The 144179-nt window shown below is 39.1% G+C and overlaps 1 protein-coding gene and 1 non-coding gene across 4 annotated transcripts; one reads left to right on the top strand and one right to left on the bottom strand.

Moving 5' to 3' along the window:
• Positions 1-14444: 14444 nt before the first annotated feature.
• Positions 14445-14548, bottom strand: LOC115511409. Its single transcript, XR_003968052.1, has one exon. It is a non-coding gene; the product is annotated as a U6 spliceosomal RNA (small nuclear RNA).
• Positions 14549-63846: 49298 nt separating this feature from the next.
• On the top strand, positions 63847-141834 carry LOC115509638 (agouti signaling protein). Of its 3 annotated transcripts, none has more exons than XM_030308972.1 (5): positions 63847-63940; positions 65338-65423; positions 137710-137879; positions 139268-139329; positions 141626-141834. In XM_030308972.1, exons 3-5 carry the CDS (start codon positions 137720-137722, stop codon positions 141809-141811), a joined length of 408 nt encoding a protein of 135 aa, XP_030164832.1. In that variant the 5' UTR covers positions 63847-63940; positions 65338-65423; positions 137710-137719; the 3' UTR covers positions 141812-141834. The 3 variants fall into 3 exon arrangements, with proteins under 3 accessions (XP_030164832.1, XP_030164833.1, XP_030164831.1); XM_030308971.1 differs by lacking the exon at positions 63847-63940 and adding an exon at positions 64879-64935; XM_030308973.1 differs by lacking the exon at positions 65338-65423.
• The last annotated feature ends 2345 nt before the right edge of the window (positions 141835-144179 follow it).

The following is a 144179-nucleotide window of genomic DNA, read 5'->3' as shown; positions in this document are numbered from 1 at the left end:
CTACTTCTTTCCTATTAGATAACTCTTCTAAACAAAAAATATCTTTGGATCACTTGGGTGGCTTAGTCAGTTGAGTGTGTGATTTCAGCACAGGTCATGATCTCACAGTTTGTGGGTTAGAGCCCTGCATTGGACTCTGTGCTGACAGTTCAGAGCCTGGAGCCTGCTTTGGATTCTGTCTCTTTCTCTCTCTCTCTGCCCCTCTCCCACTCATGCTCTGTCTCTCTCTCTCCTCAAAATAAAAATAAACATTAAAAAATTTTTAAAAAATATACCTGTATGTAGCCTTATTCTTTTTTTAAAATTTGTTTGTTTGTTTGTTTGTTTGTTTGTTTAGAGACAGAGAGTATAAGCAGGGGAGGGCCAGAGAGAGAGAGAGAGAGAGTCCCAAGAAGGCTCTGCACTGACAGCACAGAGGCCTATGCGGGGCTCAAACTCACGAACCGTGAGATCATGACTTGAGCTGAAACCAAGAGTCAGATGCCCAAACGACTGCCATCCAGGCACCCCACATGTAGCCTTATTCTTTTTGAGAAATCTCTTTTCCTTGCTCAAGGTCCCTTCCACCCAATAACCTCACAAAGCAATAGTCTCTTTCTCCTCTGAACTTTTATAGTACTTTATTTATGCCTGTCTTTTTATATTATTTGTCATGTTCTTTCTAACATTAGAGTTGTCTGTACTCATTTCCTGTTTACTAGAATCTAAACCTCTTAGGACAAGAACCAAATTTTACACCTTTATGTATTCCAGTTAATTTAATACCTGCACATAATAAATACTCAGGGAGTGTTTGTTGAATTAACGGAATAGACAAATGAATAAATGGAGTCCTATCTGCTGGTGTGCTGGAGCCTGCTCTTACTGGCTTTTGAATGCTAATTTTCAGAAATTTTGCTACAGGCTGTTAAACAGTTCATAGCTTGAAAACTGGCCATGGTAGAATTATTTACACCACTGTTTTGTTGCACATCAAAACAGAGCTTTTTTCCCCCCTGGAAAGCCAATTATTGTTAAACATTTATATTATTATCAAACATTTACCAGTATACCAGTGGTTCCATTCCTCCATACTAGAAAATTGTATATACCTCTTTGAGTTAAAATTAAACATATGGCTCAGTTCGAAGAGTGTCTGTTGATCTCAGGGTTGTGAGTTTGAGCCCCATGTTGGGTGTAGAGATTACTTAAATAAATAAAACTTTAAAATAATTTTTAAGTTTATTTATTTTGAGAGAGAGAGTGCAAGTGGGGGAGAGGCAGAGAGAGAGAGGGAGAGAAAGAGAATCCCAAGCAGGCTCTACACTGTCAGTGCAGAGCCTGATGCAGGGCTCAAATTCATGAACCCCGAGATCATGACCTGAGCCAAAGTTGGAAGCTTAACCAACTGAGCCACCCAGGTGCCCTTTAAATACATAAAACTTAAAAAAAATTAAACTTGGGGCACCTGGGTGGCTCAGTTGGTTGGGCGACTGACTTCGGCTCAGGTCATGATCTCGCAGTTTGTGAGTTTGAGCCCCGCATCAGGCTCTGTGCTGACAGCTCAGAGCCTGGAGCCTGCTTCAGATTCTGTGTCTCCCCCCTCTCTCTGACCCTCCCCTGCTCACGCTCTGTGTCTCTCTGTCTCTGAATAATAAATAAACATTAAAAACATTTTTTAATCTTATCATGAAAAAAGCCGAAAGACTTTCTAAGCCATCTATTCCATTTACAACATTTTACAGATAAGGAAACTGAGGTCCAGAGAAGTGAAGCAGTTTGTGCATGTCACATGTCCAGGCAGTGGCAAAGCAGAAACTAGATTCCCCCTCTGCAGTCTTCCACTCATTTCTTCTTTTCATACTACCACATTGACTTCGTTTTTATGCTGTTTATCCTTGCTTTGTTCCTTGGTATAGCCCTAAATAAGGCCAAAAGTATTGTTCTAAACATAATAATTTTTAAGGGTGTCAGTGAACAGAATACAGCTTTCTCCTCCCTTTTGTTTCTTTTCAGACAGATTTAAATTAACACATTTGTTTTGGAGAAAGAGTTGATCCTGTTTCTGAGTGTTACAGGCTAAGGAAAAAAAAAGTTTTGCCTTTAATGTTTCCTTATTGGCCAGTTAAAATAAAACATTTACATTGTTATGCTGAAAACTATAGAAAGCTTATGAAGGTAATTGAAGAAGATTTAAAGAAATGGAAAGACATTCCCTGCTCATGGATTGGAAAAATAAATATTGTCAAAATGTCAATACTACCCAAAGCTATCTACACATTCAATGCAATCCCAATCAAAATTGCACCAGCATTCTTCTCAAAACTAGAACAAGCAATCCTAAAATTCATATGGAACCACAAAAGGCCCCGAATAGCCAAAGGAATTTTGAAGAAGAAGACCAAAGCAGGAGGCATCACAATCCCAGACTTTAGCCTCTACTACAAAGCTGTCATCATCAAGACAGCATGGTATTGGCACAAAAACAGACACACAGACCAATGGAATAGAATAGAAACCCCAGAACTAGACCCACAAACGTATGGCCAACTCATCTTTGACAAAGCAGGAAAGAACATCCAATGGAAAAAAGACAGCCTCTTTAACAAATGGTGCTGGGAGAACTGGACAGCAACATGCAGAAGGTTGAAACTAGACCACTTTCTCACACCATTTACAAAAATAAACTCAAAATGGATAAAGGACCTAAATGTGAGACAGGAAACCATCAAAACCTTAGAGGAGAAAGCAGGAAAAGACCTCTCTGACCTCAGCCGTAGCAATCTCTTACTCGACACATCCCCAAAGGCAAGGGAATTAAAAGCAAAAGTGAATTACTGGGACCTTATGAAGATAAAAAGCTTCTGCACAGCAAAGGAAACAACCAACAAAACTAAAAGGCAACCAATGGAATGGGAAAAGATATTTGCAAATGACATATCGGACAAAGGGCTAGTATCTAAAATCTATAAAGAGCTCACCAAACTCCACACTCGAAAAACAAATAACCCAGTGAAGAAATGGGCAGAAAACATGAATAGACACTTCTCTAAAGAAGACATCCAGATGGCCAACAGGCACATGAAAAGATGTTCAGCGTCGCTCCTTATCAGGGAAATACAAATCAAAACCACACTCAGGTATCACCTCACGCCAGTCAGAGTGGCCAAAATGAACAAATCAGGAGACTATAGATGCTGGAGAGGATGTGGAGAAACGGGAACCCTCTTGCACTGTTGGTGGGAATGCAAATTGGTGCAGCCGCTCTGGAAAGCAGTGTGGAGGTTCCTCAGAAAATTAAAAATAGACCTACCCTATGACCCAGCAATAGCACTGCTAGGAATTTACCCAAGGGATACAGGAGTACTGATGCATAGGGGCACTTGTACCCCAATGTTCATAGCAGCACTCTCAACAATAGCCAAATGATGGAAAGAGCCTAAATGTCCATCAACTGATGAATGGATAAAGAAATTGTGGTTTATATACACAATGGAATACTATGTGGCAATGAGAAAAAATGAAATATGGCCTTTTGTAGCAACGTGGATGGAACTGGAGAGTGTGATGCTAAGTGAAATAAGCCATACAGAGAAAGACAGATACCATATGGTTTCACTCTTATGTGGATCCTGAGAAACTTAACAGGAACCCATGGTGGAGGGGAAGGAAAAAAAAAAAAAAAAAAAAAAAGGACGTTAGAGTGGGAGAGAGCCAAAGCATAAGAGACTGTTAAAAAACTGAGAACAAACTGAGGGTTGATGGGGGGTGGGAGGGAGGGGAGGGTGGGTGATGGGTATTGAGGAGGGCACCTTTTGGGATGAGCACTGGGTGTTGTATGGAAACCAATTTGTCAATAAATTTCATATATAAAAAAAAATTTACATTGTTTTATTGAATAAAAAGAGATTTCATTTCATTAAAGTGCACTATATGAAACTTAGGAAGAGGTTTGTGAACTTTTCTTTCTTGCTCCCCAAGAATGATTGGGAATACCAGGCTATAACAATTTTGTTTCTTCCACAGTGGCATGTACTATCTTCCTCACTGACCTCTCTTGTATTCTAAAATTCTCATTATTAGTTTGACTATCTGGGATCAAGGTGTTAAAATGCACAAATGCTACCTAGGAGGAAATGCACAAAAAACCATTATTAGAACCCTACAGCAATAAAAACAGGACAGATATTTTGTGAATTTTAAGGGATAAGGGTGATAAAGAGAGATCCAAGATAATGTAGAATTGTCTCAAACTATCTGAAAGCCAATCAAATAGAAAAGGATTTAGATTTAATCTGTGAGGCTCCAAGACCAGGACCAGTGGGTAAAACTTGCAGGGAATCGGGATTAGCTGAATATAAGGAAGAATTTTCCTGTAATCTTAATAGTACAAAGATAGAATAGACTGCACTAATAGGTAATAAGTTCTTATTACAGGTGGTGTTTTGATCAGAAGCTGTACAATTAGGAAGGATGCTGAACTCAGGATTCTTAAAAGATACTTTAGTTAAATGATCTATAATATCTCTTCTAATCTTGGAACTGTCTGAATCTGCTAGGTTTTGTTTGTTTATTTTGCGCTCCAAAGAAACTATTTCTGTATAGATTAAAGATTTGGAGAGATGAAGTGGAACGTGGGGAAAAGGCCACCCTGATAGCTCTATGCTTCTGTACATTGAGGATAATAATACCTACCATTATTGTAAATAATCGTGATAGGCTAGGTTAGGCTGTAATGACAAACAACATCCAAATCTTAATGATTTACAGCAGCAATGGTTTACTTCTCACTCATAGTATTGTGAACTGACTGTAGCTTTGTTCTACATCATCTCAAAAAAATTTTTTTTAATGTTCATTTTTTTTTTTTTATTCAACGTTTATTTATTTTTGAGACAGAGAGAGACAGAGCATGAACGGGGGAGGGTCAGAGAGAGGGAGACACAGAATCTGAAACAGGCTCCAGGCTCTGAGCTGTCAGCACAGAGCCCGACGCGGGGCTCGAACTCACGGACCGCGAGATCATGACCTGAGCCGAAGTCGGCTGCTTAACCGACTGAGCCACCCAGGCGCCCCTAATGTTCATTTTTTTTGAGAGAGAGAGAGAGAGCAAGAGAGAGCATGCAAGTTGGGGTGGGGGAAGGGCAGAGAGAGAATTTGAAGCAGACTTGGCAAAAGCACAAAGCCTGACATGGGGCTTGAACCCACGAATCGTGAAATCCCAAACTGAGCTGAAGTCAGATGCTCAACCTACTAGAGCCACCCAGGTACCCATACATCATCTTTACTCTAGGACCCAGGCTTTCTATCTGAGATATTGCCTGTCTTATGGAAGAAGAACACCACTCACAGGCAAACCACTCACAGGCCCTTAAAGCTTCTACCTAGACCTCATATATGCCACCAATTTTATTAGAGCAAATGATATGGTATGGTGGTTTTCTTTTTTTTAATCAGTAATTATTATTTTTTATTTCTTTTTAAAATTGAAGTATAGTTGACACACAATGTTACATTATTTTCAGGCATACAACATAGTGATTTGACAACTGTATGTGGTATGCTATCCTCACAAGTTATCAGTGATTATTTATTTATTTAGTGATTCATCACTTACATATAACACCAGTGCTCATTCCAACAAGGGTCCTCAATGCCCCTCGCCCATGTAGCCCTTTCCCCCACCTGAACCCCCTCTAGCAACCCTCAGTTTGTTCTCTGTATTTAAGAGTCTCTTATGGTTTCTCTCTCTCTCTGTTTTTATATTATTTTTGCTTCCCTTCCCTTATGTTCATCTGTTTTAAATTGAAGTCATGTGATATTTGTCTTTCTCTGACTGGCTTATTTCGTTTAGAATACATTCTATTTCCATCCATGTTGTTGAAAATGGTAACATTACAGGGACACCTGGGTGGCTTAGTTGGTTGAGCATCTGACTTCAGCTCAGGTCATGATCTCATAGTTTGTGGGTTCGAGCCCCGCATCAGGCTCTATGCTGCTGCTTGCTCAGAGCCTGGAGCCTGTTTCAGATTCTGTGTCTCCCTCTCTCTCTGCCCCTCCCCCACTCATGCTTTGTCTCACTCTGTTTCTCAAAAATAAATAAATGTAAAAAAAAATTAAAAAAAAAGAAAATGGTAACATTTCATTCTTTTTGATTGTCGAGTAATACTCCATTGTAAATATATACCACATTTTCTTTATCCATTCATCAGTCGATGGACATTTGGGCTTTTTCCATATGTTAACTATTGTCGATAGCTCTGCTATAAACATTGGGGTGCACGTGCCCTTTCAAATCAGCACTCCTGTATCCTTTGAATAAATACCTAGTAGTGCAATTGCTGGGTCATAGGGTAGTTCTATCTTTAATTTTTTGAGGAACCTCCATGCTGTTTTCCAGAGTAGCTGTACCAGTTTGCATTCCCACCAGCGGTGCAAAAGGGTTCCTCTTTCTCCACCTCCTCGCCTACACCTGTTGTTGCCTGTTAATTTTAGCCATTCTTACAGGTGTGAGGTGGTAGCTCATTGTGGTTTTGATTTGTATTTCCCTGATGATACATTTGATGTTGGGCATTTTTTCATGTGTCTGTTAGCCATCTGGATGTCTTGTTTGGAACAGTGTCTATTCCTGTATTCTGCCCATTTCTTCACTGGATTATTTGTTTTTTGGGTGTTGAGTTTAATAAGTTCCTTATAGATTTTGGATACTAACCCTTTATCTGATATGTCATTTGCAAATATCTTCTCCCATTCTGTAGGTTGCCTTTTAGTTTTGCTAATTGTTTCCTTCGCTGTGCAGAAGCTTATCTTTTTTTTTTTTTTAAGTTTATTTATTTATTTTTAGAGAGACAGAGACAGTGTGAGTGAGGGAGGGGTACAGGGAGAGAGAGACAGAGAATCTCAAGGAGGCTCTGCACCACTACAGCAGAGCACAATGCGGGGCTCAAACCCACGAGCCTGATTGAGGCACCCAGGTGCCCTGAAGCTTTTTATCTTAGAGGTCCCAATAGTTCATTTTTGCTTTTGTTTCCCTTGCCTCTGAAGACATGTCAAGAAGCTGCTGCAGCTGAGGACAAAGAGGTTGTTGCCTGTTTTCTCCTCTAGGATTTTGATGGCTTCTTGTTTTACGTTTAAGTCTTTCATCCATTTTATTTTTGTGTATGGTGTAAGAAAGTGGTCCAGGTTGATTCTTCTGCATGTCACTGTCCAGTTTTCCCAATACCATTTGCTGAAGAGACTTTTTTCCATTGAATATTCTTTCTTGCTTTGCCAAAGATTATTTGGCCATATGTTTGTGGGTCCGTTTTGTGGTTCTCTATTCTGTTCCATTGATCTGTGTCTGTTCTTGTGCCAGTACCATACTGTCTTGATGATTACAGCTTTGTAATACAGCTTGAAGTCCAGAATTATGATGCCTCCAGCTTTGGTTCTCTTTTTCAGATTTGCTTTGGATATTTGGGTTCTTTTGTGGTTCCATACAAATTTTAGGATTGTTTGTTCTAGCTCTGTGAAGAATGCTGGCGTTATTTGATAGGGATTGGTCAGTAACTATTTAAATGTACATGAACTAAATACTCCAATAAGAAGGTGGAGACTGGTAGAATTGATTTTAAAAATGATTCATCTATATTCTTTCCATGAGAGACCCATGTTAGACCTGAATATAGTGAAAAGATGAAAAGACTCATTCTATGCAAATAGTAACCAAAAACGAATCAGACCAGCCATATTAATATGCATATGTATATCTATTAGAGACATTTAAAGTTAGTATAATATGGTTTATGTATAGTACTTTGTGCTGTGCCTGGGATGTTACCAGATAAATCCTAATTTTATGGACCTAAAAGACCACTCTATGATTGAACATATGTATTTTGATTTATATCATCTTCATATGGCTATATCTTATCTAACATCAGTAAATAAATCTATGATCTAATGCTTTTGTAAAAATAGAAATTCAGAGAATGCAAGAAGTGAAACCAACTCTCAGGGTCATAATTGTGTTGGGTCAGTGGGAATACTGAGCATTGTGTTCTCTCTTGTGTTTCAGCTCTTGCTTAATATATAAAGACAGAGTAGTAGAAAAAGTGACCTGGTATATTCAGCAAAGGCAAAATCAGCAGGTGTGGTGGTTTTCAAAGTATGTCCACAAATTTTTTGAAATTCCTTCCTTCAGAAAGTAGAGCCTAATTTCTCTCCCTTTGAGTGTTGGACTTAGTCACTTGGTTCTAACAAATACATGATGGCAGAAGTGATGATGTGTGACTTCCAAGATAGGGTCATAAAAGGCATTGCAACTTCTTCCTTGATCTCTCTTTTAGTTTACTCAATCTTGAGGAAGCCAACTGCCCCTGTCACGAGGACACTAAAATAACCCAATGATTAGACCCGTATGGTGAGGACCTTAGGCCCTTCACCAGTAGTCACTGAGGATCAGAGATATCTTGCCAACATCCATATAAATGAGCCTTCTTGGAAGAGGATCTTCCTACTCCAGTCAAGTTTTCAAATGTCTGCAGCCCTAGAAAACATCTTGACTATAACCACATGAGAGACCCTAAGCCAGAAATAACTAGCTAAGCTACTCCCACTCCCAAATTCTTGACTCATAGAAACTGTGAAATAGATATTAAATATTTATTGTTTTTAATTGCTAAGTTTTGGAGTAATTTGTCACACAGCAGTAGATAACTAATACATGTGGCCACCTGAATTCAATGGGGCAGAATGTATAATCTTGCAAAGAGGGATATATATAGTAGGAAGAGAAACTGGAATATTTGGTGAACAATGATACTTACCACAATAGCTAAAATATTTAAATCCAATCCTCTACCCATTCATTAGACAAATATCTGAAACAAAGAATAAATCATATAACCTCTGCATATTTACTCTCTTTTCCCTATTCTATTGTGCAGGTCAGGTCTATAACCAGCAAATAAAGGGGTATTTTAAGTCTGGGATCTGATACCCTCTTCCTACTCCCTGCCCCCTTCTAATTCCTTGAGTTTTAGGGTTGTCAAATTCCATTGTTTTCCCTGCTTTTGATCCCTCTTTAGTCCCAAACCAACCAGTTTACTCTTATCATTCAAACCTAGTCTCCAGGACTAGACCATTACCTTTTCCTCATCTTTCATACCAATGGTTTTCTTACAGTGTTATTATTGCCCAGATTGACTTACTGGCATTCTGGCCATTTGTATGGTATTGCATTGTTTTAGTTTTACATATTCTAGTGAGTGTGAAATGATATCTCATTGTGGTTTTAATTTACAATTTCCTGTTGACTAGTAGAGTTGAGTATCTTTTCTTATGTTCTTTTAGCCATTCATGTAGCTTATGTTGTAAAATATCTGTTCAGTTGTTTTGCCCATCTTCTTGAGGTGTAAGAGTTTTTGTAATGTGTTCCAGATATAAGTCCTTTGTGCGATATATGTGTTGCAGATATTTTCTTCCCGTCTCTGGCTTGCCTTTTCACTTTCTTAAGAGTATGTTTTGAAAAGCAGAAAGTTTTATCTTTTTATAAATTCCAAGTTATCAATTTTTTCTTTTATTAATGCTTCCGTGTCTTCAGAAATCTTTGGCTATATCAAGATTGCATGTTTCCTTTTAGAGTTGGCAATACATATTTATTTCTCTCTTTGGAAGGAAGCTAACTTCAGTATGGGCCTACAACATACCAGGCTCTTTCAATACATAATTGGATCTATAATATGATTGCAGTCTTCTGTATTAACTGAATGTATCGATAATCTTAAATCTCTTTATATGAGATATGGAGATATATAGAAATAATTGATCATGTTGTTATAGAAATTACATCTTTATATAAATAATGGACCTCATATTGACTACATTTGTGGCTGACAAGAAGAGGACCAGAAACACTGGAGAAGTTGCTCAGGAAGATATAGAGAGAAGTTAGAAAGATAGGCAATTATTTAAAAAACAAATGAACAAAAAACAAAACTCCAAGCTCTCAAACTGCAAATGGCATCTGGTAAGAATGACAGTAATAAAACCTAACTGTTGTGCAAGGAGTAATCTAGGGTGTCACCTGGGTGGCTCAGTCGATTAAGTGGCTGACTTCAGCTTAGATCATGAGCTCATGGTTTGTGGGTTCAAGCCCCATATCAGGCTCTGTGCTGACAGCTCAGCCTGGAACCTGCTTCGGATTTTGTGTCTCCCTCTCTCTCTGCCTCTTCCCCCTCTCACGCTCTGTCTCTCTCTCTCAAAAATAAATAATAAACATTAGTTAAAAAAAAAAAAAAAGAGTTACCTAGGGATAGTAAACCTCATGTATTCCCAGTGAGATGGGTTGAAAATGTTCCTACAGACCTGATTCTAGGATGAGAACCTTGAAAACTATACAGCCATAGTTAAGATGATCGCTGGATAGGCCCTGCAGAAGTGCCCTGCTCTCTTATTCCTCTCACTAATTAATACTTATTTGGTCCTGAGTCTGGATCTAAATTAAAAAAATGTTTTTTTAAATATTTTTATTTGTTATTGAGAGACAGAGACAGAGCATGAGCATGGGAGGGGCAGAGAGAGGGAGAGACATAGAATCTGAAGCAGAAGCAGATCCAGGCTCTGAGCTGTCAGCACAGAGCCTCACACCGGGCTTGAACTCTTAGAGCACAAGATCATGACCTGAGCTGAAGTCGGCCGCTTAACCGACTGAGCCACCCAGGCGCCCCATGAGTCTCGATCTAAAAAGTGAAAGGAGGATAAAGAATTCATACCACCAGCATCTCCTCCACCCTTCTTTGGGATTATGAACAATTAGAGGTCAGAGAGAAATGTGGAAAAAACAGGATCCAGTACCCTGGTAAACTTTCCTTGCCTCCAGGTAGATCTAAGCTCTTTATATCCTGACTCTACTACTCAATTTTACAAATAGAGGTACCCCCTCTCTTTCCCTTTCTCAATACCTGGAGTCCTTCATCCTCACTTTCTGGATTTTTCACTAAAACCTCTTTCCCTTCTGCTTTAGTCCCAGCATTCACACAGAGACGGCTTGGAACGAGGAAGGCATTGGTCAGTTTATAGACATTGACAACTGTCTTTTAACCCCAAGCACGGCTTCGACTATTGTTTGTTCAAGTTTTTCATAATGGAAATTTATATTGGTTTTCTGGTTATAAAGGAAATAAAGGCTCATAAAATGAAACAATATGGAAATAAAATATGAAAGCCCTCCAGAATTTTTACTATGCGTATACAAATACACACACACATGTTTTTACAAAGCTGGCATTATACGATGCATTCTATTCTATAATTTTTTCCGTTAATAAATTGTGGTCTTTTTTTGCCAGTACTAATAAATCTTTCTTCTTATTATAAGGAGGAACTATAAAACTCTGGAAAAATAGGCAAATACCCATAACAATTGATTTATTGATATGATATTATAATATCAAATCAATATGATATGTTCGGTGTGTTGTCCTTCATTAGCAATGTAGCGTTCAATGAGCTGTGCAAATTGCAATGAACATGATGCATAAATGCAGTATTTCCCTCAATCCCTGCATATGCATCTGAAGTGCATTGCCTCCGTTGATTGTGGCACTGGTTTCACCAAATAAGCCTGTCCCTTTGTTGTACACCAGAAGAAGTGGGTGCACAAGAAGGGGATAAATGTCTGATTTTTAATAAATCTGTGTTTCTGGATTCTGTGGCCATTCTGTATATCATTGTGTAGATATATTGTAATTTATTTAACCAATCTTTTTTTTTAAATCTTAACAGAAAACATTTAATTAAAAGTACATATTTAGTTTGCAAGGATAATTTTAAATCATATTTTATATTTCATTTCACTTGCTCTCATTTTAACTTAATTTAGCATTCACTACAACTTTCAGTTCAATTCTGAGATTTTTAAAATTGAAGTGTAATTAACATACAGTGTTATATTCGTTTCAGGTGTACAACATATTGATTCAACAATTCTACATATTACTCATGCTCACCAGGAGAAGTGTAGTCACTATACAAAATTATTACAGTGCTATTGACTATATTCCCTATGATGTACTTTTCATCTCTGTGCTTACTTATTTTATAACTAGATGTTTGTACCTCTTAATCCCATTCACCTATTTTTCCCATCATCCCATCTACATCCCCTCTGGCTAACCACCAGTTTGTTCTCAACACCAAAAAGCTCCAAACAACCTGATTTAAAAATGGCAGAGGACCTGACTAGACATTTTTCCAAAGAAGACATACTGATAGCCAACAGACAGATGAAAAGATGCTCAACATCACTAATCATCAGGAAAGTACATATCAAAACCACCACCAGATATCACCTCACCCTAGTCAGAAAGCTAATATCAAAAATACAAGAAATAACAAATGTTGGCAAGGATGTAGAGAAAAGGGAGCCTTTGTGCATTGTTGGTGGGAATGTGAATTGGTGTAATCACAATGGAAAACAGTATGGAAATTCCTCAAAAAATTAAAAATAGAAATACCATGTGATTCAGTAATTACACTATTGGATATTTACCCAAATAAACCAAAAATACTAATTCAAAAAGATGTGTGCACCCCACATGTTTATTGCAGCATTATTTACAATAGTCAAGATATGGAAGCAGCCTAAGTGTACAGTGATAAATGAATGGATAAGGAAGATGTGGTATGTACACATAATGGAATATTACTCAGCTGTAAAATGAGTGAGATTTGCCATTTGTGATAATTTGGGTGGATGTAGAGGGTATTATGCTAAGTGAAATAAGTCAACTAACTAGACAACTAATATGTGATTTCACTTATATGTGGAATTTAAAAACAAAACAAATGAACAGACAAAAGAACTCAGACTCTTAGCCAATCATATTGTATTTTATTTTTTATATTTTATTTTATATTTTATATTATATATTTTATTTTATATTTTATTTTATTTTATTTTGAGAGAGAAGGAGAGAGAGGGAGAGAGAGAATACCAAGCAGGCTCTATACTGTCAACGTGGAAACCAATGCACAGTTTTAACCCACAAACCATGAGATCATGACCTGAGCTGAAATTAAGGGTCCAACACTCAACTGACTGAGCCACCCAGGCTCCCCTGGGCATTAGAGATTCTAATTACTACTGGGTAGGTCATTGTTTCTAGACCTTCTCTGGTTGTGTTAACATATTCCCTTAGGTTTTGATAATTTCACTGTAATGTATCTAGGTATGGATTTAGGTTTATTAATATGCTTAGTATCCTTTATGCTTCCTATATCTAAGGTTTTTATTTCCTACATCAATTTTGAAAAAATGTTTAATTTCATTGAAACTCCAATCAGGAAGTACCTGGGTGGCTCAGTTGGCTGAGTGTCTGACTCTTGATTTCGGCTCAGGTCATGGTCCCAGGTTTGTGGGATCAAGTCCCACATCAGGCTCCATGCTGGAGCTCCATGAATGGAGCCTGCTTGAGATTCTCTCTCTCTCTCTCTCTCTCTCTCTCTCTCTCTCTGCCGTCTCCCTGCCCCCACTCTCTCTCTTTCTCTAAAATTAAAAAGAAAAGAAAAGAAAAGAAACTCCAATCAGTTTTCTAAACTGGCTGTATAATCTTGGACTCCCATTCATAATGTACAAGCATTTCAGTGATTCCATGTATTCATCAACAATTGGTATTATCAGCCTTTTAATTGTAGCCAATCTGGCAAACATGTAGTGGTATCTCATTTTAGTTCTTATTTACATTACCTAGATGAGTAATAATGTTGAGCATCTTTTCATATATATATGTTGGCCATTTGGATATCTTTTGTGACATTTTCAGACTTTTTTTGCTCAGTTTTTAAATTAGGTTGTTGTCTCTTGTCTTTATAGATTAGTAAGAATTCTTTATACTATCAAAAGTTCAGTAAAACCAATGAATCACCAAAGCAGTAAATAGTAAAAATTTATCATGCACACACCAAAAAGACAGTTTGCAAACTGGGAGCACTGAAACCAAAGCATGGAATGAATCTCAGGGGTGTATAAAGTAGCTTATGTAATGAGAAAGCAGTGACTATTTATTCTTCACAGTGACTGGTTATAATATTAGAATTTTTTTAAATAGTAGAGAATTGGTTAGTAATTACCTCATATCAAGCTTGGGAAACAGTTAAAGTTTTGCTTATGATTTTCCGAGGCATAAGCAAGAAATGACCCAGGTCAAGTTAATCTTATAAAATAAGCTAAATTAAGCTTTATATATGACTAAACTGATTTTGTCTTCTCAGGGAATTTTTAAAGGCTGATCTCCCTTTGTTTTTTTTTGTTTTGTTTTGTAACGTTTTTGTTTTTTGGGTTTTTAAATTAAAAAAAAAAGATTTAATTGCTGTATTTCACCTAATATTTCAGCATCCATAAAACCAAGTTACCTCCAAAATAGGATGTTTCAAATGATCATTATTTTTTGACCATTTGCTGTTTTTTCATTAAAAGTCTTTAAGAAAACATGGAACACTTCATGAATTTGCGTGTCATCCTTGTGCAGGGGCCATGCTAATCTCTGTATTGTTCCAATTTTAGTATATGTGCTGCCAAAGTGAGCACTGGTCTCCCTTTGTTTTTTATTTTACCATATATTCTGGATACAAGTCCTTTAACAGATATATGTTTTGTAATTATTTTTTTCCCATCTGTGGCTTGCCTTTTCACTCTCTTTATGGTGTCTGTTGATGAGCTCATAGGCTGACTCTTGCTTATTGTGGAATATTTCATTGTGCATTTTGTAATTTTTAAGAGCCCGTCTTTGGCAGGGCTTTACTTATATGTGTGAATTTTGTGTGATCTAAGTTGACATTATCCTCTCTGGAGAGATTTAGTATTTGCTCTTGTGAAATACCTCAATACAGGACCAATTTGTTACCTTAATCTGATTCAAGTGTTAATGTAAGGCAGCTATGCTCACCACTATACCAACACTGCACAGCCCAAGTGTTAATGGGAAGGTAAACTGATTCAACTTTTGTAGAAGGCAATTTGGCAATAACTTATCAAATTTTAAATGGTATACATTTTGACCCATCAATTCTACTTCTTTATTTCAATCAAGTAATCAGATAAGCCCATAATAATACATAAATATGGAAGTTTACACATTGTCATTTATAATTCTGAAAAAGTGGAAACAACCTAGATGTTCATAAAAGATGATTGGCTAGGGATTGAGTGTCTGAGGATTTCAGCTGAGGTCATAATCTCATGGTTGTGGCATGGTGCCCCGCATTGGGCTCCACACTGTGTGGAGCTTGCTTGGGATTCTGTCTTTCTCCCTCTGCTCCTCTTACCTGCTCTCTCTCTTTCTCTCTCATAAAATATAGAATAGAATAGAATAGAATAGAATACCTGATAACAGTGTGCCTGACCCAGTGTTCTCCTGAGGACTTGCCCCACTCCAAGACTGATGGCCACTGCCCTGGGCTAAGTGCAAATTTTAATATGAATGAACCCTGCCCACCCACACACACATAGATGTCATGTGCCTCTGGCCACCATAGCCACTGTGCTTCAGGAGCTCTGGCCTAGGACTGTTGGCTCAGCACAAATTTTGCTAACACCCCCACACTACCCCAGAGCCCTAAAGTGCCTCAGAGATGGATTCCTGGGTTCTTACTTACACCACAGAGAGCAAGCACAGGCCACAACAGGCAGAGAGTCAGTGCAGACATCTGAACTGAAAGAAAAAGTAACTCAGACACAACAGCAGGATGCAAGCAACACACATAGATTCCCCTGAAGTGTGAGGTTCTGGTGAACAGGAGACACTGCACTGTAGGGTACTACAGGACCTCTTCCACATAAAGCCACTACTTTCAAGAGCAAATGATATGGCTGACTTGCCTAATACATAGAAACAGACACAGAGAGGTAGACAAAATGAGGAGACAGAAGACAAAAAGTACAGGACAAAATCACAACAGGAAATCTAAGCAAAATAGAAATATATAATATGCCTGATAAAGAACTTAAAGTGATGATCATAAAGATACTCACTAGACTTCAGAAAAGAGTGGAGGACATAAGTGAGACCCTTGACAAAGAGATAGAAAAAAATAACATATCAGAGATGAAGAACTCAATAAATGAAATTAAAAGTACACTAGATGGGGTAACTAATAGGTTACAGGAAGCAGAGGAATATATAAGTGACCTGAAGGATAGAATAATATAAATCAGTCAAACTGAACAGGTGAGAGACAAACAAATACAGCATAATGAGAATAGACTTAGAGATTTCAGTGACTCCATCAAGCATAATAACATTTGCATTATAGGGATCCCAGGAGAAGAGAAATTGGGGCAGCAAATGTATTTCAAGAAATAATAACTGAAAATGTCCTGAATCTGAGGAGGGAAATGGAGATCCAGATTCAGGAGGCATAAAAATCCTCCACCAAATTCAACCCAAAAAGGTCCACACTAAGACACATAGTAATTAAAATAGTGAAAAATAGTGATAAAAAAAGAATTTTAAAGGTTGCAAGAGAAAAGGAGACAACTATATACAAAGGAAACCCCATAAGGCTATCTGCTGATTTTTTAGCAGAAACTTTGCAGTCCAGAAGAGAATGGCACAATATATTCAAAGTGCTGAAAAGGGAAAATTTGCAACCAATAATACTGTATCTAGCAAGGCTATCATTCAGAATGGAAGAAGAGATAAAGAATTTTCCATACAAACAAAAGTTAGAAGAATTCATGACCACTAAACCAGCCCTACAAGAATGATATGGGGGACTTTGTAAATGGAAAACAAAAACCATAAGGAAGAGTAAGGAAAATAGGAAGCATAAGAGGAAAAAAAAGTATATCTGTAAGAATCAGTCAAAAAAAAAGTATACCTGTAAGAATCAGTCAAGAGAAGCACAAAATAAAATGATGTAAACTATGATATCAAATATCTGAAACATGGAGAGAGAGGAGTAAAGAATGAGTTCAAAATTAAGTGACTATCAGCTTAATATAGACTGCTATATGCAGAAGATGTTATATATAAACCATATAATAACCACAAATCAAAAAACAGTAATAGGTATGTAAAAAAATAAAGAATAAGGAATCCAAGTATTTCCCTAAATAAAGCCAACTAATCATGAGAGAAGAGAGCAACAGAAGAAAGGAACAGAGAGGAACTACAAAAACAACCATAAAACAAGTTTTAAAAATGCCAATAGGGGCGCCTGGGTGGCGCAGTCGGCTAAGCGTCCGACTTCAGCCAGGTCACGATCTCGCGGTCCGTGAGTTCGCGCCCCGCGTCGGGCTCTGGGCTGATGGCTCAGAGCCTGGAGCCTGTTTCCGATTCTGTGTCTCCCTCTCTCTCTGCCCCTCCCCCGTTCATGCTCTGTCTCTCTCTGTCCCAAAAATAAATAAACGTTGAAAAAAAAAATTAAAAAAAAAATAAATAAAAATAAAAAAAAATGCCAATAAATACACACATATCAAGAATTACTTTGAATGTAAATGAACTAAATACTCCAATCAAAAGACATAGAGTGATGGAATGGATAAGAAAATAAGACTATATGCTGCCTACAAGAGACTAATTTCAGACCTAAAGACAACTGCCGATTGAAAGTGAAGGGATGGAGAGACATTGTCATGCAAATGGAAGTGAAAAGAAAGCCAGAGTAGCAATACTTATATAGTAAGAATAGACTTTAAAACCAAGGCTGGAAAGCAGTGTGGAGGTTCCTCAGAAAATTAAAAATAGACCTACCCTATGACCCAGCAATAGCACTGCTAGGAATTTATCCAAGGGATACAGGAGTACTGATGCATAGGGGCACTTGTACCCCAATGTTTATAGCAGCACTCTCAACAATAGCCAAATTATGGAAAGAGCCTAAATGTCCATCAACTGATGAATGGATAAAGAAATTGTGGTTTATATACACAATGGAATACTACGTGGCAATGAGAAAAAATGAAATATGGCCTTTTGTAGCAACGTGGATGGAACTGGAGAGTGTGATGCTAAGTGAAATAAGCCATACAGAGAAAGACAGATGGTTTCACTCTTATGTGGATCCTGAGAAACTTAACAGAAACCCATGGGAGAGGGGAAGGAAAAAAAAAAAAGAGGTTAGAATGGGAGAGAGCCAAAGCATAAGAGACTGTTAAAAACTGAGAACAAACTGAGGGTTGATGGGCGGTGGGAGGGAGGGGAGGGCGGGTGATGGGTATTGAGGAGGGCACCTTTTGGGATGAGCACTGGGTGTTGTATGGAAACCAATTTGACAATAAATTTCATATATTAAAAAAAAAAAAAAAACCAAGGCTGTAACAAGGGACAAAGAAGGACACTATATAATCATAACTGGTACAATGTAATAAGAAGATATAACAATTGCAAATATTTGTGCACTAACATGTGGGCTTCCAAATATATAAATCAGTTAACACCAAACATAAAGGAACTAATCACTAGTAATACAATAATAGTAGGGGAATTTAACACCCCACTTACATCAATGGACAGATCGTCCAAACAGGAGATCAACAAGGAAATAGTGGCTTTGAATGACACATTGGACCCAGATGGACCTAACAGATATATTCAGAACATTCCATCCTAAAACAGCTAAGTACACATTGTTTTCTAGTGCACGTGAAACATTCTCCAGAATAGATCACATATTAGGCCACAAATCGACTCTGATCAAGTTCAAAAATATGGAAGTCATATCATACATCTTTTCTGACCACAATTCTATGGAACTAGAATTAACCACAAGAAAAAACTGGAAAGCACATGAACACATGGAGGTTAAATTACATGCTTCTAAACAGTGAATGAGTCAACCAAGAAATCAAAGATGAAATAAAATAATGCATGGAGACAAATGAAAATGTTTCATGAAAATGAAAACACAATGGTCCAAAATTTGGGGAATGCAGCAAATGCTGTTCTAAGAGGAAAGTTTATAGCAATACAGGCATACCTCAAGAAGCAAGAAAAATCCCAAATAAACAATTTAACCTTACATCTAACAGAACTAGAAAAAAGAACAAAAAACAAAACCCAAAACTAATAGAAGGAAGGAAATAATGAAGATTAGAGCAGAAATAAGCAAAATAGAAACAAACAAACAACAAAAGAACAGATCAATGAAACCAGGAGTTGGTTGTTTGAAAAGATCAACAAAATCAATAAACCTGTAGCCAGACTTTTAAAAAAGAGGACTCAAAAAAATAAAATCAGAAATGAAAGAGGAGAAATAACAACTGATACCACAGAAATACAAAAGATTATAAGAGAATACTATGAAATATTATATGCCAGCAAACTGGACAACCTAGAAGACATGAATAAATTTCTAGAAACATATAACCTCCCAAAACCGAATCAGGAAGAAATAGAAAATTTGAACAGTCTGATTGCCAGCAATGAAATTTATTCAGTAATCAAAAACCTCCCAGCAAACAAAAGTCCAGGGCTAGAGGCTTGACAGGTGAATTCTACCAAATATTTAAAGAAGAGTTAGTACCTATTCTTCTCAAACTATTCCAAAAAATAGAAGAGGAAGGAAAACTTCCTAATTTGTTCTATGAAGCCAAAATTACACTGATACCCAAATCAGATAAAGACGCTACAAAAAAAGAGAACTACAGGCCAATATCTCTGATGAACATAGATCTAAAAATCTTTAACAAAATATTAGCAAACAAAATCCAACAATATATTAAAAAATCATTGGGGCACCTGGGTGGCTCAGTTGGTTGAGTGTCCAACTTCGGCTCAGGTTATGATCTCACAGCTCGTGAGTTTGAGCCCCACATCGGGCTCTGTGCTGACAGCTCAGAGCCTGGAGCCTGCTTCAGATTCTGTGTCTCCCTCTCTCTCTCTGCCCCTAATCCACTCGCATTCTGTCTCTGTCTCTCTCAAAAAATAAACAAACATTAAAAAAAATTTTTTTAAAAAATCATTCACCATGATCAAGTGGGATTTATCCTTGGGATGCAAAGGTGTTCAATATTTGCAAGTCAACCAATGTGATATATCACATCAATAAAAAAAGGGATAAAAATCATATGATCATTTCAATAGATGCAGAAAAAGCATTTGACAAAGTACAACATCCATTTATGATTAAAAGCCTTAACAAAATAGGTTTAGAGGGAACATACCTGAAGAAAATAAAGGCTTTATATGAAAACCCACAGCTATCATCATTCTCAGTGGTGAAAAGCTGAGAGCGTTTCCCCTAAGGTCAGGAACAAGAAAAGAATGTCCACTCTCACCACTGTTATTTAACATAGTACTGGAAATCCCAACCACAGCAATCAGACAAGAAGGAATAAAAGGCATCTATTGGTAAGAAAGAAGTAAAACTTTCACTCTTTGCAGATGACATGATACTATATATAGAAAACCCTAAAGACTCCACCAAAAAACTACAACTAAATGAATTCAGTAAGATTACAGGATACAAAACCAACATACAGAGGGGAGTTAGGATGGTGAGAAGTAGGGGACTGGGATTTCCCTTGTCCCTCAAATACAGCTGTATTGAAGTCAGAACACTTGGAATACCCGGGAAATCATTCTGCAGAGTGACAGAAAGATCTCCACAGGTGGAGGGAGACAGCTTGGTGGGACAGAGGTGCATGTATGCAAATTGGGAGAGATAAAACAATGTAGGCAGAGGGGAGGGAAACCCTTCTGTGGAGACACAAAAGGGAGAGAAAGAGAGGCTGTAGATTGTGGTATTGAATTAGTACAAGAGAAAAACCTCTCTGGACCATGGACTGGGGAACGAAAAATACAGAGAGTGCCAGTTTCTACTTTGTAAACAGCTTCAGGAGCTGAAGATTGGAGTTTTCAAATTGTGTGACTTTTGTGCTGGCCGTGGGCGCACACCTGGTGGTAGGGGGGCAGGAGGGGAGCCAGCCCCTGGGCATGGTAGTGAATCTTGGGGTCACACTGGGAGAGAACAGTCCCCTTCCTTGAGTACTGTGGGAAGAGGGGTTATTGCATCCCCAAGGATAGAAGACCCTGCAGGTGCCAGCCAAAGGCCCTTTGTCAGCAAGGCTGAGTGGCACTACATCAGAAAAGAATCCGTGTGGTGCTGGGCTGCTTAGCGCACTTGGTTTTGAATCCCAGCCTATTGCCTAGGAGGTGCAGGAGAACTGTGGAGCAGGGAAAGCTGACTGCCTGTGAGGGCTGCCTGAACACCATGGTTTGAGACACCGGGTCTGAGTAGGGAAGATAGGGGTGTTGCCATTTTTCTCTCCATCACCAATATGGTGGAGCTTCAGTGACCAGTACAGCGGCCCCCAGTGGAGGCGGGACCCACTTAAACCAAACCCTGCCCCTCTGAGCCTGCCAACAGCTTATCTACGGGAGTGGGACTGACACTGAACAAACCAGATGGCCTCTTTTCCAGACCAGCACAGCCACCAGTCCTAGGCACCACTGGACAAGTCTCCTGTGGTTTTATATGTTAGTCTGTTTCTCTCTTTTTTTTTCCTCTTTATATCTATATCTCTATCTATCTACATAATATAAACATAAAATATTTATATTTATATTAAATATAAATTTATATAAAATATAAAATACATATTTTATTTATTTATTTATTTCTCTCTCTGGATTAAGCCTTATAGTTCCTTTGATTCTCTGCTTATTTTTGTTTTTGTTTTTGCCCCTTTCATTTTTCTCTTTGTATGGAATCAGGTTCCCTACCCTTTCCTTTTTCCCAGGGTTACTTCAACAAGCAAATCAAAGCACACCTGGTGGAAGATCCAAACAATCTACCACTATGAGCAAGGAGGAGCTTTGTAGAGGACTGACCAGTGGGGTAGAGCAGCCAAATACACAACAGAGTGCACTCAACACACTCCAAAAACACTTCCTGAAGTTCCAGGCCCTGGACAGTGTATGACCCCTTTCTAACATAGTAGTACTCACAGGTGCAGGACACATAACAAGCTATTAAAATACGTAAAAGACAGAAACCTAGCCAAAGTGATAACACAGAAGAATTCTCAAAAGAAAATCCAGGAAGAAATGACAGCCAGAGAATTGCTCAAAACAAATATAAACAATATATCTGAATGAGAATTTAGAATAACAGTCATAAGACTAATAGTTGGGCTTGAAAAAGGCATACAAGACAGCAGAGAATCTATAGCTGCAGAGATCAAAGACCTAAGAAATAGTCACAATGAATTGAAAAATGCTATAAATGAGATCCAAAATAAACTAGATACAGTGACAGGGAGGATGGAAGAAGCAAAAGAGAGAATGGCTGATATAGAAGATAAAAGTATGGAAAATGATGAAGCTGAAAAAAGAGGGGAAGGAAATTAGACCAAGAGGGGAGAATTAGAGACCTAAGTGATTCCATGAAATGAAATAATATCCGTATCAGAGGAGTTCTAGAAGAAGAAAAGTGAGAGATAGGGGCAGAAGGTTTATTTGAACAAATTATAGCTGAGAACTTCCCTAATCTGGGGAAGGTAACAGGCATTGAAGTCCAAGAGGCACAGAGAACTCCCTTCAAAATCAACAAAAACAGGTCAACACCATGACATATCATAGTGAAACTGGCAAAATACAAAGATAAAGAGAGAATTCTGAAAGCAGCTAGGGACAAACGGGCCTTAACCTATAAGAGTAGACACAATAAAGGTAGCAGACCTGTCCCCTGAAACTTGGCAGGCTAGGAGAGAGTATCAGGATATATTCAATATGCTGAATATGAAAAATATGCAGCCAAGAATCCTTTATCCAGAAAGGCAGTTGATCAGAATAGAAGGAGAGATAAAGGCTTTCCCAGACAAACAAAAACTAAAGGAGTTCATGACCACCAAACCAGCCCTGCATGAGATCCTAAGGGAGACTCTGAGTGGAAAGCAACAAAGACTACAAGGGACCAAACACATTACCACAAGCATGAAACCTACAGATAACACAATGACACTAAATCAATATCTTTCCATAATCACTCTGAATGTAAGTGAGCTAAATGCTCCAATCAAAGACACAGGGTATCAGAATAGGTAAAAAAAAAAAAAAAAAAAAAAAAAAAAAAAAAAAAAAAAAAGAAACGAAGATTCATCTATATGCTGCCTACAAGAGATTCATTTTAGATTTGAGGACACCTGCAGATTGAAAGTGAGGTGATGGAGAACCATCTATCATGCTACTGGACATTAAAAGAAAGCTGGAGTAGCCATACTTATATTAGACAAACTAGATTTTCAAACAAAGACTGTGACAAGAGGTGAAGAAGGGCATTATATCATAATTAAGGGGTCTGTCCATCAAGAAGAGCTAACAATTATAAATGTCTATACACCCAACATAAAAACACCCAAATATATAAATAAACTAATTACAAACATAAATAAATGTATAGATAATATTACCATGATTGTAGGGGACTTTAATACTCCACTTACAACAATAGACAGATCATCTAGGCAGAAAATAAGGAAACAATGGCTCTGCATGATATGTTGGACCAGATGGACTTAACAGATATATTCAGAACTTTTCATCTAAAAGCAGCAGAATACACATTTTTCTCGAGTGTATATGAAACATTCTCCAAAATACATTACATACTGGGTCACAAAACAGCCCTCAATAAGTATAAAAGGATTGAGATCATACCTTGCATATTTTCAGATCATAATGCTATGAAACTTGAAATCAACCACAAGAAAAAATTTGGAAAGCCCTCAAATACATGGAGGCTAAAGAACATCCTACTAAAGAATGGGTCAGCCAAGAAACTGAAGAAGAAATTAAAAAATATATGGAAGCAAATGAAAATGAAAACATCACAGTCCAAGCCCTTTGGGATGCAGCAAAGGCAGTTCTAAGAGGAAAACATTGCAATTCAGGCCTATCTCAAGAAGCAAGAAAGGTCCCAAATACATAACCTAACCTCACACCTAAAGGAACTTGAAAGGCAGCAGCAAATAAAGCCCAAAACCAGCAGAAGAAGAGAAATAATAAATATTAGAGCAAAAATGAACAATATAAAATCCAAAAAAAAAAAAAAAACCCAGCAGAACAGATCAGTGTATCTAAGAGCTGTTTTTTTGAAGAATAAACAAAATTGATAACCCCCAGCCAGACTTCTCAAAAAGAAAACAGGACCCAAATAGATAAAATCATGAATGAAAGAGGAGAGATCACAACCAACACCACAGAAATACAATTATTAGAGAATACTATGAAAAATCAGATGCCAACAAACTGGACAATCTGGAATAAATGGAGAAATTCCTAGGCACTACCAAAATTCAAACGGGAAGAAATAGAAAATTTGAACAGACCCATAACCAGCAAAGAAATTGAATCGGTCATCAAAAATCTCCCAACAACTAAGAGTCCTGGGCCAGATGGCTTCCCAGGGGAATTTTACCAGACATTTAAAGCAGAGTTAAAACCTATTTTTCTAAAGCTGTTCCAAGGAAGAAACGGAAGGAAAGTTTCCAGACTCATTCTATGAAGGCAGCATTACCTTGATTCCCAAACCAGAAAAAGACCCCACTAAAAAGGAGAATTACAGGCCAATATCCCTGATGAACATAGATGTAAAAATTCTCAACAAGATACTAGCAAATTGAATTCAACAGTATATTAAAAGAATTATCCACCATGATCAAGTGGGATTCATTCCTAGGCTGCAGAGCTGGCTCAGTATTCACAAATCAATCAGCATGATACATCACATTAATAGAAGAAAGGATAAGAACCATATAAACCTGTTAATAGATGCAGAAAAAGCATTTGACAAAACACAGCATCTTTCTTAATAAAAACCCTCCAGAAAGTTGGGATAGAAGGAACATACCTTAACAGCATAAAGCACCTTGGTGGCTCAGTTGGTTAAGCGTCCAACCTTGGCTCAGGTCATGATCTCGTGGTTTGTAGATTCGAACCCCGCATCGGGCTCTCTGTCTCAGCACAGAGCCTGCTTTGGATCCTCTGTCTCTCTGTCTCTGTCTCTCTCTCCCTTTCTCTCTGCCCCTCCCCTGCATGTGTTCTCTTAAAATAAACATTAAGAAAAAAACCAACAACAACAACAAGAAAGACCCACAGCTAACATCACCCTCAATGGAGAAAAACTGAGAGCTTTCCCCCTGAGATCAGGGACATGACAGGGATGTACACTCTCACCACTGTTGTTTAATATAGTGTTGAAAGTCCTAGCCTCAGCAATCAGACAACTAAACGAAATAAAAGGCATCCAGATTGGCAAAGAAGTCAAACTTTCTCTCTTTACAGATGACATGACACTCTACATGGAAAACCCAAAAGACTCCACCAAAAAACTGCTAGAGCTGATACATGAATTCAGCAAAATTGCATGATAAAAAATCAATGTACAGAAATTTGTTGCATCTCTATACACCAGTAATGAAGTAACAGAGAGATCAAGGAATTGATCCCATTTACAATTGCACCAAAACCCATAAAATACCTAGGAATAGACCTCACCAAAGAGGTAAAAGATCTGTATGCTGAAAACCATAGAAACTTATAAAAGAAACTGAAGAAGACACAAAGAAATGGAAAAATATTCCATGCTCATGGGTTGGAAGAACAAATATTGTTAAAATGTTGATACTATTCAAAGCAATCTACACATTCAATTCAACCCCAATCAAAATAGAACCAACATTCTTCACAGAGCTAGACAAACAATCCTAAAATTTATATGGGACCACAAAGGACCCCGAATAGCCAAAGTTATGTTGAAAAAGAAAACCAAAGCTGGAGGCATCACAATCCCAGACTTTAACCTATATTACAAAGCTGTAATCATCAAGACAGTATAATATTGGCATGAAAACAGACACATAGACCAATGGAATAGAGAAACCAGAAATGGACTCACAAATATACAACCAACTAATCTTTGACAAAACAGGAAAGAGAATCCAATGGGGGGGAAAATCAGTGTCTTTAGCGAATGGAGCTGGAAGAACTGGACAGCAACATGCAGAAGAATGAAACTGGACCACTTTCTTATGCCATACATTAAAAAAATTCAAAATGGATGAAAGACCTACATGTGAGACAGGAAACCATTGAAATCCTACAGGAGAAAACAGGCAGCAACCTCTTTGACCTCAACCACAGCAACTTCTTACTTGACATGTCTCCGGAGGCAAGGGAAACAAAAGCAGAAATGAACTATAGGGACCTCATCAAGATAAAAAGCTTCTGCACAGTGAAGAAAACAATCAGAAAAACTAAAAGGCAAGCTATGGAATGGGAGGAGATATTTGCAAATGACATATCAGATAAAGGTCAGTATCCAAAATCTATAAAGAATTTACCAAACTCAACACCCCAAAGAACAAATAATCCAGTGAAGAAATGGACAGAAGACATGAATAGACACTTTTACAAAGAAATCCAGATGGAAAACAGACAAATGAAAAGATGCTCAACATCACTCATCATCAGGGAAATGCAAATCAAAACCACATTGAGATACCACACCTGTCAAAGTGGCTAAAATTAACAATTCAAGAAACAACAGATGTTGGCAAGGATATGGAGAAAGGGGAACCCTCTTGCACTGCTGGTGTGAATGCAAACTGGGGCAGCCACTCTGGAAAACAGTGTGGAGGTGCCTCAAAAAATTAAAAATAGAATTACTCTAGGACCCAGCAATTGCATTACTAGGTATTTATCCAAAGGATACAGGAGTGCTGATTCGAAGGGGCACAGGTACCCCAATGTTTATAGCAGCACTGTCAACAATAGCCAAATTAGGGAAAGAGCCCAAATGTCCACCAACTGATAAATGGATAAAGAATATGTGGTATATGTATACAATGGAATACTACTTGGCAATGAAAAAGAATGAAATCTTGCCATTTGCACCAAGGTGGATGGAACTGGAGGGTATTATTCTTTTTTTTTTTTTTTTAATTTTTTTTTCAACGTTTATTCATTTTTGGGACAGAGAGAGACAGAGCATGAACGGGGGAGGGGCAGAGAGAGAAGGAGACACAGAATCGGAAACAGGCTCCAGGCTCTGAGCCATCAGCCCAGAGCCTGACGCGGGGCTCGAACTCACAGACCACGAGATCGTGACCTGGCTGAAGTCGGACGCTTAACCGACTGCGCCACCCAGGCGCCCCTGGAGGGTATTATTCTAAGTGAAATAGGCAGTCAGAGAAAGACAGATATCATATGATTTCACTCATATGTGGAATTTGAGAAACTTAACAGATGACCATAGGGGAAGGGAAGAAAAAAACAAGATAAAAACAGAGAGGAAGGCAAACTGTAAAAGACTCTTAAATATAGAGAACAAACTGAGGGTTGATGGGGGTGGGGAAAATGGGTGATGAGCATTGAGTAGGGCCCTTTTTGAATTTTTTTTCAACGTCTATTTATTTTTGGGACAGAGAGAGACAGAGCATGAACAGGGGAGGGGCAGAGAGAGAGGGAGACACAGAATCGGAAACAGGCTCCAGGCTCTGAGCCATCAGCTCAGAGCCTGACGCGGGGCTCGAACTCCCGGACTGCGAGATCGTGACCTGGCTGAAGTCGGACGCTTAACCGACTGCACCACCCAGGTGCCCCAGAGTAGGGCCCTTTTTGGGATGAGCACTGGGTGTTATATGTAAGTGATGAATCACAGGAATCTACTCCTGAAGCCAAGACTACACTGTATGTTAGCTAACTTTAAAATAAAGAAAAAAACAAAATAAAAAAGACAAAATCAACATACAGAAATCCATTTTTATATACTAATAATGAAGCAACAGAAAGGAAAATTAAGAAAGCAGTCCCATTTACAAATGCACCAAAGATAATAAAATACGTAGGAATAGACTTAACCAAGGAGGTAAAAGACCTGTACTCTGAAAACTATAAAACACTGATGAAAGATATTGAAAACAACACAAACAAGTGGAAAGATATCCCATGCTCATGGGTTGAAAGAACAAATATTGTTAAAATGTCTACACTACCTAAAGCAACGTACACATTTAACGCAATCCCTGTCAAAATACCAACAGCACTTTTCACAGAACTAGAACAAACAATCCTAAAATTTGTATGGAACTACAGAAGACAACAGATAGCCAAAAAAATCTTGAAAAAAAGAACAAAACTGAAGATATCACAATTCCAGACTTCAAGTTATATTACAAACCTGTAGTAATCAAAACAATATGGTGCTGGCACAGAAATAGGCACATAGGTCAATGGAATAGAATAGAAAGCCCAGAAATAAACCCATGTTTACATGGTCAATTAATCTTTGACAAAGGAGGAAGGAATATGCAATGGGAAAAAGACAGCTTCTTCAACAAATGGTGTTGGGAGAACTGGATGGCTACATGCAAAAGAAGGAAAATGTACTATTGGCTTGCACCATACACAAAGATAAACTCAAAATGGATTAAGGACCTAAATGTAAGACCTGAAACTATAAAAATCCTAGAAGAAAGCACAAGCAGTAATTTCTCTGGCATCAACCATAGCAGCATTTTTCTGTATATGTCTCTTAAGGCAAGGGAAACAAAAGCAAAAATAAAATATTGGGGCTACATCAAAACAAAAACTTCTGCACAGCAAAGGAAACAATCAACAAAACAAAACAAAACAAAACAAAACAAAACAAAAACAACCTACTGAATGGGAGAAGATATTTGCAAATGATATATCCAATGAAGGGTTAGTATAGATGTATAAAGAAATGATACAACTCAACACCCAAAAAGCAAATAATCCAATTAAAAAATGAGCAGAAGACATGAACAGACATTTCTCCATAGAAGACATACAGATGGACAACAAATTCATGAAGAGATGCTCAATATCACTCATCATCAGGGAAATGCAAATCAAAACCACAATGAGATATCACCTTGTCAGAATGGCTAACATCAAAAACATTGAGAAACAGTAAGTGTTGAAGAGGATGTCGAAAAATAGGAACCCTCATGCACTGTTGGTGGGAGTACAAACTGGTAGAGCCACTGCAGAAGATGGTATGGAGGTTCCTGAAAAAGTTAAAAATGGAACTACCTACCCTACAATCTAGTAATTGCATTACTGGATATTTACTAAAAAAAAAAAAAAACAAAAATACTAATTCAGAGGGATACATGCACCCTTATATGTATTGCAGCATTATTTACAATAGCCCAATTATGGAAGCAATCCACAGGTCCATTGATAGATGAATGGATAAAGATGTGATATATATATACCAAATGGACTATAACTCAATCATTAAAAAGAACGAAATCTTGTCATTTGCAACAACATGGATGCAACTAGAGAGTATAATGCTACGTGAAATAAGCCAGAGGACAAATACCATATGATTTCACTCATATATGGAATTTAAGAAATAAAACAAATGAGCAAAGTAAAAAAAAAAAAAAAAGGAAAGAGACAAACCAAGAAACATACTCTTCACTATTGAGAACCAACTCATGATCCCCAGTGGAGAGGCCAGTGTGGGGATGAGTGAAATAGGTTATGGCACTTAAAGAGTATACTTACCATGATGAGCACGGAATAATGTATAGAATTATTGAATCACTACATTGTATACCTGAAACGAATATAACACTATATGTTAAATATACTGGAATTAAAATTTAAAAAATGAAGAAATAAAATAATGTTTATGGTGTTTTAGTCAGCAATTTTGAGGGTTTTGTAGCAAAGGTTTTTCAGATGATCTAGACTGAAATATTGCTGGAAATATAATGCCAAACATTTCTGTACCCATCAAACCATTCCTTTTCCTTTTCTCATCTCTTTACAGTCCCTTGGGAGAAAATATATAGTAAAGATATAAGGGCTTCTCGAGTCAACAGACTTTCTTGGAGTTTGAAAAGTCAAAACTGTGTAGCATAACTTCCTTCATTAAGATTCTGCTTTAATCCCTTGGTTGGCAGAGGGGAGGTGAGTGAGGAGATGTGTGAAATAGATGAAGGGGATTAAGAGGTACAGATTTTCAGTTATAAAATAAATAAGTCATGGAGATGAAAAGTACAGCATAAGGAACACAGTAAATAATATTGTAATAACACTGTATGGTGACAGATGGTGACTACACATATCGTAGTGAGTGCTGAATAATGTATAGAATTGTTGAATCATTATGTTATACACCTGAAACTAATATAACATTGTATGTCAAATACACTTCAGTAACAAAAATAAAATAAAATTAGTTTCCAAAAATTTTTTGGTAACTTGAAACCTTAAAGTTATATTAAAGGCAAATGAAAGTTATTTAATATCTAAATCATTTCCAAATAAAATAAAATATAAAAACAATAATTGCCATTAAAAAAAGATTCTTCTTTAATCCTTGAGGATTTTGGTAACATTTGGTTTTGCTTAATTTTACCCACATCCTCATTTTCTCAGAAATTGGCATTATGGGGGTTCTAATGGCGTCTGGAACATCAAATAGCTCTTAAAAGTAAAACTGTGATGGATTGAGTGTGAATGAATCAAACAGGGATTAAATTTCCCTTGAAATACATATGGATTTAATAATTAGCAGGAAAGTTCTTTGTAATTAAAAAAATGTTTAGGAGAATGTTTGACATTTTAGAGAAGGCAAAGTGTTGCTAGATTGTACTGTTTCAACTTATAGATTTCTTCTGAAACACTGATATCACTGTCATAGACCAAATAGTCCCAATCAAGATGTGAAAAAGTCTAGTAATTCTTGGCACATAGTAAGCATTTAAGAAATTTTAGCTTAATCTCTATTTTCCAACTATTTTAAACACCCCTAAACTTATTTAGATGGAAGAAACTTCTTTCATACCTGTCTTTAGTTAAGAGTTCAGAGTCTAGGAGAGGAGTCAATGTGCAAACAAATGAAAGCAATAGAGTGTCTATTGTATGGTGCAGAGAAAAGGACGTACTATCTGCACATGCTACCTAAAGCCATCTAAAAAGGCACTGCAGGTGATGCTGGGTGAATCCTAAGAGAAGAATTGTTTGCTGGCTGAACTGTTATAAACTATTATAATAGTGCAGAGGCACAGCATGCATGACTCAGAAGTAGGAAAACAGCTTAGAATTTTTAGGAAACTAAAATTAATTTGAGATGCCAAAGTATAATCTAGGAGAGGGGCACAATGAGGGACAGGGCTGCAGGGACAGTTAGAGGTCTGACTAAAGAGGAGTTGGGGTTCAAGGATCTTGGGTTTTGTACTGAAAGATCAACATTTGATTATTATCATAGCAGCTCTGCACTCACATCATATATATATATATATATATATATATTTCTTAATATCACCTTTTTCAAGGCATAATTTATATACAGTAAAATGCACCCGTTTTAAGTGTACAACCTGGTGACTTGACAAATGTATACACCTCTGTAACCACCACTAACTCAATCTATAAAATTTTATCATTACCGCAAAAAGTTCCCTTGTGCCCCCTTCTCAGTCAGCCCTACACTCACACTCCTAGGCAACCACTATAGATCTCTGTCATTACATGTGTGTGTTGCCAGGAGTGAGGGAAGGCAGCATGGAGAATTTTTCTCAGACCTGGACATCATAGCACCTCATTCTCCTACAACAGTAACTGGTCCGAGGAGCAGACATTGGCCAAAGAAAGAGTTTTTTCCCAGAATAAATATAATCTTTTTTTCCACTTGGGATGCAAAAAATGCAACTGTGTAAACTTGAAGCTGCCACACTTTTCTTCCCTGGTGGCATAGAGGAAGTCTTTTGGTGGGACAGAATAAGAATAATGCATAGGGGGAAATTGGAACAGAGCAAGAGAGAAAGAGAATCCCTACGTCCTCCAGGAATTACTTATGCCTGATAGAGACACCCACATTTAGACAGAATTAGGGCTCTGAAGAACCTAATAAAGAAGGAACTGGAGGCTAGAGAAGAAGGACACAGTGGAGACAGCTGAAATTCATAAATCATGTCCTGAATTTCAGTGTCAGCTTTTTCTTATGTTGAAATTAGACATGGAAGCTGCCAGCCACACGGAGGGAAAATTGACTTCTCACCATGGAGCAAGGAGATCACTAAGACGGAGAGGTGTTTCCCTACCACTCTTCTCTCTTCACTCATCCTCAGTTCAGGTCAACAGATATGTATTGACATCTGCCTGTGAACAGACCAGTGTGATGGAGTTTGGGGACATAAAGATAAACTAAACAGTCTCTCCCTTCCAAGACATTACATTAGTAGAGGAGAGATAACTCTTTCAACCTGGAGGTAAGGGCAGTAAGAAGCTAAATCTTAGAGAATAAAATGTAAAAGAGATAAGAGCACTATAGGCAGAGGTACAGAGACAAGAAACATTAAGTGTTCCAGAGTACACAGTCAAAGACAGGGAGTAGCCAGAAATAACACTGGAGAAGCAGGAGTTGGGTCAGAAAGGAACTGGAATACCACACCAAGGTTTCCATTTTATGTTGTAGGCATCAGGAAGTTGTATTCGTTTTTTAGAGATGACATAACAAAGTATCACAGACTGGGGGGCTTAACAGAAATTTATTTTCTTATGATTCTAGAGGCTAGAGGTCCAAGGTCAAGGTATCAACAGGTTTGATTTCTTCTGAGGCCTCTCTTTGGCTTGCAGAAGGCTGTCTTCTCCCTGTGTCTTCACACGGTCTTTCCTGTGTCTGTGTCTAAATTTCCCCTTTTTATAAAAGACACCTGTCAGACTGGATTAGGGTCCACTCTAATGGCTTCATTTTAACTTAATTACCTCTTTAAAGACCCTGTACTCAAACACTCTCATATTCAGAGGTTCTAGAGGTTAGGATTTCAACATATGAATTTTTAGGGGACAGAATTAAGCCTATAAGAAGCCAGTGAAGGATTTTAAGTAAAGAGGGACATGAACAGATCTCTACTTTAGAAACATTATTGGTAATAGTGTGGAAGATGGACTGAAGGAGGACAAGAATAGAGGTATAAAGGTTTGTTAGGAGGCTTTTGGAGTTGTCCAAGCAAGAGTTGATAAGGGCTTGAATTAGAGAGCCTACTTTCAGACTGCTACCTGATTAGAATATAATCCAGATAGAGTGGCCTTTGAGCAGTTGATGACTCTTCCCACTAGAACAAATTCTACTATGTAGGATGTTTATACAAATTTGCTTTGAAGGAGAAGGGTAGGTGGAATGAGGCAGTAGGGAGCTCTGTGAAGGATTCTTCAATCATATTATGGTTTTATAAGGCTCCCTAAGTTTGGATCACATTCCTTTACTTGTCACTGTTTCTATTCCTATTATTGTTATTATTATTATTATTATTATTATTATTATTATTTTAAGTAGACTTCATACCCAGCCCAACACAGGACTTAAACTCACAACCCTGAGATCAAGAGCCAGACATTTAACCGACTGAGCCAACTACCTCTCTATTTTTACTCTTACTCTTGTTATGGAGATATATTTTTGATGTGGAAGAAAGACCACAAGTTATGGAGTTGGGATCCTACTTGGACCCTTAACTCTGGCAATTACTAGGTGAGTAACCTTGGGAAAGTCATTTTGTCACTCTGAACTTCAGTTTCCTTTTATGTAAAATGGAGATGATAATAATATCTACCTCACAGATTTATTGAAAGAATTAAATGAGATCATGCATGAAAAGTATTTTTTAAAGAGCTATATACTTATTATTTATTCTACTTGATACCCCCAAAGGACATTTTTATGACTGTAGGTGGGAGTGGGAAGCAGATACTCATTACAGAGAATAGTGGTGGCTATGATTTATTGAGTTACCTGATATGAGATTTAGATGTGAACCCTAGACTATATCTTTCTTCTAGAAGAGGAGCCCCCAGTCATAGGATTTGTTGGGTGGTAGTTATATCAACATCTGAGAAAAATATGACTCTTATCTGGGCTATTTGGATCTGATTCCCAGGAAAGAAAAAAATGCAGTTTGATTTCAGTAAATGATAGAATTTGAGGGACATGTTTAATATCACTAAAACAAAGGGAAGGAAGCAAATGGACAAAAGCAGAGAAAAAGAGGTGATAGCCATAAGAGGGAGTATGAAAACAAAAGATAACATCAGGAAAGAAACTAGAAAAGGAAAAAAACAAAGATTTTCCCCAAAATGTCTCCTACTTCTACTCCTATTTATTCATGTTTCATTTCTTTAAGAACCTCAAGGGTAAGGAGAACTATTATTTTTAATATCATTTATGTGTGTGTCTGGTTAATGTCAACTCACTATTAATCATACTATTGTTTGCAAGAGATGATTCCTGGAAATTTTGACCTGGGGTTGCTTTTATATATAATAATTAATATTTATGTGAATTATATACCTCATGCAATGCAAACATAGAATATATATCCCTTGATGTAAGATTTAATTTTTTATTAAAAAAATTTTTTTTAGATTTATTTACTTTTGATGGAGAGACAGAGCACAAGTGGGGGAGGGGAAGAGAGAGGAGACACAGAATCTGAAGCAGGCTCCAGGCTCCGAGCTGTCAGCACAGAGCCCGACGCAGGGCTCAAACTCACAAACTGCGATCTCATGACCTGAGCCGAAGTTGGACACTTAACTGACTGAGCCACCCAGGTGCCCCTAATTTAATTTTTTAAAAAAAGACAATTTACCCTAGGACAGAACTGTGTCTCTGATAAAGGTTTTGAAGTGAATAAAGTTTTAAAAGCCAAAAATAAAATAAAAAATAAAAAAATTATTTAGTTGATCAAACATGATGCTTCTAAAGATGATACCTCAGAGGGGAATGTTTCTTCAAAGAAGTCTGACATGTTTTCACATAAGAAAACTGTTACTTAAATTTGATGCTGAATACTAACCATCTTCCTTGATAATCCATGAAATTCTTATAAACTAGAATGCATGGCAAGAACTGGTCACCAGGTGAGACCAGGGATTCATTTTTCATTCATTCAACAGATATATATTGAACATAGGACTTTTTGTCGGGTGGTAGGTGGAGTGGGTGAATAAAACAGACATAATACCTGCCCTCATGGAACTTACCTTTATGTAGGAGAGTTGAATAGTAAATAAACTATAAGTAAACATATAAGTAACATCTAATTACAAATTGTGATAATTTTTATGAAAGAAAAGGACGCTTTGCTATGAAAATAATAGTGAGAACTTCAGTGTGGGTGGCTGAGGAAATGACATTTACACTGAAACCTGAAGGATGAGTAAGAGTTAGTCCTAAGAAGAATGAAGACAAAGTAGTTGAGGCAGAAGAAACAACATGTTTGTAGCCCTGAGACAGGAAAGAGTTCATCGTGGAGTTCATCAAAGCTGCCTTGTGTGGCAGATCTTGAGAGTCTATTTCAAGTAAAGCTCAGTAAATAAGACCCTCTTTTTGTTTGTCCCATTCTTATAGTTCATGCTAATTGCCAAGTGTCTTGTGTATGATTAAGGCTGAAATAACTGCTAACAGTTGAAACTGAGCTACCCATGAGAGCAGGGCTAATTCTGTCTCTGATGAGGACAAAGATTGGGAGTGGGTATCTAACTTAAGGATTGTTTTTTGTGCTGGTCTCAGCCTGTCCATAACCAATGTTGTGGTTGGATGGGCATTCTGGTTCTTATGGTTGCAAATGCCCTTCAGCAACAACCATCAGGAAACTGTGAAAAAATAGTTTATAACTTACAGAACCAGGAAATTATACAGCACACCTGGGGTCATGCAGCAAGGTTGTGCTCAGAGAGAGAGAGAACACACTGGCCTGAGGTTCTGCTTTTATTGGGGTCTTGGATGGTGGCTTAGAATTCATAGTCTCCTGCTTTACTGGTGAATTTAAAACATAAGAATGGGAGTTTAAAGTTTGGGAAGAGATGGGTGCCTGGGTGGCTCAGTCAGTTAAACATCTGACTCTTGATCTCAGCTCAGGTCTTAATCTCAGGGTTGTGAGTTCAAGCCCTGCATTGGGCTCCATGTTGGGCATGAAGCCTACATAAACACACACATACCTAAATTACCTAGACTGGTAATAAGGATATTTGAAAAAGATCCTTGTTGGAATTAATCTTTTTTCCATACAGCACTACAGTACCCATAGGTAATTAATTATGACTGCAGTCATATTACACTAGCTTAGCATGGATTTGCACACACATCATGCTTTTATGGTTATTTCCAAACAACCTCCTGTCCACTCCCAGCTCATATCAGAATCCCACATGTAGTTCTTCTAATTACAGCAGAAGTAGCAATTTCCCAAACTACATTCCATTGCTATTCTTAACTTCTGGGTTTGAATGCCCTCTCCAGAGCCTCTTGAACATCAACTACTAACATACCACTTGAAATCAGCCTGCAAAATGTCCAACTTACCATTTCCTTCCCTGTCATACAACTTAGCACATGTGTTCCCACCATGCTCAATCCCTTTTCAAGTCTTCTTTATAACTATCTTTGTGTGTGAGAGAGAGAGCGTGATAAGCCAGGGAGGGACAGGGGAAGAGGAGAGAGAGAATCCCAAGCAAGCTCCATACTCAGCATGAGATCATGACCTGGGCTGAAATCAAGAGTCAGATGCTCGGGGTGTCCGGGTGACTCAGTCTGTTGAACATCTCACCTCGGCTCAGGTCATGATCTCACCACTCATGAGTTCAAGCCCCTCATTGGGCTCTGTGCTGACAGCTCAGGGCCTGGAGCCTGCTTCGGATTCTGTGTCTCCCTCTTTCTGTGCCCCTCCTCCACTCTCACTCTGTCTCTCAAAAATAAACAAACATTAAAAAAAAAAGTTGGCTGGAGGGTATTATGCTAAGTGAAACTAGTCAGTCAGAGAAAGACAAAAATCATATGACTTCACTCATATGAGGACTTTAAGAGACAAAACAGATGAACATAAGTGAAGGGAAACAAAAATAATATAAAAACAGGGAGGGGGACAAAACAAAAGAGACTCATAAATATGGAGAACAAACTGAGGGTTGCTGGAGGGGTTGTGGGAGGGGGGATGAGCTAAATGGGTAAGGGGCATTAAGGAATCTACTGAAATCATTGCTTCACTATATACTAACTAATTTGGATGTAAATTTTAAAAAATAAAAAAGTTAAATCAAAAAAAAAGTTGGATGCTCAACCAACTGGATTGAGCACCCCATTTTTTTTTGTTTTTATGTTGTTGTTGTTGTTGTTGAGCATGGAGCCCAATGTGGTACTTGAACTCATGACACTGAGATCAAGACCTGAGATGAGATCAAAAGTCAGACACTTAACCAACTGAGCCACCCAGGCACCCCTACAACTTTTTCTAAGAAAGCTTCTTTGTATCACCTAGGAAGCACAGAGCTTTATATACTTTGTTGTTCTTATTGTCACCTCCATTCAAATATTAGGATAAATACCAGTTAGGACAAACACCTAAAACACAGTTATATTTTAATTATCTTAGTCTTAGACTAGAATTAGACACAATCCATACATAAATCATATATGATTAGGACAGTAAGGTCTAATTTCAGCACAAGAAGAGAGGCAGCAGAAAAAAGGATAGAATTTTGTCACATTCCTAAATTTAGACTTCTTTTGCTAAAACTGCATAAAAGCATGTGTCAAGAGAACTCGGCATGATTGTCCTAAAACTTGACAGCAGGGCTGCACTTGATTCTGGGCAGCTCACATCTGGGAATTACCGTTGGAAAAATGTCTTTGTGCTGTTCCCCTTCTTTCTCACAGACATCTGCTTTAGAGGGGAGATTTGGATGGTGTAAAGTTTCTAAGCAAGTGGGGAAGGCCTAGAAACACAACACTTCAAAGTGAAGATCTTGGTTTTTTCTCCTGATGTAGAGAATTCTATGAGATTTAAACTTTTTCCTCTCTGGAAGCTGGTACCAGTTTTTTCCTTCGTAGAAAAGCTGCAGCTCTTTAAAAAGATGAAAAAATTCATTTTGGAAAACATCTGAGGAGAGAACAGCTGGTCTTCAAGATAAGAAAAACATTTGTCAAATGTTCTTTTGCCTCCTACAGGGTAGCTATGAACGTTTGACAATTTCCTCTTTCCTGCAGCCAAGTCACATAGGCATTACAGGACAAATACAGTCCCCCCAAAAGAAGGCCCAATAGAAAGGCTGGGTTTTTCTTGCTTTCTAAGTTGTTCTTGTTTGTCTTCTCTCCACAGGCTTGCCGGAATTTGACTTCTTTGGGGTTAAATGTAGTGGGTGGGGAATAAGGTAACTTGAAGCTTCTACTATTAAACTCTTTTTTTTAAAATATATATACACAATGGAATACTACTTGGCAATGAGTAAGAATGAAATATGGTCTTTTGTAGCAACATGGATGGAACTGGAGAGTGTTATGCTAAGTGAAATAAGTCATACAGAGAAAGACAGATACCATATGTTTTCACTCTTATGTGGATCCTGAGAAACTTAACAGAAGACCATGGGGGAGGGGAAGGGGAAAAAAAAAACTTAGAGAGGGAGGGAGGCAAACCATAAGAGACTCTTAAAAACTGAGAATAAACTGAGGGTTGGTGGGGGGTGGGAGGGAGGGGAAAGTGGGTGATGGGCATTGAGGAGGGCACCTGTTGGGATGAGCACTGGGTGTTGTATGGAAACCAATTTGACAATAAATTTCATATTTAAAAAATTTTTGTAATGTTTATTTTTGAGAGAGAGAGAGAGAGAGCAAGCGAGCATGCACATGCGTGATTTGGGGGAGGGGCAGAGACACAGGGAGACACAGAATCCAAAGCAGGCTCCAGGCTCTGAGCTGTCAGCACAGAGCCTGAGGCAGGGCTGGAACACACAATCTGTGAGATCATGACCTGAGCTAAAGTCAGACACTTAACTGACTGAGCCACTCAGGTGCCCCTAAACTCTTTCTTTTTAAATTTGCTAGAATTGACTAGCTGCTCTTCTTTGCAAAAAAAAAAAAAAAAAAAAAAAAAAAAAAGTCTTTGAAAGAGTATGTTATTCGAAAGGTATGCTCATCATATTCTAGGAATAGTTTACATTTTTCTCATACCTTCATCCTTTATTTTTTTAAGTGTTTACTTTTGAGAAAGAAAGAGAACATGTACACACACACTGGGGAGGGCAGAGAGAGAGGGGGACAGAGGATCTAAAGCAGCTCTGAACTGTCAGCACTGAGTCCAACTCAGGGCTCAATCTCACAAACTGTGAGATCATGACCTGAGCCAAAGTTGGTCACTTAACTGCCTGAGCCACCCAGGCACTCCTACTCTCTTCCTTTAATTAGCAGTTTAAAATTAAAGAATCAATACACTCATATTTCTCAATAAAACTATCCTTGCCAAGTTACCAATACTATGTAATGTTTTAATAGAGAATAACTTAAGCCATATGAGAAAAAATATTTTCTTCTCCTTTTACTCATAGAGTGAGATACGAAAATCAAATTGGTCCCTTAAGAAAGATGAGGTTAGAATTGACAAAGTCATCACCTTTAGATTTAGGAGGTAATGTTCTAGGACTGGACCAAGGTTAGCATTTGGTCCATTCAAGCAAGGCAAGGACTTCAGAACAGAGAGAACAATCCAAGGACTTCCTAGGCCATTTATTTAAGAACTGCATTTTTTGACCCTTTTCATTGTTAGCTGTACTCTTCCCTTACGGTTTGATCTTTCTTTCTCAGTTCTTCTAGAGTATAGTTCTATTTCTTGAAGATCTACCAAGAATCCTAGTCACACTAATTCTGTTAGCCTAATATATAAGGAATTCAGAGGGTAAAGCATATTTACTTCTTCGGCTTTTACTCCTCATGTTTCCTATTCTTCAGTCCCTCTCTGAGATGATGAGCCCCTCTTCATCTTTCTGGATTTCAATTCTAGTTTCTCCTCTGGGGAAGGTTCTCTGACATTCCCCCTGTGCTACCAACCAGTCCTTCATACTTCACTCTATTTTAACACTTATCAAGCTGTAGGTCAATCATTTATTAGACAGGGATTTTCCTCAGGGTAGAGTCTCTCATCCCTATTTATATCCCCAGACACTGGTACTGGAACAGTTTTGGTTCCCATCAGGGGATAATTTGCTCTCAGGGTCTTTGCCTGAGTGAAGAGATAAATTGGAGAGAAGAATTTATCAATTAGAAAGTTTCAGGTCAAAATGGAGGTAGGTGAAGTCCTCTTTCAACTCTACACTTCATGCCTCTGAAATCCCCACCTCTAATTCATTTATTCCCTTTGGTCATGAGAAGGATATATACAGCTATCTATGCCCATAAAGACCTCATCTTTAACATACCCTAAACCAAGCTCCTTGTCTCCCCTGTCCTGTCCAGCTCCTTGTCTGTTTTTGTTCATGAATCCTCCAACTTGGGGAATGACACTACCATTCAGATTGTCAACATCCTCCATTCCTCCCTCTCTAATTGTTTACCAAGTCATGTTGATTTTTTTTTCATGGTATATTTTGACTCTAAGTCCTGCTATTGTAGAGAGAACCCAGATGGAGCTCAGCAATCTCCATGAACTAAGAAGATGGAGCTGGAGATCCAGGAAGGCCAATGCAGCTAGAATTCACAGAGCAGAGTTCAGAGAAGAGAAGAGAAGAGAAGAGAAGAGAAGAGAAGAGAAGAGAAGAGAAGAGAAGAGAAGGGAAGGGAAGGGAAGGGAAGGGAAGGGAAGGGAGGGGAGGGGAGGGGAGGGGAGGGGAGGGGAGGGGAAGAGAGGAGAGGAGAGGAGAAGAGGACTGCACAGGGAGAGAGCACTCCAGAGATCTACAGAGAGTCTCCCTTGAGCCTTCAGCTAAATACCAATCAGAACATGATTTGAGGAAACTACCTGAGGCTGAGTAAAGTGCCACTGGAAAAGAGCAAAGAGAATAATCCTCAGAGTACCAGCTCCAATAAGATAAAATTCACAATGTCTGGCATCCAATAAAAGTTACTAGCATGCAAAGAAGCATGAAAATATGTGCATGATGAGGAGAAAAGCAATCAATATAAACAGATCAAGAACTGCACAGGAGATAGAATTCGTAGAAAAAGACATTAAAACAGTTGTTATAGCTGTATTCCATATGTCTGAGAAGCGAGAGGAAAGATTGAAAATGTTAAGTAGAGATATGGAAGATATTTTAAAAGACCTAAATCTAACTTTCAGAGATGTAAAATATAATATTGGATATGAAAAATACATTGGATGGGATTAATATCAAATTAGATATTACAGAAGAAAAGATTAAAGAACTTGAAGACAAAGCAGTAGAAACAATATAAAATGAAACACATAGAGAAAAAAGGCTTAAAAGTAAAAAAGAACATCAGTGAGCTGTAGGACAACTTCAGGTGACCTAATCTGTGTATATTTGGAGTCCTCAAAGGAAAGGAGGTACAGAAAAAATATTTAAAGATATATTGACTGAAAATTTTTCTAATTTGATGAAAACTATAAAGCCATAGAGCCAAGAGGTTTCAATGAACCCTAAACACAGGAAACATGAAGAAAACCATACCAAGGTGCATGCTAATAAAATTGCTTGGTGTTTGTGATAAAAGAGAACGTGTTAACCCATATTCTTCATCCCCACTGCTTTAGGTTGGGCCTTCTTAATGTTTTAGCTGGACTTTTACTATAACCTCCAACTAATCTCCCTACCTCTAATTTCCTTCCATACTATTCTCCTTTCAACACTATCAGAGAGTTCTTCACTGTTCCCGGAATTAAAGCCAAGTTTCATAGTAGAAGGCAAATAAATCTCCCTTAGCATGACATACCTGACCCTTTTTTCTCTTTCCAACTTCAACATCTCCCCAAACTACATTTGCTCCCATCTTCTAGCCACATGGACCTATTTGTGGAAACAGCTGTCCTGTCTGTAGCCTCTGTGTCTTTGCATGGGCTGTTGCCTCTGCCTGGGAATTCCTTTCCTATATTTGGTTTATTCATCTGTAGTTCCCTCTAATCTATAAACTTTTGGAAGGCAGGGACTATCCTTCCTCTCTATAGTGCCTGCTACATAGCTCAGTACATATTTTCCAGTGAATGAAATTATCATTTAAAATTATTTTTATTTAAAAACAGCCAACACTTGGAAAAATCTGCTATTATGTACCTATACATTGAGACTGAATAGAAACTATCTTTATTTTCAGAAGCCAGAAAAGTATCTTTTCAATACAATATGTTGCTGGTTGTTGATACATTTGTCTTTGACTTCATTTAATTTTTTAGCTCATTGAGGTTCACAGAAGATTTCAATTGATGATTGTGTTTAGAAGGAAGACTGTTAGGTTATTGAGCACCAATATTACTAACATGCCTATGAATGGCAATATTTTCTGGATGTCTTAAATACATGGCAATTTCTTTTATGAATGAGCATCTAACATGACTGATCTCCACAAAAAAGACAAGTGCCCTTTTGATAAGCACCAGAGAAGAAAATCACTCAGTGTGTGTGTGTGTGTGTGTGTGTGTGTATATGTGTATATATATATATATATATATACACACACATATATATGTGTATATATATACATATACATGTATATGTATATATATATGTGTATATATATATATTCCTACAAACAGGAATATTTTTACACACATTCAGAGACTTTCCACATAGGTATTATGGCTTAAATGCAGAAGCTTATGGCCCCTTCACTGCCAATGGCCTTATGCAACATACCCATGTGGAAGAAGGCATAGACTAGGGTTTTATAAATTAACAAATTTAATATTTAAGACCAACTGTATTGAGGCAAGTAGCAATATGGTTTCACTAAATTGCATTTAAGCTAACTAGATTGGAATTCATAAAAAGTGTTATTTTATTAAATTTTTTTTAAGTTCCAAGTCTAGCTTTAATTTTCTGCACACAGAGGATTTGGGAACACATATAAACTAGTTTTAATTTCACTCATTAATTTATTCAGGAACATTCAATAAGTACCCACTAAATGTTAGTCACCATGCCAGGTGCTAGAGATGCAGAGATGAAAAAAATAATCCCTGACATGAGTGAGCTCCCAGTCAAGTAGTGATTCTGAAGTGAGATCAGGAAACGCATATGCCCTTATGAAGATATACTGTAGTTTTCAAGGGCCAATTGTCAAAGTACCACCCTATCCACCCTGATTCTGATGGTAGGGGAGAAGGGTTTGCTCTCTGATGGGAATGTGCTGCATATGAAGACCCAAAGGTAGTGAGAAAGACCAAGATGTTAATACAAAATTATAATATTAATAGCCATACAAAGGCTACTATAAGAGTACCCAATTTTACCTAGTAGTATTCAGGAAATATCTGATAGGCAGAAGAAAATATGTGTTTTGAAAGAAGTCTCAAACTCTGGAGATACTGACTTACGGGTCATCAATTTGTGAGTGGGAATTGAAGCCCTGAGAATGGGTGAGATCACTTAAAGAGAGTGTATGAACCTGGAAGATAATGAAGTTGTTGTCGTCTTCATCATCATCACCCTAACCACTTACTGAGTGATTTTTATTATGTACCAGAGGACTTTACATGCGATATCTCATTTAACCCTCACAAAAACCTTGCAAGTTTAGATGCTCTGGAACTTTTGGCAATGCTAACATTTAGGAGGCTGGCAGATGGGGATGCTATCAAGTGGGTCTAAAAAGAGAGCAACCAGAGAAACAGAACGAGGAAAGGGGTGATGCCACAGAAACCAAAGCAGGATAGTGTTTTGGGAAGGGAGAGGTCAGCAGGGCCACATGCTGCAAAGATGCCAAGGAAAATGGGTGCAAAGGAGCCATAGGTTTCCCAATTCAGAGACTGAGGTGACCTTATGGGACGCATTTTCAAGAGTGGTTAGGGAGGGATGAGAAACACATTATAAAGGGTTGAAAAAAGTATGGGATCTGCAAAGGAGAGGCAATTAGGGGAATAAATTGGGCTGGAAAGGGAAAATGGAGTGGAACTTGAAAGGGGAGTGGTACAGAAAGGGAGAAAAGAATAATAGATAAGACTGAAGAGCTTAGCCAAAGTGCCCTATATCCAGAAAGAAGGTAAGAATAGAAGAGAGAGAAAGGATGGGGCAAGGCGTGACCAAGAGGTCTAGTGGAAGAATAGGCCTTGAACAGGGAGAGGGGACTCCTAGTGAAGTTGAAAGAAAGAAGTTAGAAGACATAGAGAGGGGCACCTGGGTGGCTCAGTCCATTAAGTTAAGCGTCCGACTTCAGCTCAGGTCATGAACTTGCGTTTCATGAGTATGAACCCCACATCAGGCTCTGTGCTGACAGCTCAGAACCTGGAGCCTGCTTCAAATTCTGTGTCTCCCCCTCTCTCTGCCCCTCCCCTGCTTTCACTCTGTCTCTCTGTCTCTCAAAAATAAATAAAGATTTTAAAAAATTAAAAGAAATAAAGAACTTGGGGGAGTTGACAACTAAGGGGTTCTGTTTTGGTCTTAAAATAGGAGGCAAAGTCATCTGCTGCAAATTAGGTGGGCAGAGTGCTTGAAGACAGCAAGGCAAGTTTGTGATGTGGGACATAACTACTTCTATTCAAAACATAGTGTATGATATTCTGAAGACTCTCTGCTGAAGACTTTAATCAGAGTTGGAAATAGTGGGGAATATATCCTAATAGCTCCTCCTTCTCTTTTGCAAAAAACATGAACCCAGACTCTCTAGATGAATCCCTGCCTTAGATTTTGGGTATGGGGTTTCCTCTGTGGAGGGGAATGGGAAAAGGTGGTATATAGAGGAGTAAAGGATGAGAGCAAAATCATGAATGAGTGTTGAATTCTATTTAATTTTTTTGGATACATACTGAGATGATTATGCAGTTTTGAATTACATTAATAAAGTTTCTAATGTGGAACCATTCCTGTGGTAATATCCTTCTTGAACATGAAATTGAATTTGATTTGTTTATATTTTATTTGGAATTTTGGCAACTATGTTTATGGATAATATTATCCTGTAATTTTTTTTCTCTTACTGTCCTTGTTTTTTAGCTTAGAGGGTATGCTAGTCTCATAAGCTAGCATGATGTATCAACATGTGTAACAAATTTTTTCACCATTGCTTCTTGTACTCCCCTATTTCCTTCTTGGTTCACTTTTATTCTGGTTTGAGTACATTCCTTAATAGTTCTTTCAGCAAGAGTGTTTTGGTGGTAAATATTCTAAGTCTCTGTAGATCTTTAAATACATTTATTTTGCTGCTACTTCTAAATTGTAGTTTGTCTAGGTATAGACTTTTAGGTTTACCCTGTCCATGAGCATCTCTGGATTTCACCAGTTCTAAACCCACTTTCATGTTCATTTTTCAGTTCAACATTTCTGAACTACATAGATAGTATGAATTTGAACCACATGGATAATTTAATGCATGCTTGGAGATCTAGTTTCTCTCCAGTATCTATTTTCTTTCCACAGTAGTGGCTAATGAACCATAATTTCCTTCCAAACCCAGGGTCCCAGAAACAAAGAGATAGGGGTGTAGCTACTTTGGAAAACAGTTTGGCAGCTTCTCAAAATGTTAAATATAGTCCTAATATGAACCAGCAATTCTACCTAAGAGAAATGAAAACACATGTCCACATAAAAACACCCAAGTATAGTTTAGAGTTGTGCCACTAACTAGCAGAGTAAATCAGTTAAATGCTGTGGGTTAAAGTTTTTTCTTTAAATATGTAAAAGGAAATATATATACTGAATTATCTCAAAGAAATATTCCAACAATAAAGTTTTGTGAAATGGAAATGGAAATAAAATTGGAGTGCAGTGCTTAGTAAAGGTCTCCCATAATCATATACACTCAAGGATAGAAGATAGAAAGTACTTAGCCTGTTTATTTATCTCATTGTTCTTAGAGAGAGAACAAAGCCTCCCTGGAATATGTCCTCTGGTGTCTAGAAAGCACCTTGGTGGGTGAAGGAAATGACACTGTGAACTCCAGAATACTGTCAGGACAGCTTTCAAATCCAAAGGAAAGACTATACAGGTTAGTAAAAGGAAGATAACTTACAGAGAGAAGAAAATTCTTTTGTGTGCATCATGCTCTGTGTTAATTACTTTATATACCTATCTCATTTACTCTTTATGTATGATGTAGATTTATTGTCCCCATTTTTTAAATGTAAATTTTTGGATAGAGGGAAAATTGAGGCTCACAGAGTTTAAGAGACTTGAAAACCCATATTCTTATATTTCATCCCATCTCTATACAGAGTCAAATTCTTCCATGGAACTTTCTTACTCCTTCCTTGACCATCTTGATCCACCATGATTTCTTCTCCTGCACTTCTCTAATGCATATTACCGATATGCCAATTTCACACCTATAACTTTTTGCCATGTTGATTATATTTTATTCATTTATTAATAAGTAAGCATTTATTGAATAGCCACCATGGAACCCCACTAGGCAATAGGGATACACAGATGAGTGACACAGTCCCCGCCTTCAGGAGTTAAAATCTAGTTGGGGAGACAACCCCATTCGCAGTTTACTCACACCCCAGTGAATTCTAGGATTAAATCACTCTCTATACTTCTGTCTCCCCCAGGCTAGAACACTCCCATTTTAGTTCTCAGGCCAAAAAAAAAAAAAAAAAATCCTAACAGTGAGCCCAAAAGTAGCAAAACTAAGTTTTAAGGGAAAGGGTAATTTTTTAAATATTTATTTATTTTTGAGAGAGAGAGAATGCAAGCAGGAGAGAAGCAGAGAGAGAGAGAGACAGAGACAGAGACAGAGACAGAGAGACAGAGAATACCAAGCAGGCTCTGCACTGTCAGTGCAGAGCCCAATGTGGGGCTCGATTTCACGAATGCTGAAATCATGACCTGAGCCAAAATCAAGAGTTGGCTGTTTAACCAACTGAGCCACCCAGGTGCCCCAAGGGAAAGGAGAATTTTAATTAATGAATTACTGTAACACATACTCCATAAGCTTCAAAGCTCCTTCACAGAGGAGGTAATGATTGACTGAGAAACTTAAATTTTTCTAAGTTAATAGAACCCGTCCCAGGCAGAGGGTATTTGAACCAAGCTCCTAGCCTCATGGCAATTCAAAATGGCTGGTGACATACTGTTTTAACCCATCCCACAGTAGGGGGAAAAGGTCTTACTTATCATTTGCTGGTAACTAGGCATGGCTTCAGGAACAAAACTATTTCAGCCATTGTTCTAGCCAGTTATGCTACTAACAACGTATTCCTAAGGTAGTCTGCTTGAGTGCAATGATAACTTTCTAATAGGTGGTAAAGGTCCACAAAATAAAAGTTATGTGAGCAAAGTCTGGTATATAGAAAAGTTTCTGCCCAGCTCTGGTTTCTTCCTGGTTCTTTTAGTCAAGTCTGGATCTTGCTCTCTAGCAATGTTAAATTCCATTTTTTTTCCTTCACTTTCATGTTCTAGGATACTGAGTCAATCCAATTTAATGAACACCTTCAATGTGCAAAGCAATATGGTAGATACTTAAAGGAGATAAATATGAATAAGAGAGGATTCCTGCTTCAAAGAGTTGTGAGTCATGTAAATAATCTAGAATATGGACCTGGTAATGTCATGTTCTTGGGGAGGTACTTTTGCTCTCAAGAGCCCTATAAATGAGCCAGATATATGACCTAGTACATTCCACCCCATACTATAAGATAAAAATCACTGCCATCTTCAAGGTACTGGACTGGGCTGTGTTAATGACTAGGTATACTAATAGGCTTGTCCCAGAAATGAACATTGCAAGCATTTTCTGAAGTGGAGCCGAATTCAGACAGAGGATTTCTTGGTCTTACCATGTAATCTAAGAAAGAGAGAGGTCAATCCTTGTTATTTCCTAAGGTATTCACCCCATATTCTTCCTAGAAGTGCCCTCAAGGAATATTTCAACCCAAGCCTCATACCACCTATGAAGCAACAGATGAGGCAGGTAAATAGATTCTCTCTAAAATGCAGAATGTGGGGTTAAAGGAACTGGAATTTACTGAGCATCTACCATGTGTTACACATATCATATCTCATTTAAAGTTCATGTTAACACTGTGGAGTATCATTGCCTCTATTTCACATCTGAGGAAACTGAGGTCCAGAGAGGTTAAATAATTTGTCTAAGGTCACATAGTTAGTAAGTGGTATTGATTCAACTTGGAGAATGGCACTGGATGAAGTGCTAGTTAAGCAATCTATTAGGGGCACCTGGCTGGCTCAGTCAGTAGAGTATACAACTCTTGATCTCGGGGTTGTGAGTTCAAGCCCTGCATTGGGCATAGAGCTTACTTAAAAAGAGGGAGGTGCCTGGGTGACTCAGTCAATTAGGGTCCAACTCTTGATCTTGGCTCAGGTCATGATCTCATAGTTTGTGTGTTCAAGCTTTGAGTTGGGCTCTGTGCTATCAGCACAGAGCCTGCATGGAATTCTCCCTCCCTCTCTCTCTGCCTCTACTCCACTCATGCTCTTTCTTTCTCTCTCTCAAAATAATATAGAAAGAAAGAGAGAGAAAGGAAAGAAAGCAAGCAAGAAAGAAAGAAAGAAAGAGAAAGAAAGAAAGAAAGAAAGAAAGAAAGAAAGAAAGAAAGAAAGAAAGAAATCTGTTGGATTCTGGTTGTACCAGGGATCTATCATGGCTAAGTGATGTTTCAAATTATCAAACTGCTCCAAAACCATGGACAGGAGGCCCCTTCACAGCAGGCTGAACTCCAGGGAGACCTAGACAATGCCTGAAATTCAATTGCACCAAATCCTTTTTGGTGTCCAATATTAAGTTTTGTGCATTTTAATTTCAGGCTGCTTCCATATTAGAAATGTGTTAGAAAAGTAGCCTTAAAGCAAAATAACTCACACCAGGGAAACTCCTGCTGAGTTGGTAACACTCTGGGAGGTAAAGATCCTTGAAGCAGAGGAGGGCAAGAGCAGGAGAATATAGAGGGCCCTTAGCCCTGAAAGCTCTGAAGATCTGGAAGGCCAGATAAAGGGGTCAGAGGGGTAGCCCCACAGCTTGAGATCATTACAGTCCAGGGTTGCATGAAAAGGAGTGGGAAGGCAGGGAATAGTTTTGGTCAGGCTACCAAAGTCACTGAACCAAAGCTCGGTCTCTGAGTTCACTGACCCTTCCCACTCAGCAATTTCCACAGGTAAGTCCAAAGGAGAATTACTTCAGGAATCTGATAATTTAACTCTGCTCTGCTGATAGAATGGTTTCATCACCAAAATTGGAAAGAAAATGGGTCAATGGTGATGACATAATTTACTGATGAGGTCAACTTATTTTTCTGCAAGGAGCTTGGCAGGAATTCTCTAAAACAATAGACAATCCCCAAATCATTTATATCTAACTTTGGGATTTAGAGTGGCTCTTGGCAGTAGTAGCATTCCTCATTATGTTTAACTTGGGTTGAAAATCAAAATGTGTAGTCTTTGGGAATGCACTGATTAATGAACGAGGGGAACAAAGAGGAACAAGTTGGTTATTTAGAAGTTGCCCTCGATGATCCATTGATAGTCATAAATGAATAATTCACAGAAGCTGGTTCTTTGTTAGAATCTGGGAACAGAGCCTCAGCACTAAACTAGGGTGAGCAGAAAGATTCATTGGACAGAAGATTTCTGAAATCTTTCTATAGCTGATTTATGCCCTTTCAGAGAGGAGGGTTTTTTTTTTTTATATTTATTTATTTTAGAAAGAGAGAGAGAGTGTGAGCATGGGAAGGGCAGAGAGAGAGGGGACAGAGGATCTGAAGCAGGCTCTGTGCTGAGAGCAGTAACCCCAATGCAGAGCTCAAACCCACAAACCTGAGATCATGACCTGAGCCAAAGTCGGACACTCAACAGACTGAGCCACCCACGTGCCCCGAGAGTTTATTTTCTTTTTCCTTCTTTCTTTCTTTCTTTCTTTCTTTCTTGCTTGCTTGCTTGCTTTCTTGCTGTCTCGCTTTCTTGCTTTCTTTCTTGCTTTCTTGCTTTCTTAATGTTATTTATTTTTGAGAGAGACAGAGCATGAGCATGAGCATGAGCATGAGCATGAGCAGAGGAAGGGCAGAGAGAGAGGGAGATATAGAATCTGAAGTAGGATCCAGGCTCTGAGCTGTTAGCACAGAGCCCAATGCAGGGCTCAAACTCACAGACCGTGAGATCATGACCTGAGCCGAAGTCGGACACTTAACCGACTGAGCCACCCAGGTGCCCCGAGAGGAGTTTATTTTCAATCTTTGTTTTCCTTTGGCATCTAAAGTCCCTTCTCAGAAGAAAAGTAAATTCCCTGCTGTGGACTAGGGCCAGGTATGTAAGGTTTGTCAGTTTCATCTCTGTCTACAGGCCTATTAACTTTAAGGTGGATTTCCTCAAGGCTGAGTGTCTAATGATGGTGTTTTCACCTTTCTTTTGGAGGGCCTTGAATTTCCTAAACTGACTTTGAGAAACTCAGATATTTATTTTATAAGTAGTAGATACAGATTTTATGTATCCATCACTCACGTTATCTGTGCAAAATCAAGAAAATATACCCAAATGGATGCAAACTTAGGGTACCAGTCCCTTACATACAGCAGATAAGGAGGGTTCCTTGATGGTTTAAATGCAAGACACATCTGGAGCACTTCATTATGAAGGGGAACCTACTCTGGAGTTTTTTGCCACTTGAAAATGGGATAGGACCACTTTAAGAGTAAAGAAAGTTCTGGGGTGTCTGGGTGGCTCAGTCGGTTGAGCTTCTGACTTCGGCTCAGGTCATGATCTCACAGTTTGTCAGTTCGAACCCCATGTTGGGCTCTGTGCTGACAGCTAGGAGCCTGGAGCCTGCTTCAGATTCTGTGTCTCCCTCTCTCTGACCCTCTCCCGTTCATGCTCTCTCTCTGTCTCAAAAATAAATAAACATTAAAAAAAAATTTTTTTTAAAGAGTAAAGAAAGTTCTTTTTTTTAAAAAAAAATTTTTTTTTTAATGTTTATTTATTTTTGAGACAGAGAGACAGAGCATGAACGGGGGAGGGTCAGAGAGAGAGGGAGACACAGAATCCGAAGCAGGCTCCAGGCTCTGAGCTGTCAGCACAGAGCCCGACGTGGGGCTTGAACTCACAGACTGTGAGATCATGACCTGAGCCGAAGTCAGACGCTTAACCGACTGAGCCACCCAGGTGCCCCTAGAAAGTTCTTTATTAAAAACTAGATCCCCAGGGTGCCTGGGTAGCTTGGTTAAGTGGCAGACTTGGGCTCAGGTCATGAACTCATGGTTCGTGAGTTTGAGCCCCATGTCGGGCTCTGTGCTGACAGCTCAGAAGCCTGGAGCCTAATTCAGATTCTGTGTCTCCCCCTCTCTCTGCCCCTCCCCCACGTACACACACACACACTGTCTCTCTCTCTCTCAAATAAATAAATCTTTTTTAAAAAAAATGCTTTAAAAAAAAAAAGCCAGATCTCAAAGTTCAAAAGAGGAGAAAGAATTATTCTTTTCAAGGCTCAGTCCTTAGGACCGATTTTACTTTGCTAATTTATGGCATTTCCATACCTTGCTTAGGCTTTAGGCTGAGCCTGTATCTGCTGGCGGTGGGAGATAAGGGAGTACCTTTCGGAAAACCTGTCTTTCTCTTGGGTTTCTAGGGTCCTATTTGGACAATTTGTTCTAATTATACGATTTTATTCAGTCAGCAGCTCCAGGTATTTATTGAGCATCTTTTATGCATGCCACCCTATCCTAGGTGCAAGAGAGGATGCAAAAAGAGAAATCTGATGAAATTTACAAAATGTTGTAAAAGGGTTTACACAAACTTGTAAAGGGAGTGAAGGTGGCCTTTGAAGATCCTGTACTTGGTTATGTTGATTCACTTCTAGTATCTAGTAGCCCCAGTTTTAGCTCCCACATCCCAGGCCTGATTTACTCTCATGCATCAAAATTTTTGTTTCTAAAAGGTTAGGGCTTGTACCAATGATAGTACATGAGATGATATTGAGTTATATAGAACGTGATTTTAGGTGGTAAACGGACAAACGTAAAACAACAAAGAATCACATCATGAGAAAGTAATTCCCTTTGTAGTCTTCTTTGAAGCCTGGATTACAGGTGGGAGAAATCCTCATTTGGGCCTAATATATCATTAACATAATCCAACATTTATCAATCTCCTTTAAAAAAAAAGATAGACCTCAGGCCTGGAGGTTTTTTTCTGGCAACAGTAGCTATTTAGAACTTAATGACACTGCTTTATTCATTCATTTTCTTTCCTAGGGTTATATTCTTTTTATGACAAATGAACTGATATGATATAAATTTTCCTTCTTACATCAATGTATTTAAGTTTTGGAAAAGATAGTTGATTTTGTAAAAAATTAAACAATAATATAGGTGATATGGGGATGTGGTTGAGATACTAATGCTATTATCGAAATGACTGAAGCGTAGAAACATTTCTTTTCCTCAACTCCAACTCAACCAAGGTTACTGTTCTTGACCCATTCCTGCCCTCTGCTTGACCTAAACCAACTCAGGATTGAGGTAAAGACTGTTACTGGGTCAGAATCGTATTTCTCCAATGTAAACATTACAATAGGGCTTTTAGGTCTTGGACCTAAAGAGACCATTATAATGGTAGGAATTTTTGAAGAGATAAGCAAGATAAGACATTTGTAGTAAATGAAACTTCCACAATGACAGTATTGAGTGCCACTCATTTGGGCTAATCCTCACAACAACCCTATGAAGCATTTATCAGATGAGGAAACTGAGGCATAGGGTGGTTAAATAAAACATTTTCTCTGTCACTCAACCAACAAGGATCAGGGCTAAGATTCAAAAGCCAAGGTTTTTCCACTATACCTTCTGTCTTGGTGCCCAGAACTTCTGTGCGTACCTCCTCGTTCCCCCTGAGTGTAAGATAAAGCAAACCCTAAAAAAGCCACATGGATAAAGTCTGAGGAAATCAAGGAAATGGGAACAAGTATACAATACATGGTGAAACTGAGAGATGTTATGGAAATATGTTCGGAGTGGCAAGGCCACTTAGAGGAAGTGAGGACTCTGTCAGAGTGATACCGTCCTTGCATTCATCTCTCTGCCCTGCCTTCTGCCACACTGGCTCACAAACATCCTTGTAGGGTCAGCCCAGCTTTGATGCCTTCTACTGCCCCCAAGCACTGAGGAAGGAGAAAGTGCTCTTACTGCCTTATTTCTGTCTCTTGGAAAAGATACCTCTCCTCCTAGCCTGCAGTCCTTCCTCAACTGGGGCTGGTGGACTGCTGTTTTAGGGCACATAGAAGCAGACACACTACATCTGCTTCTGGAGACAAGCTACTTGCTGAGCTTCTGTCAGCTCTGCCACTGTCCCTCCACAGCCTTTCTAACCCAAGGTCACAGGTCAGCTGTGCTCTTAACCAGGAGTCTTGGCAAGAGTTTCAAGTCCCTTGGGACCCCTGGCTGGCTCAGTCAGTAGAGCGTGTGACTCTTGATCTTAAGGCTTGAGCTCAAGCCCCATGTTGGGCGTGTAGCCTTCTTAATTTATAAACAAACAAACAAATAAATAAATAAAAGTTCCAAATCCCTTCAGGAATCCTACTCTGTCATGTTAACTCAGAGCTTCGAGTCAATAGCTGGGAATTAGAGCTTCGAGTCAATAGCTGGGAAAGACAGTGTCAGGGAGAAGGGCTGGGGCCTATATCCTGCCCATCCAAATATACTGAATCTATTGCAGCCTTGGCATCATCACAATCACACCGGACTTAACCATTTAGTTTACAGAGCCCCTGACATGGTAATTGAGTAAGGTATAGGTGTGAAGGCAGCTGGTAAACTCCGAAGCCCTAGAAAAATGTATATGATGATACTACAAAAGGTTTCCTAGCCCATTCCAGAGTTTAGTCCTTGGATCTCTTTCCTTTTCTTTATTCCTATTCTCCTTGGGTGATTTCATCTGTTCCCCTGGTTTTAATTATGATCTATAGGCCAGTAACACCCAAAATCCACATGTCTAGCTTACATCTCTCCCTAAAACTTTACCTTTTATTTTGAATGGATTCCTAGATATCTCCATTTCAGTGTATACCAGAGATACTTTAAAGTAAACAGAACTCACCTCCTTCCTCACTAAGCCTTGCTCTTCCTTTAGAATTTAGCATCTGATTGGTAATTCCATCAGCCACACAGTCACCTGAGCTAGACACTGGAGAGCCTTCACTGATTTTTCCTTTGCTTCATCCCCTTGCATGCAAGGCCCTTAGGTCTGTTGTTTCTTCCCCAAACTCACTAATTCAGGTGTTCATTTTTCTTTCCCCTGTATGATTCTGCTTTAACTTAGATTAGTTTCTCTGGTCTCCTTGTCTCCAGATGTGTCACATCAATCTCCCCTCCACACATCTGCGAGCATATTTGTAAAATTAAATCTGACCATTTGTTTCCCTTGTTTAAAACCCTTCAGCAACACTATGGGATATGATCCAGGCTCCTTAATCCGATATATTTAAGGCTCTCTCTGTCTGCTTCTTCTGACCCTTAGGGCCCTTCCTGCCCCCACCTTTGTTTCCCTCCTCATTACCTTTGCTATTGCTGGCCTTTCTGTCTTAAAGGTGGTCTCCTTCTGTCGTCAACCTCCTATCCCCACATAGATAATACTATTCATCATTTAAGATTCAGTTCAGACATCACTTCTTCCAGGAAGGAAGACTTCCCTGTCTAGTCCCATCCCCTCATCCATCAGGTGCTTACATATCTTATATGTACCTCTATCAGTGCACAAACCTCATTTATTGTTGTTATTTACTATCTCTTATAATTACATTATACTTCTGTGTCTCTTCTCCTGAACTGTAAGCACTTTGCAGGCAAAGACAATGTCTTTATATCCTCCATTTCTAGTATAGTGCATAGCATAAACTAGCTCCCCAATAATTGTTTGAATGATTGAATGTCCGAAAAATATTCTTAGGTTTAAAAAATCTCTATTTAATAGGGCACCTGGGTGGCTCAGTTGTTAAGCATCTGACTTGGGGTCAGGTCAATTTCTCACAGTCTGTGGGTTCAAGCCCCACATCAGGGTCTGTGCTAACAGCTCAGAGCCTGGAGCCTGCTTCGGATTCTGTATCTCCCTCTCTCTCTGATCCTCCCTTGCTCGTGCTCTCTCTCTCTCTCTCTCTCTCTCTCACTCTCAAAAATGAAAAAAACATTTAAAAACAATTTTGTAATATCTTTAATAGTAAAAACAGAAAATATTAGCTAAACCTTAGTTACCTGACATTCTCTTGCTCCAAATCCCTGAGCATTTTAGCTAGTGAACTAAATCAAATTTTCTGAATATATTTATGCCAAAAATTACATAGTGCCACTGCAAAAAGACATTCCTTAAACATGTCAGTGCCCAATTTGGTGATTACAGGTCTTGGCTTTTCCCCTTGTCTTGGCATACTGGGTCTCCAAAGAGCTCCAGCTGGAAGAGACACACACATCTCAGATAGTCTTCTCCCCAAGCCAAGTGGGGGTCAGAACTCTGGTGTGGCCACCTGGGGGCAGTGCAGACTTGCATATGGGTTTCACAGCTGAGCTTGGGGAGCCCTAGTCCTGAGCAATCCCAGTTTTGTGTGCTATTCTGTCCAGCAAACTTTCCTCCCACTTCCAGGGGACCTTAGCCAAGTCTACCTTTGACTAGGCTCCCACTGAATTGGTAAGAGAGGGACTGGAATAGGCAACTTCATAAAGCAGCATGCACACCCATACACACATATCCTGGAACATTTCCAGCTTCCAACTCCTGAGAGGCAGGTTAACAAATCAAATTAGAGGTTTCTTTAAGGCAAGAAACCTAAATACTTTAAAGGAAAGGGTGAAGGCTGGTGTTAAACACTGTTAACAGGTAACCCTTCGTTCCATGACATACAGTCACGGAAACATAGCATTTCTTAGTTTTCTAAATTAAATATCCTTGGCTCCCATCCACCAGTGGGTAGAAAATCCAAAACTCCAACCTTAGTCCTTTTTCAGGGGCTTATAGGTATTTGGGGAAACTCTCTAATCAGTGCCTGCCACCTTGGAGCTCTTGGCCCAGGACAATTGTCTATTCTAGGACATTTTCGCTAAGCCTAGCTAGGGGCATGGAGACTTCTGCTATGGCTCCCAAATAGCAGTGCCTTTGCTCACCTCCCTGAGCACACTCATCCCCATCACTCATGGTTCTACCATCCCAGGGGTCTGTGGGACAGTAGGAGCAGGACCTGGCTGCACAAGGAGACTGCAGTGCCCTTTAGCACCATCAGCTCCAGAGCCAGACTCAGGAAATTCTCCTCCACCCTCCTCTAATCCTAAAAGCACTTCTTACTCTCAGAAAGAAAAAAAAAAAACCTTTTGTCACCTCTGAGACTCTGGACTGATTTCAAAAACAAAAACCTATTGAAGTTTGTTTGTTTGTTTGTTTGTTTGTTTGTTTGTTTCTTGAGATGAGAGAAGTCCTGGTCTTCAGAACAAAAGGACCTGGTCATTCTTTTGGGATGGGGAGTATAGAAAAAGGTAGGAAAAATTCATTCTTTCACAAAGAACAAAAATAGCTGATACCACAGAAAATAAGACCATAATTCATCAAGCAGTGTAGCCCATCAAACACTGAAGAAGAGCCTATCTCATACCTTGTTCCAGAGTGTGGGGCCTCTCCAGGAAGAGGCAGTAGGCCAAACTGTAGGTGGAGATCCATATTATCCTGTGCCAGGATAATATGCTTCAGATTGGAAGTAAGCTGCAAACAGGCTCTGCCATCTTCTGCTAGGTTCTGGATTAACCGGGGAGGGCGTTGCTGGTACATCCAGGTTCCAATTCCCAGGAGCTGGTCTGGTTTAGGCCATCTCATTTCCTGGTCTGAGGAAGGACTTTGAAGAGAGAGACAGAGACAGAGTATGAGCAGGGGAGGGGTAGAGACAGAGGGAGACATAGAATCTGAAGCAGGCTCCAGGCTCTGAGCTGAGGTGGAGCTGTAACTCACGAACTGTGAGATCATAACCTGAGCTGAAGTCAGACGCTTAACTGACTGAGCCACCTAGGTGCCTCTAAACTTTTTTTTTTTTTTAATGTTTATCCATTTTTGAGAAAGAGAGAGAGAAAGACAGTGTGAGTGGGGGAGGGGCAGAGAGAGAGGAAGACATAGAATCCAAAGCAGACTCCAGGCTCTGAGCTGTCAGCGCAAAGCCTGACACAGGGCCTGAACTCACAAACTGTGAGATCATGAGCTGAGGCAAAGGTGATGCTCAACCAACAGAGCCACCCAGGCGCTCCTGAATTTTACAGTCTTGATGCATGTCTTGCTTATCTCACCCTAGTTTGTCCACCGGCTGCCCCTGCCTGAGCTATGTGGAGCCCTTATAGTTCAAGGGAAGTGGGGAGTGACCCACTATGTGTGAGACAGTTGATGGGACACAATCATCTCACCCTAACCTTGGGTGAGAGTTGGGGGCCCAGTATCCAGTATCCTGGCCTACCACTTCTCCCAGGCCCTCAGCTGGACTGTATTAAAGCTAAACTTGTGAGGTGCATTGAGATCTCTGGGCATCAAGCCAAGAGTCCTTTGATTGATTTTTGTCATAGATGGAGAGAATTTGCTAACATAACTCCATTCATTAGGGTTCATAGAAAGATCACTATAGAATCTAGGTTGTTTTGGTATGACTAAATCCACATCCTTCAGCATGGCCCATAATAAGACCAGCCCTTCACCACTTCATTTCATCCATATTTCTAGCCTCATCTCTGGCCATTTCCCCATGTACACTCTGCTCTCATCTCAGGAAACAATTTGGTCTGCCTGCTGTTTTCCAAGCATAACAAGTACTTTCATGCCTCCATGTCTTTGCTTGTGCTGTTTCCTTGCCTGGAATACCCTTTTTCTTCCTCTCTGTCTGATGAATTCTTTACTTATTTTGAAGACCCAAATCAAATGTCATCTCCTCTATAGTTTCCCCTGACATGTTCCCCTTAATGAATTTCATAACACTTCTGAAAGACCCATTTTCATGTAGTTGTTTCTTATGTGTCTCCTTATCAGATGGTGAACTCAGTGAATGGCTTGAGAACTCAAGGAAGAGCAACTCCTGATTTTACTTCCTCTCCTCTTCTTCTTCAACCTATGATTTCATTCATCTTTGTATCCGCAGCTCTTAGCATAATGCTGGGCACATAGGAAATACTTAACAAAGGTTTATTGACTATGATGAAAGCTGGAAGGCATCAGACAAAATGTGGTTGTTCTTTTATTTTCACTTTCTATTTCCCCTTCTCAGAAGATTGGTTACTGGTCCCAATTTCCTCTCATGATCATTTCTGTTCTTTCTGGCCTATGCATACCATTCCAATTTTACCTAGCTTTCCTTGGCTAGCTCTCCTAGTCTCAACACTCCACTCATGTATTCCATTGTTCAGCACATATTTATTAAACACCTTCTGCTCCGCAGGCACTATTCTAGGCACTGAAGATACAGCAGTGAACAAGATGGAGGGGATATTTTCATGGAGTTCGCATTATGGTTGTATAACTTAGACTGAAACAAGTAAACAAACAAGATACAGGTATACCTTGGGGATATTGCAGAGTCAGTTCCAGACCACCACAATAAATGAATATCTCAAAGCAAGTCAAATGAATTTTTTGGTTTTCCAGTGCATATAAAAGACTCTTCATTGCAGTCTATGAAGTGTGTATTATGTCTTTAAAAAAACACATACAGGGTGCCTGGGTGGCTCAGTCGGTTGAGCATCCAACTTCGGCTTAGATCATGAACTTGCAGTTTGTGAGTTTGAGCCCTACATTGGGCTCTGTGCTGACAGCAGCACAAATAATAAATAAAACATTATTATAAAAATAATCTCAAACATAAATAAAACATTAAAATAAAATAATTCAAAGAAATAATAATAAATAACTAATATATAAGTAAATAATAAAGATAAATAAAACATTATTAAAAATAATCTCAAAAATAAATAAAACATTAAAATAAAATAAAGTAATTCTACATGGACATACATTATTAAAAAATATTTTGTCTGGTCTCATGAGTGGCTCTGTTGGTTAAGTGTCCAACTCTTGATTTCAGCTCAGGTCATGATCTCACAGTTCAGGGGATCAAGCTCCACTTTGGGCTCTGTGCCGACAGGACAGAGCCTGCTTGCTATTCTCTCTCCCTTTTGCTCTCTGCTCCTCTCCTGCTCACATGCCCATGCACATGGGCACACTATCCCCCTCACTCTCTCTCTCAAAATAAAATAAATAAAATAAACACTTTGTTGCTCAAAGGATGCTAGCCATCATCTGAGCTTTCAGCTAGTCTTGATCTTTTTGCTGGTGGAGGGTCTTGCCTTGATGTCAATGGTTGCTGACCGATCAGGGTGGTGGTTGCTGAAGGTTGGGGTGGTTGTAGCAATGTCTTAAAATAAGACAACAGTGAAGTTTGCCACAATTGATTCTTCTTTCACAAATAATTTCTCTGTAGCATGCAATGCTGTTTGATAGCACTTTACCCACAGTAGAGCTTCTTTCAAAATTGGAGTCAATCCTCTCAAACCCTGCCACTGCTTTATCAACTAAGTTTATGTAATATTAAAAAAAATTTTTTTTAATTTTAGAGAGAGAGAGAAAGTGGGGAAGAGGGGCAGAAGGAGAGAGAGAGAGAGAGAGAGAGAGAGAGAGAATCTTAAGCAGGCTTCATACTCAGTGTGCAGCCTGACATGGGGCTCGATCCCATGACCCTGGTATCATGACCTGAGCCGAAATCAAGAGTTGGATCCTCAACCAACTGAACCACCCAGGCGCCCCACTTTGCTAACCAGTGCAAGAGGCCTAGGTTTCAGCCTATTTCAGCTTTTGACATGCCCCCTTCAATAAGCTTAATCATTTCTAGCTTTTGATTTAAAGTGAGAGACATCTGATTCTTCCTTTCACTTGAGCACTTAGAGGCCACTGTAGGGTTATTAGTTGGCTTAATTTCAATATTGTTGTGTCTCAGAGATTAGGGAGGCATGAGGGAAAGAGGAGGGAAAGAGATGAGGGAACAGCCTGCTGGTGGAACAGTCAGAACATACACATTTATCAATTAAGTTTGCCATCTTATATATAAGCATGGTTGGTGGCACCTCAAAATGATTACAACAGCAAAGATCACTGATCACAGATCACCATAACAAATATAACAATAATGAAAAATCTTGAAATATTGCAAAAATTACCAAAATGTGACATAGAGACATGAAATGAGCAAATGCTGTTGGAAAAATGGTGCCAATAGACTTGTTCAATGCAGGGTTGCTACAAACTTGCAATGTGTAAAAAATACAATATCCACAAAGCACAATAAAGTGAAGCACAAAGAACAATAAAATAGGGTCTGCCTGTAATATCAAATAATGATGAGTCCTAGGAAGGAAATAAAGTGATATAACAGGGAGTGGAATGGGGATCACATGAGAGAGGTTGGTCAGATAAGCCCTCTCTGAGGAGGAGACATTGAAATCTAAGGACAAGAAGGAGATAATTACATGGGGATCTGCTAAAAACAAACAAACAAACACAAAAACAAAAAACATTCCAAGTGGAAAGGTCAGCAGATGCGCAGGCCAAGACAAGACCAGATGACTGGAAATTGTAAAGCATGATATAAAAACACAAAATATTACTTACAGGTTTTCCTTAGCCTGTCACCATCCCTTCATCCCTTTCACATAAGAGCATCTTTGATCCCTTCTGAAAAGTGATTGACTTCCTCTAACCTTCACCTTCCTTACTGATCAAATCACAGAGTTTTCTTCTAGCAAATCCCATTGAAGCTCATCTGACGTTAATTTGACTACAGCTATCTTGGTGACTGAAGCACCAATCTATGGGATTAGAATTTTGTGTGATCCCTTCGGTCAGACACTACTTCCCTTCCCCATCTCTTCCAGAAGGACTAGGTCCTGCGCTCTTATCTCTGGGGAGGATTATCTCACCAGAGATAGAATGAGGCGGAAATCTGGGGGTAGCATGGAGGGGGAAATGTCAGTTCTTTGGACAGACACCCACAGGTGCCTGAACCTGCAGTCCACCTCTTTGAATTTAGGAATGTACCCCCCTTCCACACTGCATGTTACCATTGGGCTGTTATGCCCAGCTGGGAGAGAATATCCAAAAGAGCTGGCATCCTCTCTTAGATGCCAGAGCAGTTGCTTAAAGAGGCCAGAGGGCTTCCTGCCACCGGAGACATGAAATGCTCTCAGTAAGCCAGGAGCCAGAATCAAAACCATATGGTTTGCTTTGCAGTAAAGATCACAGGGCCTGGAAAACTAGAGGAAGGAGGGCCAGCCAGGGGACAAGCTTTTTGGGGTAAGGGGGGAGGGTGCCTACCCTAATCCTGGCAGACCTGTACTCACAAGTATAGCCCTCCTGCCTAAGGGGCCTCCTGTCCTTGAACTCCTGGCCCATTCAGACTCTCCTCATGTCCAGACTGGTAGAAGTTCAAACAATAAAGGCTGGAAGAATGGGATTACTACTCCCTGGAACATCAGGATTCCCTAAAAGCCTCCTGACCAGATGCCCCCAAAATGGAAACTGCCCTGTTTGTTCTTGTCTCTAATTAACTGACATATCCCACATCTTAAAAATATTTTTAAAAAGCAGCCCTTATCTGTTTGCTTACCATGTATCTAAACAGATTCATATTATTTAAGAGGGGATCTTAGATTTTTCCAAGGTGCTCCTGAGGGAGAATCCATAAGCATTCAAAGAAAGCCATGCTAATAACCCCTTCAAAAAGGATAGACTACATGGACCCAGTGTGGCAAGCCTGGATTTGGATCTGCTTGGGACGTTAAATGTGAGAGCTTGTGTTAGTCCCAGTGGGTTCCTGTCCTTACTGATTTATGAGCAGGGATTGTTTATGGACCAACTGGGGAGAAGGTGCTGCATGCCTGAAACTGGGGTAGCCAGCAGTGTCTTTTCCTTTGCAGACCAAGACCTAGGCACCTGAGGAAAGGTTGAATCCAATTCCCACTGTCCGCCTACTATCTCCCTGTTCCCCAACCCAACCCATGGCTTCAGTGGCTCCATGAAAAAAGCATGCCCATTTGTGGGCAAAGTTCTATGTTCACATGTTCACATGTCCCCATGTGAATGCAGAAGAGTTTGATGGAGATGCCTTTGTTTTAGGGCCCAGGCTGACCCATAAATGGGAGGAATATTCCAGGTAGCCCATTGATATAGGAAAGGGGTAGACCCTAGTGCCTTAGAGTTGATAGCCTGCCTCATAAGCCTCTCTCATAATCTCTTCACCCAGGGCAGATTTGCAACTTGCTGGGTCATGGAAGAAAAAGCAGAAGCAAAATAAATAAAAGAAACATTGGGTTTTCCTAACTTTCTTCTACAACTATTTTCTTGGATGGGAAAGGAAACAAAAAAATCTGATAAACAGGATGGTTCTCCTTCTGGGCTTCTGTTGAAAGTGAGTGTTTACAAAGTTCTGGGTGATGAGTGATTTGAGGGTAGGATTTTGTCTTAAGCTTCCCAAAGTTGTAAGGTTGACCCCTTCCCTGCCTGCCAAACTCCCTGACTTGCTCCCCTATATGTTAAGGAGCAGACAGCAAGCTTCTGGAGCCCTTGGGCTCCAAACATGCCCCTTGATACTAGCCATTAGGGGCACCTGGGTGGCTTAGTCAGTTAAGTCCAGCTTCAGCTCAGGTCGTGATCTTAGGGCTCATGAGTTCAAGCCCCACATCGGGCTCTCTGTGGTCAGCATGGAGCCCACTTGGGATCCTCTGTTCTCACCCCTGTCTCTGTCCCTCCTCAGCTCTCTCTCTCTCAAAAATAAATCAACATTAAAAAAAAATACTAGCCGTCAAATACATGGGCCTAGAAACTTCAAACATGTACTTACAGAAGATTTAGAAAAGCTGGAGCCAAGGCTTTGCTCATCTTCTGATATTATTTCTCATTGCCCTTCAAGGACTACACACAGAACCCAAGGGACTGGCTATTTGGGTGAGTTCAGTGAGGCATTGCCAGTCATATTATGGTCAGCCACAAAAACAGTATTAAATTAAGTTTCAGACAAGCTCACTAGAGTGTATTAGCCACTACTGGGTTGGCAGCATTCTTTTGAAGTTTTGACCCAAATAAGTTATATTTTTATTTTTATATGTTTAATATTTTCTTGTATAGACCCTATCATATTTAAACTTCACAACAATACTATGCTTTGGAAAGGGAAAGTATGAATATCACAGTTATATACATGAGGAAACAGACACAAAGAGATTTAATGACTTGCCCAAATTTATCTAGCTCTGTTGTTACCAGAGTCAGGACTAGAACATTGATTTCCTAACTTCCAGTTCAGTGCCTTTTCCATTCTGCCTTAAGAGCAAATATTCTCAAAAAAGTTGCATTAAGACAGCGGTACTTGGCAATCATTGGACCCCTTCCCTGGGCTCCCATTATAATTATGCGGTCTTCCTTTTTCAAGGCAGTGTTCTCCTTTGCCAGAATGTGCCACCCCAGGTTCATATGCTGTTCCTGTGCATGGAAACCCACAATCAAGTTACATACCATTATCTCAATTCATTCCCCTGTATCTCCATTGAGGATATTATTTACCCACATTACTGATAAAGAAGCTGAAGCTCAGAGAAACCAGATAAATTAGCTTAAAATCCTAAGGCTTGTAAGTGGCAGAGCTGACACTCTTTCCCTTTACCCTAGAGATGCAGAAACATTAGCCATAAATGTAATCAAACATAGATCTTCTCCTCAAGACATGAACATGTTTGTGGACTTGACTGCATGAGTCATATTCTAGGGATGGGACACCAAGCAATTAGTAGAGAACCTCCAATTTCTCCAGAAGTGGGGGGCAAATACTCCTCCCACTGGGTATCCACACAGAAACATGTAAGCATGCTCACGTGGCATGTGCTGCCCCACCTCCCCCTGCCAGGGATTTGGTCACAGCTACAGCATCTTGACAACCTATTTAAACCAACTTGCAGTAACTGGCAGCAAAGTATCATTCCCTGGCAGGCTGAGTCATTGAGCCACTGCAGACTTTGGAAGAAAGAATTATTAGCTGAAACATTCAAGAACCAGGGGGTCCCAGAGAGGTATGTAATAAATTCCATCCAGATGTTGGGATTGCCTTCTTTCTTTCTTTCTTTCTTTCTTTCTTTCTTTCTTTCTCTCTCCCTTTCTTTTTCTTTCTCTCTCTTTCTTTCTCTCTCCCTTTCTTTCTTTCTCTCTTTCTTTCTTTCTTTCTTTCTTTCTTTCTTTCTTTCTTTCTTTCTTTCTTTCTTCTTCTTTCCCTCCACCAATCACACTGAAAGAGTGAACAAGTTGTTTTCACCTTATCAAACAAGGTGGGAAGAACATCATTTCCTTTATTCTTGGGTGGGTCTGCACCAAAGGATCAAGAGGGCTAACAGAATCTGGGTAATTCAGGGTGGCATCTGAACTATCAGAGAGCACTGTGTACACATGAAAGAATTATACAGATAGGTAAATGATATTGCACATACTTCAGCAAAATCCAATTAGAGGTCTCCAAGTGCATTGCAATTTAGAACTTCCACACTATTTTACCTATGGTGTAGGCAGCCTGTCTGTTTAAAATCCTTCTAAGAAATTATGGCTGTACAAACTGGTCCAACAAATAGCTGAATATGGACACTGCTCTGTTAGGGGAAGGCAGACCTAGCTGTAAGTATTATATTTTATCTCATGGCCTGGAAGCTTTGTCATGCTTTATGGCTAATAATCGGGTTATTAAATAACTCAAAAAGTCCTCTCCAGCAGTCCAGGCTCTACTGGGGTTAACTTTTGCTGTGGGGCTAGGATGAGGAAAAACAGATCTTCCCAAGCTGCAGCCTCAATTGACATCCCCTTCACCCCACACCTGAGCTCCTGCTCCCTGGAAAAGAAACCTGAGTAAAGACAGCTGTGGCAGCAGAGAAGGGTTCTTCTTGGCAGTGGCTGCTTCTGACTTCAGAGATGTGGACATTAAACTAGAAAGCAGTGCTGAGAGAGAGGACCAGGAAGTAAATGACACTGGGAAATGAGAAACTCAGGGAAGAAAGGACCTGCCTTTCCTCCTCTCAAAAAGGTATGCTTTGTAAGGTTCACCTTTTCATCTGGACTGGTGAGTCTTGAGAGTTTTAGTCCTTACACTACTTGAACAGAACAAAAGAATCTTACCTGTTTAGTGGATTAAATAAACAAGCCAGCAAACAAAAGAAAACATTTTTGAGGTGTTTTTGCTGAATTCCTGTCAATTATTTATATTCCTTTATATTCCTTTAAACATGCTTGTTTTGGTTCTTTTAAGTTTTGATTGAAATCCGCAGTGGAAAATATGTTTCAAACGGGGGAAAAAACACCCAACACACTTCTGTGTCTTGCATTTTGACCCAGCCCACAAAACTATTGGAAGAATCTTGCAGACCCACCAGAGATCCCCGGATTCACTTGGAGAATCATTGATCTATAAACAACGTCTTGATTTCAGAACCCTTCTTTTGATCTGGAATTATCTGTTATTGACCACAGAACTGCTACTGACGATTCCTGGGACAGGGGCCTGTATAGTGAGAGGTGAGCCCCAGTGTGGGAAGAAGAAATCTCTTTCTCTTTCTCAGCGGGTGTTTTGGTACAGTACGATATCTATACTTAGTGTATCTATGGACTCAATTTCTTCTCTTTTCCTCCTCCTTCCTTCTTCTTTTATATCTTCTGGTTTTTGTTTGTTCATTTCTTCTATAGTAAAAATTTCCCCCAAGCCTTGGTGCCTAGGTGATTTTTGCCTGGCATGTTCCACTAATTGGAGTTTTGGAATCAGTTTCTTATTTGGGTGCATAATTTTTCTAAATATTTAAGCACCTAAATTATTGTAAAAGCAGCTGGCCACTGCCCATGCCTTGTAGGCAGATAGGTGAGATGGCACCAGAGAAGAGAGGGCTTTAGGTCTCTACCCTTCACCGTGCCAGAACTCAGAGCTCTATCGAGATACATGTGGGAAAGAAGAACCTTCATGGAGGGAGCGGCCATGTTGCAATGAGCCGACAACACAGACAATATGAAGAGCAAATCCAGGGAGAAATGGAACCCTGGAAGCATGAAGTTACAAATCTCCTAACCAGGCTGTGCCCTGAGAATGCGATAGTTCCTTTGGTCAAACTGCTCTGAAAATAAAGGAAAAGACACTGACTCACGTTGAAGGTAAGGAGAGTGTCTGCATCTTCTCTGCTTAAACCACAGGGATCTGATTAAGGATCGGGACACTAAACACTGATGGCTTCACTTTGGGCACAATCGCCAGCAGGAAGGCCCCATGCAAAGGTAATTATCAGGAATGGGGGTCCATTATAGCCTTTTGATTTGGTCACTCAAACATCCTGTCAGACAGATGTAGAAAGGAGATCGACCCTTACCCCAAAAGAAGTAAATCGTAGGTTGAAGTATTTGGTTTCAGTATCTGTCAGGTTGAGGCTTTGAAAGGCAGACCTGTGGTCTAGGAAACTACATTCGGGATTCTATTACCTTGGGGCTCTGAAAATTCAAGGATATAAGGAAATGTATAACCCAGATTGAGACAATTACTTTTAATTGGCTGTTTTGCTGTCGAGTGCAATAACCCCCATTTTGTGTAACTGGCTCTGAGTTAGAATGCAGTCTTTCTGGGAGAAGGGCTGTTTTTGGTTCTTCAAGAAACTCTGGAGGAATCTCAAAAGTTAAAATAACCTAAAATTTGCCCCATCTCTTGGTTACACCATGCATGTTTGTCTCTTCCAAGCACTTCTGCATATGGATGGGTAAGCATTCTAACAAAGATGCCGTTAGATTCCGGGAGAGGGAAGCAAAGAAGCCAAGTATTCAGAGTTGGGCAAAAGACGTAAAGAACCAGAGCCAGGACACTAGTCAAAAAGAGAAAGGAGTTCTTATAAAAGAGAAATAGAAAATAGGAACTAAAAAATCAGATAGGGGGTGAGGGATAGGGAGAGCCCAGAGTCTCATCTTTGATTGAAATAAGAAAGAATATAATTCAGAGAGGAAAATATATACAAAGAAGTAGATTATGATTTGAGAGAAAGCAGACTTCAGTTAGATAGGGAAGATTTATTGAGACTTTGGGGAGAAAATTGGAAAGAACTGTAAAGCTATAGTATATCCTACTTAAATACCTGCGTAGCTGGGTCTGGGGGCCAAAATAATCCCTCTAGCCCCTAGAGGTCTGTGTGTTGCTCATAGGGCAGCTATCTTGAGGAAAAAGAAGAAAAGTGGGAATGTGGCAGAGGGTGGAGAGTTCCATAAGCCCCTCTAATGGCCCCCACAAGGCAGGGTTCAGCCATAAATTGCCTGCTAGGCAGCCACCAGTTTCATCTCCATCTGTTCTCCAAACCTGTGCTTACAGATTCTTTCTTTATATTCAGGTGTTTTTAAAAAGAATCAGCTTGAAGCGAAAGTACTAAATTCAAAACGTTCTAAACCACAATTTGAATCTTATTTAAGAGAAGAAAGTATGAGAAGTGTGACTCTATTCATTTGTTTAGAAATAGTTGTTGCAGACGGAATCCCAGGCATTACATGTTTTAATCTTCCCTTGGTTTATTCTGCTCTCAAGTGCCATGGGGCCTCATTCAATTGTCAGTAATTGGGCTTTTAGAAGGGAGAAAAGCGGTTATTTGAAATTGACTCCTTATGTCCTATAGTTGCACCACCTGACATTTGCTTCCAGGGAAGTGTATGCAGTCCTGACTGACTGGCTATCTGCTTTAAGTGGGTTCAACTGTGAAATAAATTAAGAGGCCATCTCCATCCTCGCCATCACTTTAAATTAGGGACACAGAGAAAAACTCACTAGACCCTAGTGAAGGCATTCATGGCTTGGAGCCTAGCCTCAGAGTGGTCAGGTGGCCTGGCTCACAGGGGTCCTCTTTCACAAAGCTCAGGAGCAGAAATGAAGGGACCAGTTTCTGGTACTGCATCTACCTTAACTGCCTGTGAGGCTTTAATCTAGTCATTGAGCTGCTCAGGGCTGCCATCCTGTGCATCCAATGGGAAAGCGAAGACTAGCCTCCCCTACTTGCAAGGATGCTTGTGGATAAGATGACAACCAAAACTATCAGCCTTAGCTGGGGTAGAGAGAACCAGGTCAGAGAGAGAGAGAGAGATAGAGAGTACGTTGTGGTAACTGACTTTATCACTTCATTGCTTGCTTTTTAAAATCCTCATCTCCTTCTCTGAGCTCCTGAATAGTCTGGAAATATTTTTATTTTCTTTTAAATAAAGTTTTCATTGAAAGTTTTTCTGTTTTTGTTGAGCAAAAAAGTCTTCACCATGTGAACACACCCAGGAAACCAGAACCTAGACGTAGAAATAGGACATTATCAGTGGCACCTGGGTGGCTTAGTCGGTTAAGCATCTGACTTTGGCTCAGGTCACAATCTCACAGTTTGTAGATTCGAGCCCCACATCAAGTTCTGTACTGACATCTCAGAGCCTGGAGCCTGCCTTGGATTCTGTGTCTCCCTCTATCTCTGCTCCTCCCCGGCTCATACTCTGTCTCTGTCTCTGTCTCTCTCAAAAATAAATAAACATTAAAAAAAAAAAAGAAATAGTACATTATCAGCACCCAGAACACCCTCAGGCCCTTTAAGTCCCTTTCTTTCCAAGGGTAACCACTAATTTGACTTCTAACACCATGATTAAGTTTTGCTTGTTTGGGGGTCTTTATATATATGTGTGTGTATTTACTTTTTAAATGTGTGACTTCTTTTGCTTAATACTGGGTTTATAAGATTTGTTTATTTTATGTAGTAATATTTTGCTTATTCTCTTTGTATGGTATTTCATGAATTAGTATGCCACAATGTGTTTATCCATTCCCTTATTAATGGATGTTTAGGTTTCCAGTTGAGGGCCATTATGAACAGTTCTACTGAAAACATTCTTGAATAGTTTTTTGATGAATATATGAATATATTTCTGTTGAGTTATCTAGAAGTGGAATTGCTGGGTCATAGGACATGTGTAAGTTCTATATTAACAGATACTGCCAGTTTTTCAAAGTCATTTTCCCAAGACCAAAATAATTTTACACTCCCACCAGCCATGTCTGAGACTTCTGTTTTTTCTACATCCTCACCAGCACTTGGTGTTGTCTCTTTTACATTTAGCCATTTTGGTGGATATTTTGTGGAATGCTTTTGTTTTTAATTTTAATTTTCTTGATGAATAACAAAGTTGAACATCTTTTAACATATTCATTGGCCATTTGGATATCTTGTTTTGTGAAATATTCAAGTCTTGAGCCTGTTCTTCTGTTGGATTGTCTGACATTTGTATTGGTCTATAAGAATTCTTTAAATATTAGATACTTGTGTACGTGTTGCAAATATCATTTCCCACAATGCTTTCAAGTCACATTGGAGCTTGAGGCAAAACAACAGAGAGGTGCCTGGGTGGCTCAGTCAGTTAAGTGCCTGACTTCAGCTCAAGTCATGAACTCATGGTTTGTGGGTTCAAGCCCCATGTCAGGCTCTGTGCTGACAGCTCAGAGCCTGGGGCCTGCTTTGAATTCTGTGTCTCCCTCTTTTTCTGCCTCTCCCCCACTCACACTCTGTCTCTCAAAAATGAATAAACATTTTAAAAGAAGCAAACAATGGAAATACTGATCCTATCTTTATTTAAAATTTTGATATTTTGGTCATCATGGGGGTTTTTTTGGCATTAATTTTTATTTGTAAAAATATTAAATTAATATCTCGCTTGTCTTGATTACTGAATTTTTGGCACCTCCTTAAAAATTTGTGTCCACACCAAGTACTTCACTTGCCTCACGCTAGTCCTGGCTCTTATTCCATTCTGCATCTTGTATTTTTACTCTCTTTATAGTGTTACTTGTTGAAAAGGAGTTCCTAATTTTAATGAGGTCCAGTTTTTCATAGTTTTATAGTTTTCTTTTCCTTTATAGTTAATACCTTTTATTTTTTAAAATGTCTAATGTCTGGGGTGCCTGGGTGGCTCAGTCAGTTAAGCATCTGACTTCAGCTCAGGTCATGATCATGATTTGTGTGTTCAAACCCCATGTCAGGCTCTGTGCTGACAGTTTGGAGCCTGGAGCCTGCTTTGGATTCTGTGTCTCCCTTTCTCTCTGCCCCTCCCCCACCCACACTCTGTCTCTCAAAAATAAATAAACCTTAAAAAAAAGAAATTATAAATTTTTAATGTTTATTTATTTATTTTGAGAGAGAGAAAGAGCAGAGAAAGAAAGGGAGAGAGAGAGTCAGAGAGGGAGAGACAGAGAGAGAGAATCCCAAGCAGACTCTGTGCTGCCAGCGCAGAGCCCAAAGTGGCACTCCAACTCACGAACTGTGAGATCGTGACCTGAGCAGAAATTAAGAGTCCAATGCTTAACTGCCTGAGCCACCAGGCACCCAGTTAACATCTTTTTTTTTTAATTCTGTTTAAAACATTTCTCTTACATAAATTCATGAAGATATTCTTCTATGGTTTCTTCTAGAACAGTTCTGTCCAATAGAACATTCTGCAGTGATGGAACTGTTCTCTAGATGTACTGTCCAGTATGGTAGCTACTAGCCACATGTGGCTCCAGAGCACTTGAAATGTGGCTAGTATGTCTGATGCCCTGAATTTTAAATTTTATTCACTGTTAATTGAATTAATTAATTGCGGCTAGTGGCTAAGTAGTCTATGTTGTCCACCTGGAATTGATTTTGGGGTATGGCATGATGTCAAATTACCTTTTTTTCCCCCCTCTGTATAGATATTCAGTTGACCTAGCATCATGTCCTGAAAAGACTGTTAATTCCTCACTTTTATAATTAACCAATTGTTTGCATGTGGATCTGACTCTGGAATGTCCATTCTTTTCTATTTGTCTATTAGTATGTCTTTCTGCCAATTCCATACTGTTACAATTATTATACATGATAGAATAATTTCTTTACTGGTGTTCCCCAAGACTGTCTTGACTAGTCTTAAACTTCTGCATTTCCAAATGAATTTTAGAAAAACTTTGCAAATTCCACCAAACCAAACCAAACAAAAAACCCTCCTGGGAGTTTTTGGGGGGATTGTATCAAATCTATACATTAATATGGGAATCTTTTTTTGTTTGTTTTGAGAGAGGGTGCAAGTGAGCAAGGGGCAGAGAGAGAGGGAGAGAAAGAGAATCCCGTGCAGGCTCTGCACTGTCAACACAGATCCCAAAGCAGGGCTCGAACTCACCCAAGGTGGGGCTTGAACTCACTCAGTGCAGGGCTCAAACTCACAAATTGTGAGATCGTGACCTGAGCCGAAGTTGGATGCTAACCAACTGAGTCACCCAGGAGCCCCTAATAAGGGAATCTTTATTAAAATTTCCTATCCATGAATATGGTATAGCCCTCCATTCACTGAAGTCTTATTAAGATTTTTTGATAACGTTTCATAGTTTTCTGTGTAGAGGTCTGGCAGTTCATTCACTGGGTTTATTCCTTATTTTATATTTATTATAGTTAGGTAAGTAGCATATTTTAATGTCTAGCTTTTTTTAAGTTGTTTTTTTTTTAATTTTAATTCCATTATAGTTAACATACAGTGTTATATTAGTTTCAGGTATACTATAGTGATCCAATAATTCTGTATATTATACAATGTCCATCATAATAAGTGTACTCTTTAATCGCCATTACTTGTTTCACCCATTCTCCCCTCCTCCCACCTTCTCTCTGGGAACCATCAGTTTGTTCTCTATAATTAAGAGTCTGTTTATTGTTTTTTTCTCTCTCTCTCTTTTTTTTTTCCTTTGTTTGTTTTGTTTAGTGAATTCCACATATGAGTGAAGTCATATGTATTTGTCTTCCTCTCACTGACTTATTTTGCTTGGCATTATATTCCACGTCCTCCCATGTTGTTGCAAATGGCAAGATTTTATTATTTTTTATGGCTGAGTTATATTCCATTGTATATATACACCACATCTTCTTTATCCATCCATCTATTGATGGGACACGGGCTGCTTCCATAATTTGGTTATTGTAAATAATGCTGCAAAAAACATAGGGTTCATGTATCCCTTTGATTAGTGTTTGTATATTTCTTGGGTAAACACCCAGTAGTGTGATTACTGGATCATAGAGTAGTTTTATTTTTAAATTTTTAAGGAACCTCTGTACAGTTTTCCAGTATGGCTGCTCCAGTTTGTATTCTCACCAAAAGTGGACAAGGGTTCCTTTTACTCCACATTCTCTACAACACATGCTGATTCTTATGTTTTTTATTTTAGCCATTCTGACAGGTATGATGTGATATCTCATTGTAGTTTTTTTTTTTTTTTCTCATTGTAGTTTTGGTTTGCATTTCCCTGCTGATGAGTGATGTTGAATATCTTTTCATGTATTTGTTGGCCATCTGTGTGTCTACTTTGGAGAAATACCTGTTCATGTCTTCTACCTATTTTTAAATTGGATTATTAATTTTTTGGGTTCTAAGTTTTATAACATTTTATGTATTTTGGATACTAACCCTTTATTGGTTATATCATTGCAAATACAGTAAAACCTTGGTTTGTGAGCATAATTTGTTCTGGAAACATGCTTGTAATCCAAAGCATTCATATATCAAAGCAAATTTCAAGAACCATTGGCTCAGTTGTGATCATGTGACATTCAGCATTAGGTATGACTCATATTGCAAGACATCTCTTGTTTATCAAGTGAAAATTTATCAGAAATATTTACTCATCTTGCGGAATACTCACAGAACAAGTAACTTGCAATCCAAGGTTTTACTTGGATTTATCTTTTCCCATTCCATAGGTTGCCTTTTAGTTTTCTTGATTATTTTCATCACTGTGCAGAAGCTTTTTATTTTGATGTAATCCCAATAGTTTATTTTTGCTTTTGTTTCCCTTGCCTCAGGAGACATGACTAGAAAAATGTTGCTATGCCCAATGCCAAGAAGTTACTGTCTATCCTCTCTTCTAGGATTTTTATGGTTTCAGGTCTGACATTTAGGTCCTTAATACATTTTGAGTTTATTTTTGTGTGTGATGTAAGAAAGTGGTCCATTTTCATACTTTTGCATGTAGGTGTTCAATTTTCCCAACACCATTTGTTGAATAGACTGTCTTTTTCCCATTGCATATTCTTGCCTCCTTTGTCAAAAATTAACTGACCATATAATTGTGGGTTTATTTATGATTTTTCTATTCTGTTCCATTGACCAATGTGCCTATTTTTGTGCCAGTGCCATACTGTTTTGATTACTACAGCTTTGTAATATAACTTGAAGTCTGGAATTATGATACTTCCAGTTTTGTCTTTCTTTTTTTTTATTTTTTAAAAGTTTATTTATTGGGGTTCGTGGTGGCTCAGTCGGTTAAGCATCTGACTTTGGTTCAGGTCATGATCTTGTGGTTCATGGGTTCAAGTCCTGTGTTGGGCTCTGTGCTGACAGCTCAGAGCCTGGGGCCTGCTTTGGATTCTGTGTCTCCCCCTCTCTCTCTGCCCTTCCCACAATCACACTCTGTCTGTCTCTCTCTCTCTCTCTCAAAAATAAATAAACATTTTAAAAATTTAAAGTTTATTTATTTATTTTGAGAGAGAGAGAGAATGAGAGAGCATGGGAACATGAGCAGGAGACGGGCAGAGAGAGAGGGAGAGAGAGAGAATCCCAAGCAGGCTCTGCATTGTCAGCGCAGAGCCTGACAAGGGGCTCGATCTCACAAACCATAAGATCATGACCTGAGCCAAAATCAAGAGTCGGATGTTTACCTGACTGAGCCACCTACGTACCCCCAGTTTTGCTTCTTTTGCAAGATTGCTTTGGCTATTGGGGGACTCTTGTTGTTTTATACAAATTTTAGGATTGTTTGTTCTAGTTCTGTAAAAAATGCTGTCAGTATTTTGACAGGGATTGCATTAAATCTGTAGATTGCTTTGGATAGTATAGACATTTTAACAATACAGTAAAACCTTGGTTTGTGAGCATAACTCATTTCAGAAACATGCTTGTAATCCAAAGTACTCGTATATCAAAGCGAATTTCAAGAACCATTGGCTCAGTTGTGATCACGTGACATTTGGCATCATATACTAATATTGCAAGACATCGCTCATTTATCAAGTTAAAATTTATTAGAAATATTTGCTCGTCTTGCTGAACACTCACAGAACAAGTTACTCAAGACCCAAGGTTTTACCATATTTTTTTTTCAATCCATGAGCATGGAATATTTTCCATTTGTTTGTGTCATCCTCAATTTCTTTCCTCAATGTTTTACAGTTTTCAGATGACAAGTCTGTCACCTCCTTGGTTAAGTTTATTCCCAGGTATTTTATTCTTTTTGATACATTGTAAATGGGATTGTTTTCTTAATTTCTTTTGGCTACTTTATTATTAGTATATAGAAATGCAACAGATTTCTATACATTGATTTTGTAGCCTACAACTTTCCCAAATTCATTTATCAGTTCTCATAGTTTTCTGGTATAGTCATAACGATTTTCCATATATATTATCATGTCATCTGCAAATAATGAAAGTTTTACTTCTTCCTTACCAATTTGGTTGCCTCTTTCTTGTGTGATTGCTATGGCTAGGACTTCGAGTACTATATTGAATAGAAGTCATGAGAGTGGACATCCTTGTCTTGTTCCTGACCCTAGAGGTAAAGGTCTCAGGTTTTCACCATTGAGAATGATATTGGCCATGGGGTTTTCATATATGGCCTTTATTATGTTGAGGTATGTTCCCTATAAACCTACTTTGTTGAGGGTTTTACCATGAATGGATGTTGTGCTTTGTCAGATGCTTTTTCTGCATCTATTGAAATGATCATATGGTTTTTATGCTGTATGTGATGTATCACGTTAATTGATTTTCAAATATTGAATCATGCTTGCATCCTTGGAATAAATCCCACTTGATCATGGTGAATGATTTTTTTTTAATGTATTGTTGGATTTGGTTTGCTAATATTTTGTTGAGGATTTTTGCATCTGTGTTCATCAGAGATATTGGCCTGTGGTTCTCTTTTTCTTTATCTGGTTTTGGGGTCAGGGTAATGCTGGCCTCATAGAATGAATTTGGAAGATTTCTTTCCTCTTGTATTTTCTGGAATAGTTTGAGAAGAATAGGTACTACTTCTATTTAAATGTTTGGTAGAATTCACCTGTGAAGCCATCTGGTCCTGGACTTTTGTTTGTTGGGAGTTTTTTTTTATACTGATTCAACTTCATAGCTGGTAATCAGTCTGTTCAAATTTTCTATTCTTTCTGATTCCATTTTGGGAGGTTATGTGTTTGTAGGAATTTATCTATTTCCTCTAGGTGTCCAATTTGTTGGGATATGATTTTTCATAATATTCTCTTATAATTCTTTGTATTTCTGTGGGGTCAGTTGTTATTTTTTCTCTTTCATTTCTGATTTTGTAGTTAAGTCTGGCTAAAGATTTATCAAGTTTGTTGATCTTTTCCAAGGACCAACTCCTAGTTTCATTGATTTGTTCTGTTGTTGTTTGTTTGTTTGTTTGTTTCATTTAGTTTCTATTTCATTTATTGCTACTGTAATCTTTAAAATTTTTTTTAACATTTATTCATTTCTGAGAGACAGAGACAGAGTGTGAGGGGGGGAGGGGCAGATAGAGAGGGAGACACAGAGTCAGAAGCAGGCTCCAGGCTCTGAGCTGTCAGCACAGAGGCCGACGTGGGGCTCAAACTCACAGACCACGAGATCATGACCTGAGCTGAAGTCAGACGCTTAACTGACTGAACCACCCAGGCACCCCTATTGCTACTATAATCTTTATTATTTCCTTTCTTCTACTGGTTTGGGGTTTTGTTTGTTCTTCTTTTTCTAGCTCCTTTAGATGTAATGTTAGGTTGTTTATTTGAGATTTTTCTGCTTCTTGAGGTAAGCCTGTATTGCTATAAGCTTCCCTCTTTCCCAGCTTTTGCTGCATCTCAAAGATTTGGACACTGTGTTTTCATTTTCATTTGTCTCCATATATTTTTTTATATCCTCTTTGATTTCTTGGTTGATCCATTCATTATTTAGTAGCATTTTATTTAGCCTCCATGTATTTGTGCTCTTTCCATATTTTTTCTTGTGGTTGATTTCTAGTTCCATAGCATTTGTGGTCAGAAAAGATGCATGGCATGACTTTGATATTTTTGAATTTTTTGAGACTTGGTTTGTGAACTAATATGTGATCTGTTTTGGAGAATGTTTCATGTGCACTTGAAAACAATGTGTATTCAGCTGTTTTAGGATGGAATGTTCTGAATATAACTGTTAGATCCATCTGGTCCAATATGTCATTCAAAGTCACTGTTTCCTTGTTGATTTTCTTTTTGGATGATCTGTACATTGATGTAAGTGGGGTCTTAAAGTCCCCACTATTACTGTATTATTATCAATAAGTTCTTTTATGTTTGGTATTAACTGCTTTATATATTTGCATGCTTTCATGTTGGGTGCATAAATATTTACAATTGTCATATCTTCTTGTTGGATTGTCCCCTTTATTACTAAATAGTGTCCTTCTTTGTCTCTTGTTACAGTCTTGGTTTTAAAATCTGTTTTGTTCAACGTCAGTATTGCTGCCTTGGCGTTCTTTGACATCCATTTGCATTATAAATTTTTCTCTATTCCCTCACTTTCTTTTTGTTTAATGTTTATTTATTTTGAGAGAGAGAGAGATTGTGCAAGCAGGGCAGAGAGCAGAGAATGAGGGAAAGAGAGAACCCTAAGCAGACTCCACACTGTCTGCAAGAACCTGACTTGGGGCTCAGTCTTACAAACTGCAAGATCATGACCTGAGACAAAACCGAGTTGGATGCTTAACCTCGGTTAAGGCACCCCTCCCCTCACTTTCAACCTGCATGTGTCTTTAGGTCTGAAATAAGTCTCTTGTAGGCAGCATAATCTATATGGGTTTTTATTTTTTATCCATTCCATCACCCTATGTCTTTTGATTGGAGCATTTTGTCCATTTATGTGCAAAGGAATTACAGTAGATCTGTATTTATTGCCATTTTTCAGTTTTTATTTTAATTCCAGCTCTTTAACATACAGTGTTTCTTTATTACCATTTTGGTACTTGCTTTGTGGTTGTTTTTGTAATTCTTCTCTGATCCTTTCTTCTTTTGCTCTCTTTCATGGTTTGCTGGCTTTTTTTTCAGTGATATACTTGGATTCCTTTCTCTTTATTTTTTACATATCTATTACTCGTTTTTGATTTGTGATTACCATTAGGTTTGTATATATCATTTTCTGCATATAGCAGTCTATATTTAAATTGATGGTTGCTTAAGCAAGTTAGGCAGTGAGTGTCAGCGCTGAGCTAGTTCCTGCAGGTGTCCGTGTGTTTATAATGAGAGGTAAGGGAGGGAGACACCGCTTTCCAGCTCCTTTTTTCCTGGAGAAGTCCCTCAGTGATGCCTGCCCCTCAGGACACCCTATGAAATGTGTAAACAACTCTCCCTCCCATATGCCCCAGGTGTTTTGCAAACTTGCTCCTTCTACAATGTATTCTCTGTGCTGTTTGTCATGGGTATCTTTAAGGATGGGGACTCAGCTTTCTATTGTCCTTCAGGTTCTCCCAGAATTGAGCCTGCTGATTTTTTAAAATTCAAGGCTTCGTGTCCCACTGATTATAAGAACTTAAGAAACTCATCCCCTCACTTTCAAAGCCAGATGTTATGAGGATTCATCTTCGCTGTGCATGCTCCCTGGTGTGATAGTGTATTTCTCTCCATATTCCATGCCCAAGCCCACTTCCTCCCACCCCCACCCCAGCAATGGTGGAGGCCCATTTCCTTTCCCACCATGTTTCTGTCCATCCTACCTTCTCAGTGCAGCCTCTTCTCTACCTTATTTGTGGAGTTTGTCCTGCCAGTCTTCAGGTTGTTTCCTGGGTTACTTATGCTCATGTAAGTGTTATCTACTTGCATCCATGGACCAAGGTGAGCTTAGGATCTTCTTACTCCACCATCTTCCCAGCCTCCTGTAGTAAGTTTTACAATCTGGAAGTGAGTCCTTCAGCTTTGTTCTTTTTCAAGATTGTTTCGCTATTTGAGTCCCTTGATATTCCACATGAATTTTAAGATTTTTTTTTTTCTATTTCTTCCATAAACATCATTGGGCTTTGGGTAGGGATTGCATTGGATCTGTAGACCACTTTGGGTAGTATTGACTTCTTAACAATATTAGGTCTTCCAATCCATGAGCATAGGATATGTTTCCATTTATTTATGTCTTCTTTAACTTCTTTCAGCAATGTTTTGTAGTTTTCATTTTATAAGTCTTCCACATCCTTGGTTAACTCCTAAGTATTTTATTCTTTTTGATGCTATCGTAAATGGAATTATTTTGTAACTTCCTTTTCAGATTGCTTATTGTTGATTCAGAAATGCAACTGATTTTTGTGTGTTGATTTTGTATTTTTTGTGTGGAATCATTAGGGTGTTATACATATAATATCATCTGCAAACATATATCATTTTACTTCTTCCTTTCCAGTTTGGATGCCTCTTATTTCTTTTTCCTGCCTAATTGCTCTGGCTAGAGCTTCCAGTAATATTTTAAATAGAAATGGCAAGAGTGGTCATCCTTGCCTTGTTTCTGACTTTGCAGGAATAGCTTTCAGTGTTTCACCATTGAGTATGATGTTTGCTATGGGTTTTTCATATATGGCTCTTGTTATAGCCAATATGAAATTATATTGAAATGTATGAAATTATATATGCAACTGTATTGTATATGAAGTTGTATTGTAGACTTCTTCTAGTCTTAGTTTTTTTTAGTGTTTTATTTTTAATCATAAAAGGGTATTGAGTTTTACCACATGCTTTTTCTGTATCATTTGAGATGATCATGTGGCTTTTTTGCTTTCATCCTTGCATTCAGGAATAAATCCCACTTAGTCAAGGTGTATAATCTTTTAACACACTGCTGAATTTGATTTTCTTGTACCATGTTGAGGATTTTTATATTAGTGTTCATAAGGGATATTGGTTTGTAGTTTTCTTGTAGTGTCTTTGCCTGGTTTTGATATCATGGTAATGCTGGCCTCATAGAACAAGTTAGGAAGTATTCTTTTCACTTCAGTTTTTTGGAAAAGTTTGAGAACGATTGGTGGTCTTTTTTTTTTTTTTTTTTTTTTTTTTTTGAGAGAGAGAGAGAGAGAGAAAGCACAAATGAGTGAGGGACAGAGACAGAGAGAGGGAGAGAGAGAGAAGTGGGGCTCACCCAATGCAGGACTTGAACTCACAAACCATGAGATCATGACTTGAGCTGAAGTCAGGTGCTTAACTGACTGAGGTACCCAGGCACCCCAAGAAGGATTGGTAGTCTCAAATGTTTGTAGATTTCACCAGTGAAGCCATCAGATCCAGAGTTTTTTGCTGGAAATTTTTTTTTATTACTGATTCAATCTCCTTACTAGTTATAGCTCTGTTCAGATTTAGTATTTCTTTGTGATTTAGTCTTGGTAGGTTTTGTGTTTGTAGGAATTTGTCCATTTCATCTAGGTTATCCAATTTGTTGGCATACAATTGTTCATGGTACTCTTTTAACTCTTCTTTATTTCTATAGAATTGGTAGTAATGTCCCCACTTTCATTTCTGATTTTAGTAACTTAAATCTTCTCTTTTTTTCTTACTTTCCCTAGCTAAAGGTTTGTTAATGTGGTTGATCTTTTTGGAGATCTAACTTTTGGTTTCATTGTCTATACTGCTTTTTTATTTTATTTATCTCTGCTCTAATCTTTATTATTTCCTTCTGTTAAATTTGTGATTCATTTGGTTTTTTCTAGTTCCTTAAATTGTAAACTTAAGTCATATTTGAGTTGTTTTATGTTTTTTTTTTTTTTAACGTTTATTTATTTTTGAGACAGAGAGAGACAGAGCATGAACGGGGGAGGGTCAGAGAGAGGGAGACACAGAATCTGAAACAGGCTCCAGGCTCTGAGCTGTCAGCACAGAGCCCGACGCGGGGCTCGAACTCACAGACCACGAGATCATGACCTGAGCCGAAGTCAGACACTTAACCGACCGAGCCACCCAGGCGCCCCCTTTTATGTTTTTAATGTAACCATTTATAGCTATAAATTTCCCATTAGCACTGCTTGCATTGTGTCCCAGAAGTTTTTGCATGTTGTGTTTTTTGTTTTCATTCATTTCTAAGTATTATCTAATTTCTCTTGTGGTTTCTTTTTTGATCTATTGCTTATTTAAATGTGTTGTTTAATTTCCATAGATTTGTAATTTTCTAGTTTTACTTCTGTCATAGATTTCTAACTTAATCTCATTGTGTTCAGAAAAGATACTTTTATGATATCTACCTTTTAAAATTTCTTGAGGCTTAATTTGTGGCCTAACATGTGGTCTATGCTGATAAATGTCCCATGTGCATTTAAGAAGAATGTCTGTGCTCTTGTTGGATAGAGTGTTCTGTATATGTCTGTTAGATCTAGTTGATTTATTGTGTTGTTTAAAATCCTCTGTTTCTTTATTTATCTTCTGTCTGGTTTTATTTTTTATCATTTATGGAGTGTGGAATATTGAAGCCTTCAACTCTTATTTTTATGTCTGTTTCTCCCTTCAGTTCTATCAGCTTTTGCTTCATAATTTTGATGCTATGTCTCTCATTTGGTAAATAAAATGCTTATAATTGTTACATCTTCTTGTTGTGTTGAACCTTTATTACTATATAATGTCCTTCTTGTATCTTGTAACCTTTTTTCACTTAAAGTCTGTTTTGATATCAGTATGGCCACTCCTACTCTCTTAGTTACTATTTGTATGGAATATCTTTTCCTATCTTTTCACTTTCAGTCTGTGTGTCTCTTTGAATTTAAAGGGAGCCGCTTGTAGACATATTATAGACATATTGTAGCATATTGTTGAGTCATGTGTTTTTATCCATTCTGTCAATTTCTGTGTTTTGATTGGAGAGTTTAATCCATTTACATTTAAAGTAATTACAGATAAGGAGGGACTTAATGCTGTCATTTTGCTATTTCTTTTCTATATGTCTTATAACTTTTTTGTCCCTTACTTGCTGTATTACTGTCTCCTTTAATATTTAGTTGGCTTTTTGTAGTGAAGTGTCTAAATTTCTTTCTCATTCATTTTGGGTTATAGCTGTTTTCTTTGTGGTTACCATGGAGATTACATTTCACATTCTAAAGTTATAACACTCTAATTTGAACTTGTACCAGCTTAATTTCAATAACATACAAAAACTCTGCTCCTTTACAGTTCTATCCCCACCCCTTTCAGTTGTTGATGTCACAAAATTATGTCTTTATACATTGTGTGCCCCAAAACACTAACTAGTAATTCTTTTAAATTCATTAGTCTCTTTTTTAGTTTATTTATTTATTTTGAGAGAGAGAAAGAGAGCACAAATGGGAAGGAGAAAGAATCCCAAACAGGCTCTGTGCTCTGTGCTTAGCCCAATGTGGGGCTCAGTCTCACAACTGTGAAATCATGACCTGAGCTGAGATCAAGAGTCAGATGCTTAACTGACTCAGCCACAGGGTACCCCATTAGTCTCTTAAGTTATGTAGAAAACAAAATGTAGAATTATAATCCAAAGTTATAATAATACCAGCTTTTAGAGTAATAATTATTTTTAAATGTCTCTTAAATCATCTAGAAGACAAAATTAAAGTTACAAGCCATTGTTAGAATAGTTCTAGCTTTTATAACACCCATGAACTTACCCTTATTGAAATCTTTATTTCTTCATACATCTTCAAGATACTGACTAGTGTCTTGTCTTTTCATCTTGCAGGACTCCTTTAAGCATTTCTTGCAGGGTAAGGTCTAGTAGTAACAAACTTCCTCAGTTTTTATATGTCTAGGAATGTCTTTATTTCTACCTCACTTTTGAAGTACAGTTTCACTAAATATAGGATTCTCAGCTGACAGCTTTTTTCTTTTAGTACTTTGGACATATCTGCCCACTGCCTTCTGGCCTTTAAAGTTTGTGTGCTAAAATATGCTAATTATATTATTGAATATCCTTTGTATGTGATGAGTAGCTTCTCTCTTGCTAATTTCAAGATTCTACCTTTGTATTGGTCTTTTGAAAATTTGATTATAATGTGGGTCTCTGAGTTCATCTTAATTGCATTTGTTGGACTTCTCGTTTATGTTCATGCCTTTATCAAATTTGGGGAGTATCTAGTCATATTTCTTCAAATATTCCCCCTGCCCAATTCCCTTTCCAACCCAATCCCCTTCTCTTTCCTCTCCTCCACCCCTTAAAATGCATATGTTGGTTGACTCAGTGGTGTCCCACTGGTCCCTTAAGTTTTCTGTTCACTTTTCTTCCACCTTTTTTCTTTCTGTTCCTCAGATTTGATAATTTCCACTGTCTTATATTCAAGTTTACTTATTCTTTCTTCTACTTGCTCAAATCTGCTTGCTCAAATTTGACTTCCTTTAGTGAATTTTTCTTTAGTGAAATTACACCATTTCAGCTCCAGAATTTCTTTTTTTATGTTTATTTATTATTTATTTTGAGAAAGAGAGAGAGAGAAAGAGCATGAGTGGGGGACGGACAGAGGGAGGGGGAGAGAGAGTATCCCAAGCAGGCTCTGAGCAGAGCCTGATGTGGAGCTCAAACCCACAAACTGTGAGATTATGACCTAAGCCAAAATCAAGAGTTGGATGCTTAACCAACTGAGTCACCCAGGTGCCCCAGGCTTCAGAATTTCTTTTTGATTTCTTCTTAGGTTTTCCAACTCTTTGTGGACATTTCCATTTTGTTCATACATTGTTTTCCTGACTTTTCCCACATCTTCCTTTAGTTCTTCAAGCATTTTTAAGATGGTTGTTTTAAAGTTAGCTAGTATATCTGACATCAGTTCTTTTTCAGGGACAGCTTCTATTGATTTGTTTTCGTTTCCTTTGTTTTTTTTTTTTTTTAATGTTTATTTATATTTGAGAGAGAGAGAGAGAGAGAGAGAGCGAGCGAGAGAGAGAGCATGACCAGGGGAGGATCACAGAGAGAGGGAGACACAGAATCCAAAGCAGGTTCTAGGCTTCGAGCTGTCAGCACAGAGCCCAACTTGGGGCTTGAACTCATGAGCTGTGAGATAATGACCTGAGCTGAAGTCGGATGCTCAACTGAATGAACCACGCAGGTGCCCCAGTTTTTTTTTTTTTTTCCTTTGAATGGCCATGTTTTCTTATATCTTTGTATTGTTTGTGATTTTTTTTTTTTGAAACTGGACACGTAAATCTAATAATGTGCTATCTGTGGAATTCACATCTCCCCCCTTTCCTAAGGTTTGCTGTTTTTGGTTATTTTTTATTTTGTTTTGTTGATTGTTGTTAGCTGTTCCTTTGCCCAGGATCAGCCTGAGGCATAAACTTAAGGTCTTCTTAGGTCTTTTCTAAGCCTTTTTTATGGTCACTTTTAAATTTCCCTTGTATATACAGTTGTTTTTGAATGTACTAGTCTTTAACGTTTGGCTTCCAAAAAGGTAAAAAAGGGAGAAATGAAAGGGGGAGTGGATTATTTAAATGTCCTGAAAGTCACTTTGGCTATAGAGCAAGGGGCTTGCAACAATGAGAGGCAGTGCAACAACATTGACAACCCACTTTTTTGTCTGCACATCTGTGATCAGAAGCAGGAATCAGCAATCAGAGCACAGATCCTATTTGGAGGACAGGGTTCTTTTTTGCCCACCCTGGTTTAGCAAGCTGTATGCAAGCTCCTCCAGGAACACGTGCACAGCTGCCTGCCATAGGTAGCTGCTACTGTGCTAAGAGCCAAAATTAAGCACAACTTATTTTGCAAGCTTTCCCCTGGAAGTTGTAAGCCTTCAATAGACTTTAGAGTTCCTAAATAGTTACATTAGACAAATTCTGTCAGTTCAATTGTTGTCTAGGTGGGGAAACAGATTTCTTGTGCTTCTTACTCCACCATCTTCCTGGAATTCTCTGTAGAAGTTCTTCATATTTTGTGAGTACAAATCTTTTGCCATGTATATGTATTGGAATATTTTTTTCTCGGTTGCTTGCATGGTGTCCTTTAGTGCACACACAAAAAAATGTAGTTTTCTTTTTTTTAATTTTTAATGTTTATTTAGTTTGAAAGGAGGGAGTGTGTGTGTGTGTGTGTGTGTGTGTGTGTGTGTGTGTGAGTGTGTGTGAGTGGGGGAAGAGCAGAGAGAGAGGGAGAGAGAGAATCCCAAGCAAGTTCGCACTGTCAGTGCAGAGCCCAACATGGGGCTTGAACTCACAAAACCATGTGATTATGACCTGAGCCAAGATCAAGAGTCAGACATTTAACTGACTGAGCCACCCAGGTGCTCCAAAATTTAATTTTCTTGAAGTCCAATATTTCACTTTTTATTTTTATGGTTAATACATTTTATGTTTATGCCTAAGAAAGCTTTGTCTATTCCATGGTTGTAAGGATATTCTTCTAGAAGCTGTATGGTTCTAGCTTTTACATTTAAGTTTGTGATACGTCTTGAATTATTTTTGTATATGGAGTATAGTAGAGATCAGAATTCTTTCCATAGAGATATCCTGTTGTTTCAGCACAATTTGTTAAGTAGACTCCTTTCCCAATTGAATTGACTTGATGCCTTGGTTGGTAATCAATTGACTGTATATGTCTATAGGTCTACTTTTAGACTTGACTCTGTTTATTAATCTATTACTATATACTTCTATGGTAAGTCTGCTGTAGCTTTATGCTAGATTATGAACTCAGGAGTATAAGTATTCTAACTTTGTTCTTTTTTTTCAATATCATTTTGGTTCTTTTAGGTCCTAGGTCCTTTGCATGTCCATGTAAATATTAGAATCACATTGTCAATTTCTTCAAAAAAGCTTCCTGAACTTCAGGGATAACTTGAGCTTCTATATGATATTATATCCCTTCAGAGAGGATTTACTTTTATTTCTGTCAAACAGATGGGTTAGAGCCTGAATACCTTCATCCAATAAATGTTTGAGAAATTTAAAGCTGAGCTTCAGTCCTTATGAGGACTGGTCTACTTCCAGTTCTTCTTCATTCCTAGGGTAAAGTCCTTTGTGGTCCCCATTGAAAACCTGGGGTGCTTACCAGGGACCTTCCTCCTTTTCATGCTCTTTACAGTAATTTTTTGTCTTGCCACTCCTGTCAGGGAAATTGCTGAAAGCTCTTTCACCTTCTCAGTGATGTTTTTGTTTTTGGAATCAGGAATTATCCTCAGGGTAAGGTTTCCCCAACACCAGATCACCTTTTTTAGCTTCTTTTTTCTTCCATATCTTGGACCAGCAAATTCTCATTGCTTTGTTAACTTTTCTGTGGAGGTTTGGTTTCAGCATTATTGGGATGGGGGGTGGTGGTGGAATCTATACAGACTCTCAGACCAGAATGAGAGATGCCACAAACAGAATGTGATATTTGGAGCTACTCACTGAGCTTTATAAATTTTCTACTCACTTACACTCCCCAGAAAATGGGAAGTTGGAGATAATATCCCCTTGCTCATTACCTTCATTCAGCCCCAGTGAGGCAAAACAACATCACCCATCCATCATTTTTCCCTTGTGAGCTATAGCAGCATCTGGGATTTATAGCTTGATAATACTGGGGAGTATTTCTCCTGTTTGCTTTTATATGTTGATAGTGGAATCTGCTCACTATAGCTTCATCCAGGAACTTTTCGCTAAATTGTCATTTAACAGGGGAGATCAGGTAGGTGGGGGTGAAAGCAGCAAGAAGAGAGGAGAATGTGTCCTATTTAGTGATTTTAACTTAAGCCTCTGAAGTTTCTCAAATCAAATGTGAAGATAGCTGGAAGCCTATGGCTCTTGTACACAGATGTACACACATAGGCAGCCATATAGACATCCATATACACACTCCCAAGTACATTCATGTTACACACTCAAATGTATATAGATATAGACTAATAGTTCTTGTGGAACAGGTAGTGTGGGAACATGAAACCTAATCTTAGACTAGACCAGATATTATCTTGTAACCCAGTAGATACTGTGTGACCCAGGTGACCCTCTTGAGGAAGGACAGGATCAAGAAGCAATAGCTAATTTTGGTTGATGCCTATTATGTGCAAGTATGGTGCTAAGACACCTTATATATATTATCACATTCAAGTCCCATAATGATCCTTCAGAATATGTACTGTTATTCTAATTTTTTAAATGTTTATTCATTTTTGAGAGAAAGAGACAGAGCATGAGCAAGGGAGGGGCCGAGAGAGAGAGAGAGAGAGAGAGAGAGACAGACAGACAGAATCCAAAGCAGGTTCCAGGCTCTGAGCTGTCAGCACAGAGCCCAACATGGGTCTTGAACTCGGGAACTGTGAGATCATGACCTGAGCTTAAGTCGGACACTTAACCAACTGAGCCACCCAGGGGCCTCCTGTTATTCCAATTTTTAAAGCCAGTGTTCTTTTTTTTTTTCTTTTCTTTTAATTAATTAATTAATTAAGAGAGAACATGAGCAGGCAAGGGCAGAGGGAGAGAGAGAATCTTAAGCAGGCTCCACACCCATTGCAGAGCCCGACACAGGGCTCGATCTCAGGACCATGAGATCTTGACTGGAGCTGAAATCACAAGTCAGACGCTTAACCAACTGAGCCACCCAGGTGCCCCCCCCCCAACTCCATTTTTAACTTAGGGTTCTAAAAGGCCTTACCAAAGGTCAAATAGTTAGTGCATTTGCAGAGGCATGAGTCTAATATGCTTTGGAGCCAGGCAAATCTAATTCTGCCTGGCTCTAAAGTTTTTTCTCTCAAAGTATGAAAAAGAGGCAGAAGTTCTTATTTAAACAATTAGACTATACAGGAGTTTCTAAACAGAAGTATAATTAATGAATTTGTTTATTATTTCTCTCTCATAGTGGCCACCAGCATTAATCTCAGTTAGTAAGAATCTGTTGGGCTTTACCAAATGCTCAGTAAGCAGGGTTTGATGGGCAAGGGTAAGGTTATGAGTGGGTGGTGAGAGGAACAGAGCACAGAAATATTAACATTAACAAACTTTTTCTGAACACCTAAACACTGAGCTTATTTATTCATAATACAAAACAAGAAGTGTAGGCTAGACGCCTGGGTGGCTCAGTTGATTGGGCATTTGACTCTTGATTTTAGGTCAGGTCCCCATGGAGCTCCACACTGTCAGTGCACTGTCAGTGCAGTATCAGTGCTTGGGATTCTCTCCTTCTCTCTCTGCACTCTGCCCTACTTGGACACGTGCATGTTCCCCTTTCTCTCTCTCTCTCTCTCAAAATAAGTAAACTTAGAAAAAAAACAAGAAGTATAAAACATGGTCCCCACCCTCCAAAGCTTACAGTCTAGTTATTTTAGAGGTCATTTATGTAGCATCTACATGTACAATCTAGATACCAATTAAAAGTACAGCTAATACAAAGATAAGTAAGCCTGGGCCTTCAGTCTAAGGGTTAGTCAGAGTGACAAACAAGCACTTTCAAGATATTGAGTTAAAAGTAAACACAATTTCTCAGGAGAGCATGGAGAAGGGGGCATTTACCTCAATATGGGCAATCAGGGAAGCAGGAAGAAATGAATCCTGGACTAACATGCGGGAGGCAGAATGAATGCATCTGAAACACTTAGCAAGGAGCACTGACAATATATGTGTTCTGAACAGAATGACACTGATTATATGGCACCAGAGAAAGCCAAAGAATATTCCATAACTGAATTGTTTCCTGAATAACTTCAGGGTGGGAGTATCAGACTACTAGCCTTTCCTTCTCTTCCCTTTGCTTTTGCAACTCCTAAAGCCCATTCTGTGTTGTGGGGAGTTTTTCTCTCCTCCTTTCCCTCTACTTCCCTCCCTTCATTTTATCCTTTTCTTTTTTGTTGTTTTGTTTTGTTTTGTTTTACCCAAAAAATATGGAAGTCGTAAGAGCTAGAGAGACTGGGGAAGTCTTTAAACAGATACTTGAATGATTTATGATAATTAAATGTAAAAAGAGAGGGCATTGAAAGGGAAACAAATGCCAACTGTTGAGTCAGTTGGACCCCCTATCCTGAGTCCTTATACCATGCTTGGGAACACTGAGATAAATCTGTCCCGTGGGTTGAAATGAACAGGACGTGTTTGTGGGCAATAAATGGGAAGCCTCTGTGCAATAGTGGGAAATAAAATCCAATAAGCAAAATGGGATACATTGGAAAGGGCCCAGAAAACAAACAGAGGAGTTTAGACTTGAGATGGTTAATACCACGAGTCCTTTTAGGCTTTTGAGCTGGTAGGCAGGGAGTAGTAGGTGGGAAATATTTGAGAGAAGGAAGACTGGTATCATACAGACTAACAGGCTGTGTGTGAGTCTAATTTTTGTGATAAGGGTCTCTAGGGTATGGTAGAAGGAATAGAAAGAAAGGAGTAGGGGACGTTTTAAAGAAAGAATGGACAGGGTTTGTGGACAAAGAGAATGTTTACCTTTAGGATACCAGTGTTTACCTTAGAAATGCCGTTAGACGGGGCGCCTGGGTGGCGCAGTCGGTTAAGCGTCCGACTTCAGCCAGGTCACGATCTCGCGGTCCGTGAGTTCGAGCCCCGCGTCGGGCTCTGGGCTGATGGCTCGGAGCCTGGAGCCTGTTTCCGATTCTGTGTCTCCCTCTCTCTCTGCCCCTCCCCCGTTCATGCTCTGTCTCTCTCTGTCCCAAAAATGAATAAACGTTGAAAAAAAAAATAAATAAATAAATAAAAAAGAAATGCCGTTAGAGTTTATGAAACCTAAAAGAAGTGGGGTTGGGAATGGTGGCTATAGAGAGGGAGGTAAATGAAAAAAAGACTGCAGACTGAGAATAAGTCTATAACTGCTGTGGTCTGCAGTTTGTAAATAGTCCAGGCCTTAGGAGTCTTTCTGTGAGGGCCTGTGAAGTACCTTTTAAAAAACTGGTAAGGGCTCTGAGAATCACTGTTGAGAGGGTCGTATATATCAGATTGAGCAACTCTGAAACTAGAGACAAAGCAGGGAGCATTTTAGAATGTTTAGCATGAAGAGAAACTTGTAAAAAACATGCTTTAACGACCTAGATCCTGAGATCCAGACCTGTAGATCTAAAGTGGGGCCCAGGAATTCTTAACAAGCTCTTAAGGTGATACTAATGCAAAAGATGCTCAGGAGAAACTTGTGAGAAACATTTAGGGAAAGACAAGCTGCCTCCTCAGGAGGATTGGGCTGGTGTTTGCTTGTATGCCTTCTGTGACTTCACCACATCCAGCTTCAGGACTGCCAGACTGTTCTTTCTAATCAAGGCTATTCTGTTCCATGAGCCATGAAGTAGAAGGTGGTACTCATGTTCCAGAAGACAGGCTTAGGCAGGCCTATTGAGTGGCTCTAAAGGCGTCTATAAGACGTCAAAAGGGTTTTTAAGAATGACCATCATAACATAACAATGAATCAGAAACATGTGTACATTTTCTTCAACGACCCTGTAGAGACTGGAGTAAAAAAGGAAGAGGCTTTCCAGACTTAGGGATCTAGTAGAATGGACTTGCTTGGGAAAATCAAGCTAGACAACTGACGAGGACTCCTGGGATTCTCCCACTAGGACTTCTGAGATGACTGTAATGAAATTATATAAAAGGGTGGAAGAGTATTCTCTGTGGCTCCCACACTGGCCTAATCCCAGTTGACATTGCACAACAAGACGGGCTGACAATCTTTGAAACACAGTTTTCTCAAATGAACCTCAGAGGAAATTTTAAAAATAAAAATTTCATTGGGATTTAGGTGAAGATTGTGTTAAATTTGTATATTAATCTGGGGGCAATTTTTTTTACCATAATAATTCTTACTATCAAGGGAAATACCCTGTCTTTCTACTTATTCAAGTTTTTTCTGTGTCTCTCAGTAGACATTATAGCTTTTTTCATATACATCCTTGTAATTGCTTAAATGTATTCCTATTTCATTTTTGTAATTATTTCTGCTGTGAATGAGATACCTTTGTTTTACTATTATCATTTTTAAGTAATTGTTGGCATATACAAACACCATTGATTTTTTAAAATATTTTGTAACTACAACAGTAGATCTATAACCATTTTAGAACTTGTGTCTCATATGTCAACTGACCATATTAGCAAAAACACTCTACCTGTGTATTATGTAAATAATTTATATTAATTAGCTATTGCATTTTCTTGACCACTGTGAAAATAAATTGGTTTCATCAAGAAACACTTTTTAAAAACATCATCATAAATTATCTGCAAGACAGTTCCATCCAAGAAAGCCACAAAATTTAATTTTAGACAAGTGACAGCTTTGCAATAAAGGAACAATGTCCTCACTAGGCCTCTAGTTTATCAAATTTGAGTACCTATGCAGAAAGTGATGGTACTAGTAAGACAAGCACCTTTGATAATAACGGTTACCGTTTATTGAGATTTTACTATGTATCAGACATTAGGAGAGAGAGCATGAGAGCAAGCAGGGGAGGGGCAAAGAGAGAGAGAGAGAGAGAGAGAGAGAGAACCTCAAGCAGGCACCACACTGTCAGCATGGAGCCTGATGTGGGGCTCAGACCCACAAATCGTGAGATCATGACCTGAACCAAAATTAAGAATCGGATGCATAACCAACTGAGCTACCCAGGAGCCCCTATGTTAGTTATTTCAGTTAATGCTCACAACAACTCTAATAAATAGGTATTATTATTATTATTCTCATTTTACAAATGAGAAAACTGAAGCTCAAGGAGACTGTCCATGGTTGTATAGCTAGCTAGCAATAAAAACAGAATTTATACCCAGATTGTCTAACTTCAGAGTCATGCTTTTGACACTAGATTATTTCCCCCAAGAGATAGAATACTATAAACTCATCAACTATACTGATGATAAGAGTTTAATATAGTATATACTTGACTCTCACAGATGGTTAAGAACACAGCATACTTCTGTTTGGGGCTTTAATTTTGCTGCAGCGAATTGAATGAACACAACCAACCAAGATGGGAAAACCGGTACTAAATTTACCTTCCCACCTATAACAACAAAAAAATAGAAGAAAATATATGAAACAGTGGTTCCAATGGACATAGGTTATGAAAGCCAGTGATCCTTGAAAGATAGAAAATAAGTGAAGCTTACAATGGTCTTAGTTTAATGACTGGAGAGTTTCCAGCCCATGAAGCAGTGAGGGGGAATCCAGGCAAACCATCAATCTCCTTGAGTGGAGACAATTCTGCAAGTCTTTAGAGGCCACAGCATATAGAGTACACAGAGCAGAGAATCAGAGAGGAAACAGAAGAAGGAACTCCAGAAATCTTCAGAAGATCCTCCTAGAGTATACAGCAGCATAGAAAGAAACTACCTGCGGCTGGGGAAAGAACCACTGAAATGGATTAGCAGGAAACAAAACAAAACAAAACACCAATGATCACACAGGTCTGGGACTTTTCACCATTCAGGGTGAAAGACTCTCATAATTCAGAGAACATCAGGAAGAGTGTTCACAAGGGTTTTGCCTTAACACAGGAGAAGAATTAGTCCTAGTCTAAAGTCTGCTCTATCTAAGAAAACTTAGAATCAAGACCTGAAAGAATAAAACTGTTTCCAAGTAACTTAACTACATCTCAGAACAAAACTCAAGAATATTACAAGAATATTAAAATATACATCACCCAACTAGGTGATAGTTGGTTCACAATGTCTGGTCATCCAAAAAAAAATTACCACGCATTAAAAGAAGCAGAGAATATGACCTATAATTAGGATATAAATCAATCAATAAAAACCAAACCAGAAATGATACATATGATACAATTAATAGCACAGACATTAAAATAGTTATTGTTACTGTATCCTTATGTAAAGAAAAGATGGACCATGTTAAGTGGAGAAATGGAAGATATAAAAATGACCCAAATCAAATTTAAAGAAATGAAAAATGTACTGGATGAGACAAAGTATTTTATTACTCACCATACATCAAGCAGCATAAGCATCATTTTTTTTTGCATCAGTTCCCCTTGCCCCCAAGTTCACCAGGGACAATATAGAGGACCCAAGTGGATGTCTGCAAGCATTGTGAAATGTTTTACATAAGAGGAACACTGAGCTTGGGGAACCTACTGTTTTGTTTTATTGCAACATCTACAGTTTATTTTATTTCTATATCATGATATTTTTATTGAGACAGTGTTTTATTACTCACCATACAGCAAGCAGCATAAGCATAATTTTTTTGCATCAGTTCCCCTTGCCCCCAAGTTCACCAGAGACAACACAGAGGACCCAAGTGGATGTCTGTAAGCATTGTGAAATGTTTTACGTAAGAGGAACACTGATCTTGAGGAACCTACTGTTTTGTTTTATTGCAACATCTACAGTTTATTTTATTTATATATCATGTGATATTTTTATTGAGGTATAGTTGATATACAACATTATATTAGTTTCAAGTGTACAACATAATGATTTGATATTTGTATGTAATTGCAAATGACCACCACAATAAGTCTAGTTAACATCTATCACTACATAGTTACAGAATTCTTTTTCTTGTGATAAGAACTTTTAAGACTTACTTTCTTAGTTGGGGCACCTGGGTGGCTCAGTTGGTTAAGCATCCAACTTTGGCTCAGGTTGTGATCTCACAGTTCATGAGTTCAAGCCCCACATCAGGCTCTGCACTGGTAGCATGGAGCCTGCTTCAGATCCTGTCTCCCTCTCTCTCTGCCCCTCCTCCACTCATGCTCACACTCTCTCTCTCTTTTTCTTCTCTATCTCAAAAATAAATAAACATTTATATTAGAAAAAGACTCTTAGCAACTTTCAAATATGCAGTATAGTATTATTAACTCTAGTTACCATGCTGTACATTACATCTCATGACTTATTTATTATATAACTGGAAGTTTTTATCTTTTGACTTTAATCTCCCACTTTGCCCTTCCCACCCCAACCTCTGGCAACCACCAATCTGTTCTCTGTATCTATGAGCTTTGGCAATCCACTGTTTTGTTGTTGTTGTTGTTTGCTTGTTTGTTTGTTTGCTTGTTTTAATGCTTATTTTTGAGAGAGACAGAACGTGAGTGGGGGAGGGGCAGAGAGAGAAGGAGACACAGAATTCAAAGCAGGCTCCAGGCTCTGAGCTGTCAGCACAGAGCCCTGGGGAGGCGGGGGGGGGGGGGGGGGAACTCACAAGCCATGAGATCGTGACCTAAGCAGAAGTTGGACTGTTAACCAACTGAGCCACCCAGGCACCCCAGCAATCCACTGTTTTATAGCAAGCAGTAAGCAAGCCTGCTTTTTTTCTAGGGAGGGATCACCTCATACTTTAAGGTTGCTTGCTACAAAGACAATCCTGAGAAACAGGCTGGATAAAGAGTTGGCTACAGGTAAAGAATACCTTGCACTCTTGGAATACTCTATAAGATGAGGAGGAGCATAAGAGACCCATGGCAGAGTATCTCCCAACAACATCCACCCTCAGTTCTACATCATCTTGGCTTCTGGTGGATATTCACATGAGTAAGCCATTCTGTTGTCCACTCTGATTAATTTGACTGATAGGGGCTATAACCAAATCCATTCAACTTATCTCATATAGCATAAACTACTGTCAACAGGTCTCCCAAGCAACAGGAGGAGGCCAATGTGCAGTATTGACCTCAACCATGTACCCCAGGATTCCAGACTCAGCCAACTATGAATAAGCTGAAAGGATCAGCAAGTCCTATTTCAGACAGCCAGAATGTAGTCTAAGGCTAGTCTCAATCACCATTCATAGCACAACCAAGGCCACTTGGACATCAGAAGAGGCATATGATTTTGTACCAGCCACACTGAAACACGGCTATGCCAGTCTGTGTGTTTGCACACATGTGCAGGGGGAAATGGGGTGTTGGGCTATCTATCTGTGGGCGTGGATGTTGATAGCATAAGAACAAAAGTCACAGTGTCAGGGGCACCTGGGTGGCTAGGTAAGTTGGGTGTCCGACTTCGGCTCAGGTCGCGATCTCATGGTCCATGAGTTCGAGCCCCGCGTCAGGCTCTGTGCTGACAGCTCAGAGCCTGGATCCTGTTTTGGATTCTGTGTCTCCCTCTCTCTCTGACCTTCCCCCATTCATGCTCTGTCTCTCTCTGTCTCAAAAATGAATAAACGTTAAAAAAAATTTTTTTTTTAATTATTAAAAAAAGTCACAGTGTCAGACCATGTCCACATGAGTTTTTTGTTGTTTTCATAGCACATGGACAGGGAAGATAAGCCCAGCAGGAGGTGAGATTGTCAGCCTGATAGCAACTCTGCCACACACAAACCATATGATTGTTTTGCCAGGTTGTAGTGCTGAATCTAAAGGACAAAGAACATTGATTGTCCCCACATTTCCTAGAGCTTAAAATGTTCCCTCCAGATGCTGGGGTTGTTACTCTCCTTCCATAGTCACAAAATCAGTATGTCCTATCCCTATTCACCTCTTCCATTTCTTCCCTATTCACACTCAACTTTTCATTTCAAACTGTCAAATGTGACTGAGATAGGGCATTTTGAAAAAAATCGATGAAAGCACATTATATCCCCACCTTAGCCTGCTCAGGCAACTGCAGGAAGATTTGGTGAGTAGTATACTGAACCAACTAGTCCTTGTTCTCATGATTTAGGACCATGTCAGTCTGACAAGAGAATCCAGATGACTGAACCAGAATTATGTTTGAATACCCCAGACATCCTTTTGGCTGGGCTGTCCCCAAGAGGGTATAACAACCAGGCTGACCTGAAGCTTCTATTGGCAGAAAAAAAAAGGGACATTATGCTTAGGAATGCTCAGGCAGAACTCCTGAATTTCAGAAATAGGTCTATATAACTCTTCACCCCATTCACCCTGATCGTTAACTAGTAAACAGCTAAGAAGAGATGATTACTTTCTAGAGAAAGCCACATTCAAAAACCAAACTTCCTTTCTAAGGTAGGTAGACCAGGAGAGTTAAAAGAGGTAAGAGTCAGGGACACCTGGGGGGCTTAGTTGGTTAAGCATCCAACTCTTGATTTGGGCTCAGGTCATGATCCCAGCGTCATGGGATTGAGCCCCACATGGAGCCCAGCATAGAGCCTGCCTAGGATGTTCTGTCTCTCTCCCTGTGTCCCCTCCCCTGCTTTCTCTCTTTCTCTTTCTCTCAAATAAAAAAGAGAGAGAGAGGTAAGAGTCAGAAATTGTTTTGAATTGTTTTTAAAAGTTCATTCCATGACCACTTTTATTCAACATTGTACTGGAGGTTCTAGCCAGAGCAATTAGGCAAGAAAAAGAACAAGATGCATTCAGATTTGAGAGGAAGAAGTAAAACTATCTCTATTGACATGATTTATTCCTACGCAGCATCATTTTTTACATAGTAAATCCTAGGAATCCACAAAAAACAATTAGAATTAATAAACAAGTTCAACAAGGTTGCAGGAGACAAGACTAAAATACAAAAATCAATTATATTGCTACACATCAGCAGTTAGCAATATAAAAATAAAATTTATAAAACAATTACAACTAAAATAGCATCAAAAAGAGCAAAATACTTAAGAATAAATTTAATAAAAAACTGCAATATTTGTACACTGAAACCCCCCCAAAAATTGTTTTTTATTTTAATTATTTTTATTTAAATCCAAGTTAGTTAACATATAGTGTAATAATGATTGCAGGAATAGAATTTAGTGATTCATCACTTACATATAACACCTAGTGCTCATCCAAACAAATGCTCTCCATAATGCCCATCACCCATTTAGGCCATTCTCCCACCCAACGTCCCTCCAGCAACCCTCAGTTTGTTCTTTGTATTTAAGAGTCTCTTATGGTTTGTCTCTCTGTTTTTATCTTATTTTTGCTTCCCTTCTCCTACTTTCATCTGTTTTCTTAAATTCCACATATGAGTGAAATCATATGATATTTGTCTTTCTCTGACTGACTTATTTTGCTTAGCATAATACACTCTAGTTCCATCTATGTTGCTACAAATGGCACCCCAAAAATTGTTGAAAGAAATTAAAGAAGATTTAAATGAATTGAAAAACCTCCCGTGTTTGTGGATCGGATAGTTTAATGTACTTAAGGTGGGAATTATCCCCTAATTGAGCTACAGATTCTATTTAATCTCTATTAAAATTCTAGATGCCTTTTCTTTGCATAAATTATCAAACTGATCCAAAATTTCATATAGAAATGTAAGGGACCTAAATGGCTAAAACAATGTTGAAAAAGAAGCACAAAGTTAGAGGATTCACACCTTACTAAAAAAGATTCAAAACTTACTACAAAGCTATAGTAATCAAAACAGCATGGTACTTATATTAGTCATGGTTTTCCAGAGAAACAAAACCATTAGGAGATACACACACACACACACAATGGAGTAGTAGTCTAGTTTCCCTTTGGTAGTCAGGATCAATTGCTCCAACCAGTACAGTAACTCCCTTCTTTGCTTGAAGAGCATAAAGTGCCCAAAGTGTCTGGATGGCAGTCTTAACTTCCAGATCAACAGACTCATTGTTGTATCTCCTAGTGAAAGCATTCCTCCCTCAGGAACTAAGATCTCTAGGCCATCAGAGCATATGGTCGTGGGAACAAGAAGTAAAAATTTTGCTAGTAGACAATAGTCAGTAGTGCCACTTCCATTTCCACCCCCTTGATTCCTGGACCTGTGAATCCTGGCTATCAGAGAAACATATATTCAGAACATATACAACTTTCTGGAGAACCTTGCCCCAGCCCTGCAAGATATTGCCACTTAGCTGGCATTGTCACTGAATCATTCCACCATTCTAGCAATCCTACTACTTCAGGATGGTAAGAAACATGATACTTAAGACCAATGAATTCCATGAGCATGGGCCCACTGCTACACTTCTTTTGCTGTGAAATGAGTTAATTGGTCAAAAATAGTGGAATACTATGACAGTAGATAAGGCATTCTATAAGCCAATGGATAGTAGTTTTGGGAGAAACACTGTGTGCAGAGAAAGCAAATCCATATTGAGAGTAAGTGTCTATTCCAGTAAGAATAAAATGCTGTCCCTTCCATGATGGAGTTGATTTAATGTAATCAACCTGCCACCAGCTAGCTGGTTGATCATCTCAGGGAATGGTGCCATATTTAAGATTCACTGTTAGTCTCTGCGGCTGGTGGATTGGAGGCTTAATGGTGGCCATAGCCAGGTTGGTCTTGGTGAGTGGAAGTTCATATTGCTGAGCCCATACATAACCTGAAATGCTCTCACAGTCACACACCCAGAAATAATGGTTAGTCAAATATCTGGGCACCCTGTGGTCTAGTCAAGTTGACACATAAATTAACAATTACAGTATTGGCCTAAGGATAGACATATAGATTAGTGGGATAGAATTAAGTGATTAGAAATAAATCAATTCATCTTTGGTCAATTGATTTTTGACAGACATGTGAACACCATTCAGTGGGGTAAAGGACAGTCTTCAACAAATGGTGCTGGGACAACTGGATAGCCACAGGCAAAATGTTTAAGTCAGACCCCTACCTCACACCATGTGCAAAAGTTAACTCACAATAAACCTAATGAAAGAGCTAAAATTATTTTTTTAACTAAGTTAGTCTTTATTTTATTTATTCATTTTAATGTTTATTTATTTTTGAGAGCATGAGCAGGGGAGGGGTGGAGAGAGAAGGGGGCAGATGATCTGAAGCAGGCTCCATGCTGACAGCAGAAATCCCAATGTGGAGCTCTAACTCACAAACCATGAGATCATGACCTGAGCTGAAGTTGGACATTTAACTGACTGAGCCACCCAGGTGCCCAGAGCTAAAATTATTAAACTCTTAAAAGAAAACATATAAATAATAGGAAACCATAGGAATCTTCATCATATTAGGTTAGGCAATGGTTTCTTAGGTATGACACCAAAAGTACAAATGAAAAGAAAACAAATGAATTGGGTTTCAATAAAATTTAAAAATCTTGTGCTTCAAAAGACACCATCAAGAAAGTGAAAAGATAACCCACAGAATGGGAGAAAATATTTGCAAATCATTTATCTGATAAGTATTTTTTATTCAGAATATATACAGAACTCTTAAAATTCAACAATGAAAATACAAATAACCCTATTGTAAAATGAACAAATGGGGGCACCTGGGTGGCTCAGTCAGTTAAGCATCAGACTCTTGATTTTGGCTCACGTCATGAACTTGCAGTTCATGGGATCAAGCCCCATATCAGGCTCCAGGCTAACAGCATGGAGCCTGCTTGGTTTCTTCTGTCTCCCTCTCTCTCTGCCCCTCCCTTGCTCATGCTCTCTCTCTCTCCCTCCCAAAATAAATAAATAAACTACGGGCACCTGGGTGGGTCAGTCATTTAAGCATCCAACTTTCGCTCAGATCATGATCTTGCAGATCGTGGGTTTGAGCCCCACATTAGGCTCTGTACTGACAGGTCAGAGCCTGGAGCCTGCTTCAGATTCTGTGTCTCCCTCTCTCTCTTCCCCTTCCCCACTCACACTCTGTCTCTCTCTCTTTCTCTCTCTCTCTCTCTCAAAAATAAACATTAAAAATTTTTTAATTAATAAATAAGCAAAGGATTTGAATAGACATTTCTCCAAAGAAGATATACTAATGGACAAGAAGCACATGAAAAGATGATCAACATAATTTGTCATGAGAGAAATGCAAATCAAAACCACAATGAGGGGGCGCCTGGGTGGCGCAGTCGGTTAAGCGTCCGACTTCAGCCAGGTCACGATCTCGCGGTCCGTGAGTTCGAGCCCCGCGTCGGGCTCTGGGCTGATGGCTCGGAGCCTGGAGCCTGTTTCCGATTCTGTGTCTCCCTCTCTCTCTGTCCCTCCCCCGTTCATGCTCTGTCTCTCTCTGTCCCAAAAATAAATAAACGTTGAAAAAAAAAATTAAAAAAAAAAAAAAAAAAAAAAAACCACAATGAGGTAGAATTTCACACCCATTAGAATGGCTATAATCAAAAAGATAGTAGCAAGTGTTGGCAAAATTAAGAAAATTAGAATCCTTATGTAAGTTGACAGGACTGTAAAATGGTGCATACACTCTGGAGAAGTTCGACGTTCCTCAAAATGTTAAACCCCACAATTCCATTCCTAGGTATATGCCAAAAAAGAAATGAATATACATCCATACAAAATCATGTACTCAAATGTTCATAGCAGCATTATTCATACCAGCCATAAAGTGAAAACAACCTAGATGCCTCTCAACAGGTGAATGCATAAATGAAATGTAATATCTCCATAAAATAGAATGTTATTTAGCCATGAAAAATAATGAGGTACTGATACATGCTACAACATGGTTGGAGTTTGAAAATATGCTAAGTACAAGAAACCAGTCACAAAAGACTACATATTGTCTGACAGCTGCACAACTCTGAATATGCTAAAAACCCTGTATTGTACATTTCAAAAGAGTGAATTTTATGTTATGTGAATTATATCTCAATAAACTTATTTTTATTTTTTTAATTTTTAAAGATTAAAAAAATTTTTTTCTTAATGTTTATTTTTGGTCTAAGAAATTTTATTTTATTTTATTTTATTTTATTTTTAATATATGAAATTTATTGTCAAATTGGTTTCCATACAACACCCAGTGCTCATCCCAAAAGGTGCCCTCCTCAATACCCATCACCCACCCTCCCCTCCCTCCCACCCCCCATCAACCCTCAGTTTGTTCTCAGTTTTTAACAGTCTCTTATGCTTTGGCTCTCTCCCACTCTAACCTCTTTTTTTTTTTCCTTCCCCTCCCCCATGGGTTTCTGTTAAGTTTCTCAGGATCCACATAAGAGTGAAACCATATGGTATCTGTCTTTCTCTGTATGGCTTATTTCACTTAGCATCACACTCTCCAGTTCCATCCACGTTGCTACAAAAGGCCATATTTCATTTTTTCTCATTGCCACATAGTATTCCATTGTGTATATAAACCACAATTTCTTTATCCATTCATCAGTTGATGGACATTTAGGCTCTTTCCATAATTTGGCTATTGTTGAGAGTGCTGCTATAAACATTGGGGTACAAGTGCCCCTATGCATCAGTACTCCTGTATCCCTTGGATAAATTCCTAGCAGTGCTAATGCTGGGTCATAGGGTAGGTCTATTTTTAATTTTCTGAGGAACCTCCACACTGCTTTCCAGAGTGGCTGCACCAATTTGCATTCCCACCAACAGTGCAAGAGGGTTCCCGTTTCTCCACATCCTCTCCAGCATCTATAGTCTCCTGATTTGTTCATTTTGGCCACTCTAACTGGCGTGAGGTGATACCTGAGTGTGGTTTTGATTTGTATTTCCCTGATAAGGAGCGACGTTGAACATCTTTTCATGTGCCTGTTGGCCATCCGGATGTCTTCTTTAGAGAAGTGTCTATTCATGTTTTCTGCCCATTTCTTCACTGGGTTATTTGTTTTTCGGGTGTGGAGTTTGGTGAGCTCTTTATAGATTTTGGATACTAGCCCTTTGTCCGATATGTCATTTGCAAATATCTTTTCCCATTCCGTTGGTTGCCTTTTAGTTTTGTTGGTTGTTTCCTTTGCTGTGCAGAAGCTTTTTATCTTCATAAGGTCCCAGTAATTCATTTTTGCTTTTAATTCCCTTGCCTTTGGGGATGTGTCGAGTAAGAGATTGCTATGGCTGAGGTCAGAGAGGTCTTTTCCTGCTTTCTCCTCTAAGGTTTTGATGGTTTCCTGTCTCACATACAGGTCCTTTATCCATTTTGAGTTTATTTTTGTGAATGGTGTGAGAAAGTGGTCTAGTTTCAACCTTCTGCATGTTGCTGTCCAGTTCTCCCAGCACCATTTGTTAAAGAGACTGTCTTTTTTCCATTGGATGTTCTTTCCTGCTTTGTCAAAGATGAGTTGGCCATACGTTTGTGGGTCTAGTTCTGGGGATTCTATTCTATTCCATTGGTCTATGTGTCTGTTTTTGTGCCAATACCATGCTGTCTTGATGATTACAGCTTTGTAGTAGAGGCTAAAGTCTGGGATTGTGATGCCTCCTGCTTTGGTCTTCTTCTTCAAAATTACTTTGGCTATTCGGGGCCTTTTGTGGTTCCATATGAATTTTAGGATTGCTTGTTCTAGTTTTGAGAAGAATGCTGGTGCAATTTTGATTGGGATTGCATTGAATGTGTAGATAGCTTTGGGTAGTATTGACATTTTGACAATATTTATTCTTCCAATCCATGAGCAGGGAATGTCTTTCCATTTCTTTAAATCTTCTTCAATTACCTTCATAAGTTTTCTATAGTTTTCAGCATACAGATCTTTTACATCTTTGGTTAGATTTATTCCTAGGTATTTTATGCTTCTTGGTGCAATTGTGAATGGGATCAGTTTCTTTATTTGTCTTTCTATTGCTTCATTGTTAGTGTATAAGAATGCAACTGATTTCTGTACATTGATTTTGTATCCTGCAACTTTGCTGAATTCATGTATCAGTTCTAGCAGACTTTTGGTGGAGTCTATTGGATTTTCCATGTATAATATCATGTCATCTGCAAAAAGCGAAAGCTTGACTTCATCTTTGCCAATTTTGATGCCTTTGATTTCCTTTTGTTGTCTGATTGCTGATGCTAGAACTTCCAGCACTATGTTAAACAACAGCGGTGAGAGTGGGCATCCCTGTCGTGTTCCTGATCTCAGGGAAAACGCTCTCAGTTTTTCCCCGTTGAGGATGATGTTAGCTGTGGGCTTTTCATAAATGGCTTTTATGGTCTTTAAGTATGTTCCTTCTATCCCGACTTTCTCAAGGGTTTTTATTAAGAAAGGGTGCTGGATTTTGTCAAAGGCCTTTTCTGCATCGATTGACAGGATCATATGGTTCTTCTCTCTTTTTTTTTTTAATGTGATGTATCACGTTGATTGATTTGCGAATGTTGAACCAGCCCTGCATCCCAGGAATGAATCCCACTTGGTCATGGTGAATAATTCTTTTTATATGCCTCTGAATTCGATTTGCTAGTATCTTATTGAGAATTTTTGCATCCATATTCATCAGGGATATTGGCCTGTAGTTCTCTTTTTTTACTGGGTCTCTGTCTGGTTTAGGAATCAAAGTAATACTGGCTTCATAGAATGAGTCTGGAAGTTTTCCTTCCCCTTCTATTTCTTGGAATAGCTTGAGAAGGATAGGTATTATCTCTGCTTTAAACATCTGGTATAACTCCCCTGGGAAGCCATCTGGTCCTGGACTCTTATTTGTTGGGAGATTTTTGATAACCGATTCAATTTCTTCGCTGGTTATGGGTCTGTTCAAGCTTTCTATTTCCTCCTGATTGAGTTTTGGAAGAGTGTGGGTGTTTAGGAATTTGTCCATTTCTTCCAGGTTGTCCAATTTGTTGGCATATAATTTTTCATAGTATTCCCTGATAATTGTTTGTATCTCTGAGGGATTGGTTGTAATAATTCCATTTTCATTCATGATTTTATCTATTTGGGTCATCTCCCTTTTCTTTTTGAGAAGCCTGGCTAGAGGTTTGTCAATTTTGTTTATTTTTTCAAAAAAACAACTCTTGGTTTCGTTGATCTGCTCTACAGTTTTTTTAGATTCTATATTGTTTATTTCTGCTCTGATCTTTATTATTTCTCTTCTTCTGCTGGGTTTAGGCTGCCTTTGCTGTTCTGCTTCTATTTCCTTTAGGTGTGCTGTTAGATTTTGTATTTGGGATTTTTCTTGTTTCTTGAGATAGGCCTGGATTGCAATGTATTTTCCTCTCAGGACTGCCTTCACTGCATCCCAAAGTGTTTGGATTGTTGTATTTTCATTTTCGTTTGTTTCCATATATTTTTTGATTTCTTCTCTAATTGCCTGGTTGACCCACTCATTCGTTAGTAGGGTGTTCTTTAACCTCCATGCTTTTGGAGGTTTTCCAGACATTTTCCTGGGTTGATTTCAAGCTTCATAGCATTGTGGTCTGAAAGTATGCATGGTATAATTTCAATTCTTGTATACTTATGAAGGGCTGTTTTGTGACCCAGTATATGATCTATCTTGGAGAATGTTCCATGTGCACTTGAGAAGAAAGTGTATTCTGTTGCTTTGGGATGCAGAGTTCTAAATATATCTGTCAAGTCCATCTGATCCAATGTATCATTCAGGGCCCTTGTTTCTTTATTGACCGTGTGTCTAGATGATCTATCCATTTCTGTAAGTGGAGTGTTAAAGTCCCCTGAAATTACCACATTCTTATCAATAAGGTTGTTTATGTTTATGAGTAATTGTTTTATATATTTGGGGGCTCCGGTATTCAGCGCATAGACATTTATAATTGTTAGCTCTTCCTGATGGATAGATCCTGTAATTATTATATAATGCCCTTCTTCATCTCTTGTTACAGCCTTTAATTTAAAGTCTAGTTTGTCTGATATACGTATGGCTACTCCAGCTTTCTTTTGGCTTCCAGTAGCATGATAAATAGTTCTCCATCCCCTCACTCTCAATCTAAAGGTGTCCTCAGGTCTAAAATGAGTCTCTTGTAGACAGCAAATAGATGGGTCTTGTTTTTTTATCCATTCTGATACCCTATGTCTTTTGGTTGGCGCATTTAGTCCATTTACATTCAGTGTTATTATAGAAAGATATGGGTTTAGAGTCATTGTGATGTCTGTAGGTTTCATGCTTGTAGCGATGTCTCTGGTACTTTGTCTCACAGGATCCTCCTTAGGATCTCTTGTAGGGCTGGTTTAGTGGTGACGAATTCCTTCAGTTTTTGTTTGTTTGGGAAGACCTTTATCTCTCCTTCTATTCTAAATGACAGACTTGCTGGATAAAGGATTCTCGGCTGCATATTTTTTCTGTTCAACACATTGAAGATCTCATGCCAATCCTTTCTGGCCTGCCAAGTTTCAAAAGAGAGATCAGTCACGAGTCTTATAGGTCTCCCTTTATATGTCAGGGCACATTTATCCCTTGCTGCTTTCAGAATTTTCTCTTTATCCTTGTATTTTGCCAGTTTCACTATGATATGTCATGCAGAAGATCGATTCAGGTTACATCTGAAGGGAGTTCTCTGTGCCTCTTGGATTTCAATGCCTTTTTCCTTCCCCAGTTCAGGGAAGTTCTCAGCTATTATTTCTTCAAGTACACCTTCAGCACCTTTCCCTCTCTCTTCCTCCTCTGGGATACCAATTATGCGTATATTATTTCTTTTTAGTGTATCACTTAGTTCTCTAATTTTCCCCTCATACTCCTGGATTTTTTTATCTTTCTGTTTCTCAGCTTCCTCTTTTTCCATAATTTTATCTTCTAGTTCACCTATTCTCTCCTCTGCCCCTTCAATCCGAGCCTGGTCGTTTCCATTTTATTTTGCATCTCGTTTAAAGAGTTTTTCAGCTCCTCCTGACTGTTCCTTAGTCCCTTGATCTCTGTAGCAATAGATTATCTGCTGTCCTCTATACTGTTTTCAAGACCAGCGATTAATTTTATGACTCTTCTTCTAAATTCACTTTCTGTTATATTATTTAAATCCTTTTTGATCAGTTCATTAGCTGTTGTTATTTCCTGGAGATTCTTTTGAGGGGAATTCTTCCGTTTGGTCATTTTGGACAGTCCCTGGAGTGGTGCAGACCTGCAGGGCACTTCCCCTGTGCTGTGGTGTATAACTGGATTTGGTGGGCGGGGCCGCAGTCAGACCTGATGTCTGCCCCCAGCCCACCCCTGGGGCCACAGTCAGACTGGTGTGTACCTTCTCTTCCCCTCTCCTAGGGGCAGGATTCACTGTGGGGTGGCGTCGCCCGTCTGGGCTACTTGCACACTGCCAGGCTTATGGTGCTGGGGATCTGGCGTATTAGCTGGGGTGGGTAGGCAAGGTGCACGGGAGCAGGAGGGGCAGGCTTAGCTCGCTTCTCCTTCGGTGATCCACTTCAGGAGGGGCCCTGTGGCAGCGGGAGGGAGTCAGACCCGCTGCTGGAGGGGTGGCTCCGCAGAAGCACAGCGTTGGGTGTTTGCGCGGAGGGAGCAAGTTCCCTGGCAGGAACTGGTTCCCTTTGGGATTTTGGCTGGGGGATGGGCCAGGGAGATGGCGCTGGCAAGCGCCTTTGTTCCCCGCCAAACTGAGCTCTGTTGTCCCAGGGCTCAGCAACTCTCCCTCCCTTTGTCCTCCAGCCTTTCCGCTTTCCGAGCAGAGCTGTTAACTTATGACCTCCTAGATGCTAAGTCACGCTTGCTGTCAGAACACACTCCGTCTGGCCCCTCGCTTTTGCGAGCCAGACTCGGGGGCTCTGCTTGGCCGGCAGGCTGCCCCTCTGCCCCAGCTCCCTCCCGCCAGTCCATGCAGTGCGCACTGCCTCTCCGCCCTTCCTACCCTCTTCCGTGGGCCTTTCGTCTGTGCTTGGCTCCGGAGACTCCGTTCTGCTAGTCTTCTGGCGGTTTTCTGGGTTATTTAGGCAGGTGTAGGTGGAATCTAAGTGATCAGCAGGACGCGCGCGGTGAGCCCAGCGTCCTCCTACGCCGCCATCTTCTGCCGGTCTCCCCTTATTTATTTATTTTGAGAGAGAGAACGAGTGGGCAAGGGTCAGAGAGAAAGGGAGAGAGAATCCCAAGCAGGCTCCATGCTGTCAGCGCAGAGCCTGACACAGGGCTCAAACCCACAGCCATGAGATCATGACCTGGGCCAAGATCAAGAGTCTGACACTTAACTGAGTCAGCCACCCACATGCCCCTGCAGTGAGCAATCTTGATGGATGACTTAAAGTCACCCTCTGGGGCAAAGCACAGACTTGCTTACTCCTTGCTATAAAATGGCAGGTTCCTCAAGCTCAGGATTCCTCTGCTGTAATGCAACCCACCACTTGCATAAGCAACCATGTGGCCTTCCAAGTGACCCCCCCGTGGTACTTGTGGGGCAAGGGCAACCAATGTAAACATGCTTCATGTTGCTTGCTGTGCAGTGGGCAATAAAGTACTTTGTTTTTGACCTAGGAGTCTGTGTCTTCTTCTTCTTTTTTTTTTTTCTTTACATTTCTTTATTTATTTTCTTAATCCCAATATAGTTAACATACAGGGTTATATTAGTTTCAAGTGTACAACATAGTGATACAACAATTCTATACATTCCTCAGTGCTCATCAAAATAAGCGTACTTAATTTCCAAAATCTATTTCACCCATCCCCCCACCCACCTCCCCTCTGGTAATGATCAGTTTTTTCTCTATAGTCAGAGGCTGTTTTTTGGCTTGTCTCTTTTTTTATTGTTTGTCTGTTTTGTTTCTTAAGTTTCACATATGAGTGAAATCATATGGTATTTTTCTTTCTCTGACTGACTTATTTCATTTAGCATTATGCTCTCTAGATCTCTCTAGATCCATCCATGTTGTTGTAAATGGCAAGATTTCGTTCTTTTTTATGGCTGAGTAGTATTCTGTTATATATCTGATATAACAGATATCTATCTATCTATCTATCTATCTACCTATATCACGAGTAGGGGGAGGGGCAGAGGGAGACAGAGGATCTGAAGCAGGCTCCATTCTGACAGCAGAGAGCCCGATGTGGGGCTCAGATTCATGAAATGTGAGATCATGAACTGAGCCACCCAGGTGCACCCCGCCCCCCACATCTTTATCCATTCATCTACAATGGACACTTGGACTGCTTCCATAATTTGGCTATTGTAAATAATGCTTCAGTAAACACAGGGGTACAATATCCTTTCAAATTAGTGCTTTCATATTGTTTGGGCAAATGCTCAGTAGGGGAATTACTGGATCATATGGTAATTCTATTTTGAACTTTTTGAGGAATCTCCATACTGCTTTCCACAGTGTTTGCACCAGTTTACATTCCCACCAACAGTGCACTTTTTCTCAACATCCTTGCCAACTATTGTTGTTTCTTGTGTTTTTGCAAAGCATTTTTTAAATTTTTTTTAAATTTATTTTTGAGAGAGAAACAGAGTACAAGCAGGGGAGGGGCAGAGAGAGAGGGAGACACAGAATCCGAAGAAGGCTCCAGACTTTGAGCTGTCAGCACAGAGCCTGGCATGGGGCTCAAACTCGTGACTCCTGAGATCATGACCTGAGCAAAAGTCAGACGCTTAACTGACTGAGCCACCCAGGTGGCCCTCTTGTGTTTTTGATTTGAGCCATTCTGACAGGTGTGAGGTGATAGCTCATTGTGATTTTGATTTGCATTTCCCTGATGATGAGTGATTTTGAGCATCTTTTCATGTGTTTGGTCACGTCTTCTGTCCATTTTTTAATTGTATTTTTTTGGAGGGGGTGTTGAGTTCTTTATATATTTTGGATCTAATCCTTCATCAAATATGTGCAAATATCTTCTCCCATTCAGTAGGTTGTCTTTTAGTTTTGTTGATTGTCTCTGTTGCTGTGCAGAAGTTTTATTTATTTATTATTTTTTCATTTATTTATTAATTTACATCCAAATTAGTTAGCATATAGTGCCACAATGATTTCAGGAGTAGAGTCCTTAATGCCCCTTACTCATTTAGCCCATCCTCCCTCCCACAACCCCTCCAGCAGCCCTCTGTTTGTTCTCCATATTTAAGAATCTCTTATGTTTTGTCCCCCTCCCTGTTTTTATATTATTTTTGCTTCCCTTCCCTTATGTTCATCTGTATTGTACCTTAAATTTCTCATATGGGTGAAGTCATATGATATTTGTCTTTCTCTGACTGACTAATTTCACTTAGCATAATACACTCCAGTTCCATCCACGTAGTTGCGAATGGCAAGATTTCATTATTTTTGATTGCCGAGTAATACTCCATTGTATATGTATATACCACATCTTCTTTATCCACTCATCCAGTGATGGACATTTGGGCTCTTTCCATACTTTGGCTACTGTCGATAGAGCTGCTATAAACATGGGGGTGCATGTGCCCTTTCGAAACAGCACACCTGTATCTCGGGTAAATACCTTGTGGTGCAATGCTGGGTCATAGGGTAGTTCTATTTTTAATTTTTCGAGGAACCTCCATACCATTTTCCAGAGTGGCTGCACCAGTTTTCATTCCCACCAGCAGTGCAAAAGAGATCCTCTTTCTCCACATCCTCGCCAACATCTGTTGTTGTGTGGATTGTTAATGTTAGCCATTCTGACAAGTGTGAGGTGGTATCTCATTGTGGTTTTGATTTGTATTTCCCTGATGATGAGTGATGTTGAGCATTTGTTCATGTGTCAGTTGGCCATCTGGATGTCTTCTTTGGAGAAGTGTCTATTCATGTCTTTTGCCCGTTTCTTCACTGGATTGTTTGGTTTTTGGGTGTTGAGTTTGGTAAATTCTTCATAGATTTTGGATACTAACCCTTTATCTGATATGTCGTTTGCAAATATCTTCTCCCATTCCATCGGTTGCCTTTTAGTTTTGCTGATTGTTTCCTTCGCTGTGCAGAAGCTTTTTATTTTGATGAGATCCCAATGGTTCATTTTTGCTTTTGTTTCCCTTGATTCCAGAGATGTGTTGAGTAAGAAGTTGCTGTGGCCAAGGTCAAAGAGGTTTTTGCCCACTTTCTCCTTGAGGATTTTCATGGCTTCCTGTCTTACATTTAGGTCTTTCATCCATTTTGAGTTTATTTTTGTGTATGGTGAAGAAAGTGGTCCAGGTTCACTTTTCTGCATGTTGCTGTCCAGTTTTCCCAGCACCACTTGCTGAAGAGACTGTCTCTATTCCATTGAATATTCTTTCCTGCTTTGTCAAAGATTAGTTAGCCATATGTTTGTGGGTCCGTTTCTGGGTTCTCTGTTCCATTCCATTGATCTGAGTGTCTGTTCTTGTGCCAGTACCATACTGTCTTGATGATTACAGCTTTGTAATACAGCTTGAAGTCCAAGATTGTGATGCCTCCTGCTTTGGTTTTCTTTTTCAAGATTGCTTTGGCTATTTGGGGTCTTTTCTGGTTCCATACAAATTTTAGGATTGTTTATTCTAGCTCTCTGAAGAATGCTCGTGTTATTTTGATAGGGATTGCATTGAATATGTAGATTGCTTCGAGTAGTATTAACATTTTAACAATATTTGTTCTTCCTATCCAGGAGCGTGGAATATTTTTCCACTTTTTTTGTACCTTCTTCAATTTCTTTCATAAGCTTTCTATAGTTTTCAGTGTATAAATGTTTCACCTCTTTGGTTAGATTTATTCCTAGGTATTTTACAGTTTTTGGTGCAATTGTAAATAGGATCGATTCCTTGATTTCTCTTTCTGTTGCTTCATTGTTGGTGTATAGGAACGCAACTGATTTCTGTGCATTGATTTTATATCCTGCCACTTTGCTGAATTCATGGATCAATTCTAGCAGTTTTTTGATGGACTCTTTTGGGTTTTCCATGTAGAGTATCATGTCATCTGCAAAAAGTGAAAGTTTAACTTCCTGTTGGCTGATTTGGATGCCTTTTATTTCTTTGTGTTTTCTGATTGCTGAAGCTGACTTCCAATACTATGTTGAATAACAGTGGCGAGAGTGGACATTCCTGTCTTGTTCCTGACCTTAGGAGGAAAGCTCTCAGTTTTTCCCCACTGAGGATGATATTAGCATTGGGTCTTTCATACATGGCTTTTATGATCTGTTTTAGCACTGGCTGTGTGAAATATATTAAGACACCATAGCATTTTCCTAAGGGATTTCAAGAGTAATTTTGACTATATGCAATCTTCATGACATATTAAATTTAGAATCTAGGGGCGCCTGGGTGGCGCAGTCGGTTAAGCGTCCGACTTCAGCCAGGTCACGATCTCGCGGTCCGTGAGTTCGAGCCCCGCGTCGGGCTCTGGGCTGATGGCTCAGAGCCTGGAGCCTGTTTCCAATTCTGTGTCTCCCTCTCTCTCTGCCCCTCCCCCGTTCATGCTCTGTCTCTCTCTGTCCCAAAAATAAATAAACGTTGAAAAAAAAATTTAAAAATAAATAAATAAATAAATAAATAAATAAATAAATAAATAAATTTAGAATCTAACCCTAGGTTATGATATGTCTTCACTATATTTAATCTGCTGTCACCCTTTGGTCCTGTATATGTGTGTGTGTGTGTGTGTGTGTGTGTGTGTGTGTTTCTGTCACACATGTGTGCATTCTATAACTAAAAATGGAACGATAGCCAGTTTATATCCTCAGTGCAAAAAGAACAATTTGTGGGGGCGTCTGGGTGGCTCATTTGGTTAAGCATCTGACTTTGGCTCAGGTCATGATCTCACAACTCTGTGAGTTCGAGCCCCACATCAGGCTCTGTGCTGACAGCTCAGAGCCTGGAGCCTGCTTCAGATTCTGTGTCTCCCTCTCTCTCTGTTCCTCCCCCACTCACACTCTGTCTCTCTCTCAAAAATAAATGAACACATTAAAAAAATTTTTAAAAATAACAATTTGTGAATTATGTTTATATCTAAGTCTATATTCTCATTATTAATTGTTTAAATGATATCTTTAGTCTTGATTATAATTTTTGGTAAATGAACTTCAGTTTTGACATTGTATTTTAATTTAGCTTTTCCATTCAACAAATATTTATTGAGCACGTACTAATATTAGGCATAGTGCTAGTTGTCCCCACTATGTTAATTCCTCAATAGCCACAGAAATTTTTGTGAAAATCTGCTTCCTCCAAAGTCATTTAGAAGTGATGAAAGAACCAGACCATGGGTGGGACAAGGTAGAGTCTGAAGTCTGCAAACATTGAAAGGGAAACAGTGCAAATATGTCCTAAAGCAGAAAATGTGAAGTCTGAATGAGATTTTATTGACTCTGTAACATGTCTGGCAAAAGGGTACTTGGTGCTTCTAGGAAGATTTGGCCATCCTTAGGAGATATTCCCTTTTTTTTTTTCAAGTTTATTTATTTATTTTGAGAGAGAGAGAGAGAGAGAGAGAGAGAGAGAGAAAGCAAGCAGGGGAGAAGAAGAGAGAGGAGAGAGAGGATCCCAAGCAGGCTCTGTGCAGCATGGAGCCCAGTGCAGGGCTTGAACCCACCCATGAACCACAAGATCATGAGCCAAAACCAAGAGTCAGACACTTAACTGACCAAGCCACATAGGCACCCCATTTGGGAGATATTCTTGTTAAAGTGCTGAAGAATCACTGGCATCAGAGGAAAACACCTCTTCTACTGCTATAACTTTAAAGTGATCTCTCAGATACTTGGGGACACTCACTGGGACTGAAGTAAAAGAAGAGAACTGCACTAATGACTGGAAAGAACACATTTTTTTAAAGTATCCTTAAGGGGGCACCTGGGTGGCTCAGTCCATTGAGCCTCTAACTCTTGATTTTGGCTCAGGTTATGATCCCAGGGTTGTGGGGTCAAGCCCCATGTCAGCTCTGTGCTGAGCATGGAGCCTGCTTAAAATTCTCTCTCTTGCTGTCTAGCTTTCTCGCTCTCACTCTCCTCCCTCTGCCCCTCTCCCCACCTTGAGCTCTCTGTCTCAAATTAATTAATTAATTAATTAAAATAAATAAATAAATAAATAAATAAATAAATAAAGTACCCTTGGAACATTTCTGAAAACTGAGCAAAAAATAGTCTATAAATTTTTAAATGATTAATATCCCACAGACCATATTCTGAGGCCACAATGCAATTAAGTTAGAAACCAATAATTGATGGAAAATTTGGAAAACCCATATTGAGAAATTTAAAAACATAATTCTTAACTTTCATAGGCTAAAAATGAAATTATAATAGAAACTAGAAAATACTTACAACTAAACAGTAAAAAATCTACTCTGTATCCAAGCTTGTGGTATACAACCAAGCACTGTTTAGAAGGAAACTCATAGCCTTAAAGAAAAAAAGGAAGAAAGTCTTAAAATTTAAGAATGAAGCTTCCAACATACAAAATTATGGAACAAATAGGAGGATAAACACAAAGCAAAAGAATAAGTAATAATAAAAATGAAGCAGAAATTAATGACTAAGAAAGCAAACATACAATAGAGAAGGTCAACAAAGCCAAAATTTGGTGTTTTGAAAATATCTCTAGTAAAATTAATTAAGTAAACAAGAGAAAAGGTGAAAATCAACAATATTATAAATGATATAAGGTGATATGATAGGCAGTAAAGAGATTAAATAGGTGCAAAGAATAGTATAAACAATTTCAGGCCAACAAATTTTGAAAACATGAAATAGATAAATTCCAACTGATTGATGTAGAAATAGAAAACCTGAACTGTCCTATGACCATTAAAGAAATTGGATCACAGTTTAAAAATCTTACCACACTCTGTATGATATACTTTCACAGGCCTAGATGGTAAGTTCCATCAAGCTTTCAAAGAACAGACAATCTTACGTAAAGCTTCCAAAGAATTTTTTTAACACATTTTTTTTTAAAGGAGGGACACTTCCCAGTTCTTCTTGTGAGCTTGTGAGGGTAGAATAACTGATACCAAAACCAAGCAAAGATAGTGGTGGAAAACTATCCACCACTATCAGGAAGAAAACCCTGTATTATGTCACCAAATTGGGTTTATACTAGGAATGCAAAGTTGGTTTAATAGTGGAAAATAAATTAATCTAATTCACCACATTAACAGATTAAAGGGGAGAAACCATTTGATTGTACCAATTAATGAAGAAAAATCCAAGATCAGTTCATGTTTAAAAAAAAAAAAAGGTGGAGAGCCTAGGTGGCTCAGTTGGTTAGGTGTCTGACTCCTGATTTCAGCTCAGGTCATGATCTCACAGTTTGTGAGTTCAAGCCCACATCAGGCTCTACACTGACAGTGTGGAGCCTGCTTGGGATTCTCTCTCTCTCTCTCTCTCTCTCTCTCTCTCTCTCCCTTCTCTCTCTGTCTCTCTCTCCCTTTCCCTCTCTCTCCCTCCCTCTCTCTGCCCCTCCCCTGATTATGCTCTTTGAAAAATAAACAAATAAATAAAACTTAAAAAAGAAAAATAAAGAAAAAAGAAAAAAATTTTAAAAAAGAGAAAAAAAAAGCAACAGAAAGGAACCTCCTTAATCTAATGAAAAGCATCTATAATACCACATATAATTGTGAAATGTTGAAAGTATATCCTTTGTTGAAAGATTAGCAAAAATTCATCTTATTGAACATTATGCTGAAGACCATTGCCAATACAATAAGAATAAAAAATAGGGGTGCCTGAGTGGCTCAATTGCTTGGGCATCTGACTCTTGATTTTGGTTCAGGTCATGATCTCATGGTTTGTGAAATCTAGCCTCACATTGGGGCTCCCCTCTGGCAGCATGGAGACTGCTTAGGATTCTCTCTCTCTCTCTCTCTCTCTCTCTCTCCCTCTCTCTCTGCCCCTCCCCTGCTCACGCTATCTCTCTCTCAAAATAAAATAAAATAAACTTTAAAAAAACGTTTTTTAAAAATCTTTTTAAGTGTTTATTTATTTTTGAGAGATACAGAGACAGTGTGAGTAGGGGAGAGGCAGAGAGAAAGGGAGACACAGAATCTGAAGCAGGCTCCAAGCTCTGAGCTGTCAGCACAGATCCTGATGCAGGGCTCAAACTCACAAGCTGTGAGATCATGACCTGCATTGAAGTTGTACACTTAACTGACTGAGCCATCCAGGCACCCCCTCAAAAAAGGTTACTTTAAAAAAGAATAAAAAATAAAAGGGGCGCCTGGGTGGTTCAGTCAGTTGAGCATCTGACTCTGGCTCAGGTCATGATCTCATGGTCCCTGAGTTCAAACACCACGTTGGGCCCTGTGCTGACAGCTCAGAGCCTGGAACCTGCTTCGGATTCTGTGTCTCCCTCTCCTGCTCACACTCTGTCTCTCTCTCTCTCTCAAAAATAAATAAACATTAAAAAAAAAGATATAAGGATTGGAGAGGAAGAGAAAGAATGGTGATTTTGGTGGATGTATGTCCATCTATGCAGAAAATCCAAGAGAATTTATAGGTGAATTATTAGAATTAGGAGAATTTATCAAGGTTGGTGGGTATAAATCAGTTTATAAAATGTATAGCTTTTCTACATGCAACAATAATTAGTAAATAGAGTTTGATAACACAACAGCAACAGCAAAAAATAGGAATAAATCTAACAAAAGTTGTGCAAGTCCTATAAGAAAAATTTAAAACTATATTGAAAGACATTGAGGAATACCTAAATAAATGGCAAGATATGTTCACATAAAAATACATTGTAAAGATGATATTTCTCATCAGATTGATTTATAGATTTAATGTAATTTTGATAAAAATCCTAATAGTCTTTTTGTGTGTGTGGAATTTGACAAGCTGTTTTTATAATTTTTATATAGAAGAGCAAAGGACCAGGAATAGCCAAGACATTCCTGAAGAACAAAGTCAAAGGACTAGCCCTACCAGATATCAAGTTTTACAAAGCTATAGTAATTATGACAGTATGTTTTCCTTTTTTTTTTAAGTTTATTTATTTTGAGTTGGCAGGTGGGGGGTGGGGGGTGGGCAGAGAGAGGAGAGAGAGAATCCCAAGCAGGCTCCACACTGTCAGCACTGAGCCCATACAGGACTTGAACCCATGACCCGTGAGATCATGACCTGAGCTGAAATCAAGAGTTGGACACTTAACCGACTGAGCCACCCAGGCACCCAAATTATGATGGTATCTTAAGACAAATAGCCCAATGAAACAGAATAGAATTCCCAGAAACAAACCCATGCATATGTGAAAACTTGATTTATGACAGAGGTAGCATTGTAGAAAGGAAGGGAAAAGATGGATTGTTCAATAAAATGTGCTGGGGGATTATTAACAATAGCCAAACTATGGAGAGAGCTTGAATGCCCATTGACTGATGAAGGGATAAAGAAGAATGTGGTATATACGTATATAATGGAATAATCAAAAGAATGAAATCTTGCCATTTGCAATGACATGGATGGAGCTAGAATATATTATGCTAAGCAAAATAAATCAATCAGAGAAAGATGAATACCATATGATTTCACTCATATGTGGAATTTAAGAAACAAAACAGATGAACATGTGGGAGGAGAGAGAAGAGAGGGAAACAAACCACAAGAGACTCTTAATGATAGAGAACAAACTATGGGTTGAGAGGGAGGTGGGTGGGAGATGGGCTAGATGGGTGATGGGCATTAAGGAGAGCACTTGTGATGAGCACAGCGTGTTGTATGTAAATAATGAATCACTGAATTCTACTCCTGAAACCAATATTGCACTGTATGTTAACTAAACTTTAAAAAAAATTGAGGAAAAAAAAGCAAAGTTAATGATATTTGGAAATTTGACTTAGAATAGGGCCACAAAAAATGATCTATTTTAATATAAATACATGATTAAAATATATATTTTTAAAGTATAAAAGTAAATTGTGCTGGGACAATTGTTATGATATAGTTTATACCATATACAAACATTAATCCTAATTTGACTAAAGATTTAAATATGAAGAACTCTGAATAGATAATTGAAAATATTAAATTTTATTTTATTTTTTAATTTTTTAAATGTTTATTTATTTTGAGGGGAGAGGGGCAGAGAGAAAGAGAGAGAATCCCAAGCAGGCTCCACACGCAGCACAAAACCCAATGCTGGGCTCTATCTCATGATCATGAGATCACAACTTGAGGCCAAAATCAAAAGTCAGACACTTAACTGACTGAGCCACCTAGGCACCCCAAGGAAGGCATTTTTTGATAGCAGTGTTTGGAGCCTCTTAAAGAGCACCAAAGGGGATCTAGGCTCTTGCCTCTAAGGGAAGTTCAGGCCTCACCTCTCCAACTCAGGAGAGATGGGTATGGCTCTCAGAGGCAGTCTTGTCCCCAGAAAAACTATTCCAGGGGTGCCTGGGTGGCTCAGTCAGTTTAGCATCAGTCTCTTGATTTGGGCTCAGGTCATGATCTCACGGTTCATGGGATCGAGCCCCCCATCGGACTCTGTACTCATAGTAGGATTCTTGCTCTCCTTTTTCTCTGCCCTTCACCTGCTTGCACACACATATGCTCTCTCTCTCTCTCTCTCTCAAAATAAATAAACTTTAAAAAAAAAACTATTGCAGTCATTTCTAGTTATGGTGCAGAAACAGTGCCATCACCACCACAGGCAGGCCATCTGGCCCCTGCCTGGTTCACCCCACGCAAGAAACTATATATATAATGAGGCAGCCCAATGGCTTGTTTAGAGTCTCTCCTGGAAAAAATGTCCAATAGGTCAGCATTTCATAGTTTTTAGAAATAGTTCACAAGCATCCCCTCATCAGGCCTTCACAACCCTGTGGCATGCCCCTAGATCTTGAACTTTCAAAACTCACAGTTGTTAGAAGTTATCCAGTCACCTATGTTATAGCCCTTCCGTGAAAATTAGCCAATAGCCTCCTGAAAGATGAGTCACTCAATTCCACCCAATGTAGGAAAACTGTGAGTGTCCTCAAAACTAATTGAAATGTCAATATTCTTGGAAAGAGAGTTTAATTATCTATACTTGAACAAAGAACAATTTTTTAAAAACCCAGGGCACCTGGATGGGTGTCAGTTGAGTGTCTGACTCTTGATTTCACCTCAGGTCATGATCCCAGTGTCATGAGATCTAGCCCTGCTTTGGACTCTGCACCCAGGATGGAGCCTGCTTAAGATTCTCTCTGTCTCTCCATCTGCCTCTCTCTCTCTCTCAAATTAAAAAAAAACAAAAAAAACAAAAAAACAAAAAAAACCTGCTTCTTGGCCTTTTGGCTAAGATCAAGTGTAAACATTTTTTTAAATGTTTAATTAAAAAAACTCATAGTATAATGCATCAGAAGATATCTGTAAGACCTCAACAAACTTTGAGAAAGAGAAGAAATTAATATTTATTAAGCAACTATGATGTGCCTGGCACTGTACATGGAACTGTTTATGGGTGCTTAATAAGTAGTTGTTAAATGAATGAATTTCTCACAATAATGTCATTTTCAGATGAGAGAGTCAGAAAGGTATATTAATTTGTCCAAAATTATACAACTAGCAGAGCTGAAGTTCAAGCTCAACGTTTTCTGGCCCTTGTTCATTCAACATACCTTCCTGCATTTGAAGAGTTGGAATGGAAGAAAAGGCAAATAGAATGTTTCCCCTTTTTTATTTTAAAGATTTTATTTTTATGTAATCTCTACACCCAACATGGGGCTTGAACTCACAACCCCGAAATCAAGATTTCATGCTGTAGTGACTGAACCAGCCAGGCACCCCTAGAAAGTTTCCTCTTGAAAAGAATGTTTATAGCCTGAAGTCAGAATCAATAGTTGTAAATGCAGTATTTTCAAATTATCTTAAATATTTATTCATTTGATGGTGAAAAGCTTCTTAATATGCATATGGTAATATATAACATAAGTATTAGTGTTCTTAAAATGAGTGAATGACTAAGAAAATGTAAGATTCTATTTATTGTGTTCTCTTCATAGTTTACTGTGAGGAGTGATCATTATGTTTTGATTACAAGTATTGATTTCATTGATTAATATTGATTAATTCTAAATTTCTGATAAGCAAATCAAAAGCATTGTGGAAATATAAACAGACTTTTACTTATCTTTGAGCATTCACGAATTTTATGAAGACAGGATATCATAAAACAAGCAAACAATTAACCCTGACAATGTAAATATAAACAGAACAATAATAAGGGAATTTGCTGTTTATTCTTTCCGTGGTTTTCAGCTAAACTAAATAGATGATAGACATTTAGTTGTTAAATCACCATACCTAGGAGGTCTACAAACATGGGAATAAGTCTGAGTCCATTAGAGCATAACAGACTCTCATTTGTTCATAACATTTTAGAACTGGATCAGACCTAAAGGAGATCAGCTAAATTCCCTAGAGAAATTCTCACACCTATGCACCAAGAAATTATATTCAAGGGTGGCCACTGACCTAACTGCCCCTCTATAAAAACTATTATACTAAAGTTAAAATGAATGAACTAAATGTTAAAGTATCCTAAGTATTACCTAAGTATTTACATAGGTAAATCTCAAGTGATAGTAGCAAACACATAGTGTTTATTATATGCAGGCATTATTTTATGTTTTAACTTATTTAATTCTCACAGAAACCCCATGATGTTATTATATTATTATCCCTATTCTACGTAGGGGGAAACTGAGGCTCAAAGAGGTTAAGCAACTTAACCAAGATCATGCAAATAGGATATAAGCCCAGGCTGTCTGCCCTGGAAGCTTAGTGCTTGATCACCAGGCTATACTACTTCTCAATTGTATATTACTGAAAAATCAAGATGCAGAAGGATCCACACAGTATGAAACCACTTATATAAATGTTTTGAATCCTGTGTTTTTACAAAATCATATATGTAGAAGTATAAAAATACTAATGGGAGTGTTACTCACCAACTGAGGATAGTGGTTACCTGTGGGGGGAGGAGGAGAAATTAATGAGGAGGTATATTTATAACATTCTATTGCTTTGTTTAAAAACTGAAGCAGGGCACCTGGCTGGCTCAGTAGAGCATGCTACTCTTGAGCTCAGGGTTGTGAACTTAAGCTCCACGTTGAGAGTGGAGCCTACTTAAAATGAACAAACAAACCTGAAGCAAATATGGAGAAAATACTAACATCTATGGTGAGCACATGAGTGAATATAATACAGTTTATGTGACTTGTCCAAGGTCACGTACCATAAGTCACAAAGATGATTTGTTTTTATTTTTTTTAATGTTTATTTTTGAGAGAGAGAGAGCATGAGCAGGAGAGGGGCAGAGAGAGAGGGAGACATAGAATCTGAAGCAGGCTCCAGGCTCTGAGCTGTCAGCACAGAGCCTGAAGCGGGGCTTGAACCTACAAACTGCAAGATCATGACCTGAACCTAAGTCAGATGCTTAACCAACTGAGCCACCCAGGCGCCTCATGTTATTGTTGTTGTTGTTGTTGTTGTTGTTGTTGTTGTTTAATGTTAATTTATTTTTGAGAGAGAGAGAGACAGAGCATGAGCAGGGGAGGGACAGAAAGACAGGGAGACACAGAATCCAAAGCAGGTTCCAGGCTCCAAGCTGTCAGCACAGAGCCCAACACGGGGCTCAAACTCACAAGCTGTGAGATCATGACTTGAGCCAAAGTTGGACACTTTAACTGACCACCCAGGTGCCCCAGAGATGATTTCTTTTAAAAGATCATCTAGTCTAATTCTCTCATTTAGGATTTGGGGTCAATCTGTTTTTTCAAGGGCCTACTGGGAGTCGGTGGCAGGAGCCAGGTCCCCAGTCTTGCAGGACACTTTTCACCCTCAACGCTACCCACATCCTTCCATTCTTATACAATCTGTTTTACCTCCTGAATTTTCCCTGAAGTTTCATGGTTTTTCCTGCTGGACAAGTTGTGTTTTTCCTATTGGCAATTACTTTTAGGGAAAAATAATTTTTAATTGTTCACTTAACATTCCATTGCTCCATACTCAAAGAGGATTATATTTTAGAGTTGTAAGCCCCAGTCAACACCAGAGCCAAAGTTTTCTCTAGGAATTTGATATCTTTTATCCTTTCTTTTGCTCTTTTTTATTCTTCTTTCCCACTTAGCTTCAGCTCCCATAAACCTCTATTCCCATCACCTAATATCCATCAAACAGAGGATGTTGCTCACTCCTCCCAACTCCATATTAATATTACTTATATATCTGAAGGGTTTACTTGGTGGGTCATATAATGGATTAAAAGAAAACATTCACATATATGAAGTACTTCATAGTTACAAAATATCTACATGATCACATTTAATCCTCTTTTTGGCCCAGGGTATTAGGCAGATGAGATAACAGGTTCAAACAATTTATGTGACTTTCCCAGGATCACAGCAAGAAAGTAACAAAGTCTCAGCTGGAATCCAAGTCTCTTGATTCTTCACTTCTCTTTCCAATTGTCCCTGTTTCTCTTCAACATTCTCTTCAACAAATGGTGTTGGGAAAACTGGAAAGCTACATGCAAAAGAATGAAACTGGACCACTTTCTTACAGCATACACAAAAATAAATTCAAAACAGATTAAAGACCTAAATGTGAGACAGGAATTGATCAAAATCCTAGAGGAGAATCCAAGTCTCTTGATTCTTTGCTTCTCTTTCCAATTGTCCCTGTTTCTACAAACCACCAAAAAGAAGTGGGCCCTTAAAAATAAGGATAAGTCAACACATGCAGATTGAAAGTGAACAGATAGAGAAATTTTATCATACTAATGGATATGTAAAGAGAGCCAGGGCAGCAATACTTGTATTGGACAAAATAAACTTTACAAAGTCTGTAACAATAAACAAAGGAAGACATTACATAATCATAAAGGGAATAATCCAAAAAGAAGATCTAGTAATTGTAAATATTTATGCACCCAGCATGGGAGCATCCAAATACACAAAGCAGTTAATAACAAACATAAAGGAACTAATCAATAGTAATACAAGAATAGTAGGGGACTTTAATGCCACATTTACATCAACGGATGTATCATCCAAACAGAAAATCAACAAGGAAACAGTGGCTTTGAATGACACATTGGACCAGATGGATCTAACAGATATATTCAGAACATTCCATCCTAAAACAGCAGAATACACATTCTTTTCAACTGCACATGAAACATTGTCCAGAATAGATCACTGATTAGGCCACAAATCAAGTCTCAACAAATTCAAAAATGTCAAAGTCATACCACACATCTTTTCTGGCCACTACACTATGAATCTAGAAATCAACCACAAGAAAAAATACAGAAAGAGCACAAATACAGGGAGGTTAAATAATATGCTACTAAACAATTAATGGATCAATCAAGAAATCAAAGAAATAAAAAATATATGGAGACAAATAAAAATGAAAACACAATGGTCCAAAATCAGTGGGATACAGCAAAAGCTGTTCTAAGAGGGAAGTTTATAGAAATACAGGCTTACCTCAAGAAGCAAGAAAATTTTCAAATAAACAACCTAACTTTACATCTAAAAGAGCTAGAAAAGGAAGAACAAAACCCCAAACCAGTAGAAACAAATAAAGATTAGAGCATACATAAACAAAATATAAACTTAAAAAAGACAAACAAAAACAAAAACAAAACAAAACAAAAAACAAAAAACACGATAGAATAGATAAATGAAACCAGGAGGTGGTTCTTTGAAAAGATCAACAAACTTGATAAACCTTTAACCAAACTCATTCAAAAAAGAGGTGGGGGGGGACTCAAACAAAATCAGAAATGAAAGAGGAGAGGGGCTCCTGGGTGGCTTAGTCAGTTAAGTATCCAACTCTTGAGTTTGGCTCAGATCATGATCTCACAGTCATGGGATCAAGTCCCACATCAGGCTCTGCGCTGAGAGTGGAGCCTGCTTGGGATTCTCTCCCTCTCCCACTCTCTCTGTTCCTCTCCCACTTGTGCTTTCTCTCTCTCTCAAAATAAATAAACATTAGAAATGAAAGAGAAAAAATAACAACTGATACCACAGAAATACAAAGGATTATAAGAGAATATTATGAAAAATCATATCCCAATAAATTGGACACTTAGAAGAAATAGATAAATTCCTAAAAACACATAGCCTCCCAAAATGGAATCAGGAAGAATAGAAAATTTGAACAGACCAATTACAAGCTATGAAATTGAATCAGTAATGAAAAAACTCCCAACAAACCAAAGTCCAGGACCAGATGGCTTCACAGGTGAATTCTACCAAACATTCAAATAGAGGTAATACCTATTCTTCTCAAACTATTCCAGAAAATACAAGAGGAAAGAAATCTTCCAAATTCATTCTATGAGGCCAGCATTACCCTGACCCCAAAACCAGATAAAGCCACTACAGAAAAAGAGAACTACAGGCCAGTATCTCTGATGAACACAGATGCAAAAATCCTCAACTAAATATTAGCAAACCAAATCCAACAATACATTTAAAAACAATCATTCACCATGATCAAGTGGGGTTTATTCCAGGGATGCAAGCATGATTCAATATTTGAAAATCAATCAACGTGATACATCACATACAGTATAAAAACCATATGATCATTTCAATAGATGCAGAAAAAGCATCTGACAAAGCACAACATCCATTCATGATAAAACCCTCAACAAAGTAGGTTTAGAGGGAACATACCTCAACATAATAAAGGCCATATATGAAAAACCCCACAACTAACATCATTCTCAATGGTGAAAAACTGAGAGCTTTTCCCTTACAATCAGGAACAAGACAAGGATGTCCATTCTCACCACTTCTATTCAATATAGTACTTGAAGTCTGAGCCACAGCAATCACATAAGAAAAATAAAAGACATCCAAATTGGTAAGGAAGAAGTAAAACGTTCACTATTTGCAGATGACATGATACTAAAATGGAAAACCCTAAAGACTATACCAAAAAACTACTAGAACTGATCAATGAATTCGATTAAGTTGTAGGCTACAAAATCAATGTATAAAAATCCATTGCTTCTCTATATACTAACAATGAAGTAGCTGAAAAAGAAATTAAGAAAACAATCCCATTTATAATTGCATCAAAAAGAATAAAATATCTAGGAATAAAATTAACCAAGGAAGTGAAAGGCCTGTCCTCTGAAAACTATAAAACACTGATGAAAGAAATTGAAGACAGCATAAACAAATAGAAAATATTCCATGCTCATGGTTAGGAAAAACAAGTATTGTTAAAACATCTATACTTCCCAAAGCAATCTACAGATTTAATGCAATCCCTGTCAAAATACCAAGAGCATTTTTCACAGAACTAGAACAAACAATCTTTAAATGTGAATGGAACCACAAGTGTCCTTGATTAGCCAAAGCAATCTTGAAAAAGACAAACAAAACTGGAGGTATCACAATTCCAGGTTTCAAGTTATACTGGCACAAAAATAGACACATAAATCAATGGAACAGAATAAAAAGCCCAGAAATAAACTCATGAGTATATGGTCAATTAATCTTTGACAAAGGATGCAAGAATATGCAACAGGAAAAGGACATTCTCTTCAACAAATGGTGTTGGGAAAACTGGACAGCTACATGCAAAAGAATGAAACTGGACCACTTTCTTACAGCATACAAAAAAATAAATTCAAAACGGATTAAAGACCTAAATGTGAGACAAGAATCAATCAAAATCCTAGGCAGTAACCTCTGTGACACGGGCAGTAGATCTTCTTACTAGATATGTCTCCTGAGGTGAGGGAAACAAAAAGAAAAATAAACTATTGGGATTTCATCAAAATAAAAAGCTTCTGCACAGTGAAGGAACCAATCAACAAGACTAAAAGGCAACCTATGGAATGGGAGAAGATATTTGCAAATGACATATCTGATAAAGGGTTAGTATCTAAAATATATAAGAACTTATAAAACTCAACACCCAAAAAACAAATAATCCAGTTAAAAATTGGCAGAAGACATGAATAGACATTTTTCCAAAGAAGACATACAGATGCCTAACAAACACATGAAAAGATCCTCAACATCACTGATCATCTGGAAAATACAAATCAAAACTACAATGAGATATCATCTCACACCATTCAGAATGGCTAAAATCAACAACACAGGAAACAACAGGCATTGGAAGGATGAGGAGAAAAGGGAACCCTCTTACACTGTTGGGAATGCAAACTGGTGCAGCCACTCTGGAAAACAGTATGGAGGTTCCTCAAAAAGTTAAAAATAGAATTACCCTATAATCCAGCAATTGCACTACTCAGTATTTACCCAAAGGATACAAAAATACTGATTTGAAGGGGTACATGCACCACAATGTTTATAGCAGCATTATTTACAATAGCCAAATTATGGAAAGAGCCCAAATGTCCATTGACTGACGAATGGATAAAGGAGGTACGGTATATATATACAGTATAATATTACTCAGCCATAAACAAGAGTGAAATCTTGCCATTTGCAACGACATGGATGGAACTAGAGAGTATTATGTTAAGCAAAATAAGTCAGAGAAAGACAAATACCATATGATTTCACTCATATATGGAATTTAAGAAACAAAATAAATGAACATCGTGGGGAAAAAAGAGAGGCAAACCAAGAAACAGAGTCTTAATTATAGAGAAAAAAACTGATGGTTATTGGAGGGGAGGTGGGTGGGGTGATGGTGAAATAGGTGATGGAAATGAAGGAGAGCACTTGTTGAGCACCACATGTTGTATGTAAGTGATGAATCATTAAATTCTACACCTGAAACTAATATTGCACTGTATGTTAACTAGCTGGAATTAAAATAAAACTTGAGGGGGAAAAAAGAATGAAACTGGGCCACTTTCTTACACCATACACAAAAATAAACTCAGAATTGGGGCGCCTGGGTGGCTCAGTTGGTTGAGCATCCAACTTCAGTTCATGATCTCGCAGTTGACAAGTTTGAGCCCCACGTCGGGCTCTGTGCTCACAGCCTGGAGCCTCCTTCCAATTCTGTGTGTGTGTCTCTCTCTGCCCCTCCCCTGCTTATGCTCTGTCTCTCTCTGTCTCAAAAATAAAATAAACATTTTAAAAAATTAAAAAAATAAAAAATATCAAAATGAAATGAAATGAAATGAAATGAAATAAAAGAAAAATAAACAAACTCAGAATGGATTAAGAACCTGAATGTGAGACCTGAAACTATAAAAATCCTGGAGGAGAGCACAGGCAATAATTTCTCTGGCATTGGCCATTGCAACACTTTTCTAGATATGTCTTCTGAGGCAAGGGAAACAAAAGCAAAAATAAACTATTGAGACTACCTCAAAATAAAAAGCTTCTATACAGCAAAGGAAACAACCAACAAAACTAAAAGAGAATGAGAGAAGATATTTGCAAATGACATATCTGATAAAGGTTTAGTATCCAAAATATATAAAGAACTTATACAATTCAACATCAAAAAGAAAAAAAAGTCCAATTAAAAAATAGGCAGAAAACATGAACACATTTCTCCAAAGAAGATATACAGGTGGCCAACAGACACATGAAAAGATGCTCATTATCAGGGAAATGCAAATCAAAACCACAATAAGATATCACCTTGTTCCTATCAAAATAGCTAAAATTGAAAACATAAGAAACAGCAGATGTTCAAGAGGATGTAGAGAAAAAGGAACCCTTGTGCACTGTTGGTGGGAATGCAAACTGGTGCAGCCACTGTAGAAACAGTATTGAGGTTCCTCAAAAAATTAAAAATGGAATTACCATATAATCCAATAATTCCACTGCTGTTTACCCAAAGAATACAAAAACACTAATTTGAAAAGATATTGTACCCCTATGTTTATTGCAGCATTATTTACAATAGCCAAATTATGGAAGCAACCCAAGTATGCATTGATACATGAATGGATAAAGAAGATGTGAGATATATATGTATAGGATAGAATATTACTCAGCCATTAAAAAAAGAATGAAATCTTGCCATTTGCAACAACATGGATGCAGCTAGAGAACATAATACTAAGTGAAATAAGTCAGAGAAAGACAAATGCCATATGAGTTCACTCATATGTAGAATTTAAGAAACAAAACAAAGAAAAAAAGAAAAAAAGAGACAAACCAAAAAACAGCCTCTTAACTATAGAGAACAAATTGGTGGTTACCAGAGGGAAGGTAGGTGGAAGGATGGGTAAAGCAGGTGAAGGGGATTGAGTACACTTATTTTGCTGAGCACTGAAGAATGTATGGAATTCTACACCTGAAACTAATATAACACTGTATGTTAACTATACTGGAATTTTAAAAATAGATATAGAGATACAAGAAATAAGGATAAATCAATGTAGAGCTGTGCCACTTCCTATCACACTCTTCCACTGCTATCCCCACAAAAACAGATAATGCTTGCTGCAGGGCTGTATATTAAGGTGCTCCCTTCTACAAAGTCTTTAAGCTTCACATCACCCAGGGGGCCATAAATTGTGACCTTGTAATTCTAGTTTGTTCAAGTAAAACCCAAGTCAATAAGGAGAAGAAGAGAGCCACAGCCTAATAACCTACAAAACCCGCAGAGGGGCAGAGGCTTCAACTGATGAAAATTTACATAGAACTTTGAAAACTATGAGACCAATATTGAAAGTCTCCAAAGAGGTTTTACTAATAAGACAAGCTAAGCCTCAGGAATCTGCCTTTGCCCATCTAGGGTTTAACCTCTCCACCAAGTGCTCCTTAGCCCACTCAGAATTTCTGAAAGAAGCTGAATTAAACCCTTCTTTGGCAGGATTTGTTTTTCCAGGTTAACCCCTTAAGCCAAAGTTTCATTCCATCTCCTGGGATCCATTCTGAAGTAAATTCTCATTAAATCTTTCCCATGAGTATTCTCAGTGCAACCACTTCCTTTTCAACTTCTCCTGACTTCAGTGTCAACACCAATTCCAATTCCAAGACTGGAGAAAAACATATGGAAATCGGACAACAAATATAGGGATATTAGACATCCTTGTGGCCACCAGGATGAATATGAAGCCACGATCTTTGCTTGGCTGAAAGCAAAAGGATGAGATGGGAAGCCAGCTGCCAAGAGTTCCCCAGGTCTTTTAAAAATCTCACTGCAACACATCTCGCTCTGCTGCCTAAGGACATAGAAGACACTCAGCTTCAGCTTCCCTTACGTTACAGAGGCTGATTAAAGGGCACTGTAAGTAGGAGGACAACACTTTTCTTCTGCTGCCTGCAGAGATCCCATCTTTTCTGGGTCTAAGTTTCAAATGACCTGAGTTGCTAGAGATCCTCTCTGTAAAATAAATGCTACCCTTTACTTTTGCTTCTCTTGTAAAACCTAGCCTGCTCTCCTGGTCCACTTACTGCTGCTTTTCACCTGATGAAACATTCCTTCTTCTCGTTGTGCATCAGTGAGAATCTTCCTGCCCACGAGATGGGGTGAAGTTTGGAATAATTTTTGTAATATGATTGGTGGTTTTCTTTTTTTTTTTAATTTTTTAATGTTTATTTATTTTTGACAGAGAGAGAGAGACAGAGCATGAGTGGGGAACGGGCAGAGAGAGAGGGAGACACAGAATCCGAAGCAGGCTCCAGGCTCTGAGCTGTCAGCCACAGAGCCTGACGCGGGGCTCAAACTCACAGACTGTGAGATCATGACCAGAGCCGAAGTTGGATGTTCAACCGACTGAGCCACCCAGGCACCCCATGACTAGCGGTTTTCTTGTTCTTGTCTTTGAAATTAGAGACAAGCAAGCAATAAGCATCTTTTGCGGCAAGATCAGAAACAAAGTTCTTTTGGCCTCTGTTCCTTGGGGGGAAGCATATGAGGTTTAGTTGGCAACTTAAATGTGCTTTCAGAAAGAGTGAAGCTGCTGTTACTTTGGAAAGTTTGAAGAACTTCTTTGGTGAGGTGCCTGGGTGGCTCAGTTAGGGTTGGGTGCCCGACTTTGGCTCAGGTCATGATCTTGTAGTCTGTGGGTTCAAGCCCAGTATCGGGCTCTGTGCTGACAGCGCAGAGCCTACTTGGGATTCTCTATCTTCCTCTCTCTCTGCTCCTCCCCTACTTGCGTGCTCTCTCTCTTTCTCAAAAATAAATAAACAAACATTAAAAAAATAAAGAACTTCTTAGTCATCCCTTATTTCCTAGTTTTCAGGAAAGCTAAACAAATTCGTTTCACTTTATGGGTCAGAGTAGTTAGGAGTTTAGCATAAAGAAAGAAATTTACATTCTGCTAACTAGTAACTTCTTTTCTTTACACTGCTTTTTCTATTTTCTAGCAGTAAAAAATTAATTAATTAATTAATTAATTAATTAAAATTCCTTAGAAAGAAGTGCTCTAAAATCACACCTCTAACCCCAGAGTAAAGTTTTAGCACTTCTGTAAATGTCTTCAGAAAGTCACTTGTAGTATCAGATTTCTAATGATTCTCACAGAGCAGAATTTAGGATTTGGGATCAATCTGCCTGTGTAGAACTGGTTCATTTCATATTTAGTAGAGCCAAAACAGACAACCAAAATTCTGTTTATGGCAGAGCCTCCTTTTTCCTTTCTAAATATTTGAGATTTCAGTGTGGATGCCCATTTTGGCACATTTTATTGCCCACGAGAAAAGCTCAGGTTACTATTTTCAATTGCAGGTGTATTTTCTCCACTTTAGCAAATTGGACATTTGTTCTATCATTTTCATTGGAGAGATGCTAGGAGAAGGAATGGCATGCTGGAGGAACTTTTGGTTGTCTTTGATTATTTTGGAGGACTTTGTGGGATCAGGAGATCTTGACCCACTCCAGAAATACTTGTACAGGTATCTGTTTCAAAACCTTTTCTGCCTTCTCTCGGAACTAATTCATACATACTCTTAAGATTTGCTCAGCTATATTTCCTTGGTTCTGCCTTGATCCTTTCCTGCAGAAAATTTCATTTGACATCAAAGCCTCTTCCCTTCCATCTACTGTAAAGTTGTTGAGAGCTGTAGCAAAACCATCAGCCTAGCTTCAGGCCATGCTTAGCACAGAGTGTGACCCAAGTCAAAGGAATTTAGAAGATCAGAAGACAGCATGGTCTAGGGCAAAGAAATGGGAAAGAAGTGGTTTCTGGAGGACAAAATCAAAATCAGGGAAGTCCCCACTGAGGATTTGTTGAGTGATGAGCACTAAATCAGCCTGTAGGGAATGAGGTCAGGAGATCAAAGTAACCATTTTAGCAGTTCCTATAAGCATTGTATTCCTTGTATACTGTGGGAACAACATCTGAGAAGCCTGGACTCTGACCCCTATTTCAGTAGCACATGGAGACATTTCATGCTGACAAGCAGCTGCCTGGATGATTTGTGTCCTTTGATTCTTGAGGAGGAACACAGCCTTAAGCTTTCTCTCAAATTCTAACTCAGGGCCTCTTAGGGAGATGCTGGGCCTCCCACATGGTTCTTGATCTCAGAAGAATCCTGAAGCAGACTGTCCACCTAAGACCAAAACCACCCATTAGAATATTACTCAGTTTGGGGGAGCGTAGGTGGCTCAGTTGATTGAGCATCTGACTCTTGATTTTGGCTTGGGTCACAATCCCATGGTCATGGAGTTGAGTCCCATGTCAGGCTCTGTACTGAGCATGGAACCTGCTTGGGATTCTCTCTGTCTCCCCCTCTGCCCCTCCCCCTGCTCGTGTGCGCTCTCTCTCTCTCAAAATAAATAAATAAAAACATTAAAAAAAAGAATATTATTCAATTTGGTATCTGTTAGGCACAAACATTAAATTAGTCAACTCAGTCACAATATTCAAATTTGTCTGTATGTATGGAAACAGCCTAAAAAATCAAATTGTTTTGGTATTGTTAAAGAAAAAATTCTTAAATGGTAAGGAAGACTTTATTCAGGACTCTTTCAATAGGGATAGTGCAATAAGGGATGGAGCTCAGGCTCAACTCTGAATACAGCAAAGATAGTTGGAGATTCATAGCCAATGAGCAGAGTGAGGGTCAGTAGATGGAAAATTACTAAAAGGGGACATCAAAGATAGGAGGAATTCTTGCTAACCTGACCTAAAAGGACTGGGTGGCTAAATCAGTTAAGCCTCTCTGACTCTTGATATCTGTCTCAGGTAGCCATCTCACCATTGTGAGATTGAGCCACACTTTGGACTCTGTGCTGAGGAGGCAGCTTGGGATTCTCTCTCTCCCTCTCCCTCTGCCCCTCCTCTACTATGGATTCTTTCTCACTGCCCCTTCCCCACATGTGCTCTCTCTCTCTCTCTCTCTCTCTCAAAATAAATAAATAAACTTTTTTTTTTAAGTGGGGGATGAGGAACGCAATCAGATATCAAGGGTGAGGAGATTCTCACTAAATTGACAGGTTTCTTTTTTTTTATGTGTATTTATTTTGAGAAAGAGAGAGAGCACATGTGCGTGGGGGAGGGAAGAGAGAGAGAGAGAGGAAAGAGAGAATACCAAGCAGGCTCCGTGACATCAGTGCAAGCCCGATGCAAGGCTCTATCCCACCAATTGCGAGATCATGACCTGAGCTGAAATCAAGAGTCGGACATTCAACCGACTGAGCTACCCAGGTGCCCCTAAATTGACAGGATTCTTGCTAAAACTATGCTAGACAGGCCAAAGACAGAATGAGGGCCAAAACTGAGGCCTAGTTGAGAAGTCTTAGAGGAGTCTCAAGTTTGGTCCTTGTCAATATCCACAAGCTTTCTTCTCTCCTTCCGCATCATTTCCCATCCTGCTCCCTCAATGCTACCAGCTACATAAGAGAAGTCTCTATTTTCCTCAGCCGACCCTTCCCAGACTCCCTCATTATTGAAAAACAGAGCTTGCCAGACTATCAGGACTCCAGGTTCAATATCTCAGCTAGTAGATGTGTTTCTGACTCATTCCAGTTCCTGATAGCTAGGGTCAGTTTACCCTGATGAAAGAGTCAAGACCCTCCCCACTTTGGGAAACTTGCTTCCCAGATGTGTGGGGAACCATCTCTGACAGACTCACTGGCAGCATTTGTGGTCCCCACCCCTGTGCGGAGATTTGTCAGTAGAGAAGGAAGAGCTAGTGATTAAGCAAACACATCACCCTCTCCTTAGCTGGAACATTTTTAATCAATCTGGCAGTCAGCAACTTCCACTAATGGGGAGTATACAGAACTGAAGGAGTTCTAAAACCAGGGTGTGAAAAGCAGAGTAGATACTGTTTTGTTTTGTTTTGTTTTGTTTTGTTTTTTATTCCTACCTTGGCAAACTGGACTGAGCTAGGATGGCAGGTCACCAAACCAAGGAGTTTATAGTTTTCCTCCTTTCCACTTCAGGAAAAGGTACCAACCTTCTTGTGTGACTTGAGTCAGGCAGACTTAGGATTGACTTCTCTCTCTGCACTCACTACTTCTGTCCTTTGGGCTGCTCTGGGTTTCAGTTTCCTCAGCAAAGATATGTACTTTGTTAAGAGGAGTAAATATGCGAAACAGGCCTAGAACAGAGTCTGCCATAGAGCAGGTACTCAATAAATGGAAGCTATTATGATTTATGTCCCTGCCTCTGTCACTAATTAGCAGTTTGAGTTGTCTTACCGTGCAAAGAGCAGCCTGGTGGAAGAAGTTCTACCCTTGCCTCTTACTGATTCAAGTGTCTGCTTAGGAAACTTTCCTAGTCTGAGCTTCAATTTTCTTATCTATAGAACCAGGGTGGATGGAAAAAATTAATGTGTCTCACACATGGCTGTGCATCACAGTTGCCTGGAAGCTTATTAAAATATGTCTCCCAGAGAGTGCCTGGATGGTTCAGTCAGTTAAGTGTCCAATCCGGTTTGGTCTCAGGTCATGGTCTTCCATTTTGTGAGTTCGAGGCCTGCATCAGGTTCTGTGCTGACAGTGCAGAGTCTGCTTGGGATTCTCTCACTCTCTCTCTCTCTCTCTCTCTCTGCCCCTCCCCTGCCTGCTCTCTCTGTCTCGAAATGAATAAATAAACTTAAAAAAAAATTTTTTTTAAGTATGTCTCCCAGGCTCCATTCCTAGATTCAGATTCAGTGGGCCTAGGACAAGGTTTGGGTTTACTTCTTGCAAAAGCACCCAAGAGAATGGATAAACAAATGTGGTACATTTAAAATGAAATACTAATCAGCAATAAAAAAAAAAAAAAGAACAAACCACTATGTATGCAACAAAGTGGGTAAAACCTCAAAAATCTTCAGCAAAAGAAATGTCAGACACAAAAGATTTCATTCAGTATGATTCAATTTTTGTGAGTACAAAAACCAGAAAAAAAAAAAGATCTATGGTGGTTGGAGTCAGAATAGAGGTAACCTCTGAGGGGTAAAAATGGGTATTGACCAGAAGGAGGCACAAGAGAACTTTCAGGAGTGAAAGGAAGGTTTTATACCTTGAACTGAGTGGTGGTTACATAAGTGTATATAAAAGTTAAATGTTGTCAAGCTGGATACTTAAAGTTTGTGCGTTTTACTGTATGTAAATTGTATCCTAACACAGTACTGTGAACAGGGTGGCAAAAAGCTCCCCTGATAATTCTAATGCATAGCCAGGCTTAAGTTCCTTGAACAAGATCCTTAAAATCTCTTCCATTTCTATAGCCCTATGATTGTTATATCCTCATCATGGCCCCCTTGCCAGGCACTTTTATCTACAAAGTAAATTATCTCTTTTACCTCTTTTGGTCAAGCACAAAATCAAAGATATTAAGAAAAGCAAGGGTCCTATCCTAGCACTCAGATAAGGGATGCAGTTGAAACTCAAGATTTGTCTAAGCCCCAGTATGATAGAACAAAGGCCAAGGAAAAGACATGGAATCATAATCAAATCTGACTTTTAACCTGCCCTGTTGGCCTGAAGGGACCAGGGAAATCTGAAGATTTTCTGTTGTTGGTTTTCTTTTTCACCCATTCATTCATTCAGTTACTCACCAGATATTTATTGAGTGCCTGCTGTGTGTCAGGCATTGCTTAGCAGTGAGGGTAGCAAAATGAATATGACAACAGGGTCCCTGCCCTATGGGAGTTTAAATTATACAAAAGAAGGAAAGCCAATATGAAGATAAACATAGATAATTGCTTATTTGTAAGAGCTATGAAAGATACGGATGTTGGGATAGACAGAAACTGGGGAAAGGACACTTTTGGATAAAGTAGTCAAATAAAGAGGTGATATTTGTAAAAAGATCCAAAGGTTGCCAGTGATCTAGCTATGTAAAAAGTTGAGGGAATCAAGTTCAAGGCCAGGGAATGAACATTTAGGGCTAAGGGAATGACAGTAAAGGCCCTGAGATAAGAAATAGTTTAGCATATTCTAGGAACAGAAGGGAGTACAATATGTCTAGAATATAGTGATTGAGCAGGAGAGTCTATTAGATGAGTCCAGAGAGAATAACAGGGGTTTGCAGGAAATATTTATTTTACTTCAAAAACAATGGGAAGCTCTTAAAGGTTTTAAGCAAAGAGTGATGCATGATTTGAATCATGCCCTCCATCCCCCATCACTCTGGCTCCTATTGGGGGAATGGATGGAATAGGACAAGAAAGAAGACAGGATATCAGTTAAGAGACATTCACAGTTGTCCAAGCAACAATGTTTGTGGGTTGACTTAGCGTAGTTTTGGTTAGCAGTTCAGCAGGGATGCTGAACCCCTGGGACTGGGTTAACCAAAGACAGAGCAAGAACTAAGAGGTTGGTGAATTCCTCATGCTCAGTTGGCCTTGTCATTCTAATATTTTCCCCAAGTGTCATGGATGACATTGATTAAAGGATCCCTTGGCATGTTGGGTTCAGTCCCTCAAGTGCCTTTCTTCAGGACCATTCATAAGGAGGAAGTCTTGAGAAGTGAGCCAAATTTATGACCAAGGCGTCTCCAGGCCCTTTCCATCAGTCCCTTCTTCCCTTTTGGTGTCCCATCCCTACCCACAGCAAAATCTGCTCTCCTGACACCATGTCCCAAAGTTCTCTGGACCCTTCTTTCTTTGATTCTCCTTCTCTTCCCCTTCTCAGAAGTTTGCCTAATCCAGTAACACTAACTTCCTATGGCATTCAAAAAATATTTGTTGCTTGATTGACTGGCTATCCTGGAACAAAACTAGGTAGATAAAACATATTGACACCCTCATTTTACCCCAGAAATCATCATCACTGATAAGCCCTAGTGAACATTAAGGAATTAGCCAATAGCCCTAATGGAGCCTCCTAAGCTCAGCACAGCCAGGGCACCTGTCGTAAATATGTATCACCTGCTGCTCAAATGGGTCAAAGATGTGTAGGGTGGTAGGATCCCTATGCAGCCACTGAACATCTGGTGTAGGGAATTTAGGTAACTATAAATGAGTGATAATTTTTCTCTGGCTCTGAGCTTCGGTGTTTGGTATAGCTAATTTGGCTGAGAAACAATAACACCACAAAAATGGTGTGTTCCTCTCTCAGGTTTTGTTATATCAGAAACAGTAGCTGATGAACCAGAAGGGTAGAAGGCTTTGAAAGTGTCACAGGGCAGAGAAGGGTAAAAGGATGATACACTATGAGAAAGCCCTATATTTTGGTGACAGAGCAGTAGGTGCTGAGAGCAAACTGTACCTTGAATTTGAGGTACAAAGAGGGAAGAGTGTCCTGCAAATTCCATAGCCTCACTGTCACAAATCAAATATAACTCTCCATCCATCATCTTTAAATTCTTTGATGCTATGTCAAGTAGCATTCAATATTTTATTTCTATCATCCTTTATTTTTTATTACAATGTAATAACATTCTTGAAAAGGAAAGTCAAATACAGAAGTACATGAAGAAGTGCATTTCTCTACCTCACTCCCCATCCTTAACTCCACTCCTACGAAGTAATCATTATTAAAATTTTAATGTGTCTCCTCCCACGCTTTTTTCTTTGCATATGTAAGCATATTTACTTTTGAGGGAGTTTTGATATTTGTTCACAAATGGGACCATAGTGTTTATATTCTTTAGTTTGCTTCATTATTATATTTATTTATTTTATACCAACACTAGTCTGGAATGATATGCCCCTTCCCACAAGTACATTTTCCCAATTATAGAACTCAATTATTGCATGAACAGAAAAAAAAAAGTGTCTTCTGCTCTCATGTACCTGTGATTCTGGATAAGCCCCACTCAGGTTGCAAAGAAGGGGTTGTGAGCTCTTTAGGTGCCTAAGACCCCCTTATGAATCCAGAGAAAGCTATGGACCTTCTCTCCCAGAAAAATGCACATATGGGCAAAGTTTTGCAGACAATTTCAAAGTTAAGATTCCCTCCTGCTTTAATTTCCCTTTCTTCCCAAGTATGTGTTTCATTCCAAAAGACTGATCAGCAGAGAGTCTCCCTCCAACACTCCTAGCCTATATGAGATGCCCATCCATGTTAAGCCCTACCAAACACTACTTTTTTCCTCCACAGGGATGAGCTTAACCCAGACACCCGTACCCTTTGCCATTGGTGCTTGGCAGGACTGGTAGAAGCCACTATTACAACAAACAGAGCCCAGTCACCTTCCCTGCAATACCAACTTGCTGGCTTCCTAGATACCCTGGCTCCCCTCACTGATGCCATGAGCAAAACCCAGGGCAGGCTGTCAAGGCTGCACCTCATTAACATCTAGTATAGTCAGCGACTAATATTGGTCACTCTTTTCAAGAAGACTCTGCTGCCTTTACCTCTTCCTCAGTTCTTATCTCTCTCTATATCTCTGTCCCAATAGGTCATTAGCCCCTCCTCATTATTGGGAAATTATAATCCTTTCCTTTGCTTTGGGGACTAAGGCCTTGACCCTAGAGGATTAAGATATCACACTATACCCAGTGCCATAGCTAAGGGGATTTCTACAGAGCACACTGAGTATGCACTCTATACTGATATACTGTCTACTCATTTTGCCATACTCAGAGATGATCTGGATACTATTACCTCCCATATTCCCTCAGTCAGAGCCCTTATAGTGTGCATGCTCAACACACATACATACACACATGCACACATACATGCACACACACATATCAAGACTCCTGAGGTACACAGCCAATTGCATTTAGCCATGACTTTCCGTGCCCTCTTTTCCAGAGTTTAATCAGATTCACTCACATTAATGCATTTGCAAATCCCTTGACTCTTAAGGATACACAAGTGACCTTTGCAAAATCTTTTTTTTTTAATTTTTTTTAACGTTTATTTATTTTTGTGACAGAGAGAGACAGAGCATGAACGGGGGAGGGGCAGAGAGAGAGGGAGACACAGAATCGGAAGCAGGCTCCAGGCTCTGAGCCATCAGCCCAGAGCCCGATGCGGAGCTCGAACTCACGGACCTCGAGATGATGATCTGAGCTGAAGTCGGACGCTTAACTGACTGAGCCACCCAGGCGCCCTGACCTTTGCAAAATCTTTATGCAACTGTTTAATCTGCCCCAACGCCCAGGAAGCAAAAATCAGAAATCACTGATTTGTAGAATTTTAGAATAGAAAGGTCTTAAGATTCTTTCATTCATTAAACAAATCTTTATTAAGTTTCTACTCTGTGCCTCATAACATATATTAAGTCATGTAGTCCTATCCTCTCTTTTTTTAAAAAAAATTTAAGTTTATTTATTTATTTTGAGAGAGACAGAGACAGCATAAGTAGGGGAGGGGCAGAGAGAGAGGGAGAGAGGCTCTGTACCATCAGCGCAATGCCTGACATGGGTTCAAACCCACGAAACCACGATATCATGACCTGAGCCAAAAACAAGAGTCAGTTGCTCAACCTACTGAGCCACCCAGGTGCCCCCCTATCCTCTCTTTTTACAGATGAGAAAGCAGAGGCCCAGATGGGCCCAGGGTCACACAGCCACTTATGTAGCAGGTACATCCAGGTGACCTGACTCCCCTTTCTGGATTGTTTATATCCACCATGCTGAATAAAAACTCATCTTAAGTCATAAGCAGTAACTTAAAGCAGATGACAAGTTTAAGAGAAGGTATTGTCATCAGTGATACCACAGATCAAAGAACAGCCTTTACCACTACAGAGTGGAAGGATAAATTACTCTTGAGAACACAATTGCATAGGTGGTCATTGCTGTCAGCATTATTATCCTGTATTAATAGCAGGGAGTGGGTGTCCCATATTGAGTAGTAACAGCAATGAGAGTTTGTAAAGTCTATAGTCCTTTACCTGAAATTGTAAAATCCCCAAACTCTGAAAACGATGTTTTCTTTTTTCTTTGGCAGAAAAATCTGACCCTACCTGATGTATCTTGGCAACAAAACCTATCCTCAATTGATGCAAATTAATTCATAGTCTTTGTTTATCCTGTTTATTATGAATATCCCCACCTTTTTGGCTGCAAAAGTATCACTATTTATTATGGGTGTACCCAGGCCCACTGTATGTGGTTTAATATAGTATATAGATGATATTTGTTTTCTAAAATCCACAAAATTCTAAAAAAAAAAAGTCTGACCCTGAGGACCATGATACAACTAGGCATTATGGACCTATATTACATTTAGAATATACATATTGCTCCCCAGGATTAGTGCGAGGAACACTCATTTTTAGCCCTCTCCCAACACACAAATAAGATTAATTCCACTGAGATTTCACCCTTTCCAGACTCCATTTAGCTTAGTTTTAATTTAGTTCCACTAAATTATTTAGGTTCTAAGAAATTGCATTTCATTAATTGCAGTTTATTAAGCTGAGAGCTGGAAGGAGTAGGGTAGAAATTGCCAGGCTGCTGTAAGGGAGCCCAGGAGTGGGCAGGACCAGTATGAACAGATTGTTTTATTCTCCTCTCACCCAGCATGGTTTATGGCAGGGCAGAGAGAACTTTGGAAAAGCAGCCTCAGTTTTTTCCCAGACCAGAGGGAACAATGCACAGAGCAGGTAAGGCATGGAGATCCCACACTCAGAGAAGATGAAGATGCTTCCGAAGCTCTCAGCCCTGATTAAGCCAAATGAAGGCATTCATGGGAAGGAATCCACTCTGGGCTCCATCTGCTTCATCACAATCCAGCTAGCACTAAGTCAGTAAATCCAGTCAGCCTATGTTAACAAGTCCATCCTTCTCACACAAACCACACCTGTACTCATTCCCTCTGGGCATGGGAATACAGCACATGTGACAACATATACACTTGTCTGAAGATGCCATCTATCCCTGCATCTTTCTCAGAGAGTCTTATGAGCCTCATTCTCTGCACCATAGTAAAATCTCTGCCACTGCAAGGTACTATTGGGGCCTTTCAACAACTCTGCCCAGGCCTAGGGTCTCCTGGGACCACTGACTATAAAACCCAGCACCCCACCCTCAGAATGGCAGAGACCAACTGCAATGCATTCCTTTTCTCTTTGCTTCTATATCCCTCCTTTCCTTGTCTCGCTTCCTCTCCCCATCTCTCCTTTTCTCTCTTGTTCCTTCATCAGTTCCCCTTTCCTGTCCTAAGCCTTTCTGGTCCTCTGGCTCCACTGGGACACTTACAAATGGGGTCAGAGCACCAGCCCAAAGAGATACAAGGAAAGCAAAAGGGCACATCCTCTTGCCAGAACCCCTGACCCACCAGCCTGACTGCCTTCTCTGTTCCACTCAGGCCTTCAAGGATGAATATCCTCCGCCTACTCCTGGCCACCCTGCTGGTCTCCCTGTGCCTCCTCACTGCCTACAGTCACCTGGCACCTGAGGAAAAACCCAGAGATGACAGGAACCTGAGGAGCAACTCCTCCATGAACATGTTGGATCTCCCTTCTGTCTCTATTGTAGGTAAGTAGCCCAGCTTGACCCCTGGTCTCTGGACTCCGGTCCATGAGAAGGGGCTGCAAGATGTCAAACGTGCTCCCCGGGCTGATACCAGGATTCACTGACATAGGTCAGAGCTCTTTCGTGTAATCCTAGAGGAACAAAGTATTCCTTGGCTCACATGGTTTGGAAAAGCTCTGCATACCACCAGTCTAATATGCAGCTTCTCACGTTAGATGCTCCGAGAGACCCTGAAGTCAAGACACTTCATGAATTTGGTTTAACTTGGCATTTCTGAAACTAACTGAATCAAAGAACTATCAACAGTAAAAATTTTAGAAAATGCTGCAGAATATAACCAAGTGTAGTATGAACTAGTCCTTTCAGTGTTGAGATGGAGAATGACTGCTCAGGGGAAAATACCAGGGGCATTAGGGCCTGACATTGAACATCTTCTAGTTCAATTTCATCTGATAAAAATAATAATAACAGATATACTCCTTGTATGCTAGGCACTGGGAAGTGAGTACTATTTTAATTCCTGTTTCACAGTTGAGGAAATTGAGGCTTAGCAAAGTTAAGTGACTAACATGAGATCACACAGTTCTCAACTAGCAGAGCCAGAATTCAAACCCAGGTGTTTAATTCCAGAACCCAAGTTCAAAACTAATATCCCTCACTGCCTTGCCTCTCACTAGGAAAAGAGAATATTCTAGCCGTATCAGGGAAGGAGCAGGGAAGGGGCTGGGGTACATCACTGATCAATCACCTTTGATGTGCCAAACTTCTCACTTTATAAAGATACTTTGTTTATAAAGATACTAGAGTACCCTATTTGCAGGTGAGAAAATTGGGTCTTAAGGAGGTTAAGTAGTTTGCGTAAGGAAATAGCTGGGGGTTTTTTGGTTTTGTGGGGTTTTTTTGTTTTGTTTTGTTTTGTTTTTGTTTTTTTTGAGAGAGATAGAGCGCACGTGCACAAGCTGCAGAGGGGCAAAGAGAAAGGGAGAGAGAGAATCCCAAGCAGTACTGTCAGCATGGAGCCCAACGTGAGGCTGGAACCCACGAACTGTGAGATCATGACCTGAGCCAAAATTAAGGGTCAGACCCTTAACCAGCTGAGCCACCCAGGCATCCCAGGAAACACAGGTCCATCCATGTACATGACACTGAGAGTCCATTTTTCAGGGCCTTCTTGGATTTCCTCTTTGCCTTCCCTCAGAGGACACTGGCTCCAGGTCAGCAGCCAGGCTAACAACAATCTGCTGGCCTAAGTCCCAAGTTGTGATTCATGCAGCCAACCCCTCTTCTCCCACACCCTGAGATTTCCTGGAGCCCCCTCCACTCCTCCCACTTTACTGTAGCTCATGGCCTCCAGAAACATCTGGCTTTGCTCCTTCTGTGTCTCTTTGAAGCGCTGAACAAGAAATCCAAAAAGATCAGCAGAAAAGAGGCGGAAAAGAAGAGATCTTCCAAGGTAGGACTGGGAGTTTTCATTGTGGGGGTGGGACCAGACTTAAAAGGGAATTCTAGCTAGGAACTAAATGAAAGACTTTCCAGACTTTCATGAACAAAAGAAGTTGAAAGCTATCTAAAGGCTTCTGCGTTCAAGCCCTGAACCAGACCCCCACAGAAGCCCAGAGAGCTAAGGGTCACTGAGCAAAATAGCTTACCTGCTAAAAAAGCATCTTCTTATAGTAGCTAGCCCCCTGACTGAAATGTCACCATCGTTCATTCTTTTGACTGAATGCAATGTTTCCTAGACCTCTGTTATTGCAGAACTATTTCCCACAATTTTATTTTAAAGATTTATTTTTAATGGGGCTTGAATTTATAATCCTGAGATCAAGAGATGCATGCTCTACCAACTGAGCCAGCCGGGAACCCCCACAATTTTTGCCATAAGTGAGTTTCACCTATTTGTTTAAAATTAAAACTTAAAAAATCTATCTATATAATATATATATAACTATGATAGAAAATCAGTATCACTTGCCATAAAAAGAAGTTTAATGAAACCAAAAGATTTTTAGTGGAATTTAGCTGGATGGGGTCACCTGCCAAATGCTCTAAATCTGAGGCTTATTGTTAAGAGTCAGACTAGAAAGTGTGGGGAAAGCATTAATGATATATTGGCACCAAACTAAGCCTTTAAAATTGAAAGAGATTGAAAAAGGAATCCTTTCTCATTATGTGATTTAATGTCATTTAATACTCATGTACCACCTAAAATCATACTACCATGGTACAGGTTCCCACCCTTTGGGAAATACTGGATTAAGGCATTGTTGAAATGCACACATTATTCCAGTCTTAGACCTGGCACTGTGTGACCTTGAGAAAGTCCCTGCTCCTCTCTAGACATTTTGTTGAGTGACAAGCAGATCAGATGATTGACATATAAGAATACATGGTTCACAGATATTTTTGCATGCTAGGTTCAGGGAATACAGAAGTGAACAAGAGGCATATATCCCTGCTATCATGTAGTTTACATTCTTGTGGGGAAACAAGACAAACAGCAAGTAAACCAATAAATAGATAAAATAAATTCAGATAATGATAAACACTGTAAAGCAGAATTAAAGCACGGTAATGAGAGTGAAGGGAAGAGTGGTCTCAGAAGCCCTCCCTAAGGAAGCAGCACTTAAATACTGAAAACTTCAGTAGCCTCAAGCAGCAATGCCTAATAGAAATAAACTGTAGGCCACGTATATGAATTTAAATTTCCTAGTAGCTACACTGAAAAAAAAGGAAAAAGAAGCACATGTCATTAAGTTTAACATTTTATTTAACCCAGTGTATCCAAAATATTATCATTTTAATATGTGACCAATGTAAAAAGTTAGATATTTTACATTATTTTTCTATGTGTGCTAAGTCTGAAACCTGGTGGTGTATCTTTACGCTTACAGTACATCTCAATTCCGATGGTAACTTTTAATAAAGTCAGCTGTAGTCCTAACAAGAACAATTTTTTAAAGAAAAAAATTTTACGCTGCTTCTATTTTTAAATGTAAATTAATATTAAAATTAAATAAAATTTGAAACTTCTGTTCTTCAGTTGCACTAGATACATTTCAAGTACCTGTACTGAAGAGCACAACAAAGAATGGTTTCAGGAAAGTTGGGTAGCCCGTTCAAAAGCCCTGCAGCAGGAACTCTGCGCTTGAGAGCAAGGAAGGCAGGCGAATGGAACAGTGTGGTAAAAACAGCTCGGAGAGGTGGGTGGGGCCACACCAGAGGGCCTCGAGGGCCTAAGTGACGTTTATGGTTTATTCTAAGTTCAAAGAAAACCTACTGAGGGCTTTAAGCCAGAGTGGATGCCATCACAGGTCTTCGGAGAGGTCCGTTTGGTGCAATGGAGGATGGACTGTAAGTGGGCCAGAGCAGCAGACTAAGGATAGTGGCCTGGCTCAGGGTAGCGAGGTGGTGAAGTGAGTGGATCCGGATTTAATGGGAAGGCAGAACGGACAGAGATTGGGGATACACTGGAAGGAGGAACACCCAGAACTGAGTGGGGCCCCCCAGGGAGAAAAGTGGGCCAGGCGCAGCCAGGTAAGTAAGTGTTACTGGGTTTGGAGGCAGGGGATAGGTGACTGGGGGAGGCAGGGATCCGCTAGGATCCCCTGTGGGCATGCTGTCGAATGGATGGTGGGCTGTGGGTACATATGTGTGGTCTGGGGCCTCCACTGCCCAGAGTTCCCAAGGCTGAGGTGAAGAGGGGTGGGGCGGACGTGGCCGGATTGAGCAGCCCCCGCTTTTCCCCACAGAAAAAGGCTTCGATGAAGAATGTTGCTCAGCCTCGGCGGCCCCGGCCTCCGCCGCCCGCCCCCTGCGTGGCCACTCGTGACAGCTGCAAGCCGCCGGCGCCCGCCTGCTGCGACCCGTGCGCCTCCTGCCAGTGCCGCTTCTTCCGCAGCTCCTGCTCCTGCCGAGTGCTCAACCCCACCTGCTGAGCTCACCCACCTCCAAGGCCGGCGGGGAGGGGCAGGGCGCCAGCTGGGAGGGGTAGGGCGCCAGCGGGGAAGGGTAGGGCGGGGCTCTCGGGGGGGGGCGCTTCCTGGGGTGGGTGATTTCTAACAGGTGTGGCTTTCTTGCATTTGGCGCGGGCGTAGCTACTTAGGTTGCGAAGGAGCTTTCAGGAGGCGGGGCTTCAAGGAGACTTGGCTTGGGCGGGGCTAAAATCCAAATATATGTAGGTTGCTCAAAGGTGTGTGGCTGTTTCTTTAAAGGACCCCAGAGATTCTTTTCCGTTCCTAGAGTCCCCTTCACTGCAGAAGACCTGGACTGCGCATGCTGTATCTCCTGAGGGGCCTGAGAAACCGGATTTCCCAGGCCCTAGGGCATGCGCATGTCCGTTGGAGACAAGTGCTGCCCCCTACCTTTAAGCCTGGGAACACACGAAGCTGCCTGTCCGGAGCTGGCTGTGAAGGTGCACACGCGAGTTGTGTCTTTCCACAATGTCAGCTTTATTCAGTCATAAAGCAAGGTTAACATAATTATAAAGCAGGTTCAGGATTCCAAATTCAATGACATTTCACCACGTGTTTAACTTGACTTTTTACATGTCAGACAAAGCACAAGACAGGTCACACAACAAGCAATGTAGAACGCGGGGAGGAAGCTAAGGAACCAATTTTTGACCAAGCAGTTGGGATAAGGCCTCAGTCGGGTCTGGGTCAGCTCTCCTGGGTCAGCTCTTGCACTTATTGCTTATTATGTTCAAGCAGTGAAGCATCTGTGTTCTTTCCAGAGATCAGTCAGGCAAGCCTTCAGCTGCCTTTTTGAAGTGTTCAGACATAGAGACGTCAGTGTCTGAGAAGTCTGACAGTTTGCAGCCAAAATCCTTTTTAAACGGGATTTAATCAGTCTTGGGCCTTTGCTGACCTCCTCTGTTTCTGTTGGTTGTAACTCCTGAATGTGTCAAAAGCTGGTGCTGGTCTCCAAGATATCTGGTTGTACCTGCAATGCCCTTAGCTGCTTGCATCATTGCTTGACAGTCACCTGTTTGACACAGGCCCCTGCTTAACATGAGCAACTCCATCTTGCTCTCTACATTCCACCCCGTGATTTCTCATGACAAATCTGTAAGGGTCATGCAGGAATCAAGTCTTAAACCAAGTCAGCAGTACTAGTTTGCTAATGTGGAAGAGGGCAAATCCAAATCATTCAATCATGTTTTCAATCAGAATCAAACAAAATCAAATAAATCTGAAATCGTATGAAATGTCAACTGATATCATAAAACAAAGATCACATCAAATCTAAGCAAGTTAGATACATTAAACTGAGTCAAATAAAGCAAAATTAAGTAAGGATTAAATTTTAAAACTCCAACTTAAAGTCACATCTAATAAGAATTAAATCAAGTCAAAAAGAGAGGAGAAAAACTAAATCTAAATGTAATGAAGGTAAGTTAACAAATCAACAATGCAGTCAAATAAATGAAATAAGAATCATATTGCCAACTATGGGCAGATAAAAGTAAATAATATACATGGAATCTTCAACATAGGCTCTTGGCACATCTAGAAAAGAATGGTGAAGGTATGGTTAATCATAGTCTTTTTGTGATTTTTCCTTCTTAAGCCTGAGGGTGCATAACATTTTAATAGCATGTTTAATAAGATATATAACAAAAATAATAGCTAAAAGCAAGAGAAGATTTCCTTAATGGATTTCCAAACATGTATAGAGAGATAATCCCTTTAAGTATTTTAAAGGGTTATAGTCAGGCCATGAGCCAAAACAAATCACATTTGAAGGGTTTTGTTAACAACTCTGGAAAGGACCATTTATTATATATGTTTTGTATATTTTTGTTCAATGCGGCTAAGTTGGGGTTAATGACTCCTGCGGCCACCTGAGTGGGCTGTGCAGCACGATTAAAGTGGGTCAGCTTGTTGGTTGAGGTTTTATGGGCTGCTTTGAGCCTTTCTAATTTTTCATCTAGAAATTTATCAATTTTGTTAATTTTTACCCAAGGTATTTCTGTTATTTCAGTAGGATAAGATGTTGAAAAAAATTGTATGTGAATATTGTGAGACAAAGGTACCCATTTTGGTAATGTTACTAAATGTTACATTAATAGCATACAATATTTTAACACACTCATTGTCTATGGTGATGATAGATAGTATCATTCATTCTATATGATAAAAGAATGTGACCTCTGAGAAGCTATTAGCACAAATTATCCAGTGAAAGTGTCCCATGTCCAAAAGTAAATTTTCCTTTTTTTTTTTAGATTTTTTTTAATGTTTTTATTTATTTTTGAAGGAGAGAGAGACAGACAGAGCATGAGCGGGAGAGAAGCAGAGAGAG

Source organism: Lynx canadensis, chromosome A3 (genome assembly GCF_007474595.2).
Source record: "Lynx canadensis isolate LIC74 chromosome A3, mLynCan4.pri.v2, whole genome shotgun sequence".
Taxonomy (NCBI): Eukaryota; Metazoa; Chordata; class Mammalia; order Carnivora; family Felidae; genus Lynx; species Lynx canadensis.
This window is presented reverse-complemented; position numbering and strand designations above follow the sequence as displayed.

What these genes read in the sequence shown, in the direction of transcription:
- LOC115509638 (XM_030308971.1), top strand. Translation starts at nt 64,888, where the DNA reads ATGAGAAACTCAGGGAAGAAAGGACCTGCCTTTCCTCCTCTCAAAAAG. An exon ending in AGGGGCCTGTATAGTGAGAG is followed by an intron (nt 65,424 to 137,709) that starts GTGAGCCCCAGT and finishes TGTTCCACTCAG; the next exon opens with GCCTTCAAGGATGAATATCC. An exon ending in CCCTTCTGTCTCTATTGTAG is followed by an intron (nt 137,880 to 139,267) that starts GTAAGTAGCCCA and finishes GTCTCTTTGAAG; the next exon opens with CGCTGAACAAGAAATCCAAA.